This window comes from Drosophila innubila (assembly GCF_004354385.1).
Source record: "Drosophila innubila isolate TH190305 chromosome 3L unlocalized genomic scaffold, UK_Dinn_1.0 0_D_3L, whole genome shotgun sequence".
Taxonomy (NCBI): Eukaryota; Metazoa; Arthropoda; class Insecta; order Diptera; family Drosophilidae; genus Drosophila; species Drosophila innubila.
Window position 1 is genome coordinate 20,776,781 of NW_022995376.1, and position 121,270 is coordinate 20,898,050.

At 36.4% G+C, this 121,270-nt stretch overlaps 15 protein-coding genes and 1 long non-coding RNA gene across 36 annotated transcripts; 8 read left to right on the forward strand and 8 right to left on the reverse strand.

Moving 5' to 3' along the window:
* Positions 1 to 12,802: 12,802 nt before the first annotated feature.
* LOC117788846 (salivary glue protein Sgs-3-like) lies at positions 12,803 to 13,500 on the reverse strand. The gene is made up of 2 exons (XM_034627746.1): positions 13,273 to 13,500; positions 12,803 to 13,212 (listed from the first exon to the last, which is right to left on the reverse strand). Exons 1-2 carry the CDS (start codon positions 13,496 to 13,498, stop codon positions 12,878 to 12,880), a joined length of 561 nt encoding a protein of 186 aa, XP_034483637.1. The 5' UTR covers positions 13,499 to 13,500; the 3' UTR covers positions 12,803 to 12,877.
* A 976-nt stretch (positions 13,501 to 14,476) lies between these two features.
* On the reverse strand, positions 14,477 to 16,995 carry LOC117788848 (salivary glue protein Sgs-3-like). 3 transcript variants are annotated; one of them, XM_034627749.1, is made up of 2 exons: positions 16,765 to 16,995; positions 14,477 to 14,698 (listed from the first exon to the last, which is right to left on the reverse strand). In XM_034627749.1, the coding sequence occupies exons 1-2, from the start codon at positions 16,988 to 16,990 to the stop codon at positions 14,478 to 14,480; spliced, it is 447 nt and encodes a 148-aa protein (XP_034483640.1). In that variant the 5' UTR covers positions 16,991 to 16,995; the 3' UTR covers position 14,477. The 3 variants fall into 3 exon arrangements, with proteins under 3 accessions (XP_034483640.1, XP_034483638.1, XP_034483639.1); XM_034627747.1 differs by lacking the exon at positions 16,765 to 16,995 and adding an exon at positions 14,758 to 14,998; XM_034627748.1 differs by lacking the exon at positions 14,477 to 14,698 and adding an exon at positions 16,404 to 16,705.
* Positions 16,996 to 18,649: 1,654 nt separating this feature from the next.
* LOC117788753 (probable serine/threonine-protein kinase roco8) lies at positions 18,650 to 57,174 on the forward strand. 3 transcript variants are annotated; one of them, XM_034627614.1, is made up of 3 exons: positions 35,698 to 36,119; positions 37,733 to 38,835; positions 56,250 to 57,174. In XM_034627614.1, the coding sequence occupies exons 2-3, from the start codon at positions 38,262 to 38,264 to the stop codon at positions 57,023 to 57,025; spliced, it is 1,350 nt and encodes a 449-aa protein (XP_034483505.1). In that variant the 5' UTR covers positions 35,698 to 36,119; positions 37,733 to 38,261; the 3' UTR covers positions 57,026 to 57,174. The 3 variants fall into 3 exon arrangements, with proteins under 3 accessions (XP_034483507.1, XP_034483505.1, XP_034483506.1); XM_034627615.1 differs by having other exon boundaries at positions 37,805 to 38,835; XM_034627616.1 differs by lacking the exons at positions 35,698 to 36,119; positions 37,733 to 38,835 and adding an exon at positions 18,650 to 19,257.
* Positions 26,209 to 82,004, reverse strand: LOC117788752 (rho GTPase-activating protein 20). Of its 10 annotated transcripts, XM_034627613.1 has the most exons (7): positions 80,644 to 82,004; positions 72,071 to 72,272; positions 71,813 to 71,996; positions 70,993 to 71,055; positions 69,572 to 70,485; positions 66,627 to 67,101; positions 62,872 to 64,754 (listed from the first exon to the last, which is right to left on the reverse strand). In XM_034627613.1, exons 1-7 carry the CDS (start codon positions 81,090 to 81,092, stop codon positions 64,282 to 64,284), a joined length of 2,760 nt encoding a protein of 919 aa, XP_034483504.1. In that variant the 5' UTR covers positions 81,093 to 82,004; the 3' UTR covers positions 62,872 to 64,281. The 10 variants fall into 10 exon arrangements, with proteins under 10 accessions (XP_034483502.1, XP_034483501.1, XP_034483504.1 ...); XM_034627610.1 differs by lacking the exons at positions 62,872 to 64,754; positions 66,627 to 67,101; positions 69,572 to 70,485 and adding exons at positions 26,215 to 26,288; positions 31,661 to 31,742 and having other exon boundaries at positions 80,644 to 81,988; XM_034627607.1 differs by lacking the exon at positions 66,627 to 67,101 and having other exon boundaries at positions 64,600 to 64,754; positions 80,644 to 81,996.
* LOC117788751 (GDNF-inducible zinc finger protein 1) lies at positions 46,147 to 50,194 on the reverse strand. Its single transcript, XM_034627602.1, has 2 exons — positions 47,810 to 50,194; positions 46,147 to 47,749 (listed from the first exon to the last, which is right to left on the reverse strand). Exons 1-2 carry the CDS (start codon positions 49,992 to 49,994, stop codon positions 47,193 to 47,195), a joined length of 2,742 nt encoding a protein of 913 aa, XP_034483493.1. The 5' UTR covers positions 49,995 to 50,194; the 3' UTR covers positions 46,147 to 47,192.
* LOC117788756 lies at positions 58,468 to 61,120 on the forward strand. The gene is made up of 5 exons (XM_034627618.1): positions 58,468 to 58,582; positions 58,650 to 59,397; positions 59,959 to 60,203; positions 60,268 to 60,436; positions 60,492 to 61,120. The coding sequence occupies exons 1-5, from the start codon at positions 58,517 to 58,519 to the stop codon at positions 60,980 to 60,982; spliced, it is 1,719 nt and encodes a 572-aa protein (XP_034483509.1). The 5' UTR covers positions 58,468 to 58,516; the 3' UTR covers positions 60,983 to 61,120.
* On the forward strand, positions 61,268 to 62,328 carry LOC117788755 (phosducin-like protein). The gene has a single exon (XM_034627617.1). It carries the CDS (start codon positions 61,381 to 61,383, stop codon positions 62,212 to 62,214), a length of 834 nt encoding a protein of 277 aa, XP_034483508.1. The 5' UTR covers positions 61,268 to 61,380; the 3' UTR covers positions 62,215 to 62,328.
* Positions 82,005 to 83,094: 1,090 nt separating the features above from the next.
* Positions 83,095 to 85,260, forward strand: LOC117787861 (ubiquitin-conjugating enzyme E2 R2). 2 transcript variants are annotated; one of them, XM_034626481.1, is made up of 3 exons: positions 83,095 to 83,216; positions 83,753 to 84,321; positions 84,377 to 85,260. In XM_034626481.1, the coding sequence occupies exons 2-3, from the start codon at positions 83,761 to 83,763 to the stop codon at positions 84,809 to 84,811; spliced, it is 996 nt and encodes a 331-aa protein (XP_034482372.1). In that variant the 5' UTR covers positions 83,095 to 83,216; positions 83,753 to 83,760; the 3' UTR covers positions 84,812 to 85,260. The 2 variants fall into 2 exon arrangements, with proteins under 2 accessions (XP_034482372.1, XP_034482373.1); XM_034626482.1 differs by having other exon boundaries at positions 84,383 to 85,260.
* Positions 85,261 to 85,939: 679 nt separating this feature from the next.
* Positions 85,940 to 86,638, reverse strand: LOC117787862. Its single transcript, XM_034626483.1, has 2 exons — positions 86,504 to 86,638; positions 85,940 to 86,441 (listed from the first exon to the last, which is right to left on the reverse strand). The coding sequence occupies exons 1-2, from the start codon at positions 86,571 to 86,573 to the stop codon at positions 85,963 to 85,965; spliced, it is 549 nt and encodes a 182-aa protein (XP_034482374.1). The 5' UTR covers positions 86,574 to 86,638; the 3' UTR covers positions 85,940 to 85,962.
* A 1,126-nt stretch (positions 86,639 to 87,764) lies between these two features.
* LOC117788383 lies at positions 87,765 to 88,418 on the forward strand. Its single transcript, XM_034627147.1, has one exon. It carries the CDS (start codon positions 87,809 to 87,811, stop codon positions 88,367 to 88,369), a length of 561 nt encoding a protein of 186 aa, XP_034483038.1. The 5' UTR covers positions 87,765 to 87,808; the 3' UTR covers positions 88,370 to 88,418.
* Positions 88,419 to 89,539: 1,121 nt separating this feature from the next.
* On the reverse strand, positions 89,540 to 93,735 carry LOC117787310. 3 transcript variants are annotated; one of them, XM_034625799.1, is made up of 2 exons: positions 93,577 to 93,699; positions 89,540 to 90,072 (listed from the first exon to the last, which is right to left on the reverse strand). In XM_034625799.1, the coding sequence occupies exons 1-2, from the start codon at positions 93,644 to 93,646 to the stop codon at positions 89,597 to 89,599; spliced, it is 546 nt and encodes a 181-aa protein (XP_034481690.1). In that variant the 5' UTR covers positions 93,647 to 93,699; the 3' UTR covers positions 89,540 to 89,596. The 3 variants fall into 3 exon arrangements, with proteins under 3 accessions (XP_034481690.1, XP_034481689.1, XP_034481691.1); XM_034625798.1 differs by lacking the exon at positions 93,577 to 93,699 and adding an exon at positions 90,135 to 90,281; XM_034625800.1 differs by lacking the exon at positions 89,540 to 90,072 and adding an exon at positions 93,003 to 93,512 and having other exon boundaries at positions 93,577 to 93,735.
* An 835-nt stretch (positions 93,736 to 94,570) lies between these two features.
* LOC117787042 lies at positions 94,571 to 95,230 on the forward strand. Its single transcript, XM_034625487.1, has one exon. The coding sequence runs from the start codon at positions 94,621 to 94,623 to the stop codon at positions 95,179 to 95,181; it is 561 nt and encodes a 186-aa protein (XP_034481378.1). The 5' UTR covers positions 94,571 to 94,620; the 3' UTR covers positions 95,182 to 95,230.
* An 870-nt stretch (positions 95,231 to 96,100) lies between these two features.
* Positions 96,101 to 101,930, forward strand: LOC117787203 (arylsulfatase B). 3 transcript variants are annotated; one of them, XM_034625667.1, is made up of 7 exons: positions 96,101 to 96,191; positions 98,783 to 99,143; positions 99,343 to 99,502; positions 99,555 to 100,040; positions 100,106 to 100,263; positions 100,326 to 101,099; positions 101,823 to 101,930. In XM_034625667.1, exons 2-7 carry the CDS (start codon positions 99,027 to 99,029, stop codon positions 101,838 to 101,840), a joined length of 1,713 nt encoding a protein of 570 aa, XP_034481558.1. In that variant the 5' UTR covers positions 96,101 to 96,191; positions 98,783 to 99,026; the 3' UTR covers positions 101,841 to 101,930. The 3 variants fall into 3 exon arrangements, with proteins under 3 accessions (XP_034481558.1, XP_034481559.1, XP_034481560.1); XM_034625668.1 differs by having other exon boundaries at positions 98,926 to 99,143; XM_034625669.1 differs by lacking the exon at positions 96,101 to 96,191 and adding an exon at positions 96,199 to 96,267.
* Positions 101,931 to 102,018: 88 nt separating this feature from the next.
* On the reverse strand, positions 102,019 to 106,494 carry LOC117787204 (CD151 antigen). The gene is made up of 7 exons (XM_034625670.1): positions 106,364 to 106,494; positions 105,252 to 105,396; positions 103,855 to 103,938; positions 103,597 to 103,788; positions 102,946 to 103,041; positions 102,592 to 102,888; positions 102,019 to 102,531 (listed from the first exon to the last, which is right to left on the reverse strand). Exons 3-7 carry the CDS (start codon positions 103,930 to 103,932, stop codon positions 102,484 to 102,486), a joined length of 711 nt encoding a protein of 236 aa, XP_034481561.1. The 5' UTR covers positions 103,933 to 103,938; positions 105,252 to 105,396; positions 106,364 to 106,494; the 3' UTR covers positions 102,019 to 102,483.
* Positions 106,495 to 109,695: 3,201 nt separating this feature from the next.
* Positions 109,696 to 119,671, reverse strand: LOC117787311 (sulfate anion transporter 1). 3 transcript variants are annotated; one of them, XM_034625803.1, is made up of 7 exons: positions 119,402 to 119,671; positions 119,178 to 119,325; positions 112,958 to 113,295; positions 112,173 to 112,896; positions 111,027 to 111,770; positions 110,810 to 110,958; positions 109,696 to 110,740 (listed from the first exon to the last, which is right to left on the reverse strand). In XM_034625803.1, the coding sequence occupies exons 3-7, from the start codon at positions 112,981 to 112,983 to the stop codon at positions 110,161 to 110,163; spliced, it is 2,223 nt and encodes a 740-aa protein (XP_034481694.1). In that variant the 5' UTR covers positions 112,984 to 113,295; positions 119,178 to 119,325; positions 119,402 to 119,671; the 3' UTR covers positions 109,696 to 110,160. The 3 variants fall into 3 exon arrangements, with proteins under 3 accessions (XP_034481694.1, XP_034481692.1, XP_034481695.1); XM_034625801.1 differs by lacking the exon at positions 119,178 to 119,325; XM_034625804.1 differs by lacking the exons at positions 119,178 to 119,325; positions 119,402 to 119,671 and adding an exon at positions 113,446 to 113,463.
* Positions 119,672 to 120,334: 663 nt separating this feature from the next.
* LOC117787266 lies at positions 120,335 to 120,635 on the forward strand. The gene is made up of 2 exons (XR_004617676.1): positions 120,335 to 120,528; positions 120,588 to 120,635. It is a non-coding gene; the product is annotated as an uncharacterized LOC117787266 (long non-coding RNA).
* The last annotated feature ends 635 nt before the right edge of the window (positions 120,636 to 121,270 follow it).

Sequence of the window (121,270 nt, forward strand, 5' to 3'; positions counted from 1 at the left end):
GGTCAAAAGGAAAAATCAAATAAGTTAATGGCAAGCAGCCGCAGGTAGTAACAACTTGAGGGCAGCTGACTTTTGACTTGGCCAATTGAAATATGAAAAGATCGATGAACAGATTTTGTTGGTAGCATGCCCCAAAAAACAACAGCAACAACAAATGTTACATGATATGTGGACAGATCTTAATCCAAGAGATAGAGAGAGAGACAGCAAATAGAAGACAATCTTCAGGCGTATAATTAAAACTCATTCATTTGGCTTATCGGTTGTATCAAATCTATTGATTGCCTTTCCAGGAACAGGCATTTGCCTTGTTAGCTAAGCAAGCTCCAGGAGAAGACCAGAGCAGGGAGTTGAATCTCATTTAGCTAAGGAATTAATGGTCAACGGGCTTTGGCTTCGCCTTTGTCTGGAACCTAACTGCTGCCTCCATCTGTTGCCACAAAATGTTGCACAGTTGCCGGTTCTCGGTTCTCGGTTGCTTGTGGTACGCGTGTCTGCATTTAATTTAATAATATGGCGTCATGTAGCAGTTGTTAGGATGCGCTAAATGCCCATTCCCCCAAGCAGCACTGGACTATGAATAGTCCTACGAACAAGACCAAGTCCAAAGCCATGTTCTCTTCTTGGCATCTGTTTGAGTTGTGTAACCCAATGCTTAGGCCAACTGCTACCCCCAACTCTGCTCAGTCTCTGTCTCTCTCTCTGTCTATGGAAATTGAGAAGACTCTTTGTGCTAACAAGACGCGTGTTGAATGAGTTTTAAAGTAGCCCTTAATAATTCTGTAGAAGTGTGTGAAGACAATAGGTTAGAAAGTGCATTGATAGTTGTGCTAACGACTTCAAATGACCACACACATCTAAAGGACTTGAGACATAATCTCAAGCTGCTTATGATCTAGAATCTAGATTCTAGATCTAAGCTAAACTCGCAAGATGACCACACTATTAAAATCTACAGCAATAGTATAATGAGAAAACTAGTAAATGTTGTACATATTAGTAGATCATACACTGATAAAAAAAAACTGCATCGAGAACTTAAAGTTCTTAAGTTAAAATAACACATCTTGGTTTTAGGAACCTTTCAAACCACAAATGAAGCGGTTTCTCCAACCAGAGCGCCACGAGGCCAGAAATAGTACATATTTATACTTTCCTAACAATTAAAGATATTTATTCTTGTATTAAGAACTTGGATTTTTTAGATTAATATGCTTAATTTTAGTAATATGGTCTTAAAATGTTCTTATTTTGAGAATAAAATGCTTAAGATGAATGTTCTTGATTTTAGAAGTTGGTCTATTTTTCAGTCTACTACCTGGTACACTTATTAGTCCTTGCATGGAAAAAAATTATATTTTATAAACAATTGTTCATTTAATTCTATGAAATTTGTGGTTCTAACAAGAGTTTCAATACCAATCTTGTTATGATCGCAATAAAAACACTAAAAATAATCTAAAAATAAGATAATGAAAATTTAAAAAAAATACAATTTGTAACTCAAAAAGCGAAGAGTAGGAATTGATTTTAGAACTATGGTTTCTCTGTGAAAACATCTCAGAATTAAACATAGATTTCCATTTGGATTACCATTTATCAATTTTTTTTACCACATTAAATAAAAAACTTGAGTAGAGTTTGTCTGACTGTTGCTGTTTTCCTATGGATCCGTTATAATAGATAATAATATTTGTAATAATAATAATTATTCTCTATATTTCCGTATTAATGTTCATTTTTGAATATATTTGCAATATTAGAGACAAACATAACTCGAATAAACAGAAAGTTCAGAAAATATTTGCAATGAATGAGAAAAAAAGAAAATCTAATATTTTTTACTGACTACAACTTCATAGCAAGACCATTACAATAATCCCAGAGAGGGCTTATCTTATGCAGTTATTATGATTATTTGAGTTTCGCAATTGTGATTGTGATAAGCGCATGATTATCATATACATCAGTTGTCCTGTCCGTTGAATGAGTCCCTTTCACTTATTACATATGCAAATGGCAAACAGATTTCAATCCCTAACTCAGCTGTCAACCAACCCATCATCAACTTTTATTTCACAACTTTCTATGGAACTCTGAACTGAACTATAGTCGTAGTCGTAGTTGTATATTCAAATGCAAATCCCCAAACTAATTTTGTTTCGTAAACATTTGCGCTCGAGTGCATTTTTGGGTAACCCTTTGGAGGGTGATCCCTGGACAGATCCCCAGCAGGTCCATGGCGAATCACCAAAAAAGCCACTTGCAAATATTAAAAATAAAAACGAGACAAGAGAAGCAAGGGAAGGAGAAACGGGAGAAATAAGAGAAAGCCAACGCAATGCCAATAAATCGCATCACAACGACAAATTTTTCATTTCATTCCGAAATGTTGCGTGCAATAAAATCTAATAATTTTCTACGGATGAGTAGGACAGTGGGACGGAGGGTGGGGAAGCATGTAGTTTGCACAGAGCAACCACAGAGCAGCTTTTTTGGGGTTGCTGGGCTGACAAAACAGTTACAAACAATTGGCAACACTTGTGACTCAGAGAACGAAACGAAGCAACCCTCAAGTGCACTTGCCACAAGGAGGACTTCCCCCTCCCCCTGCAAGTGGAAGGGGGACTGGGGGTTGTAATTGCAATCAAAACGAAATTATTCTTATGCTTAGCCAAACTAACTGAAGAGCTAAACTGATATATGAGCCATAATTAAAGCGCAGACCGCAGTGCAAATATATATTCGCAAAATCAGTTTTGGCTTCTAGTTTGCCAAATGGGGAGGATGTGGCCATGAGAGAGGGAGAAGGCGTTGGAGAGTAGTGCGACTGCAAATTGGTCATAGCCTGTTGGTGACGTGTCTTTGATTACGCCGCAAGTCCTTGGCGTCTGTCATCATACGATCATACGGATTTTCCGACTCTGCCTCAAACTGCGGACACAGTTTTCATCTCGGTTGTTGTTGCCTGGCTTGTTGTTTGTTTTTAATATAAATGCAAATTTCGCCAATGGCAATGGCTCTCTGTCTATAAGGCTAACACATACACACACACACACACACACATACACACAACGACAATGTAGTGAGCTGTCATAATTAATATTTTGCTGCTTTGTCTACGATTTCCTCAACATGTCCTGCCTGTTTTCCTTTGCTTGTTGCATGCCGCATATTAAATAGTTGCGCCTACCAACTCGCAGTTTAATGCAATCTAAAGTTTTACTACAATCTTCCTCTTCTCCTTTCCCTGGCCCTTATCTATGCTTTCGGGCCACAGACATTGGCCATTTTGGCCTAATTTATGGCTTGCAATTAGCAACTGGGCAAATGTGTCATTTTATTGGCCCAAACTTTGGCTAACACTATAAATGGAGACAATGCCTAAAATGATATTACGATAGTTGTTTTTGAATTGTGCTTACACATTGAATAGGTTAAAGGGGAGATAAGAGACAACAAGCAATTAAAAAGAAGAGAAAGTTTTTATTTAGTTACAACTAGTTGAGAATTACAAGCGAAAAGGCCCTCTTCATGCTACTTGGGAGGTTATTTAATAAAGATTGTTTGGTAAATATTAATATTGACTTTGTATTACAGATATAGATGCAAAGTATTTATACAAAGTGTTAAGTAACTTGCAAATTCCGAGCTCCGACAAGCTCTTGTACTTTCAAATATTAAATTACTGTTTATTTCTTTAGTTTTAAATTAAAATGTATCATTTATTTATTTTAATTGCTAATTTAAAGAAATTTTTAAATTTGATTTTTTATAGATATAGATCGTTAAGTACTTCTTAAGCAGATACCAATTTGGATTTCTAGAGGAAAAAGATTTTTAAATAATATGAAATGAAAAATTCCGTTCAAAGTTTTTATGAGATCATGTATGCCTCAACTAAATCTATATTTATAGGTGTATATCGATTTTTATATAAATATATATTTATGTATACATCAAGTATCTCTATCTTTATGTACCTCAAGTGTATTGGTAATCACTTTTCGGATCTTTCGGCTTATGAAATAGTTTTCTATTGTGTTCCCACTCAAGTATCACATCAACTTATCTGAAATAAGAGTTTCCCAGGCTTGTATCTGTCGCATATCGAGTGTGTAGCTAAAACAAAAGCATTAAATCGCCGACTAGACAGATAAATTGACTCGAAAATCGATGTTACAACGTTGCAACATCCCGACGTGCTGCTGCTGTTGACAAGCCACGAACTTGAAAACAATTAACGTGCCCATTTTGATATGTGAGCTAATCGAAATCCCAGACACAACAGCAGCGACAGGTAAGCCAATGTAATATTTGCCAAACGGCTGCACAGCAAGCGAGAGAGACAGGGAACATGATGGAGGGGGAGAGGGGGAGATTGACCAGAGGTAAGGCAAGTGCTTTGAATGATAACAATAGGTGTTGCACTTGCCTGGGGCATGCAGCAGCTCCCGCTGGCTGCACGATTTATGTGATTACATAAGCTAGATAGCCGAGAGACAGAAACACCACAAGAGAGAGACGGAGAGAGAGTGTGTATGCAAGAGAGAGAGAGAGAGAGAGGGAAGTTGCATGTAGTCCTCGGGCTCATTAAATGTCAATTTTTGGCTCAAAGGACAACAACAAACGCTGTCCAGCTGCGCGCGTGTCGCATCGTTAGCGAGTCCTGGAATCCTTGCAGTCCAGCCAGTCCCAGAGTCCTTTGTGCAACGCTTGTGCAGAGCAAGTGCCTGGCGGTATTCTTTGTGCGACTAAAGGACTCTAAAAACTATGGCCCAATACTCCTAATGCGGTCAGCTTTGGTTCATCTGGCGCGCTCGAGTATTTATTATTATACAAGTATTGTTTGGTCTCGTCCTTTCGTGTATCCTTTGTTAGTTTGCCTGAATTATTATCCCTTTCGCATATGTCGTTGTCCTTTTGTGATTCTCGTTCTCAAACGTCTGCCGACACGCCTTCAACTTCGCTTCTTCTTTGTTTCTCTTCTCCTCATTTGGCTTTGGGGCGTTCGCGTTTCTAAAGTTTTTTCGGGGCGTGTTTTGACCATAAATTGTTTTCTTGCTTTCTTTGGAATTGGATTTCTTGGGGGTTTCTTTATTGGTTTCACTTTGCGCTTCAAATTTCATAATTATCGGGGCGTATGTTGCAACATTCTGAATACAACTCCGCCTCAGATCCTCTATCTACAAATGAATCTGTAGCTCTAGCTGTAGCTGTTGCTGTCAATGTATCTGTATCTGCTCCTGGACTTGTTCTCAAAGATACAAATTCAATTTATTGTTTTCTGTGCTGCGGTCAATGTGCCGTCCATCCGTTGTTGCTGTTCTTGTTGCTGTTGTTGTTGCTGTGGTCAGCCAAGTGTTGGACAGCATTATAAATATTTCAGTTTACTTTTGCAGCTTATAGGTTTTGGTTTTCATTCCACTGGCGCGGTACAAGGGGCATGGGGCAACTGCAGTCCATTGAATTGTTTAAGCATCCGAAAGCACAACTTTTGTTTGGCCAAAAATGTTTTGGTTGGCTTTCATGTAAGTCTCTGTAATGAAAAACTTATTGTCTGAGCATTCTTAATGATTCTAGCGCAATAACATTCAAATGTTTTTCATCGTTTCCATTATTCACATGAAATAATAAATATATGTATCTACATAATAATAGAAAAGTTTTCTAAGTAACAGCAACGCTTACAAAATTTATTGTTCTATCAACAATGGATTTACAATAACATCAAAAAATAATATAATATAAAAAAAAATATTTCAATAAAGAAAATGTAATAGACAAATATGTGAGATGAATAAATAAAATTCTTTTTAAATTTTAAAATAAACTTAAAGTTATTGAAACCTTATTATTTCGAATCTCTTATTAATAACATTATAAATTACGTAGCATAATAAATAGTAAGAGTTTTAGTTAAAAAAGAATAAAATATACTACTGAAAAATGTGTAATGAAAAAAAATTCCTAAAAGAAAAGAAAACAATGGAGAACAAGTTATTAATACTTTAGAAAACTTTTTGGAAAATTGTAGGTATTAAATCTGAGAAAATGTGAATAGATTAATAATTACAGACTCGCAACATGAATATTAATAAATATTCGCACTTTTCCTTTAATCGCACAATTTGTTTCTTCTCTAATACTATTAATCATTATTAATATCTTCAGCTATAAACTTAATCAATAATAAAGGAACAAATGAAAAATAAAATAAGTTTGCAGCTCTTTAAATCAAATTTTATTTACAATGTACAAACCATTTGCATACATAGAAATTTGTTTTATATTGAACAAGAAAATAACATACAATTTCAGGTCACTAAATTCTTAATAAATATAGATACTATCAGTAACGTTTCTGCACTTCATTTTGTGTACATTTTGGAATTTGTAGATAATCTTTACAACTCTCAGCTCTCTGTCAACAATTTAAGCTCATAATTTGCCATAACTTTTAAAGTGCCTCCCAAATAGTTGAATAAATCGAAAAGGACAACATACAACCCTCGTAGAAGGGAGTTTTGACAAACAAATCGCTTGGCATTTGCACTTTGTGGCCGTGCTGTAAAAATATTAAAAACCCCGAGCACATGATTCGGCAAACACATTTGGAGTTTGGCCCATAGACGGAGTTCTTTAACATCGACCACATTGCGGGCAAATGCCGGTCACATTCGTGGCACCAGCTGTGGTACAACCACCCGGTACTCCCCCCGCCTTTTCATCTTCCCCCCATGCTCTTTCTGGAGAGGTACAGCAGCATTACAACACTCTCCCCTTGGTAACCCATCACGCGAATAATACAACAACCAACTGAATTTCTAATAATAATTTTTAAACAAAAACAAACTTCCTTCCGTCCATCGTCCTTTTTGTCATGCCCATACAGCAGATTCTGCAACATTACAAAAATTACAATGAGACACGACTTTTGTCCCGGCTGTTCTTGTTGTTGTTGTTGTTCTTGTTGTTGTTGTTGTTGTTTAGAGAATTCGTTACGAAATTTCACGCCAAAGTCTGTGACGAAATTTTTTGGTGGACGAGGAGAGATGGAGAAATAGAAAAACCGAGAAACAAGTGCAACGGCAGCAGATGACAACCCCCATGGACGACCCTTCATGTACCGCAAATGGAAAAGGTTGCAACGCGACACCACAAACCGAAATCCTCAACCCCATGGTACAGACCAGGGACTTTGCCACTTTTAATCAGCGCCCTGCGCAGCTATTTAAAGGACCAAACCCAGCAAGAGCAGAGGGAGCAGGAGGAATACAAGCAGATCCCTTGGCACTTTCTATGGCAAATTCAAAATGAAAATTTCTATACAGTGGCGTTAGTTTTTTAAGCGGCAAATGAATGAGTGAGTGAGTGAACGAAATGAATGCATGAATTCCAAAGCAATTTTGATGTTGACATTGAGTAATGTTGGCATTGGGCCCCCACATCGGCTCGGAATGGGCTCAGTTTTCGTTGGGTGGTTGTTTGGTTTGGCATTTTCATATCATTTTCGAATATTACATGCGGATTAGCATTTCCTCATTGGGATTGCAGCAAAACGTGCCATCATTATGCCTAGACGCGAGATGGGAGACAGGAAGGGACAATGGGGGAAAGGGGGGAAAGCGTTGCTAGTGGGTGGCGCACAAAGAGGGTGGCTTGCATGCGGACACTTGGGTGGGTTTTTAGCCAACCCAAAAACTTGGCCATGTTCCATTGTGTCTTCTCTTAAAAGCAGACAAAATAATCGAAGGGTTTTTTTGTATTATAAAAGCTCTTTAAAGAGCTAAGAAAATTTGGAAAGAGAGAGACAATGAGAGTTTATTTTAAAAAGATTCTAGTATAGATATATATTATATTAATATATTAATGATATTGCTCTAAAGACTCTGCATTAAATCAGATATTTAGTAATTTCAAAGAAAATTTCAATCAAAATTTAAATTGATTGAACACTGAAATATTAAAGAAAAATCAATAGACAAAATCTTTAATTCTCAACCGTAGTACTTAATCCACCTTTTAGCTCTTGACTTTAAGGTATTATCACTATATGTTGTTAATATTATTAATTAATATATATCCATTTTCAATATACAAGTCTTATATATTCCATATCAACTGTTTCCTCTGTCTCACTTGTCTCGAGTCAGCTTAATTTTCATTTCATTTAACTAATTTTCTACTGCAATTATTGTTCCTAAATTTAGTTCTTTAAGCTGCCATTAGCCCAAAAGACTCTCTCAAAGATTTGGCAACGCAAAGCTCCACTGAAAGTTAGGCTATTTAAACCTTAGTCCTTAACAAGTTGGTGCAACTTTTCAAGAATTCTCGAAATCAACAGCCTTTCAAAAGTCTGTGCAACTGTGAAGAACTTTTCAATTTTCTTTTCACGCTCGCATTTTACAAGCTGCTACATGATTGGGGTCGTCCGGGCTCCAATCCCTCCCTCTCTCTGCTCTGCTATTACCCTCCTGACTAGTTCCATAACAAGCTGCCAAATTTCACACCCAAGTAAACTCAATAGCTGAATAGCACCTAACAAAAACTTTTAGCACGCGTCGCTTGAAATATGTCAGCAATATGGGAAACTAACCCTACCCCTAATCGAGCCCCTAATCCAAGCCCTTTCTCACTCTCCACCTACTCTCTCCTTACCCTCAAACTGTACTTTGTCTGTAAATTTTATTATTAACTGACAGTTTATTAAAAACTCATTCGAAATGAGCCTGATTTGGATTTTGGGTTGAATTTGAATTGAGTTCGAATTGAGTTTGGGGTTTGTCTCCTTATCAAGATCCTAGACACATGTCAGTGCTGAGTTAGCTGATTACGAATGTTAGATAAACATTATGCAACTCTATAACAGCTTCCTGGGATTCCCTTGCCCCCTTTTCAGCTTGAGTCCCCCTTCTTAGCCTGCTGCTCTTTGGCTTGTCGCCATCGACGTCATCGCTTGTTTGTTTTTGGGGAGCGCTAAAACAGTTTCCTTTTTGTAATTGACTCAACGCCAAAGGGCAGACCTCCACAGCACCCCTACCCTTCCACCTTGTCTCTTCCCCGCCTCCTGCTTAGTAATGAAATTTTTTGGTTTCAAGTGCAGGGGCAACTGCTACTTTCAGCATTGTTATTGTTGTTGTTTTGGCACGTGGCACGCTGCTACGTGTGGCAAGCGGGTGAAGAGGGGGCATGGCATGAAATTGATTTAGATTTTTGTTATGTTATTATTCAACTTGCCCCCAACTCAATCTCTTTCTCGCTCTCTTTCTTTGCCCCCCGGCGGCTGTCTTGTAATTATTTTTGAGCAATAATTAAAAATGATTAGCTCATAAACATATCCTGCTGTCAAGGACTGCAGCTGAATTTATGATTATTCGGAATATAAATACTTAAAGTATCAGCTTACCAAATACTCATAAATTTTATACAACATTTGGAAATTATTAATAAATAAAATATAATTACTTTGATAAACATGCCAAGAATTAAAATACTATATATATTTTTTATCAAATGACATAATAGATTACGACAAAAACATAGATTTTATAAAAAATAATTCTACTTATCTTCATGTAACATTCGCTTATTACGTTTCATAGCTTTAAATATGACTTTTTTTATAATAAACACAAACAAATTATTAAAACTCTTAAATGTGTAGAAAATAGAAAAATAGAAAATAAATCTATTCTTGTGCTTGATACTTTTTCTATTTTATAATATGTATGCATACAAAACAGACAAGGCTCTTTTGTTTCCTCTTCTCTCTTCTTTTGCTTCTTCTATAAACTTTCAAGTCATAAATTCTAATTTTATTTAATAGCAGCAAGAAAAATCAAAACAATTTCGTGTGAAAAATTATGTTTTTGGAAAATTTATCATAGAACTCACACAACCAAATACTTGAGGCTGGCAGTTGAAGTTAAAACTTTCAGCTGAGTATGAGGATAAGGATGAATATGGGATTGAGAATGAGGCTGAAGATGCATCAAGTGGACGACAAGCATGACGATAATGTGGATTCTGATACTGATGCTGAAACTGTGCGTGTTGGATGATGATGACGAGGCTGCTGGATGTATGTGTGTGTGTGTGTGTGTGTCTGTGTCTGGGTTTTATGGTAATGCCAAGTACGTGAAAGATGCACCAAACTTGGCTGCTGATTCCTAGAATAGCTGGCATCGCTGCCAGCAGCCAACATCATTGTGCCAGACAAGATTTATCGATATAAGTCGAAGACACTTGTTTACTGCCCTCAACACACACATATTCGTACACATACAATGCACTGAGATTTGCCAAACCACCAAATGAATCTCTCAGCTGAAAAGATTCGCACATAAAAGTAACTACAAGATTATGCTCATCATATAAATTACATAAAAGATACTTTTCTCTTCCAAGGGAGGCAATCTAATATTGCAACAAGCCACTTGATTATAGATTGTTTAGTATGTATCTTAAAAATGGTGTATGACTTAATGTGAGGAAATATGAAATCTAAAGATAGTTTTTCGTTTCTAATCAAGACAGTTATTTCCACCGACAAACTTACCCCAAGTTGTCCTTCTAACCGAATTAAACTAATTTAATTAATACAGTATTTGAAATGTAGTACATTTGGTCATATTTTCAAAAAAAAAAAAAATTAGAACTAAGAGAAAACATAATGAGATACAAAAATTATATCTGAAATTGAAAAAGTGTTTATTCACATCAAAAAATCTTTTGGGATTTTTTCCAAAGAGAACAACCGATCATTTAGATATATAGATCATTTACTATTTGAACTAAGACAGAGGAGCTAAAACTATGTATTAGAAGTCTTTCAACACAAACTAAATAGATTTTAATTTTTTAAGTCTGTTTTAAAACCCTATTTATAGTTATTACCAAGTGAGAAATGACAAAGATCTATGGAAATAGCTAATCGACTATAAAGGACTTTCTTAAAATCAATTCTGCCTAGATCTGAGGCAGTACACAATAATTTACTCAATGTTTAAGTAAATTTCATTATAAATAATACATTTTTGGGGACTTTGATTAAATGACTTACAAACCAAATTCGGTGCCAAGTCCAGCCCCAAATCTAGTTTACAAATTTGAAACCACAAAGCCAAAAACAACAAAATAAGCCACAGCAACAGCAGAAACACCAACAGCAACAACAAGAAAATCAGTTTTCGCCTCTGCCAAGCCACAAAAGCCCCGCCCAGAGAAAAAAGTAGAAAAAACAAACGCCCACAATCACTAGGGACAGCTAGGGACAAACTGGGGGCAGAGCCTTTTGTCTAGTGTCCAGCTTGCAACATGGGGCATGATAGGGAATGGGATATGTTTGTCCAAATTAGAGTGTGTTGCACTTTTGAATCTCAACTTTGTCTGTGTGTTAAATTTACTTGCTTGAAAATTGAATTCAAAAGCGATTATCAGCACTTAACTGTCAGCGACACGAGGCCAACCTCAAGAGATGGCCAAGTTGCCAGCATCATCGCACAAGCAGGCCAAAAGCAGCGCCAATAACCAGCAAAGTCACTGCACAGGGCTGGGCTGCAGATACATATATATATATATATATGTATCTGTAAGTATGTATCTACAAGTATATGTACATATGTATCTACAACTCTAACACTTGGTTGGCTCAAATAAAATTTACACTTACAAGTGGCGCTAAAGTCAAGTGCAATGCTCCTACCCCTACTCCTACCCCATCTTCCCCCATTCTTCACACTGCTCCACTTCTTCTGGGCCGTCAGCTGGTCCGACATGGCCAAAGTGTTGCTAGCTGACCAAAGGCGAGAACAGGGCAAGGCTGCGAGAAGGGGAGGGGAGGAGTGGGGAGAGGAAGGGAGCGCTTGTAGCTGCGGCAAATGTGGTCAAGAGTTTTATAAAGTTCATCATCCATGGCCTGGTCCTAAGCATTTTTCAAGTGCAGCGCCAAAAAGATTTTCAATTTCAAATACGAGAGTATTATATAAGCAGTTAGAGAAACCAGCTGCCAGGCAGTCGCAGTGTTAAAGCCATTTACACTCCACCCATTTTCATTATGGCCTTTTACAGTTGGCCATCATCACTAAGTGATGGCTTTGGCAAAATAATTTGATTAAAAAATTATAGTTGAAAGAATTTTATTTAACTGTTTCGTTACATTATTATAAAATATATTTGTATTAATAATTAAATAAATTAGTAATAAAATAAGATACATTCATAATAATAAATAAATTAATTAGTAATAAAATAAAGATTTTTTTGACTATGCCCGACTTAGATTTTGCTTAAGCTCATTGAGAAATTGACTTTAATTTTATAATATTAATATTACCAAATCTACAGTACAATCTTTTATATCTGTAATAGTTATTATTACAGAAGCTAAAATCTCCCTAGTTCTTTCTACTCATTACATAACTTTTACTTTAAAGTATTTTCTATTAAGATTTCAAAACTACAATTTCAAACCTATATATCTTAAATTTCTCACAGCCCTTGAATCCATTAAAAGATCGGTTCTCTAAAATCTTTAATAGAGTATTTATAAGTTTTTATAGCTTATTGATGTTATATCTTACACTTCAACTCATCTCAGCTGCACATTCATAAAGTACATAATCATGTTCATGACGTGAGCTCAAGTGGGTTTGGGCCTGAATCTGGATGGGGGATATCGTTATGGGTATGGATTTGGAATGGACTGTTGGTTGGGCGTCTGTTATGAAAGCTTAAACCGTAACAAGTATTTAAAAAGCACTTCAGTTTGAGGACTCAAATGAAATATATTAAAAGCATATTGAAATTTATTGTTTATTTTTATTTTATTGTATTGTTGATTTTGATTAATTCAACAGCAACAATTTTGAATTGTTTAAGGACGTACAGGTTTACGTGGATTTCTAGGTGGTGGTCTAAGTGTCGTAGGTCTACGAGTGGTTGGCCTGATTGTGGTTCGACGTGTGGTTGTACGAGCGGTTGTACGAGTGGTGCCGCTCGTGGTTCGACGGGTGGTTCTTCGGGTGGTTCTACGGGTGGTTCTACGGGTAGTTCTACGTGTGGTTCTACGGGTGGTTCTACGAGTGTTTCTACGGGTGGTGCGACGTGTGGTTCTGCGGGTTGGGTTGCAACGGTTACAGCGATGTAGAGGTCTACGCTTCATTTTTGCCATTTCAGCAACGGAGTCACAGGTAAATTTCTTACTTGGATCTGCATATAAACAATTTATAATATTTACAAAAAAAAATAATTGATATAATATTAACTTACTTTGGCAATAAAGACGCTGAACTTCACATACGGAGATTTTCCGCCAGATCCAGCGGCTTTGAACTGCCTTGGGACAGACATCTGGACGATTTATATCAAATCTTTGAGGCACTGTTCGAGGATTTTGCACACACCTTTTATAGATATTATCACAATCCACATTCTGGGCACTGATGTGCACACAGCAGACGATTAAGCAGAGTGCTATAATACTTTGGATATGCATTTCAACTACAATCGATCGATTACTGATAGTCAATACAGTTCAAAAACCGGCTTATATATCCAAAAGAGAGCTATTGAATTCAGTCAATGAACAATATCAGTATTATATTAATACAAATTCTATATTTATTACCGAAAAATTACAATTGAACAATTGCATAAATTGTTCTTACAATATAAGACAAACCAACAGCTGGTATTTTAACAATAACCAAAATACAACTTTCTTAAATAAATTCTAGACAATAAATACCTGACATTTCAGCAAAGCTCAGCTAAAAGTCCTTTTAAGTCCCAAGAATTAGCAGGTATGTCGAGATATGATCTGACCTAAACAAATTATTTTATCTTGAAGAAAATCGTAAGATAATAGTTTAATTTTCATCTTCTTTTCAGTAACTTTGGTGAATTGTGGTGGCCCTCGGAAAATTGATTATTAATTTGTAAAACTGTATACTTAACAAAAACCGAAAACTGTTAAATAAATTTAGTTTTAAATTTTTACTTAACTTAAGTAGATTGCTTTTGGTTATTCCAAATTTTTGGAGTTGCTTATTAAAAAAAAATTGGAATCTACTTTCAACTTCTAGTATAATAAGAGAAATAATTCATGATATCGACAACCGGCTATTTTATTAAAAAAATTCATCATTTATTATACAAATAAAATGTTTCTTTAATTACTCTACAAAAGAAAGTACGTGAAGTTATTTGAGAGATTGTATTATCTATAATTATAAATAAAATATCCATTATAATTATAAAAGTTATAAATAATATAATTGATATTTACTTTCAATCTATCTATCTGGAAGTTTGGGCCTTAACAAGTGCCGTGTATAAAAAAAGCTTCAGCTTGAGGACACATCTAAAATGTATTTATCAAAAACATATTGAAATTTATTGTTTATTTATTATTCATTGTAAATTTGATTTTGATTAATTCAACGGAAAATGCAATTTAAGATATTTTCCTTCCTTTAGGGACTGTGTGGCTTGCGTGTCGTGGTTCTACGTGTCGTAGATCTACGAGTGGTTGACCTGCGTGTGGTTGGTCTGCGGGTGGTTCGACGTGTGGTTCTACGAGTGGTACGCCGTGTAGTCCTGCGACGTGTGGTGCAACGGGTACAGCGGGGTGAAGGTCTACGCCTCATTTTTGCCATTTCAGCAATGGAGTCACAGGTGAATTTCTTATCAGGATCTGCATATAAGCAATTTATAATATTAAAAAAAAAAAAAATTGATATAATATTAACTTACTTAGGCAATAAAGACGCTGCACTTCACATACGGAGATTTTCCGCCAGATCCAGCGGTCTTGAACTGCCTTGGGACAGACATCTGGACGATTTATATCAAATCTTTGAGGCACTGTTCGAGGATTTTGCACACACCTTTTATAGATATTATCACAATCCACATTCTGGGCACTGATGTGCACACAGCAGACGATTAAGCAGAGTGCTAAAATACTTTGGATATGCATTTCTGCTACAATCGATCGATTACTGATAGTCGATACAGTTTAAGAACGGGCTTATATATCCCAGAGAAAGCTATAGAATTAGGTCAATAAACAATATGTGTATTTTATCAATACCTATTCTATATTTTTACTGTCGAAAAATTACAATTGAATAATTGCATATATTGTGTATACAATATAGGACAAATCAACAGCTGGCATTAAAACAATAATCAAAAATCTACTTTCTTAACAAAATTCTAGACAACAAATACCTGACATTTCAGCAAAGCTCAGCTGAACATCCTCTTAAGTCTCAAGACTTAGCAGGTATGTCGATATTGAAATTGCTCCATAAAAATTCTTTTATCTTAAAAAAAATCGTAAAATAATAGTTGAATTATCTTCCTCTTTTTAGAAACTTTGGTGAATTGTGGTGCCCCTGGGAAAATTTATTTATATACCCGTAAATAAAATAATAAGTAAATAGGTATATTGTGTTCGTTAGAATGTATGTAACAGGAGGAAGGAGGCATCTCCGAACCCATAAAGTATATATATTATTGATCAGCATCAACAGCCGCCCCCTTACAGCAAAGCAAATCGCGAAAAACCGCCTGTTCGTCTGTATAAACAAAAGGATTTCAGAGACTAAAGGAGATAGAGTATCTAAATTTGGCACACCGATTTCTATATACCCCACGCAGGTCAACTTTGTTTCAAATTTAAGCCACGCCCCCCTCCGCCCCGGCAAATTGCAAACCACCACACCCACAGTACTTAAGGTAATAAGTTTTATATGGAAATTTAATTTAGTTACTAAACTAAGCTCACTAAACCGCAGCTAGATCGGACAAGTAAAACGGCAGTAATAGCTAACCAAAGTTCATTAATTCAATGCAATCACTTTAAAGTATGCAGTAGTTTTTGTTGAAACATTATATTTAACAGTAACCGAATGTATATTAATCAGAAGAAAAATGGTTAATAATACATTTTCGTTAAGTTTATTTTTAGGCCTTTAGTTTACTTGAGTAGATTTTGTATCAAAATTTTTGACGTTGCTCATTAATAAGTTTGGAAACTACTTTACTTCAATTTTAGTTCAATAAGAGAAATAAATAATGTTATAGACAACCAGCTACTTTATTAAAAAATGCATTTTTCATATAAATAAAATGTTTTTTGTTATAATATATTACACGTTTCTTTAATTCCTTCAAAAAAGCTTAAGTACGAGGGGATATTTAAGAGTTTGTATTATTTATACTAATAATATCAATTATAATTAATATATAGTTAATTAAATAACATTTACTTACTTTTAATTTGAAAGCTTAAACCTAAGCAAGTGCAATATATATAATAACAAACTTAATAGACCCCTGGAGCTTCACCTTGAGGAGACATCTAAAACGTATTTATCAAAAACATATTGAAATTTATTGTTTATTTATTATTCATTGTAAATTTGATTTTGATTAATTTAACGGAAAATGCAATTTAAGATATTTTCCTTCCTTTAGGGACTGTGTGGCTTACGTGTCGTGGTTCTACGTGTCGTAGATCTACGAGTGGTTGACCTGCGTGTGGTTGGTCTGCGGGTGGTTCGACGTGTGGTTCTACGAGTGGTACGCCGTGTAGTCCTGCGACGTGTGGTGCAACGGGTACAGCGGGGTGAAGCTCTACGCCTCATTTTTGCCATTTCAGCAATGGAGTCACAGGTGAATTTCTTACTTGGATCTGCATGTAAATATTTTAAATTATTTAGAAGAACAGATTTGAAATTTATATTTTCTTACTCTGGCAGTAAAGACGCTGAATTTCACATTGGGATATATTCCGCCAGATCCAGCGATCCCGAACTGCCCTGGGACAGGCATTTGGGCCATTTATATCATCTCGTTGGGGCACTGTTCTAGCACATTGCATACAGCGATTATATATCTGATCACAATTCACATTCTGGGCACTGATGTGCACACAGCAGACGATCAAGCAAAGGGCTAAAACGCTTTGGATATGCATTTCGACTATAATCAATCGATTACTGATAAGAAAGTCAGTTTAAGAACGGTCTTATATATCCCAGAAAAATCTATAGAATCAGTTCATTAAAAAACATGAGCAATCAGACAATACCTGTTCTATATGTATTCTCCAGAACAGCTTAATTCAATCCATTGTTATTACAATGTAAGTCAACTTAACAGCTGCCGGTAAACAATGCCCAAAAATCTTTTTCTTAACCAGAATTAAGACTATAAATACCCGACATTTCCACTAGATTCAACTATAGAACAGCTTGGGTCTCAAGTCTTATCAAATATGTCGAAGTTTGTGCTGCTATTGGGTAAGAATATCCCAGATATCCCATAAAGGATCATAATGCAACTTATTTTCATTCTATATAGTCATCAGTTCTTTATGCTTGTTGCAAGCTCACGCGAATCGGAGAACTTGTCAAAAATTAACTAACGTCTGTGAGAGAAATCAGCCAACAGTTGGAACTGAAGACATTATCACAAAACACGTGAATGCCGATTGTCGCCTAAGAGATTCCAGGTGGAGAAATATAACACGCTGTGAATTGGAACGGGCCTCCTGTGAATGTAAGTTGAAAATGTTACAGAGAAAAAGTAATTCATATTAAAATTATATAATATTATTAGTATCGCTAGTGAGATGTGGTGAAATGAGCTGTGCCAACATTGCCAAGGCCCTCGGGAGATAAATTATAAATTGCTGAGAATTTGTAATAAACAAAAACTAATAATATATGTATAAATCAGACAAAAGATACTTGATAAAATCTTAAATAAAACCATTACGAACTTATTAACTCAAACAAGAGCTTTCATTTTAGTTGCTTATGCTTGGAGCCTCACATTATTTGCTTAAGTTATTATTTATGGAAGTTTCCGGTATTTCTTTTTAGTTGTCACTTATCAATCAGCTCGCATTTCAAAAGAATCATGCACAAACTAAACTCACCCTAATTTACATACTAGGTTCTATACTCTACTAACTAATAAACACATAATAAAAGCTCCCACTCTCACTCTCTATGAAAACTCACAGCAAAGCTGCTTATCAGTCAAGTTCCTCTTTACAGGGCTCTCCCACTCTCACTCTCAGTGCAAACACACCTTAGTGTTGATTTGCATGCGATCTGCAGCTGCATTAGTAAAGTGCCGCTCTTTGCAATGCTCTCTTACGCTGCCGCTCTCTCAACTCACCACACGCACGCAGCTAAGCTTAATGCCCAGTTGCTCTGTATAAATCACCATAGCACAACAAAACAAACAAAACATTTAGCGTTCTCTCAAGTAAACAAAACTTAATTAGATACTGTGAGAGAGAGATAGTGAGAGAGGGAGTGAGCAAGAGAAAAGAGTGCAGAGCCAGGCGCGCAATTGAACGTATCTACATACACATACTGTCGTCTGTCTGTTTGCCAGCCGATCTATCTGCTTAAATACACATGGTGATAATAAAGATTGCGAGCCAAAAACAAAATTTTCTGCGACTGTCAACATCTACATATGTATTCATATTGCTGCTGTTGTTGTTGTTAATTTTTCACACACGACGGCAACGGCAACAGCAGCGGTTAAAGCAACGCTCCAGATAATAATCCAGTTGCACGTCGAGTCGCAGTCGCCCGGTTGACAGTTGTCGTGAGTCGCGTCGCGTCGCATCGAGTTGTTGGTGTTGTGTCGTGTTGAGTTGAAATTGAGTTGTGTTGAGTTAACTTGGATCCCAGTCACGTTTCCTCAGTATTTCTGCAGCCGCGTATTACAAATTGCGATATTGAGAGAGTGACGGAGTGACGCTGTGATTGATTAAGTGATTCAATGAGTGAGTGAGTGAGTGAGTGAACAGCTGTTGCCAAATGTCAAACATAACATTTATGCGTCTGGTTGGCAGCAGTTATGCATTGGCGGCATTGGCGAATGACGATGTCACCTTTCAGCCAAACAATATTAACAACAGCAATAACAACAACACACACAGCAGTGAAAGCAATGCCAATAATAATCACAGTAGCGGTAACTTTTTGCTAGTTTTTGAGGACAATTACAGCTATCGCTCCACATCGACCATTGTCCTAATGGTCGCCGCCTGGATTCTACTCATACTGGGCTTTGTATTCTGCTGCTGTGCCGAGTGCTTTGGCATCAGTGTCTGGCGGGGAAAGAAACGCGCCAGCATTTCACTGAGCGGAGCGGAGAGCGGCTCGGCCAGCACCACCACCGTCAATGGCGACGAGCTGAGCGACCTTCATGCAGCAGGTGAGTTTCTATGCACGAGAGCTTTTAGTTTGAAACTCAACAATGCAAGAGCAAAAGCAAAAGCCATGGCATACTTTTCGGCGCTGCTGAGAAATGGCGCTGTGACAACAACAAAGACAATGAAACTTTATCTCATTTGCTTCGCCTTGCACACACACACACAGAGTGCATCTTGCACACATATTTCAAAAAAGTGGCAACAATAAGCGAAAAATATAAGGAGCGCTAACAAACCTAAAATACTCTTTCTTAAATGCTATATATGAATTCGTTGGAATATACTCGAATATTGAAAATCTGCAGTTCCATTTATAAATCAAATATTGTTATGAAGACAGCAAATCTACAAGTTTTCAAAGAAGAATTGGTTTAATAGCTCGAATCATAAATCTAAATTTCCATTTGCTTTCTGGAAACCCCTAGCCCGAGTTTTGAATTCAAAATTAATATATTTTCGGTTACTTAATCAAAATATTCTTAGAGTAACCAAAAGAATCTATTCTGCTGCATTCATAGAGCATAAAAGTATTTTTTGGAAAGTTTTAAGTTAAGAGTCATCAGTTTGCATTGAGCGAGTCGGAACTTTAAATTCCATTGGGATGCACTTGGAATATATACGAAACATGCGAGTGCTAAACAAAGTGAAATTTCTCTGGGGTGTTGGTGTAAGGGTATACGATAGGGTAGAAACGCATTTGTATGGGCTGTCAATGCATTCAACTGCCACTGCTGAACTACTTTCAAACGGGACTTTGTTTCTGTGCAACACAGGAGACTTATGCAAATGTGTTCTGCAGTCACTGCAGTTTGTTGTTGAGTCACAAGAGAGTAGAAGAGGGGAGGAGGGAGTGGGAAATTGCCTCATCGATATCATAAAATATTTAGCTATTTTTCGTATCTCGTTTCGGTTTTGTTATTGGCAAATTTGGCATGCGTTTTGACTGAAATTGGCTTTTGGCCAAGTCAACGAGCGTTAGATGCACACGTACAGCTACAGACATCAATTGCCCATATTTTTGGCATCATTTTGAGTTTATGAGCTTCTGCCTAAGCCACATTCACAACACAACACACAACACACACCACACACAATCAAATGCCCCATGCAGTTATCGGTTGCAACTTGTGCAACGTGCAACGTGCAATGCCCCTTAAATTCTCAAAGATATTGGGTTTCATTAGGCCAATATTCTCGTATTTGGCCAGCATCAGCAGTCAATGGGTCATTAGACGTTCATATCGATAACGCAAAATTTGTTTCCAAATTTATTTGGCCCAATGGCAATGACCAACGGCTGCTGGGATTTTTGGAATTGTGGCTTTAAGTGGTTCGTTCAGTTGTTGCATTCACACTTTGCTATGTTGCAGTTGCAATACTTTTGGTATGCAACTTTGCCTATTGTTTAAATAAATCGATAGAAATTTCCATTGAATTATGCTGACAACAAGTTATGAGGCTTTCAAGCCAACAGTTTTCTTGAGGATACCAAAGGATACTCAGAAATCACATATAGTATTTAAATAAAAATACATTTTATTAAATCATTGTCAAATGATATGAAAAGTAACTTTTATGAGTTTTTGAATAATACAAATTTATTTTTATATCGATAACAGCAAGCAGAAATCGTTACTTTGATTTAAAATCAGCCAACAATGTTATCGAAACGACAACGAAAAATCATGAAATGCATTTTGATGTTGCCATTCCTTTGGCAATATAAACCGTAAACCGTAAGCACTCAGCTGAAAGCTCGTAAGTAATCGATTTGTTGTCCTCCCATCACCATCTCCATCCCCATCCCCATCTCCATCTACATTCCATTCAATACATCCACTTGAGCGCATTGGCCCATTTCGATAACTACATAAGACCCGCCTTAGTGTGTCATGCGATAAATTCTTGCACTTTCCGACTTTAGCAAACCCAACCCGTACATAAACGTGGCCAAAGTTAATAGCCTATAAAGAAAAGCAGAGCTCGAGACCGAGAGAGAAGGAATGCTGGAGAGCGAGATGAGACTACAAACTTTAAGTTGCAGCCATAAAAAATTGCGAAAGTCACAAATGTTTTATGAAACTTTCTCATTTTATTTAGCCTTTTATATTATATGCGAGTATCAGCGCTCTGTGCATCGACTTCGACACAACTCGCTGTTGCACAAGTTTTTAATAAAAACTTGTGTGCAGCAATTGCAGCAATACCTATTCCCTCTGCTCCCTCTGCTCCCACAACCCCTTTTACCCCTCGGGTGTCAGCTTCTCTGCTCTGCTCAGAAATTCATAACCGCATTTCTCGCAGCTCCTGGCAAACGGAGCAGCAGGCACAGTTGTACATACCAATTACTTACATATCGACAATATGGCTGAGACAATAACTGAGTGCACCCTCCTACTCTCCATGCCATTTCTTTTCCTTTCTCCTTTCTCCCTTCTCCCTCTTCCTCTTATTGGGCACAGCTGATGCAGCATTGGCATATAATAAGTTTTTTGTCTCTCCATCGAACACAATGGCAGAAATTCGCACATAGAAAATTGTGTGATGCTTGCCAAGTTCTTGTGTCTCTTCAGTTTCTCAATTTAATCTATAATTCAGTTGATATTACCCTGTGTTCAGACAACACATTAGTTGGGTTTATTGTACTTCAATTAATACCAAAAAAATATGCAATTTTTTAAGAAAATGTCTTTGATCTTATATAACCATCTTTCTGGCAGTATTTTTTTTGTTTGTTACATGCAAAGTGTCGTAGATCCAATTATTTAAAATTTGAAAGTTAAAGTTATAGAAAATGTATCTACAATTTTTTTGAGAAAGTTTAAACAAAATCAAATTATTATATTATATAATTATCATGAGAACGATCGGTTGAAAAATGAACTATTGTATAAAATTAAAATCTTATTTAAAATTCTCTTTAAAAAAATTTAGCAATTCACTATTACAAAAATATTTTAGCTACGAGTACATGAAGACATCTATTCTTTTAGGTAAAGCGTTCAAATTACTTATTCTAAACAAAAGTATACAAGCCTCTTCCGGTTTATTTTGACAACATTTTTCAGATACAAATTGCTTTTCGTTAGTGGATTTAAGTATATAAAGTGAAAAATTATAAATTTCAAATACTTAGCCTAAATTCAACGTCCAAAAATAAATTTTAATTAATTTTTTTAATACAAGTGGAAACCAAAACGCGCCTGAATATTAAATGCAGTACATTTGACATATAAATAGAAGAAATAATTGCCAAAGTGCATTAATTTTGTTTTAAGATATTTTAAAATATTAAAGATCAAATTTTTTTTTTTAAATTATTATTTATTTTTTAACTAGACTATAATTTTTTTATAAGGTATATTTTGGTGCAATGCTCCATAAAGAAGGTCATTGTTGTAAATAAGTACCCAAACAACAAACCTGTATAGGGTATCTCTAAGTTGGTTTGATTGTTCCAATTTGATTTACAGACACTTTGAAATTTGTTTTTCTTTTTATTTATAACGGGAAAATATTCACAGCTTTATTTGCTGTTTATGCGCTTCATTGAGTTTGCCTCCTCCCTCCTTTTTTTTATTCGTGTACATCATTTTTTACGGGACACTCATCAAACGGAGGATTGGAGATTGGAGGCTGCTTAGTTAGTCCTTCATGGCACTTTGATTGCTCATTTGGCATTTATTTGATGATGCCAAGAGTCGGCCTGCGACTTGGCCATCTTCGTCTCCATTTCCACTTCCATCTCGTCTCCGTCAGTCTTAAATTATTCATTCTGCGTGTCTTCTGCGTGAAGCAGCCTGCAGCATCTACAGATGCCGAGCTGTGGACCTAAGGAGCTGCCCACGTACAGCAAAGCGTTGAGAGAGCATTGCGAATTTTTAAAATATTCATGTCCTGCCGCTGGCATCGTTGGCCAAAACATCATCGGACCAAGGACTTAACTAAATGTGCGTAATTTTTACCGACAGCGCATTGAAAATATCGCTCACAGCTATCAGACAGCCGCTCTGAACGTGAGCTTGCAACTTGCCCCATCTTAATATTGGATTTGCCGCCTCTTTACCTTCAAGTTGTGTATCCAAATCTATAAAGTAGCTTTCTGGGTGAAACAATTGAAGCGAAAAAGAAAATACATAAATTAAATTAAATTTTTTGCAGGTTATGAAATGGTCTTCTTTGTGATTTTTAGACAATTAATATAGTAGAATAAGTTAGAATACTGCTAATATAGAATTTTTATAAGCCTAAATAAATTATTAAAAAGGCTCTATAATTCTTAAGCTATTCTCAGGTGTGAATACAATAAATAAACTTTTTGTTCACACTTATATATTCCAATTATAATCCTTTGATCAAATTTGATTTAAGCAACAGATAATTAAGTTTCAAGCAAAGGAGTATTTGATTAAAATGCAAGTTTCAAATATAAATTTGTAAATCCAACACTTAGCTTACAGCTTCAATCTATTTTGCAATTTCTGATACTCAAACAACATTGATTTCAATGTTGAAACATTTGATTAGGTTTATTTGCTTGATTTCGGTTCAATCTCATCCCTCTCTCCCTTCTCCATTTCGATCTGTTTTGAGTTCTCTCTGAGCTTCTGCTCAGACATTTCGTCTAATTTGTATTTATTGTGCAACATTTTTTGTCAAATTGTGCATAAAATTTACATTTTTTATTAACGCTGTCCACTCTCTCAATGAAGCCAGAAGACGAAGAAGTAGAGGAGAAGTAAATAAAGAGGAAGAAGAGATAAAGAGGAGTTCGACTGACATTTTACACGTTCGTCTGCTGATTGTGGGTAATTTTTTTATTGATTGCTCGTCGCAGATACGAGTACACTCATAGTTATTCATTTGTTATTCGTAGTTATTGAGGTCAATTGGTTTTCATTCCCCGTAGAAAATGGTTTAAGTCCGGTCAACTTTGGAACATTTCGGTAGCTGCATTTGAAGTTGACATTATGCAATTTGATTAAGTTATATTTAATTGCTTTTGCTGCACGCTGATAAATAAATGCAAATTGTTTTGGTTTCGTTTTGTAGTGTCATTTATAATAATTAATTATATTAAATGCGTGTATTGATGGCTTTTTGTTATTATATTGCCCGAGTGAATTGTGTCATTTAAAATGCAACGTGAATAAATTCCATTTGCAATATCGAATTTTAAATAGTTTCTGCAATTCTTTTACGTAATATTTTAATTAGTTACACTGAGTGCAAAATATTAATTAACATTTCATATTACGCACAAACCAAATTTTGGCATAATATTATTACCGCATTGGTTCTTTAACAATACTATCAGTAGATAAAATAAATATTGTTGCTATATACTGTCAGGCTGGGTAATCTAAGATTAACACTTAACTTGCAGGCATCGACTTAGAATTATTTTAAAAAGCCGTTGATACTAAAGTTAATTCCTCAAAATAAGTATCATCATCTATTTAAAAAAAATTTTGTATCTCCTCACATAAAATTTGAGCATAATATCTACAACAATTTTGGAGATACAATTCTGAAAGAGGCTCAAAGCGTTAATAACAAAATTACTATTAATTGGGAAAATAGAGGCTCTATAAGTAATATAATTTTAGAGTTAAAAAACTGTAGCTTCTGCATATAATTAAATATGAGATCTAAGCATACATTTGCCAATTCTACGAGAAATATCTTTATACCTTTTTGAGTAGCAACTTCAAAACAACTGGAAGTGTAGTTTAACTATTTTAAAGAATTATAATTTTTATTATAATACATTTTTCCAACTACTAAACGGAAAAACAGTACCTGAACGAAATTTCAGCATAATATCTGCAATAATTTTCAAACTATACATCCCATAACATTTTTATAGTTTGAGAGTTTATAATGCGTACCAGCTGATAAGTTTCAGATGCGCAAGTGCACTCAATCTATTGCTTTATTTTCCTCTACTCACTCAAACTTGCTTATTAAATTGCCGCCTTTCATTCGCCCACTATGCGCCCACAAATGCCACGCCCCCATTGTCTGGCTTTCAACGTAAATTACCATAATTCGCGCTTTCAAAAGGCGCACACTTAACCTTTAATTAAGATACTCGAGAACTTTTCAATATTCTGGTTCACTGTGGAGTCGTGGCGCCGCATTGGCGCTCATTTTGCTTACTCACATACACACACACACACACACGCACGCACACTCACACGTCAAGTCATTGCATTTTGCCATAACGAAATTAACGCCACGCCAGCGGCGCTGCAAAGTATGCAACATAAATTTTTGCGCCGCGCCAATAAAAATAATTGAAGCAAAATGCGCCACACACACACACGCACAGCAGACGTGGAGTGGGGTGTGGTGAGTTGGGGGCATGGGGGGCGGGGTGTGAGGTAGGTTGTGAATGGAGTTGGGTGTTGTGGTTGTTCAACTCCAATGAGACTCCAATAAGACTCCAGTGGCAATTTTACTTTTATTGCGCGTCGCTTGACGTTGACTGTTCACTGTCTGACGCTTTGTTGTGGGCGTCAAGTTGTTGTTGTTGTTGTCTGTTATTTTTTGTGGTGTTGTTGTTGCTGTGCGTTGTTGTCATGCCCAGCCATTCATCGTCCACGCTCGCTTGCTGCTCTTGTTTTCATTTCCGCTGCGCTTATCACATTATTGCAAGCTCATTGCCGGCTTCTCTTTTGATTCCTTTTGGGGCCTCGTGCTATCAGTCAACTTGACTTACCTTTTCCTTTATGACGTCACCACAGTGCGTCTGTATTGCATTTGAGATGTATTCTCTCGGTTGTCATATCATTCACAGATGCTGACAACTTATCCAAGGGTTTCATTTCGATCAAAGTCAGGAAAACTTTCGTAAGACAATTCGTATTACAAGAAAACATTTATTATTAAATTTGGAGTAAGTACTTCAAAAATTAAATTAAAATTTTAGATACAAAAATAAATACTTTAAATGGCAATAAATTATTAAAAAACAGTTTTATGTTTCTCTTGTGTTTTTTCTCTTCCTTCACAGCTGTTCACTCTTCACCTGAAAGATAAAAATAGAGAAAAGATTTTATAATGAAAAAAATTTACATATAAATATAAATTATTATAATATTATTGAATACAGCTCGTTAAATATCCCTTCAACTAACTCTCAAATGTAAATATTTTTATAAATAGACTTATATCAATTAAGCCTTGTAATTCCTTGGCTCAAAGCCCAAATCATGCAGCCAAGTAAATAAATTTCATAATCGATTTTTCAGCTCAATGATTGTTCAACTTATTGAAAGTCAATTTGAAGGAGGAAAAAGTGTCGCAAGTCTTTTTGGAGGAGTTTATAAGAGTCCTTTTCAGGCTTTTCAGGCAGCTTAGCGAACACGAAACACATTTTGCATAGAACATTAATAAATAATTTGGGTTTTTGGTGTGAATGATTTTCATATAAATCCCCGGCCAGCAGTCGTTACAGTTCCTGCCTCTCACTCCTTATCACTCTCTCTCTCTCTCTCTTTCTCTCTCTCTCTCTCTCTCTCTGTCTCTCTCTCTTTCTTTTTGCTTATGTCCCCAGCTCTGTCTTGTGTCCTGTGTGTAACGTTTGTCTACTTTGCCGCTCATGTAATATTCATGATTATTTGAAATTTGCGCTTCGTTATCCTTTATCCTTTTTATGTGCAACACACACACACATGCACACAAGCGACAAGACACACGACAATCATATGTTAACGCGTCTGTTCGTCTTCTGTGTTTGCACAGATATACAAGAATACACACAGGACACACACACACACACACACACACACACAGACACAGATACAGATACAGAGACAGCATACAGGCCACAGGATAGGGGTGTGTGAGTCTGTGTGGTGTCCTTGCATATCATCAGCCTTTAGTCGCCAGCTAACGTAATCGGTTTTCGTTGGCAATGCGAAATTCGCCTGGGGAATTCCAGCAGCGCCATTGATAGCTCAACGCAGCTTCAGCTTCAGAGTCCATCAATACGCCAACCCCTCTGCCCACTCCCTCTCCTGCTCTTACTCTTCCTGCTCCTCTTCCTACTCCCTCAACAAACTGTTGCTTTTCCCCTACCACAATATACCCCTCAATTGCTTTCTCCTGGTTGCGTTTTTTATTTGTCACACGTTTGACGACGCCATGTTGTCACACACATATACACACACACACACAGAGGGAGCTTGTCTCTGTCTGTGTGTGTGGTGCAACTTCCGTTTCAGCGCCTTATCAGTTGTCGCGGCGCATTTGTTGCCGTTGCCGTTGCTCGTTCCCTTGACGCGCTTTTTGTGCAAGTTTATGCAACGGCAAACGAGCAACGTTCAACGTTGCAACATGCCACTTCTAACGGTGGCAAAGTCAACGCCTTTTGTTAGGACTTAGGGCGTCTGTTCAGTGGAAGGAGGCGTGGCCTTCTCTGCCTCTGCCTGCTGGCATTCCGATAAAATTGTGTGTATGCGGCAACAACAACAACAACTACAACAAGTCAAACAAGTGCAGTGCGGACAAGTTTTGTTGACAAACTGAAAAACAATTATGATTGATTGTTCAACACTGGCTAAAGATTGCCGCCACGTCAGGCGAGCAGGTGGCAAGGTGGCAAGGTGGCTGGTGGTTGGTGGCAAGGTGAGCTGCCAGCAAAACTTGTCTGAAACTCGATTGCACGTTGTCTGCATAGATCGAAAATTAAGATACGCTTGCCACAAGTCGCAAGTGTTAGTTTAAGGGGGTTAGAGGGAAAAGAAAGAAGTGGAAATTTTAGCTGACTAAGAAAACTTAAAATTTAGATAGCTACTGTCGAGAATTGTACAACACTGACTAACAGAAAACAAATATTTATGAAATTTCTCAAGAACAGTTTGAAATATTTGATAATTTTAAACAAGAATGCAAATCTACAGAAATTTAAAGAGTGATTTAACCATTTATTTTAAGAAAATGTAGCTTAATAAAATTTAATGTTAATTTTTTTATCCAAGTCAGGTTTTAATTGGAGCCTGGGTTCAAGTTTAGATAGAAAAAATATATAACTTAGTTTTCATAGTTGTTTTTAAATTTTCCTTGATTTTTTAAGACCTTTAAAATTATTGACTTAATAGATTTCTAAATGTTAAAGGACCATTTTTTCAATATTCTTATGGATACCAGGCCAGGCAATTTCTTGGCTCTATTTTTATTATTCTGGGTTTTAAAAAATTGCAATGTAACTAAAGATACTTAATCTGTGTTTTTCACTAGCTCATAAACAAGTTAAAATAAAATAATAGAGAGTAAAATATATAGAATACAACATGGCTTGTCTCTTATTATTTTATTTTCTGAGCGAAATCACTATTTTCTTCAGATGCTTTAACTTCATTGAATCTTAATCATGTTAAATCTAAGTATTGGTTTCCAAACGGAACTACGAACAGCTGGCATGTTGAATCCATCAAACAAATACTGAATTAAATTCAATGCGGAGTTCTTTTCCAAGGCGACACGCAACTCCTTTGAGGCCCGAGAGCTATTATAATTGTTACAATCTTATCAAGCGCAACACGCCGCATCTCACGGCATATCCTTTTGCCGAGCACATGTTCAATCGGTTCAAAAAAGAAAAAAAAAAATAAAGTATAAAAAGAAAATACAAATAGAAAAGGGATACAAGAAAATGCCGTCAGTTGTTGCCGCTGCCGGAGATAGCTGTTTAAGCCAATTTGTAAACCATCAAATCGCGTTAAATGCGCTTTTCCGGTCGATGCCGATGCCGATGTGGATGTGAATGTGGATGTAGATGGGTAAAAGGCCCCTCGGTATCTGCTTGATAAATCTCTCATTGTTATTGTTTTCTTTGCTAAACGGAAACGGTTAGGCACCCCTCGCAAAAGGCACTCACCGCACAGCACAACACGGCGAGGCACGGAACTGCGAGTCGACTCTGTTATGTTATTTTGTGGTGTCTGCCTTTGCGCCTCAGACTCCAGAACAGGTACACACACACACACTGAATGATACACAAGGATCAATCTATCTAGAGAATGAGAGAGAAGAAGTTATACAATCCGTTTGCGCTTCTTTTTCATCTCTTTCTCGGTTTATTCATATTGATTTGTTTGCCTTTTGGCTACACTTTGTGTCTGTGTGAGAACAGGAAATTGAAAAGGGGGACACAAGGAGGGCACTTTCAATAGATATACTTACATACATATATGAGAAGTTATGCAAAAGGAAAACTCTATTCAATTATCGATCCCATAGAGCAGATTGTCACCAACTTTAAACAACACTCATTCTTTTATTCTGACCTCATTGCACTTCCGTTTCGACGCATTCAACCAGAACCGAGACCAGAACACCGAATGACCATGACAAAACCGTAGCATACAAAGGTGAAAAACCCCTGTTCTCTTCTCCCTCCTCCCCGTCAACCTTCCCGTTGATACGCTCATTAAATGCCTGAAAAATGAGCGAGTAATTTACGAGCTGTTTGTCAACAATGTCCACAACAGAGCCCAGAAATCTACTTTGTATTTTTATTATTATTATTATAAAGGAACCCAAACTCAAATGTAAGTAGAACTAGAAACTATGAATTCAGAATTGGAAATTGAGAATGAGGAACTGAAACTGATGCGTAATGAGGCGTTTGATCATTTCCGTTTCAAATCGAATAAAATTTACATGTGCAGCAGGATTTTAACATACAAATCGTATTACTGTCATTATAATGGACAGCAGACTATATATTTTACTTTATAAGACAAAGGCATTTTTTTTTTTTTTTTTGTTTTGGTTTTTCTTTAGGCAGTGACGTTTTCGAGGAGGAAGTGAATTATTATCAACTTGTAAATAGAGTTAATATGTTATCTATTTCCTTTATTTTGTTATTATACCTTTTTTTTCTCTTTATTCCGGAGGTTTCTTTCTAGGGGGATTCTCCTAGCGAGGAGGATTAAAATAAAGTTTACAAGAGACGAGTTGAATTCTTTCCTGTTCCTTCTGTTTTCACACCATTCTAATGAGGTTTACTTTATGAAAAGACCCCATTAGGAGGGTAGTTTAGGAAAGGGTTAACATGCCAATATAAATAATTTGTAATCGTCAGTCTGTTTCTTTTTTCCCATACATTCTCTTATCTCTTTCATAATTTGTCTATAGCTGATGTGAGCTCCATTTGTTTTTTTGACAGTTGAAGAGATATATAATATATTGTTAATATTTAATATACCTATTTTCTATTCTCACTTATGTATTTTGCTTTTGAAGTTAACTTCACGGGAGAACTACATTATGTTAGAAAAATTAAATTTATTTATAATAACTTGTTTATTGTAGCTAACTGTTAAAATGTACCGTGTCTATATTCTTTGTTTATTTCTATATACTATACGTTTTTCTTCTCCATACTCAGTTGATTAAATTCTTAATTGCATCCGCCTACTCATTATTTTGAGTTAAGTCCAAACATACATTCAAAAGTCCAAATATCTGACTAATTCGTACTTAAAAATAACTTGTTTGTAAAGTCAACGAATATATATATTGTGCCTAAAGAAACGACTATGAAATACCCTCTTAGAGATTATACAGAAGAGTCTTACTAACTGGGACTGATATTAGCACTGTATTATATCTTCAGCCAAATAGCAAACTTAAGTTAAGTCAACTCAGAATAATCATTGGGAAAGTCTTAAATGAACTTGATGATAAGGTTGTAAGCCTCACCAGACACTACGTGCTATTAATAGATTCTCTAGCTGTAGAGCTTGTGTTTACATGTTTAAAGTGCAAACAGAGATGACGTTGTATGAATCGCTGTAAACATTGACTTCAGATCTGTCCGAAGGGTTAATAACTCAGCGCTCATCAGCATGACTCGCCCGGTGTTTCCAAAGTACGAGTACAAAGAGAATTCCGTAGATAGGCAAATTAAACTTTGGAGCGCATAGTTAACTGATGGATTTACAACCGCACATTTTTCAGTGATATTAAATCATTTGTGACTGTAGTATCATCTTTATGTATGTAGTATAGTCAGACCTGTTGGCGCTTAACTCACTTCATCACTCCAATCATATGATTTGTGAGCTGTGAATCCCACGACCAAGTTGGGTAAAGTCTTATGTGTATTTCACGCATGCGCAACCTGTTACCAACCTGCCTAAAATTGCGGCTAATACGTTTGTACCCCTTTTTTGTTGCTGGCATGACTTGCACAACTTTTTCGAGTGATTATTGTTTTTATTATTATTATTACTATCATTTCTACAACAGAACACTGCAGAGTGCACTGAGTTAAACAATGTTCTTATTGGAAAGATTGAAAGATATTTTAGTGTGTACACAAACCCGAACTCCTTTAGGTGAAAAAATGTGCTGAAATTCTGGCAAAATGATCTTAGTGTGGACACTTACCTTTTAACTGCATGTGGTGTGATGAAGTGAGGTGAAAAATCATGATCTTACGCTGCGGACACCAACCCTAAAGTCCTGTTTTCTGTGAATATATAAAAAGAGGTGAAACTATGTTAACCTTGACTAAGTAGGGACACACACCTTAAATATTGATAAACTGGAAAATCTTAATTTTAATTTATGCAATAACTTTGAAATTAATTAACATTTTTATGAAAATTTAAAACTCAAAAAAAAAATATATGATTTAATTAGATAATGTGCTGAACATCTTCAGCCAGCGAAATTAATGAGCAATTAAAGCAATTAAAGCATGAATATCTAATCAACACAAGCCCATAATTTATGATACCTAAAAATGTATAAAACATTTTATTGCTAAACTAATTTTCAGAAATATCAATATCCAGTTGTAACCAAATTCGTCTGGCATTTTCAGAAATTTATTAGTTTGGTTTAAATATTTAATTCTCACATACTCGTATTTCATTTCATGTTTGTACAATTGCAAAAGTCAAATAATAGTCAACAAACTGCAATCAATGACAGAGCCTAGAGGTAATAAATAACACATATACTCATATAACGAGTGCTACTTAACACATATTTATAATTCTCTGCTCCATTTGATATACGCGTTGATGACAATCGGGTATTCAAGTTGTCAAGATAATAAACGACACTCCAGATAAACATCCGGCGCCATAGAATGCAGTCCCACACATAAATCATGTGAATTTTGCACAGAATCAGTTTCAGTTCAGCCTTATCAGAGTACTCAAGACTTGGCTAAGAGCCTACCTATCATAAGCAGTAAACAAGAATATAATAGATGCACTAAGCAGATAAACCAATGAAAATATATATTTGAAAAATGTATTGGGAAATTATTTTTCACACTAATTTTATACCAGCCGTTTTAAAACAATCTGAACTCCGATAGATTTATTAATGCTCAATATATATAATACATGGTACAACAACTAACGTTTTTACCTTTTGTGTGACCGATCTAAATTACTCGTAATTTAACATCATTTACTAAAATATATGGGCTGATTATTTAATTTGCTTTTTATTTCCGTTTAACGCATTTGTAATATAACCCATTAAATGTAATTTATTAATTAGCTTTGAATATGCACTTCATATAAGTACGAATTCGAGTACTATTCTGTTGTTAAATGCTAACTAATTTACATGCACTCTTAATACAATAGATTCATATACAATATGTGCCATTTAAATAGGGCTTAGGGCTGAATTGATTGGAGCTTAAATGAATATTTAATGTGTAATAAATAGACTAAATATAAATGATAAATACTTTATTATTTGCCAATTTTTTTACCAAAAGCTTCATTTATAATATAATCATAATTATTCATTTTAATATAAAGTATTGGATATAAATCTTTTAAAACCTCTCTTCTCAAGTAATTAAAAAAGGGAATGAGTCGTAAAATTAAACAAATCTTTAACGAGTCTTTTTACATTTGGTCAATTGGATAATAGAAAGCTCAAATTAATTTTAGAGTATCTCAAATAAGTTTTTCATTGCCAGTATCTGATTTATTTAGTTACTAATGAAAGTTGACTAATATTTGGGAAAATTTAAAATTCCCATAAAAAGAGAAGCTTGTCCAGGGTGTGGGATGTATAGTAATTGATTACACATGTATTTATACCACGTGTAAACGCTTTTCATTTTTTTAAGTACTGCAATCAATCGAATCGAGTCGAGCGACGAGCTGATAACTTAAATCATGTGTTACTAAGCTGTGTAGAATGTTAATTGGATTCGATGCCTGAACACACCCTAATGCAAGGAGAGTGCGCAACAGGAAGATACCCTGTAAACAAATATAAGGCATACTTGATCTTAAACATAAATACAAGTCTAAAGGTCTTCAGAGTCTATAAGCAACTTTGCCCTTAGCGTACATTCAAAATACCCATGCAGTCCAATACAAAGGGTATAATAAATACGAATATGCGAATTTATAGGCAAATAAATAAGTTGAGTCTATTGCGGCTTTATGCAATGATTACAATTACAGCAAAATATTAAAATAACTTGTAAAGAATTGCGCAAACAATGCAAATACATAGAACGAGTATGTTGAATGTGCAATGAGTGTAATTACGAGTGCTGAGCATGAATGCTGCGATTGTGATTACGTTTGTGATTGTACACTTTGATTATCATTATCAACATGGCCACGCCTATTTGAGCCTTATGCAATTGCATTAAAGCGATGCCACAATTGCCATGCAACAATTGAACGCAACTATTCAACCGTTCCACACGTTGCTTGCCACAAGCCGCATATCACGCATTATCTATGTTGCAGCCACAAATTGCACAAATCGAAACGCTCAGAATTTCGGCAATAAATTCATACAAAATAATTAAATGCAAATTTTATAGACAAAAGTAGACAACAATTTCGGGATTTGTGACTAAAAGATTCGCAGTAATATTTTTAAAGTGTTTATCTCAATAAACATAAATTAAATTATGAAATAGATGCACTTTAAAGTCAATAGTCGATAGACACTTTAGTTATTTTCTTACAGGGTATTAGTAGGACAAACTCTTATGCTTCATCGACTATACAATAAGTTTGAAAATTTAATTCAATTAATTGTTAACAATGTGCAGAGTTCGCAAATGTTTCCAGGCATCATAAGAACTGCATTTAAATAATTAAATGTTTTGTTTTTTAAACAAAAACGGAATTAAAACACTTGACTAATTTCAAGAATCATTTTTTGTGTATGTAGATTTCAAATGCAATTTCAAGTCAAGTAAAATTTCAAATATGCGCTTAAATAAGTAAAAAGGGAAGTAAACAACAACAACAACAACAACGCCTCTTCAGCTCGTTGCTATCGGCACAATTGTCTGTTACTTTTTTTGTGCTCCTTTATTTTTGCAATACCCTAGAAGAGAATACTTTACATTTGATATTAGCTATGCAACGGTTTGAAAGACATCTAGAGATTTATTTTTTTAAACAGTCGAAAATTATAGACAATATTTTGATAAACGAATCACTTTCTGGTTTTTATAAAGATTTAACGTTCATTTTGTTGTATAAATAATACTTGTTTTTTAAACAATATATTATTATTATTTTTATTATTATTATTGTTATTATGTTACTTTGGTGAAACAATAACTAGAAATCTATATTGTTATAAAATGTAAATTTTGATTCAACATATATAACCCTTTATTTAAAAAAAAAAAATAAATAAATAAAACTATTATATAATCTATAAAATTTAGTTTTTCTTTTCAAAAAAAGTTACTTAAACTTTACAAGTTAAGATCGCACATTTTTGAGCTTTACTTCAAATAGTTCATTTATTTATTTATTTATTGAATGTGGCTATCTAGTGTTACAAGTAAAAAAAAAACTTATAATTTATGGCACTAGCCACTATTAATCTTTAAGGTAAAAAAAAGGAAACATAAATAAAAGTGTTCAAATTTGTTGAAAATTGCCCTACAATATCTTAAAATGTTTATGATAAAAAAAACATATAATTTATGACAAACTTTTAGAAACAGCAGATCACATTTTATACAAAATAAACTTTCTTTATTTATTAAAGGGTATTCTCCAAGTGAAACTACCCACATAACTTTTGATTCTTGTTATTGTTTCTAACTTATTTCCGATAGTGAAAACATTGACGTTGCCTCCGATTCGCATTCGATGGGTGCCTCCGGTCGTCAGTTGATTTAATTTTTTTTTTGCGGCGTCTTCACGTCAAATAGAGCTACAAATACATAAACAAAGACACAGACACAGATGCAGAGATACACGGATACAGTCAGAGACAAGAGTAGCTCAGTCAGTAGTCAACAGAGTAGTCAGTAGTCAGCTGGGCTCGAGGTGCTTGTTTGCGCTGTATCTCAGTCCCTGTGCCTGTCCAGATACAGATACAGATACAAGTACAGACACAGACATTAATACAGATACAGATAGACTTGTACTTAGAGCACAGCAGCAGCTGCGTCGCTGGCAGCGCTGTTGACGTTGTCGCAGCAAGTGAACGTTAACATTAACATTAACTTATCGCAGTTAACTTGGCTGTAATTGTGGTTTGCTGCGGAACAGTTTTTAATTGTTGTAAACAAGCGCGCGCGTTCGGTTTGACAAATTGCAAGAAAATAATAATAAATTAGTTAATAATAATTATTATTAAAAATATAAATATAAATATAAAAAGAATGTAAATACCGATATTACAAAATTCGCCGCGAGTTGTTGCCAAGTCAAAATATTTAATATTTGAATGTTGTTGATTAAGTTCGTCGTTAAATTCGATTGAAATCATTTATGTAAATTAATTGTTGTTGCCGGCAAAACAAACGAAATGGCGCCAAAAATCTATTGACAAGTCTACAGAAATTGTTTATTTTTATTTATTAAGTGTTCGAAATGTAAGCGAAGCTGAATGGAATTCAACACAATTCTACAATAATAATTATTATGAATAGGAAAAAGCATCTATATAAATAAACAGAAAGTGCAATCTCTTCCTGCTTTTCCATTTTGCGTGACTTGCCGTGTCTTTGCTCTGTTTTCCTATTCACTTTGTTTTGCTTTCAATCTTCTTTAGAAAAGGCTATAAAAATGTTGTTATTGTGCTATAATAATGCTGGGAATATGCTCGTCAATTAAATGTAGAGCGACTGATTGAAATGAGAGTTCAATTTAATTGAATTGCCTGTAAAGACGTAACATTACTGATTGTTCAAAGCAGTGTATCTTACGACAGTATTTGATAATGGTTTCTATTCATGGCAAATTGAAAGATAAACATTCTTTTCAGTGTGATAAGCAAATAGATCAACGTGCAGTTATTGTTGGCTTATTATTAGAAATATTACACAGGTAAAAATACTTTATCTAAATGAAATTAAGTTGAAAAAAAGAAACAAGGGTATTTTTCATTCAGTTTAAAAACTAGTACATTCTGCGCGTATTTTAAGATCATCTCATACACTAGTAAATCACATTTTTCTATAAATAAAAAAGACTTAGATATGTTAGTTGAACATGTAATAATTTTGAAATCATTAATCATTAGTACTGCTTAGTATAGAATGATATTAAAATTATAATGAGACTGTTATAGAACATCTCTAATAGCATCAAGATTTTTTTTATAATATAAAAAGCTATGACGCTGTCTAGTTTTAAGCCTATAGTAAAGTATGGAACCGTCAAGCCCCCTTAAAAACTATTCTGTCTGATACAGTTGCGAACAAGCGTTGAAAACTTGAACTTTTCCACTTGATTTATTCATTAATTACGCCCTTTATGACTACATTTGACTAATACAAATGCAAATTTATAGTATAATAGTTATATATAAATTTATATAGACATACTGTTACAATATTTAGGACTGAGGGAGGTCTACAATAATAAAAAGTCGTTTAATGAGCGGCATTTCTTTATGGGCTACAATCATGTTTTAAACTGAATACAATTGAATCTAATTAGTTGTTAAATGCAGATAACACAAGATCACTTTGACGACTGTCAGTAAGTTTCATAACAGAAGATTAAAAGCTGCTTAATTATCAGTTGGAAAAACATCTGAACTAAATAAAAAACTAAATATTATGCAACGACAGATAAATGTAATTAGAATTGATGCTTTGAATTACTCAACTTTACGATTTTTTAATTCAAACTACTATCTCTCTAATTATTCACTCATACTCTTCGATCATTATTTCACACTTTTAAGGTATGTTGCACAAACACAGATATATTTACAATAGTTCGACTGCACCTTGATGGCACACGTGTGTCCTTTAGTGGGTCTTCACATGTAGCTGGCAATTATTAAATTAAACAGGAGAACTTTTTATGGCGACGAAGTCGGAAACAGTAAATGAAACAGAGCAAAGCGCAAGCACGACCCAAAACAAATTTTTATAGAGTTGAGAAAATCAATAAAGTCAGCTTTAGATTCAGCTACAACTACAGATACAGATACATCAGTAGCTATAGCTATAGCTGAGTCCAATACTTTATTTAGAAACGTTTATTGCTAAGATAAATTCAGCAAGGAGTTTTAATAGCCACTATCAATATTTGTACAACAAATAAGCGACGACAGTGCGAGTATAATGTATCTACAAGATACAGATACAGAGCTACAACATCAGTCGGGGCAACAGCAACAGCAACAGCAGCCGCAAATGCGTATGGCGAATTAACACAAACTCGTTAATACAATTAGTTGAAAAGTGAAAAATCTCATATAAGATACGAAACGAAACAGAAATAAATAAAAAGATTTCAGCCAGAAAAAAAAAAACTGTTAAAATAATAAAATAAAATACACAACGTTCGCTGTCGACAAAAAGCGCCACAACAAATTTGCAACTTTACACTCGTCGGCGGTTTTCAGTCGCGAAATGAAGCCACAGCCACAAAGCTGAGCCACTGAACGCGTGTGCCACAACACCACCACCATTACCAATCAACACTAACGTTAACAACACCGCAGTAACAACGACAACAACTACAAATTAAATTAATATTTATCAAAAAGATACTACAACATGGTCGAGTTACTCAAGGCGCTCAATTTGACGGAGAACTTGCTGGCGGGCCTTGACGACAGCAGCATCGAGAATGCGTCAAATCCCATTGCCATGATTCCATCCAGTCTCAATGCCACCGCCATGAATCTAAGCACAACAACAACGACAGCAACCTTGGCGAATGCCACGAGCAGCGCCGAGAAACTTCAATTGGATGGTTTCGATCTGCCGGGCAACTATTCCCTATTGATCAATAAACTGGAGCAACTTGCACTGGGTTTGGATTCTGCTCTCGGCAACTTCACCATCGATCGACAGGAGGTGGAGATCAATTTGAGTGGAGGCGCCTCGGCCAATGATGTTGCCGATGTTGCCGATGATCTGCTCTTCAGCGATGTGATTCCAGCTGCCCGGGCTCCGCCGCCTCACCTTTCGCACAGCTCGAGGATTTACACAGGCGAGGATGAGGATTTCGCTCATGTGGTCAGCGATATTTGGATTGGAGTTATTCTCACGCTGCTCATTGTGTTTGTCATCTTCTTCATATGCGCCTGTTTTCTCTATCACAAGTTTCAACAGTGGAAGAATTCATGTGAGTGCAACATGCGAAGCGCCACTTGGCGTATACTTAATAAATCAAGGGGTTACATTGCGTATACGCAATGTGAACGCACTTACTTAAGTAATAATGGGACTGAGAAAAAGCAGGTTGAATGTACTTATGTCATTCAATAAAACTTGATAATGTCATCATGTTTGTTTACCGATATTGGTGTATATTGAGGTTATCGGAATGAATGAGAAATATAGCTATAAATGATTAAACTTTTGTACATAAAAGACGTAGTTATTAGTTGGAAAAAATCTGTAGATTATATAAAAAATAGGCATAATACATCGCTTATCGATATACTTTCAATCGATTGAAAAATTCATTAGAAATATTAGGAATTTAGGAATTAATAAAAAATTTATAGTATAATTATCAACTTTAATTTGTTTTACTATCTATATAATTTTTTTTATTTAAGCAGCTCTCAATAAAACAACCTATTAGACATGCAGATACCTTAAAATGCAGGTGCTAATTAAAGCTAATCATCGGAAAGAGAACAATAATAACACCTAAAAAGTCCGTTTTGTGAGGGATTTATTGAAAATCACAAATTTAATTTAAGAACAGCTTTTCAATGATGGCAGTAAAACCATTTCTTGAGTCAGTGTGTGCCAACCACAAAAAACAGAGGAAGACAAAGAGGGGCCAGAAGAGAAAGAAGCTAAAGGAAGAAGTACAAGACAGTTGGACAACTAAAACATATACAAATAAACAATGTACTAAAGCAAAGTCTGCGGGCTGAAGAAGTTACGCAGAAAATGAAACAAAAACAGAGCGAAAACTGAAAGCAACAGAAGCTGATAATTAAGCTGGTGATGATGATGATGTTGAGTCACAATTAGACACGGCAGCAAAACTAATGTAAATAAATTGAAATTTGAACGTTATTTATTTGCATTGCGAGCTGTGAGTAGTGTGAATAGAATGAGTAAAAATGAGTCTTGTGACTTGAATACATCTTAAAGCCTAAACAAAAGCATTTCACAAATATTTCACAGCTTGATAAATAAACAAATTGTCTTTATGTCGATCTGTCTGTCTATCTAACTGTCTGTCTGTTGGCTGCCTATTTGCTTTGCCAATTGCCAAATAATTGCCGAGCTAGAAACAGAAATTTGTTGCCAGGCACTGGACTCCAATCATAATTTGCCTATAGATCTGACTCTAATTATAAATTATAAGGCAATTAGCTAATATATTCCAAGCTGCAATAATTATACCCACACAGACAAATGCATTTTGCCTGTTATCTGTGCCTTTTGGTAGGCCCCTTTGGGCCTTTTGCTTGTCAGCCAAAAGCAAACATAACATTTCCAGTTAATTAAAGCTGCAGTCAAGTGGCCCAGTTTGGCCAACAAGATGCCAAGATATCCAAGAGTCTCAAGTGCTGTTTGCCCAGTTCGAGGCTCGATTACATTGCAAATTTGTGTTAATTAATTAAAATTGCATTGTGCTGCCTCAAAATCAACAATAGAATCTGATTCTTGGTTTTTTTGATCAATTGCCAAAGACATTTGTTGGGCTGACTTCGATAAGACTTTTGCTAAAAGGGTCATCAAATGCAGGCAGTGCCAAGAGCTTTGAATAGTCTCGTACTCAAAAGGGGGTCATCATGTGAATGAACGATATTCACTTACATACGTCAAGATAGCCAACCAGGCAACTGATAAGTCAAGTCTTTTCATAGACAATACAATAGCATACTTGAACATTATCTAATGGAAAAGTCAATAAAAGCATGGGGAAATCACAATTAACTTAAAGTTAAGCACAATGTTATCAGCAATAACAGTTGCTGTTATTAACTTGTATTGTAAAATGTTCTTACTATATTAATTAGCTTATTCCATGTATATATATATTTTATCTCATTAAATTTATTTTTCCTGCAATCTTTAAATCACAGTCTTTAAGATAGATGCTTCCCAACTGCGATACAAGTCATTCTATCTGTTGCCCACACTCCTAAGTAAAACTTGAACAATCCATCAATCAAGTGTCTTCATAGTTGCTGCTGTTGCACTGCAATCTGTCAACTTGCAATATGGCTTGAATCACGTTCGCCTTTCCTCCCAAAAAATAACAAAAACTTTTTGACGGTGGCAACAGTCCAAAGTCCATTCTCTTAGACAAACCCCACTTAGCACATCTCACGTTTTTTCCTTTAGATCTCGTATCTCTATTTTGACTACAAATATATATTTATATAGGCCGCAATTATCGTAAACTTGATGTCGCACATTTAAATAAACTTGAATTAAGATTCTTCATGATTTTTATAAAATTTTTGGACAAACAATAATAACAGGCTTATTTGTATGTGAAGTACATATGTTTATATGTGTTTATGTATTTATCAAGCTGTAGTACGTCACTCATACGCACCGAAGTATGCATTGTCTGCGGTGTCACAGTGCGTATGAGTGACGTTTTTCGGTTCACGGCTGTTTAATTTCCCTTTAATGAGTTGTTTATCTTATGTGGTAGCTGCTTTTCTTCATGTTGTTGTTCTGTCCGTTGTTGTCTGTTTGCTGTTGTTGCTGGTATTGTCTTTTTTGATGCTGCAGCTGTCATTGTTGCGGGCGTTGATCGTTGTTATTTTAACTGATTTGCCTGGGTCTTTATAATTGTTTCCCTTTTGGTAGTTTTATTGTAATGCTCTCAATTTAAGCCTTTAGGCATTTGCGCGAAATTCATTTAATTTTAAATACCTTCAAAGGGACTTTAACTTTGAATATGCAAATTTTATCTGTACAGCACCAGAAACTTGATATTATAATAAAGTTTTAACAATTGTTAAGGCCATTTCAACTTAATAAATTCATTAAAAATTGAATAACTGAAAAAGCGAATATAATTGTATTTAAAATATTTTAAACAATGGTATAATTATTAATAAATATTTAATGTGATCTTTAAAACTCGTACTTTTCAACCATTTTTTATTTAACTTAAATTTAAGTTTGTTCTTATAATACTTTAATAATAATTAATTTTTAAAATATTTTACAGAGCAGTAATATTTATTATTTATGTTCGACATTTACTTAAAATTTATTGATAATTCAATTAAAAAAAAAAAATCACTTATTAAACGTGATTTTTCGAGCATTTTTTATAGCACATTGTGAAAAAAGTCATTAAACTTTTGCGTTGTTAATTCAGAGCGAGTTGCTCGCAAATAAAAAGGCAAAACTGTAAATTAAATTAGGCATTGATTAAATTTGCAAGTAATTAACATTTAGCATACAACATGCCAAGTTTATTAAAGCGTAAATTGCAATGGCAATGAAAGTGCAACATCATCATCAACAACAGGGAACTTTCACCCACCCCTTTCCCCGCTTTGAGCCCAGCCCTCTACTCCCTTTAACACTCACCCCTCTTCATGCTGCATTAAGCTGCTTAACATAGAATTGACGTCAATAGATGTGTTACTTGTTTATCAAATGATTTTCACAGCATGCCACAAATTTAAGCAGCTTATATATAAGCAGATAAATATATGAATATATATGAATGTATTTGTAAGTTTTAGCTATAGTATGTGCAAATATTATTTGTTATTTCGACTGTGAAGTTCGCAAAAATATGCTAAATGAATATAAATCCAATACCGTAAATATAAAAATAAAAATAAATTAAATTAGAGCAGAGCAGGAAGATAGGAGAAGAGAGGAGATGAGAGCATAGAAGCGCTTAGTAAATGGGTAATTAGCGGCAGTAACTGAAACTCTGTGTTCGCTTTTTGGTATTGCTTAAATCCGTAACAGGCCAATAACTAAACAGAAAAGTCAGCGGCGTCGGTTAACAAGGGGTTAACAAGGGGACCGGGGGTTTGGTTCGTTTAACTAACCAATGTCGACATGATGCTTCATTTTATAAGCCACAAAACGTGTTGGATTTGTTTCAATGGCGCTAATTGCTTAATTGAAACTGTTTTTGCATTGCATTTAGTCTGTTTCCCACAGAACAACCTCCCCCTCGTCCAACCCGCCTGGCGTAACCACCATATCCTCTCTCCGTCCCCTGTTGTGCCATTCATAGCAAAATGTCAATTAGTATTTGCCTGCTAAAAGCCAAAAAATCGACAATACACCAAATTAGATGCTCGCATGACACACATACATACACTCACACATAGACATCCCGGCTCACCCCCCTGCGAATTCTAGCACATGTCACGCTGTCGGATACGTAATATACGTTTTGATTAGCATTACGCATACGCCACGTTGAGCATTTGATATTTCAAATGCATTACGAAAAATTGTTCCATTTTAATTGCAAATTTGTAACATCATCATAATTGGACAAGGGGCAAGCGTTGCCGATGTTGCAGCATATTTTAATAATTGATGCGCGCTATATTTTTAATTAGTTAAATGCGCGTTTAATTAGCTTTATAAATTATGCATATGCAGCGGTTAGTTGCAAGTTGCAGAGTTTTTTTCTTTTTTATTATTATTTACTGACTTTTGCATTTGTTGATACTCTGCTTTTTTATTTGACTTTTAAGTTGTTTTTTATGATTATATGTTTGTTTAACATGCCTCCGCGTGGCATGATGCTTTTTCAGTTATGATTTATTTATGTGTATTTGGAATTGGCATATTTTTTTTAACATTCTCTTTGTTCACTTGTTTATTCATTTGTTTGTCTTTTCGCTGTCGACGGAAATGAACTGCGATTTTTATTTATTAATCGTTGCATGATTTATGGATAAATAATTGTAATGCTTTTTACTACCTCGATGAGCTGTCAGCAGCGGTTTTAAATTACACTAGAAAGAGCAGGTTGGTCAAAATGAGAGAACTTAACTGTTAAATAAATTAATTGACAACTGAAAATGTGAAATTTAAATACATTACCTATTTTATATATAGCGCTTATGCATTAACAAACAGATAATTATTTTAACATTTTGAAAAAATTCATTTAATTTTTTTGACTAATCTGTTAAATAAATTAATTGACAACTGAAAATGTGAAATTTAAATACACTAACTATTTCAAATCTAGCGCTTATGCATTAATGATTAATAAATGACTACAATACATTGAAAAAAAAAAAACGAAACGATATGCCATTTTGTATTTGAACGCTTCAGAAATTTTAAATATTGTCATTATTATTAAAAAGGAAGCTGTAATTTTTTATTATAATTTATAAAATTAATTCAATTTTATTTATATTGACTTTGACTATAATATTTCGTATGAATAACTCATACGCACCGTTAGCAATTCAAATAATTTGAATGACGGAGCGCGGGCAATAACAGTGTTGTTAAACGTCACATAGACTCAGTCGCTCTCGCAGAGCAGCTGCCCAAGCGGCTCACACAACAGGAGAGAGCGAGTGAGAGACGGATAGTGAGAACGCGAATAGAAAACAAAACAAAAAAAGAAGCGACGCGCAATTAAATACGCACACACACATATACGCAGCAGACGCTAACAGACAACAACAACATGAGCATGAGCAACAGCCAGAACAACAACAACAACAACAATAGCATCAACAAAGAGCAAACACGTTCCACAGTTTGACGAAGCCGCATGTTAACGACCGCACAAAGAATGCAGCAAGCAGAGCGCGCAGAAGAGCACAGCGACTTGGCAAACACAAACAAAATAAGCAGCCAGACCGAAAGAGAGTCCCACAAAGCGAGAGGAGAGAGAACAAGAACTTGCTGGCTGCTAAATTATATTGGCGACAAAAGCCAAGCGTCGCTACTGCTGCTGCTGCTGCTGCTGCTGTTGCCGTTGGCGTCAGCGTCAGCGTCGCTGCGTGAGGCTTTTATGGCTAGTTTTAAAATTAACCACAGCTGCAAAAACAAAAAGAAAACCAAAACGAAAAAGCAAAGAAGAGACGTACACAGAAAGTCGCAATCTGAAACGAAACGAAATTCAATTAAAAGGCAACAGCATAAAAGTGTGAAAATGCTGACAAAGCCGAAAAAAGGGCTGCGACAGCGGCAGCAACTGTGGCTATGGCTGCGGCTGAGACTGAGGCTGCGGCTTTGGCTAGCGATCAGCGTAGACAGACACACACACAAACACACACGCGCGTTTACTTAAAGCAGAGCTGCTGCCTTTGTTGACTGTACAACGGGGCGTATACTTGTTTTTTTCGGCATGCTTGCTTTCTACAGCCGTCAGCCGTGTATGTAGTTTTTCTCTTTCTTTCTTATTCATATTTGTTGTTATTGTTGTGTGATTTTTTTATACGCTTTCTACACCAACAACAACAACAACAGCAATAAAAGTCGCCACACTTAATTTGCATATTTTTGCACAACAAAAATCACCGTCTGTCCGCGTGTGTGCAAGTGTGTGTGTATTGCTGTTGTCTGCATGTTAGCTGTCACGTTGACTATCTTTTTGGCTATTGTACTTCACATACAAGCACAAACACACACACACACATTTATAGCGAGACATGTGGTGCTACTGCACCACGTCGTATGCGTAATATTGCATTGCAACCAAATTTTTCGTGTTCTTCTTTCTGTCCACTTTTTTGCTTAGCTACAATTTTTTTGTATTTTTCTTTTTTTGGTTTCAGTTTTTTCGCTGATTTCATGCTTTTGTTTGACGCTCGCTTTTGTTTACAAACGATATGCTGTTCCGCCAGAGTGTCAAAAAAAATAAATAAATAAAAATATGATATAGCTAAATATATTGCCATAACGTCGCGTTGAAGACGATAAGGAATGAGTAATAAATAATGGGAAAATGCGTATCAAAAAATACAATAATATATAATAAACTAGAATGGATCGCAATAAACGTAATAAATGTTTATAAATTCGATAAACTCAATTGTAGAAAATTTAGTTGTTGAGTTTAATAAACAATCATAATTTGCAATAAAAATACCATTTAAAATAGTTTTTTATATAATATATTTTTTAAGCAGAGCTGTTGCTTTGATTTCAACACATTTTGCTCACTCCGAACCTGATCCTTTTGCTCTCTGTGTCTCTCTCTCGTCCTTTTCCTCTCTTAATTTACCACCCCAATTTGACCTCGAAAAGCCTACCCTCATTTATGACAAACTATGCTGAATTTTGCTGTCGCAATATGTTAACTCACCCCCTTAACGTCTGATCCCAAAATCGAGTCCTCTCGACAACAGGGGCTGCTGGCAGCTGCTGTTAGACATAAAGCTAAAGGCCATCAAGGTAAAAGATACAAGATACAACATAAGCACCCTGCACTGAAACGGACTGAGAGAGGGTTGATTGGTGGGCAGCAACAATTGAGAAACTACATAAAAAATAATTTAAATTATAATAAATGTATTTTCATTGGACTTTGACTTTTGTAAATGCTAAATTATGTTTATAAGTATAAATGCGCGTTCGACTTAAATTATAAAAAGTTATACGCTTATTTTGTTCGGCAAAGTTTGCTGCGTAGTATTGTTGTTGCTTTTGTCTTTTCGCTTAGCTTAAGATTCGAGAAATAATTATGAGAATAGAACTCACACTTTAAATAAATAAAAAAGTGTATATGTATGTATGTGTGTGCGTGTATGTTGGTATGTGTATGTAATTAGCTGCGTTGTGTGAGTTCTTAATAATAATTATGTATAATTAAATATAATTTGGAATTTGAGTATGCGTAATGTTGATCAGGTTTACACATAGCATTAAATTGCATATTTCATGACTGGCAATTTAATATATCTTTAAATGTTTATATCAATTACAATTCTTGTTGTTCTTGTTTTTATTTTGAGAGAGGTACAGTTGTGTTCAAGTTAAACAATCAAGGATTCTTTAGGAATCCTCAACAGTTCAAGTTGCCAGATCTATAACATTCTCAAAAAATTTAAAATTCAAATTGAACTTAATGATATTCACAATATTTCATTTATAAATTGACTTTTTCTCAATATATATATATTTATAAACTCTTTGCAGTCTCTTTTATGTTTTTTCATGTTTCTTATCCATTCTTTTGTTTTTCTTTTCGGTTTTTCGTATGAATAATGCTTTTAAAACGTAGTCTTTTCTGTTCATTAAATTTAATTAAATGCAAAAAAAAAAATGTTATTGATCCTTATCCTCGTTCCTTCATATTTATCTTTATAGATAGATATATATATAAATACAATCTGTATATCTATATATCTATATGTATAGAGAGAATACTTAATCCCTGCAAAAATTGAAAATCTTATATAGAAAATGAAATCGTCTCCTGGTCTGCGAGGTTAACCCTAAGCTACAGAGTTTCAAGTACAGTGGCTTCTTAAGCTAATGAGTAAGAATTGTGGATTGGATTGAATTGATTTGAATTGAATAGGTCTGGATAAGTCTTTAGATTTCCGCCTGTTGACCAACGACTGTAAAGTAGCTCGTTATCTTGCGATTAGTCTTCGTCTTGCCACTGCTGGAAACGGCGTCCGTTGCTGAGCCGCTGGACAGCGCATTCTCCTTCTCCGGCGTGATCTCCTCATCATCATCGTCATCTGCTTTGGCCGGCTCCACTTGCATGGACACAGTCACAGAAACCTGTGCACAGCCTGCTGCAATGCCAGCACCAGCATCTGCAGCCAGCTCGCTCGTGTTGAGTTTGTTTTCAGACCCTGGAGAGTCTGCGGATTCTTCGGCAATGTCGGGTAGTGTGCTGAGACTGCGCTTCAGTTCATCCAGTAGCTTCTCCTGTGCGGCAATCTTCTCCTGTAACTTCTCACGACGCGGACGACGCGTCACAGGCTTCGTTGATTTGGAGTCATCAGCCACTGGCTGCTTCTGCTTCGGCAGCGACTCGTTGGAGGATGTTTTGCCGCCGTGTTCCCGCTCCTGATGACGCTGCAAATTGACGCGCGAGGAATATCCACGCTGGCAAGAGCTGCAGCTGAAGGGTTTCTCGCCTAGAAGAGTTAACCAAAGATTAAAGTCTGTTTAGAGAGAGATGCTATTGATTCAATCACCTGTGTGCCGACGCATATGGACACGCATGTCGATCTTGCGGGAGAATCGCTTGTCGCAGAGCTCGCATTGGATGGGCTTGTCGCCAAGATGGGTGCGTCGATGCACGACGAGATTCTGGCGGGCACGGAACGCCTTGCCGCACAGATCGCAGCTGTAGGGCTTCTCTCCCGTGTGGACACGCACATGTATGGCCAGATCGGAGCTACGCACAAATCCCTTGCCACATCTCTCGCACTTGTAGCGTCGATCGTTCTTGTGATGACGCATGTGCAGCGACATATCCTGCTTGGTGGCCAATGGCAAGCCACAGAGCTCACATTTGTATGCCTTCTCGGTGCGATGGCGCAACTGATGCTCGGCCAGACGCATCTTCAGGCGAAACGCGCGTCCACATTGGCCACAAACATGCGGCTTCTCGCCAGTATGCAAACGCAAATGATCCTGCAGCCGGGAGAAGCGTTGAAAGGTTTTGCTGCAAAAGTTGCAGGTGTGTATGGTTCCGTTTGGGTGGCGCTGTGATTCTTCAGAGGATTCGCGCTTAATGGAGGCAGCTGCATGACTGTCATCTGTGGAACTGTTTTGTGGCGTCTCCACGTCCGAGTCTGTGTCTTTGTCTTCCTCCTCCTCTTCGTCGTCGTCTTCCTCATCTTTGACATCGACCACATAATCCACAAAGCTGCGTGCTTTGCGTGCGCGTCGTGGTTCCAATTCTTCTTTGATCTCAGGCTTCTCTTCTTCCTTCTCCTGCTGCTTTTCTTCAGTTGCCTTTTCTTTTTCCTGCTGCTTTTCTTCTATCTTTTCTATCTGGTTTTCTTCTTCCTTTTCCTTCTCCTTCCCCTTCAGATTGTCTTCTTTCTTTGCATCCTCTTTCTTCGCATCCTCAGTTTGTGCCACCTTTTGCACCTTTCGCGTTCGTTTTCTTTTGCCACTGCTGACTTCGGATTGGATTTCATCCTGTTGCTCCTTCTCCTCCTTTTCTTCCTTTTTGCGTTTGCGTCCTCCCCTTTTGCCCACCGGCAGCTTAATGATCATCTTGTTGACCTTGGGATTACGCTCCGCGGCAATTTCCGCCACCATGGCGCTTATCATTGCGAGATCATCTTTGTCGGCGCTTTCCTTCTCTGGCGGCGGCGTCTCCGGCAGCTCCACCTGCTCCCGCATCGTATTGGACTTGTTCGCACCCAGATCACAGGGTATGCTAACCATGGGTTCGCTGGGTTCTCTTTTGGGCACCAGCAGCTTAAATATATCATGTTCCACACTCAAGTGCAGTTGCAGTTCCTTGCTCTGCTCGAAGCATTCATTGCAGGCAGAGCAGCGCAGCTGCTGCTCGACAGCTTCGTCCTCTGCCAGCGTCAGCAGCAGCTGAGCGCAGCATTTCAAGTCACTCAGTTTGATGGCATCGCTCAGTTCTAACGGCGGCTCAAGCTTCACTTGCTCTCCAGATGGCGCTTTGTCTTTAATCCGTTTGTTCTCTCTTTCCACCTGCAAGTGATGCTCTTTTTGCCAATGTTGGGAGAGCGATGTTGCATCCCCGTAGAGCAGAGAGCAGCTGACGCAGCTGTAAATAAAACGATGCGCCTTCTCATCCGCGTGTATTTGAGCTACACTAATGGGTGAGGGAGAGGGGGTGGGCACAGGGACGGGGACAGTGTCAGAGACAGGGACAGCTACTGTAGTGACTGCGACGCTTGCGCTCACGCAGGGGCTGTTTGACTTTTTGCGTTTGTTTTTATTTCTCTGGTTTTTGTTGTTGTTTTTATTTGTGCTGCCGGGTGGCCGCCCACGCGGCTTTCGCGACGTGGGCAGCGGCTGCTGCTGCGTCGCAGTCGTCTCTTTACCGTTACTGACCTGCGACTTTGCTGCGGCCGCTGCCTTTAAGTCGTCCAAGCGTATGCGCTGTGCCTCTAATTCGGCCTCATCCTCGCTGTCAATTTGCAACACAACATCATCGGCATCATCCAGCAAAATGTCTTCCTCTTCAATGTCCAACTCAGACTCAGAGTCCTCATCCGATTCGTCCGTGTCGTCTGTTGCGCAGCGCAGCGACGCAGCTGCGACGCCTGCTACTCCATTATGCTGTGTCTTTTTTGTTGTTGCTGCTGCTGCGCTGTTGTTGACGCTGCTGCTGCTGCTGCCTAGCTTAAGCATTGTCGGCATCGGCACATTTGTCATTTTTAGCATGTCACAATACAGACTGTTTGTTGTATTCGTTTTATATTAATTAATTCCACCTTTTTCGTTTAAATAATTATAATTATTGTTGCTTTGGGAGCACAACTACGCGCACCACTGAGACTACTACAACAAAACTAAATCCACTGACGCCGCTGGCAGATTTTTTAATGCTCTTGTTCTCTCTCTCACTCTCTTTCTCTCTGTGCCTCTTTTGTTCTTTGAGTCGTAATATTGCCAGACTGTGAACTTGGTTCACTAAATTGTGCTGCCAGACAATAACAAATGAGATCATTATTGCCAGACTTATTGAGATCTTTACAGTTTGTGACCAGGTGGCAGCACAAACCATAATAACGTACATAAAAATGTTATTGACATAGTTGCTATGTTATAGGGCTGTTACTCGCGTGCTAATTAACAGAAACGTCACTCTGATCGACTCGCCGCTGACAGCACAGCTAACAGTTTTACACTGTATCGATAATGCTAATCGATATTCTGAGCGCCAAAGTTGATGATCCGGTGATTTTTTGAACATCTAACGGAACTGTAAACACATTTAAACGTGCTGCAGCTGTTGTTTTGAGACGTCTAATGTCAATTTGATAGATATTTGACGCTTGTTCAGCCGTTTTTGGCAGTCAAGCGAAAAGTATTTTTATTATGCGACTCACGCGCTCAATTGGCACGTTTTAAGCGTTGCCTCCAGTGCATCTTTGGGTCTTATTTTTCCTCGTCTTGGTCTTTTTTGTCGTTGCTTCATACACACACACACACACACCGACATAAAATAACTGCCTATGGTGGAAACCAATTTTTTTTTCTTTTTTTTCAAACACACATTGTTTGGCCGCATTTCGTTACGGCGGGCAACATGTGCAAAAGTCAATTTGAAAATTGCCGCACTGCCAGCCACAGCAGTTCCACCTCTCCCTCTCCGTTCCGGCAGCCTCTCTAAACTGCCTGCTGGCAACTGGTACTTTGCGGTCCACTTTTCATTGCACTGCCAACGCCGACGCCGACGCCGTTGAAGCCACACGCACATAAACAACATGCGACACACCCACCCGCCCCACTCCAGCCTCAACCACCTCCCTCAGCCATTGTTGCATGTTGTTTATATTGTTTTTAATAACATTCAACGCCGTGGCAACATGTGCATTGTGCATTGCATAAATTACACCAACGTTTTTGTCTATGCGGCAAATATACTTATTTAAGTGAAATTAACAACAAAATAATAAACATTACGCTAATGCTTTGGTTTGTATAGGGCAGTAGTTAAATGAAAAGTTCTAATTTTATAAACACTTAACGTTGGCCTTTATCTGCAAATAACATAACCTCAAAACTACAAAACATTACTTGAAAAATTAAAACAGTGGGAAATGCAATATTCACAATTTTTTACTAAAGATTTCAAAATAAATGCTAAGCTACATAGCTAGTCTAATTTTCCTACTTTAGTACAAAGAACAAGTACTTGATTTTTAAAATAAAAAATATGGAATAACTCTTATATGCAACTTCTAAAATAAAAATAAAAAATAACATTACAAAAAAGTGTTATTTGGTATATTTTAAAATAAGTGTTATTTTGTATTTTTTAAATAAAAATGTACACTTAATTATTATTCTGAAGTCTTAAAATGAAATTAAATATAAGAATTTAAAATGATTTATATTAAATTACGCTTATTACGATCAAAATATGAATATATATGTATTCCATGTTGTCTTAACATATTTCCTTCACATTGATTTATTTAGTAAAAATTAAGGTTATTAACCGTTATTTCCGGCCCTTGGTCATAAACAGATAAAGACACTTAATAAGAGGTTAGAATATCTTAAAGCTCGTCATCAGTCAGTCTGTTAATGATTATCTTTGCGAGTTACCTTAAAAGCATTATCATCTACGAAAATATTAAAGAGACTAAGTAGCTAAATATTTGGTCATTGTTATCGTAAAGTTAAATTAAGTTTTCGTTTTCATTTTCGTGTTCGTTTTCCTGGTTTTCTCATTTTTCCTATGGATCCTGTGAACGCTTTGTGCGGGCGGACAAGCGTCTTTATGGCGAGTTGTCGGGTTGGCGAAATGTGAAATAAAGGCACGGGAAATGAAATATTTGCGAACAAATAGACACACTTATTACATTTTCGTCCTGGCAGTGAATGCTCCTGCTGCCCGTTTCTATTCCTGCTCTGTTCCTGTTGTTAATATTGTTGTTGGATGCTTTTGGCGCGTGTTTGCCGGCTTCAGACCAACAATGTCTTCATGTTCGTCTCTGTTTTTGTCTTTTTTATTGTTGTTGTGCCTTCTACTGACATGCCGCAATTTTTCTTCATTTTTCCCCCGTGCGCAAAATGTTCTTGGCAGGCTGGCCCCAAGATCCCTGAGATGGATGCGTTACTTTCCCAATAATTTAGCAGTTAGTTTTAATGCGCTAACCAAACAAGCGAAAATATAACTTGACAACTAGCGAGTCACAACTGTAACGAGTGAATTAAACGAGTAGGAATTGCAGTTCCTTTTATCATAAAAGCAACCTCTCGTCGTATTCCATATTTTGACAGGTAAAAAAACAAACAGAATATATAACTTGACAACCAGCGAGTTACAATTGTAACGAGTGAATGAAAACAGTAGGAATTGCAGTTCCTTTTAGCCTAAGAGCATTCTCTCGTCGATTTCCATGTTTATAACTTCACAACTAGCGAGTCACAGCTGTAACGAGTGAATTTAACGAGTAGGAATTGCAGTTCCTTTTAGCCTAAGAGCATTCTCTAGTCGTTTTCCATATTTTGACAGGTAAGAAAAACAAACAGAATATATAACTTGACAGCTAGCGAGTTACAATTGTAACGAGTGAACTAAACGAGTAGGAATTCCAGTTCCTTTTAGCCTAAGAGCATTCTCTAGTCGTTTTCCATATTTGGACAGCCAGGGCAACATGTTTATAATCATTTTTCTTTTTTCCAAAAAAAAAGAAAAACATTGCAATTTGGATATAACATGCGTTTAGGGCAGACCGTAGCAATATGTTTGTTGAAACAAGTCTACAAAATATTTGCATGTCCTCGAACATACCTGGAACAAGTTTAATTAGTTAAGCGAAGAGCTCGAGGAGCACAGACTCCAAAAAAACCCTTGCAGACGACGCATAAACTTGTGGGGCTTTCGAGCCTTTGACATGGATCAGACTCCAGTGGGAGGCATAGGTCGCCGTTAACGTCTTGTGGATAATACTCCCAGACATTCCCTGACAACCACAACTTCAAATCTAAAGTTTGGAGCAGGTAAAGGCAACGCAAGTCTGACAGTAGTCATAATAATGTTTCAAGGCCGCCTTGGTCCCCCGTTTTGGGGCGCGTACATTGGGGAGAAATTTAAACGGCAATTTGGTGCCGTGTTTACCAACCCCAAGGACAAAGTACAAAGGACGAGCATCCCAAAAACTGTGGCCTGTGGCGTTTTATTTTTACTTCTTCTCCGGTGGCGGAGGGGGCCAGACGGGGCAGACGGGCAGGCATCAACTGCTTACGTGCCTGGCAAGCATCAGAGAGCGAAGGCATCCCAGGAATAAAGGGGGGTTATTCCTACGTCTCCCCTTAACTGTTGTTATTCTTGCTTTCTCGTCCTGTGTCGCCATCGTCCTAGGCACGTCATTTTTGGCTGCCATCGTTTGTTTTCCTTTTTTTCTTTTGCTTTTTTCCTGGTTGCTTCGGTGGTTTTTGGGCGTCCAAATCCATCCACAAACGCAGTGTGGAGCTCAGCCCCCAACATAAAGTGTGTTTAACTTTTTCGTGAACGCCCAAATATCCTTGGCCTGCCTTAGGTTATGCTCTAGCTCCAGCTCCTGTTTCTGCTTCTTGCTATTGCCACTAAGCTTCCGCTGCTTCCCATTCGCAGTTACTATTGCCCTTGTTGTTGTCGTAGTTGTATTTTGGCATCTACCATGACCTTTAGCATATTGACTAGTGAGGCTTTTGGTGTCCATTTTGCTTTTGGCTTATCGCTTGCGGCGCATACTTTATGCTCCACGCACTTACTCTCTCTCTCTCTCTCTCACTCTCTCCCACTCTCTCTCTATCTTTCTTTTCATAGTCGTATTCCTTTTACTGCTGCACTTCATTTTATTGTGGTGCTAAGCTGCGCTTGGGGAATTGAAATGCGTATGTCCTTTGGGGCTTATGGGGCGACCGACAGTTCATCAAATGTTGCTTCTAAGTGGCACGTCCCCAACCAGTTCATAATTTAATATTCAATTCGCTGCGCCACTGAGTTGCTTATATTTAATTCAACTTAAACTTAAGACATTTGCCGTTTTAAGTTTATTTCCACCGGTGCCCATTAATCGACTGCCACCACTTTTATTCTGTTAGCAGAAATCGCTTATTAACATAACTCCCAAAAGGACCAATGCTTAGATAAATATAGAGTTGTTTGAGTTGAGTTTATCGAATTTCAATCGCTGGAAAAATTGTAAAATGGCAGCTGGCGGGAATTCTAGCTATTTTTAAAGTTCAAATAACTATTGAAAACGTTCCAAATTATACGGGAGTGTCACAGAAAAATCACTTTGAAAATCCCAGTTAAATAACATGGATTTTATGTTTCGGTCACTTAACTCGGAAAAAAAGAAGTAAGTCTTTCGTTAACCAAATTCGATGTTTACCTCAATTTGAGACTTGGTTGGAAGAGATTTCTGTGACACTCCCGATTATTACAAGATTATTATATATAGTCAAAATAAAATAAATAAATAAATAATTAATTTAAAAAAAAATGGCATTATTTCCGTGCTTCTGACACTTGGAGTCTCTGAGATCTTGGTGTTCATACAAACTGACTAATAGACGAACAGCGCTACATCGACTCGATTTTAAATACTAATCTTTATTAGGTCAAAAATGCCTCCTTATGTCATTAAAATGAAGTATGTCAATTTCTTCAACCGCAATTAACAAAAGTCAATTGAAAATAACACAAAGGCTTAGGCTTAACAGAACAACGGAGAAGCTTAACGTAGTTAGAAGGGAATCTCCATATGGTTAAGCAGACCAACCTCTCACTCCCATTTCTTTTGCTCTGACAAATGACAATGAGTTTCCATTTTGTCTGCCCCCAAACGTGTGTACCCAGTGTGTGCATCATCAATTTAATTTCGTAAGCTTACAAAGCGTTGCATAAAAAATGAACGTCCGTCCGTCGGTTCATGTGGGTGTGAAAACGCTCCTGGTACCGCCCCCGGGCGCCATCTGAATTTAAATCCATACAAAAGGGTGTGAAACGAAGCGTGTGCCATTTTCGTATGTTCTTTTTTAAAGCTCACGCAGCATGCGGCTAATCTTCAAAATCGTGTTGCACGTCTCTAAAACGCTTGCCGCATCAACAGTTTTTCCTCTGACTCACCTCAAAGCCACCGAAGGGGGGAATTACTTTGAGTATTTTGCCCCCATCGAGCTGGCCAATTGCAATAAAAAATTTTGTTGCCTACTTTTAAGGGTTGGACGCAGCTTGCACATTTCCGCCAGCGGGAGTTTTAGTAGCTTTTAACAAAACGAAGCGACATTTGAGCATAAAAATTTCATTAATGTACACAACACACCCCAACACGGAAAACTAGAGGTAGAAATGGTTGTAGTGAATGCAGGATTGGGGATTTGTTTTGTCCACAGGGGAACAGGAGAATTGATTTGGTAATTCGGATTGTTTTCTGCATTTTTTTTTGTTGCTGAGCGGATGTTGTGTCAGTTCCGACCGAGTAGAAGAGAGGGATGGACAGCATTATATAGATCAAGGTGAATTTATGATATAATACATAGTAGTAAATTCATCTTGGTATTGGTAGGCTCACAAACTGGAATTATCGACTTAAAAATACCTGGAAGTTTGTCGATAATTTTTTATAAAAAGTTTTAAAATGCGAAATAAGTTCTAGTTCCAGGAATTTCTGTTTGTTTGGTTTTTAGATTATTCGAATTCGAAAAAAACAATATAAATAAAAAATGATTTATCTTTTAAACTAATTGAGATATCTCAATAAAAATAACCATATAAAACGATTAAGGACCAAGAAAAGAGTTCTAAGGTGTTTGACAATTTCTTTTATGACTTTGATGGGAAAATAAAGATCAATCAGCTTGTCATTCGAAACTACAGGGAATACAAAGTGGTTCTAACTTTTGATAGACTGTTGCACTTTGAAATTTTCTTTCAATAAAATTAATTTTATTTTATTTTTAACTTTCATTCAGATCGTGCCAATCACAGCGATGCCAACATCGAAGTCTGTCGCCATTGTCCACCCGATTATGAAGCCGAGTCGCTGCCCTCGTATACGATTGTCTCGGGTCTGCCCACGTATGATGATGCACTGGAGGAGTTCCGCAAGGCGGGGATTATATTGACGCCAGCGATTGTGCCCGTTATCAAGATCTTTGAGAATGTGAGCAGCGATGCTGTGGGAGCTAAGGAACCAACTGTGGCCTACAGTCTGGTGGAGACAACAGCTGGCACTGGGAACGATGCCAACGGGGACAACATATCGCTCACCTCGATCACCTGCAATTGTGGTGGCAATGGTGGCATCTCACCCACCAACAACACCACGCTGCCCAGCTACAGTGCTGCCACAGCTGCTGCCATGGTGGCTGCCACAGCTGCAGGGACGCCACTCAACTCACAGGTCATTGAGCTGTCGCCTGAGCATTTGGCCTCGCTCTCCCAGAAGCGCCTCTCGCTGCAGATCTCATTCAACAATTCGCTGCGTCGCCGCTCCCGCTCCCGCTCCACGCTCCGCAATCAATTGTTGCGCACTTGTGCTGTGAGGAACTCCGTTGGACTGGGACCCATTGATGCCACAGTTGCTGCCACAGCAGCTGCAGCAACAACAGCAATTCCCGCTCAGCCCAGAGGGAACCCATTGCTGCCACCAATTCACCGTTCTTCATCGACAATTTCACTGTCGAATGAGCGACAGTTGCTGGATCAACGCTTGAGGCACTTGCATCATCGCGGTTCCTTGTACTGAGGAACCTTCTCGTAAATGCTACTCGTAATTCCTCAAATTTCAATTACTTAACTCTTAGTTATAAGCGACAACAACACAACTACTATACAACAAAAACAAACTGCTCTGTATTATAATAAAGTGTTTATGTGACATGTTAACGTTTTCAATTTGCTCAACGAGAGCTGCGTTCTCACTTTTAGCTTATTTTCAATTAATAGCCAATTTCCACGACAGCACATTTGGCTCATTCGACGCCATTTTCATCATTTTGCCCAAATGTGGACCTTATTTCCGTACAAAATCCGAATGATCATTTTGGCTCATTCATAATGAATGTGAAGAGTTTTTGTCATTCGCCCCGTCGAATTTCAGTATTTTTGTATCGAACACGCTCGTGAAAAAAAGCAATTATCACCTTAACCAGCTGTTTTCTTCAATAAAAACGGTTGGCATTAAATTTGCGCCAATTATAATATCATAATAAATATTAAAATGTTCTTATTGTCTGCTTTTTATAATTTGTGCACAGAAACCGAACAGGTGATTTTCTTTGGGTGTCTTAACAGTTTCACATTTGGTCGTGGAAGGCCAAATATGAGCCACATTCAAATGTGAGGAAATGTGGCAAATGTGAGTGGTCGTGGAAATAGCCTATAAAATAGATACATACATTTTCAAAGCTTAAAAAAAACATTTGAAGTAATTAGAGGATAGTAAAAACTGTGCTTTCCGATTCGATTTCTCATCATATATCTATATGTATACGTGTAAAACTGTTTTCTCTGAACTACTCACTCACTGATTATTGCACAGCCCAAACCATAAGACCTAGGAGGCTGAAATTTTCACACAATCTAGATAAGACAATTATCAATTGGAGTGTTACTTCCCAAAGCGGACAGGTTTTTTTTTTGTATGGATAACATTGGCAAATGCATTAAAAGGGTATTCGGTAGATGAAAGTACAGTATTAAAGGAGTTTATCAGTAATTTTATTAATATATATCTTGTTAATTTCGCAAAGTTAGTCAACTTATCACTTTTGACAGAATTCTAAGTTGGGATAGATTTTGGGGTGGTTTTGGAATTCCATTAAGAGTCGAATTTAGGATGAGTCTATTTAAATAGATCTATGAAAAATTAGTTTTGCGAAGAATAGTTTCAAAGTAGGCGACAATGCCTGTGTTCTTAATATCTATTTCTTGTGAATTCCACAAAGTTTAATGTTTTCTGACAGCTTTAAGTACAGGAAAAGTGCTGTAGTCTTAATTGGAACTGAGCTATGACAAATCGGAGAATACATATAAGGAAATGCTACTGTTCTCAATTCCATCATCACAAAACCTCTGTTAATCATGTGAAACTCATGATAAGCCGAATTTCGGAACAGGCCTAATAACAAACGTCGAACTTTTAGGGAACGCTCGTCATGGTAACGGATTGCGTTGTTTATGAACGCCGGCGGCTTTGGCGTCGTCTCGTCTCGTTAGTTTGTTGTTAGTTAGTACGATGAGCGGAACAACACGGACAGGATTGGTGCCCACACCAAAGCGGCATATTAAATATGTGAAAAAGGTAAGAGGGAGGATTTATTTGATATCCTCTGGGAGGGACATCATCTAATCCAAGTGGTCGCCCGCAGCGCAAGAATCTCTATGCGGACGATACGCGAATGCCATTGAAATTTGAGGCGTCTCCAATGCCATTGTCGTTGCGTCCCTTTGGTGGCCTTTTCAATCCCTTTGCCAAGGGCTGTTCGGTGCTGTGCAATCATCCGGCACCGTCGGGTGTCAAGGAAGTCATCAACCAGCTGAAAACATCGCTGGCCATCGAGGGTAAGAGTCCCGTGCAGGCAGGAGGCAAGCAAAAGCAGCGGGAGGAGCAACTGCATCAGCATGAGACCGACAACATACCAGAGGATTTATTCAGACGCTATGCGGAAACTGATTCCAGGCCGATGACACCGACCCCAACGGTGACAAGCATCCATACCCGGACCAGTGCCGGGTCCTTCTATCGACGCTGCATTACGCCGGAGTGGGGCAAGCATGAGAATATCCAGCGAAAGAAGATCATATTGGATCTGCGGAGATCGCACTCGCAGGAGACGCTCTACTGGAAGCCCAGCTCGGAGCTAACCCAAAGCGGCATCGAGGAGGGCAAGAAACCAAAGAGTGCGGGTGCCAACGAGGACAAAAAGCCCCGACGACAGCAGTCCAATGAGCAACGACCCAAATCCTCGCTAGGCACAGCCAACCTAACAACAGGCGTCGATCCACACTCCGACCTGGACGCAAAGCCGCCCAAGACTTGCATCAATGATCATGACATGATGGAAGACGACGATGCCCGACGTGGCAAAAAGCGCAAGAAGCTAAAACCAACGCAGGGTGAGCACCGGAAGAAGCCTAAAGACAGACCCGAAAATACCCGGAAATAGTGATTAAAGTTTATTTTAATTATATTATTTTACACGGTTAGGTAGCTAACTAATATAGTTTAATTTGTTCGAATTTTAACTCTGTTATTTTTCAAACCAAACGAAATTATAGTTGAGTTTTTCATAAGATTTTTAAAATACTTTTGAAATTAAGCTTTGGTTTTTTGTTGTGGAATTTTTCAATTACTAAACTTTTAATTGCGATTTTAATTGAACATTTTTTTTCTCTACTGTTTAGTTGTGATTTTCATCTTTAGTAATTATGTTATTGTGATTTTATACTACACCAAACATATTTAGCTGAGAATTTTACTTTCCTCCAACTGTTTGGTTGACAATTTACTATATATTTTTATTTTCATATAAGCTGCAGTTCTTCACATAGAATAATTACTTAGAAATTTCCGTACAAGTACAATACTTTAGTTGAGATTATTCCTGAAATCATTGACTAACTACGAGTATACTTAAATTTATTGAGCTTAGATAAAATAAAGTTTCCCATTTTTAGCCACCACCACATTTCACCTGAGCGAGGATCCTGAGACTCAGGTAGCTGCCTTGGGTCCCGATTCTCTAAATGCCAGCACCCGACCCAGTTTGATACCCAATGCCGTCAGTTTGCTGCCCAAGGATAAGCGAGAAGCTGAGAGGGATCCCATCCTGCTTAAGGGCAGTTTCCTAACTGAGGAGGCTTTTCAGGCACTTAAAACGGATCTAACTGTGGATCTAATTGAGAACACCTTTGGCAGATATGTATGAATTTTAAAAAGCATCCAAATTTCCAGTTCTATTTGAATACTTTCTCTACTCCACTCAGCTCAATCGCGCTCTCCGTGAAGCCATCAAGTACATGCCAAAAACAGTGCAGAGCAAACCAGCGGAGGAGGCGGACAAGGCCACGCCCAGTTCGAGTTCCAAGATGCCACGCAAGTTCTCCAAATCCGCCACACGCTTCGATGTACCCATGGATCTGTCCATGCTCAAGAGTTTGTATATCACTTCAATCATGTTAGGCTGCAACTTTAGTTTCCACCCTCGCAGACATGACGCCCTGGGATTACCTTAGCAAATATGTGTGGGTCTCGCAACAGCGCAAGCAACTTTATAAGCGCGTCTTCCTCAAGTATCTGAGTCGTTGCGAGGAACCGGAAAGCGAACTTGCGCTGGGAAATGATGAAGTGCCCCTCGTGGAGTACAAGGAACGCACCATGGTGTGGCGCAGTTTGCCACAGGCATTGGAGGATGTCTTGGAGTTCCATGGCACCGAAAAGAATGTGAAAAATACTCTCTCCCATTTGGGTTACGAGCAGGATGCCTGCGGCGATTTGGATTTTCGTGCCTGGTGCGGCATCGTTTCCTTTGCGGAGCGCTTGGCGCTGTCGAGTGCTGCGTGCAGCGATGATGACTCCTGCGATGAACTGGAAAAGTCCGATTTCAATAGCATGGAGCAGTTGATTGAACAGTTTGAAGTTCCACAGAAATTAAGCGAAATCTTTAAAATCATACGCTTCACACACAAAATAAAGTATTAAATTTAAATTTGAGTATTGTTCGCCCGTTGATAATTTCGCGCGGCGTCTTAAACCGAGAGGTGGCAACCTTTCACAGAAAAAATTTCAGATCTGGCAAGTCGTACCTTTTTAGGTAAAAAGCAAGAAAAAAAGTAACTTTGAAAAGAAAACCTTCAATAATTATTTTATTATTGAACTGTTACTTGCAAAATTACCTAATTACCTACATTTTAAATTTAACATTGACCGCGCAGCAATCGATAAGAATTTGCATGATTCGATATTTGGCACTCACCAAATACACAGACAAACAGCTGTTGCTGCTGCGGTATCGTGGTATCGATACTATTGCATACCTCACCCACAGATTGTTTGCATTTTGATAAAATTTTCTATAATTAAATTAAAAATTAAAATAAATGGCCACGCTTGAGGATAAATTATTAGGCGAAAAACTGCAGTACTACTGCAGCAGCAGCGAGGAGGAAGACAACGGAGACGATGGCGACGATGAGAAGGGCGCTGGAGGCTCTCGCAAGGGAGGCGCTGGATTGACAATCAATACGGATCCCAATGCGGCGCCCGCGGGCGGATTTCGATCGCAGGGATCTACGAATACCGGTCCCAAGGGTGTGGTAAAGGACTGGCAGCGTTTTAAGCAATTGGAGGCTGAGAAGCGCGAGGAAACGGAACGACAGCGCATGGAGCTGGCCAAGAAATTGAGTATGACCACCGCCACATCCGCTGAGGATGAGGAACGCAAGCGACAGGAGGAGCTGGATGCCGAATTCGCCGAGCTGATGAGTGAGGACTTTCTGCAGCAGTATCAAAAGCAGCGCATGGCCGAAATGCTGCGCCAAACGGGACACAATCAACAATTTGGCAAGGTACATCAGTTGAGCACCCACGAGGAGTTTCTTTCCTGTGTGGAGCAGGAGAACAAGCACACCACCATCATCATTCACATCTACGAGCGGGCACAGTCCGCTTGCATTACGCTCAACAACTGCCTGGATACGCTGGCCAGCGAGTATCCGTCCATTAAGTTTGCCAAGATCTGTAGCTCCGTTGCCGGCATGAGCCGCGATTTCCGCACCAAGGGATTACCCGCTCTCTTGGTCTACAAGGCACAGGCTCTGATTGGTAACTTTGTGCGTCTCACAGACGATCTAAGCGATGATTTCTTCGCCTCCGATGTGGAAAGTTTCCTCATCGAGCATGGAATCATAGTGGATAAAGCCTTGTACAACTAAATATCGTTGTGAACTCCATATAGATAGATAGACTAAGCTGACCAAATGATGTGTTCCCAAGTCTAGTATCTCATCCGAACGATCACACTTAATACCGTCTAGTTTTAAATTCAATTAATAATTTATTTTTCCCATTCAGTAATTTAGTTACAATATATGTATGATTCTTGAAATCTTGTATACATTTTTTTATGTGCAACTTTCCTTTTTTTTTATGTAATGAAAAATGAAATTATACAGAGAGAATGTCAATTTATTTTGTTTACATGTTTTATATATATATAAAAAAAAAAGCCAATTGTTTTGTTTAAAAATATTCGAAATGAATTTGCAGCAGATGTGAAAAGTTTGTGTGTGTGAATGAATGGATTACATCTATATGGAACAGATTCTGGTAATCGCTTTTGTTTCTTTATCCTCATCATCAATCATAATATACAACATAAGATTTATAATATTTAAGGGCTAATGAATGTACTTCACTCGAAATCGTACTATGTAAGATTTATACATATACAATATACTTATACTTATCAATATAGCTTATAGCCTAACATAAACGGGCAATATAATATATAAAAAATGATGTTGATAATAAAAGTTTTGCTAATCAACAAATATTGGTGTTGCATCGTTTCACTTTCTCTTACATTTCTTGAATTGAAAGATTGGTTTTCATACTATGTACGAAATGGCCAAAGTTCAAGTCCATTAACTAATACTAATTTACATATATTTATGTATAAATTCAATTTGTTTTATTTCTGTTTATTTTTCGCACAACAAACATACAAATCTTTTGTAGCACAGCGAGTGAAATTTTTTGTAACTTTCATAGATTTTTTGCATAAACACGCGAAAAATCTGAAAGTTCTCTAGAAATTGGGGCCAGGAAAGAGAGAGAGAGAGAGTGAGCGGGGCAGTGAAAATGTTAAGGGGTAAGAGGAAAATACTAATATTATATTTACATAAGTAAGGCATCCCCAATCTGAGCAGTATAATAGTATCATACTGTTATACTGTTTAGTTTGGGATTCTTTACTAAAGTAAATTGGCTGCAACTGGGCAAGTTTCTTAACTCACTGAATGATTGATTCTTTTTATATATATAGTATATGTCTACATATAAAGTTAATTCTTTATAATATTTTAATTGTTGTTGATTCTTTTTTTCTTTTTAGAATTCTGCACCTTTTGCTGTGGGTTCCGTTTTGCCTAGCCTCCCGATCGTATTGCTCGAGCTGTGCTAGCCTTAAATTAAGTTAATATACATATATATATTTATATCTATAACATCTTTTGGACACACAGACATTAGCTATAAATATATTACAACTTTGTTTTGAATATATTAAATATATGTAAAACTATTAATTAAATGCTAAAACATTCAATATACATGGTTTTTTTTTTTTAATAAGTATTTCTATAATATAGTTTATCATTCATTCATTTTTTTTTGTTGATTTTTTCAAACTTGTTTTTTGTACTATTACGTATATAATATTAATAATAATAATATTGAGTTTGAGTAACATTTCTTACAATGTTGAACTGTTCATTTTGATTGCTGGGCGAGTCTTGCAAAATCTGTTATAAATCTCTTATACAATGGTTATATTTACATTTTGCAGTATGTCGTTGTTCAGGTCAAAAGTTTTAAAACAGAAATTTGCGCTTAGTCTAATTTTTCTTTTGACAATGTTTTCGAGTGCTATGTTGAAATTTGAGTTGAATAAAAAAAGAGATTCTTGACAATAACTAAAAAAAAAAGAGAAAACAAACTCTCGAATAAATTGTACAACAAATGAATGCATAGAATTTCAGTTCAAATAAAATTTGGCAATTTGTTGCAATATCAATATCCGTTAATTTGTATCGTTTTTAAACTAAAGAAAATCAGCCTTTTCTTGCTATACACATAAATACAAATACAAATACGTATTAGTATATACTATATATAAATGTGTGCTTAATTAGTTAATTAATTAAATCTGCTGTTGTTATGTTGCTTGAGCCTGCGTCGCTTGCCTCCAATTGTTGTTGTTGGTGGTGTTGCTGCTGCTGTTACAGTCGCGGCGGCTTGAAGCTCAACGTTGTGCTGCACTCGACACTCAGCTGATGCTCCACGGTGTCCATTTTGTCATAGTCAATGCTGCCGCAATCGGCTATTGAATTGCGCACCGATGGCGGCTGCTCGGCACCCGGCAACAGTCCCACCAGCAGCAGCGGCTTGTTCAGCGGTCCAGCTGCAACAGTTGCTGCTGCTGAGCCACCACCACCAGCAACATTGCCGGTTAGCTGCTCGTTGCTGATGCTGTTGCTGCTGTTGCTTTGGCTGCCACCAATTTGTTTCTCTTTGTGTCGTCGCAACGATGAACGCAACGGATATTGCCGTGGCACATTGATAAGCAGGCGACGTGTGTTGCTGTTGGGAGTGTTGCCGCTGCAACTGTTGGGATTGCTGCCGATGCCGATGTTGGGTCGACGCGATGCATATTGTATGGACTCTGCGCTGTTACTCAAACGGATGTTGCCAACTGAATAGATGTATGGTTTATATACAAAACATATATGTATATATATTTTTATACATCACAGGGACAAACGAGCGGGCGGGGAGAGAGAGAAAAACGAAAAATAAGATTTGTTCATAATATAGTTTCGGTTACAATTATGTTGTTAGTTTGGATGGTTGTTTGGTTGTTGGTTCTGCTTGTTTTTGTTGTGGTGGATGTTGTTGTTGTTGTCGTGGATGTTGTTATGGGCGTGTGGCGCTTAATGCTTGCAGAACAAAAACAACTCATAAACCAATACACGTAGCACAAAGTTACACAGAGAAAACATAAAGTTGTTTTGGGTTAGTACACATACAAATGAAACAACAACAATTACAACAAATATATGTTTATATATATGTACGTATACTAGTGTCTAGGATGTGTTGTGTCTTTACAAATAAAAGCTCTTAAAAACATTTCATTTAAATACACACATTAAATAAATACACACTAATGTTTATTGGATAAAACAATAATTCAATCATAAATTCAGTTTTTTTTTTTTGTTTAACACATTAAATAAATTACAATCATAAATTATATTTAAAGTTAATTGACATACAAATAATATTATAGCATTTAAATAAATAGAATACAAAATAAATATAAATTTAAATAACAAAACGCAGTTTTATAAATTGAAATTAAATTTTATGTTGTGTGTTTATCATGCAAACAATATTTCAATGGAAATAATTGCAAATTTTGATTAAAATTTTACAGAATCGCAGATAAGAATTATATTCTTTCGATAATTATCGATTGCTGCAGTTTTGAGAATTGCAGAGAGAGACAATAAATGTCGAATATAGTCTACAGGGCATATTTACGAATTATTGTTATTATACAGTAAATTTTAAGTTAAATTACAGCTAGAATCTTCTGTGAAATTTATAGGACCCTTTTGTATAAAGATATTGTATACTTTTAAAGTTTATTTTTCAAATGTAGTTTGTTTTACAAGTTGAAATTAAAAAAAAATTCAGGATAAATATAAACTAAGAATACAAAACATAATTAAATTAATAAGTTAAGGACATTCAAGAGGATGCTTAGACAAAGTTCACTGAATCACATGTTATTCATGTATATTATGTTAATTGAATGGGTTCTGAATGCAGTTGGGACAACAACAATGGACATTTCACTTGCAATTCGCTTTTGATTTTTAATTTTAGTTATGATTTTACAAATGAAAAACATTTGCTGACATAAAATGATAAATGTTTTAAAACAAGAAATCCAAAACATTAAAAATGACTGTGACAAGGTTGTTGCTGTTGTTACTGTTACTGCTGTTGCTGTTGTTGTGATTATTATGATTGTTGCCACGGCGTGGCGACTCAAACGACTCATACAACGTTGAGGCAGATGCGCTGCTGCCCAGACGTTGCTGCTGACGTTGACGTCGCTGTTGCTGCTGTCGACGCTGCTGATGTTGCTGCTGCTGGTGCTGACGTTGCAACAATATGGGCGTGGAATGACGCAACAGCAGCGACGTTGGCTGCACATGTTGCTGCAACTCGTGCGCCTGCAACGTGTGCAACACACGACCATCAAGCGAATCACAATCGCTGTCAGAGTCAACAACGGCAACAGTTGCAGTTGCAGCTGCAGCGGCAGCGACAGCAGCAACAGTTGCTGCTGGCAGGCATTGTGTTGAGTAATAGCATGAATTGTTTAGTGTTTCGTGTAGATAGAAGTTGCTGTTGCTGCTGCAAATGTTGTTGCAACTGCTGTGATTGTTATTGTTGTTGCCGTTAGGCGTTAGCACGTCTGTGATGAGTTGTTGTTGTTGATGTTGTTGATGATTGTTGTTGGTTAGTGCTGCTGTCGCTTGTTTATAACTACCCGAATTGACGTCCAGCAGCAGACGACGCTGTTGTTGCTGCTGCTGCTGCGGCGGTCTCAGCAGACCCTTGGAATGTATGTGTTGCTGTTGTTGTTGCTCCTGTTGCTGACGATTGTAGCTGTAGCTATCCTCGGTGTCCATCATGTCGTCCAAGCGATGCAGCTGCTCCTGCTCCTGTTCACGTTCCCGCTGCTGCCGCCGATAGAAATGATAGAGCAGCGCCGCTGAGCTACGCTCCGCATCCATGGCAACTGTTGAGCCACCGATGCCACCGCTACCGCCACCGCCGGCAACTGTTTGACGCATGTCGCGTGTACTGCCGCCGCCCAAGTAGCCAGCTGCTGCGGCGGCAGCTGCGGCCAGGCAGCAGTTGCTGCACGTTTCCGCCGGCAGCTGCAGCGAGACAACCGCATCCCGTGGCCCCAGGAACCACTCGGACCGGGTGCGCATGCGTGCGGTTTGACGTTCATGAACCTAACACATTTCAATTGCATGTGCATGTGTGTGTGTTTTTGTTTGTTTGTGATTATTATTTGCATTTCAATTGTTGTTTTGGTCGGCGTCGTCATTGTTGTTGTTGTTGTGATGTGTTGTTGTGATGTGTTGTTGTTTTTGGGGAAGACGGGGATTCGAAAATTTCGCATTAGAGTTATGTTATTTTTTTTAGTTTTGTTTTATTTTTCTTTCTTTAAATGCTATTAAACTTTAAGGAGCAATGTTATATGTTTTTTTTTTTGCTGCCTTATAAGGGTAAATTTTCAAGACATTTGCGAATTTATTTTAAATAAATTAAAGCTTTCGCATAAAATCATAAATTGTAAGCAAACAAATTAAAAAAATTGTTAAGAATATGTAAAGGCATATAATAAATAAAGTTATTTACAAATTAATTTCAAGGCAGCGGAAAAATGTGTGATTATAAATTATAATTTGAGAATAAAATAGGAAACAAAGCATTAAGGGTATTCAATGTAGCAACAATTAAAATGCTGACAGCTTAGACTACAAATAACAATTCGAATTTAAATGATAATTGGACTAAATACAAATTAAGCAATATTAAGGGTATTCATTGTGGAACTATTAAAAATTTTTTTTTATTAAGGCAAATAAAAATTTGAAATGAAATTACTAAAAACAAAAAAAGAATAGATATTTAAAAAAAAAATGACAAAAGCTTCTACAAAAATTTTATTATCAATACACAAGATAAAAACATTGATTTTCTTTTTGTAAAAAAACAATTTAATTTTTGAAAAGCAATATTTTTCAACAAAAATTAAAAAGTATTAGTAGTATATTAGCATCTACATAAAAAAATTATATTTGCTGTTAACAATACCCTTAACGTTAAAAACAAAGCGCATAAAAATAACGACTAACTACTGGTTAATAACAATTTGGTATAAATTTAATTCTATTCAAAAACATTAACAAAATTGTGTTAACTTTAAGGAACTTTCAAATGCAATGTTTTGGCTTCCGTGAGTGTGTATGCGTGTATGTGTGTGTGAGTGTTACTTAAACGTTAAGACATAGATACAAGATACAAAGATACGAGCATAAGATACAAAAACAAAATATAGGAATAAAGTTGTTTGGTTAATTGAGGCAACGACAAGACGACAACAAACAAAACTACAAACTAACAATAAACGATAAACAATTATAAAATTAACAATGCGAATAAAACAATTGCAATGACTTAAATCTAGCTTAAAGTAGTATTAACTAAATAACTATCAACAAATGCGATTGATTGTGCAGTTTTTATTTGTGTTTCAGCTTTAATTTTTATGTTCAAATGATAAGAACTGATAAGGATAATAAAGACTGTAAATAATACGACTTATAAACAAATTGTGTTTTAAGCTCAAGTGAATATGAATGATTCATAATATTCGTATATGACAAATAATTATGTACAATAGTTTAACTATACATATAAATATATACTATAGTCTTTAAAGCCAATTAATTAATTAAATAATAAATTATATACGCCTTTTGTTTTTGTTTGTAAGAACACTTCGTTTGCTTTTATTAAACAAAATATTTTTAAATGGAATGAGTTGTGTTTTATTTTATTTTTTTCAACTTCTTTTTAAACAGTTTCTTATACATTTCTTAATAAAAGAACACACAAAAACAAAACTAAATAAATTATAAGTAATCAAAATATAAACAAAACGTATGTGTTTTTGTTGTTATTGTTCATTTTAGTACAATAGTGTGTGTGTGTGTGTGTGTATAGTTTTCAACTTTTATTTGATTTTGAGGGAAGTGAAGTTGGTTTTTTTCTGGGATTTTGTGCCAGTTTATTCCTTATAAATTAACTTAAATATAGTAAAATGTGTTGTTGTTGCTTCACGTGTGTGTGTGTGTGTGTAAGTAGTTGTTGTTGTTGTTGCAGGCGCAGCTTTAGTTAAATATATATAACAAAATACAAAAACTAGAGAAAGAGGCGCAAAAACGTTCCAAAATCTTGTAAAAATTATAAATTAAACAATTTTCACAATCCAAAAAATTCAGTCTGAGAGTTAGAGTGAGAAAGACAGAGCGAGAGAAAAGAGGTAGGAGCAACAGCTGTCCAATAATGTAAATTAAAGAAAAAAGAAAACAATCAACAAAAATTTAAACAAAATCATAATCAATTAAAAATTAAACAAATACACAGCGTTAATTAATAAAAAAAATTAATAAAGTTATAGATTACAAATCATAATTAAATATTGAAAATCAAGAGGGAAAAACTTAAAAACTAATCATTAAATTCGCTTGCTCAAACCTGTAAAAAGAATACGAAACTTAAAAATCGAGCTCATTAGCTGCTAGGGTGGGTTAAGGGGCAGGACTGTGGGGGTGGGGCATGTGGGAGGCAGGTAGGTAGGCTTTATTAATTTTAAACGGATATGCGTGAGCCTGGCCAGAACTTATCCCTCACCTGTGGCAAATACGAGAGACTTTTGGTACTCTCCGCATAGCGATTGACAGCACGCAGCTCCTCCATGGTCATGCCGCCAGAGTTGCCGCCTCCATTGTTGTTGCCAGTGTTGCCGCCATTGGAGCCAACGGCGCCACCAGAATTCGAGCTACAGGAGCTGCTGTGACGTATGCCGCGATTGCAACGGCTGCAGGTGCGTTGCTGTTGCTTCAACTTGCCACCATTGCTGCTGGTGAGAGTAGCAGCTGCAGTAGCAGCAGCAGCAGCTGCTGTTGTTGGCGATGTTGCAGCTGCAGCAGCAACTGTTGCTGTGGCATTGCTGCCACGTCGATCGACGACACCACCGCCACCGCCATCAAGACTCTTGGTGCCAGAGCGCAGACGTCGCTGATGATGGCTGCTGGCCAAGGGTTTCTTTTTGTTTTGACGATAGCGACGCTTCACTGTGGTCAGCTCGTCATCCTCATCATCGTCCTCATCGTCGTCATCATCCTGCGAATTATTCGTTGTTGCTGTGCTCATCAGTTGTTGTCGCTGTCTAAAACGTTGTTGCATGCCACGCAGCTGTTGATGTGGTTGTTGCTGCTGCTGTTGTTGCAATTGGCCTGGCGTCGCTGGGGCAATGCTGCTCAGCTCCAGTTCGGCGGCAAAGTCATGTGGCAGCTCATCATTATCTTCATCATCGTCCGCATAATCATCATAATCATAGTCAGTGCCATTGCCATTACGCTTGGCCGGCAGCGGGGAACTTGTCATGGCAAAGATTCCTGGACCCTCCAGCGATACCGAGAGACGGGCACAACTCTCGATAAACGAATGCTCCGGCGATACTCCCAGTGAGAGCACGCTGTTCTCCAGCGCCGAGCTGGAGCTGGTCAGCAACGCAGGCGTCGAGCGTGATTCCTCCTGGGCCACTGTATCCCATTCAATATCAGTTATCATAGATCGTAGTTGGTATATCGTAATTTGTTCGAAGTTCGTCGGGTTCGTTTTTTTTTTTTTTTTTTGAATGAGCAATGAAATAGACATAAATATGTAGACATAGAGTTTGATTTTTTCTTTTTGATTTCGACTTAAAGCGTGCATAGAATGAGACTGAAGCAATGACAAGGTGCAAACATAGATAGACAGTAATAGTGAGAGAAAGAGAGTGGTGGAAAGGTGTCAAAGTATTTTGTGTGTTAAAACCCCAAAAGCAGAAAAGCCCAAAAAACACAATTGACCATGCAATGGACTTAAAAACTAATCACATAAAAAGAGAGTGACCCCAAATACAAACAGAGAGAGGGAGAGATAGAGAGAGAGAGACCAGTGATAGTTCGACAAATCAAAAGAGATATCGATAGTTTGTTGTTAGTTAGATTGTTTGGATAGGCATAAGATGTACTTAGTTCTAAATTCGTATAGATTTTGGTACTCACGTAGGCCCCAACGCTCGCATTGGCACTGCAACCAAGTCTTCTCAGCTTCCAAAGAATGTTGCACTGTTAAAGGAGAGAAAGGAAGAGTTATTAGATTAACAATAATAATTATTATCATCATTTTTAGCACTGTAATTATAATTAATATAAATACTGTGAATAATTTTTCATAATTATTTTTATCACTATTAATATTATCATACTTATTACAATCACTAATACTATAATTAAATATAATTATAATCTAATTCCTCTTTCTAAAAACAGCTATTCCTCTTTATTATTCACAAGAAGTACATCTTTATCGAATACAAAGAATTACAAATGTTAACTATTCATTTACTATTCTTATTTATTGTAATTGATAATATAAAATAATAAATAATCCCATGATGAAAACCCATTTATTGTAATAATATTGTGATATCAAAATTATTTTAATGAGTGATAATTCTAAGAATGCGTATAATCATGGTCTTGCCCAGATAATTTATAATACATGCATTTATGCAAATTGTAAATTAAAAGAATCTAAATATTTGTAATAGTATTTTATTAACACTTGCATTTTTAAAAGACAACACAGCAAATAGACGGTTAAAAACAATCGCCTGACTTATAAGATAAAAGAATTCAGAATAATCATCAAGAATGTCGCTAAAAGTAGCGTCATAGGAAAACACTCATACCGTCTATGAACTTTGAAATACTCGAGTAAAATATTGAAGAGATTTAATTCAATATATAAGATTGTTTTATCCTTTAAAGAGCTTCATAAAATGCTTCTCTCCTTAAATCTAGTCTTGAACTTTCCACTCACATGCATATTTCTGTTGAGCCAATTTTCCTCGTGGCGGTGGCGGATATTGGAAACTGCAGATCCATTCGTCCTGCACCTTGAGAATGCGTCCCGTGACGCGAGCATAATACTCATAGTTGTCGCGTCCAAAGATATCGTGTGTGGCAAACTTATCAATTATATGTTGCATGATCTTAGTAGCCACCTGTCAACGAGATAGAGAGAAAGATAAATCAAGCATAATAAAGATCAGTTCAAGATAAAGTAAGATGAACTTACCTTAAATTTGAGCACATCTTCCATGCGAGCGGTTTTGCCATCGCTAACGCAAGATTGAAAGAAACTGGGGGCCACAGAGACACCGAGGGCCTCGCTGGTCATGCCCGTGGAGGCGTTGGCGGCATTGCTGGCGATGACGCGGAATGTGCCAAATAGTAAGACTAAAAGATGTTGCGTATACTTGGGCAGTGATGCAAACAATCTGCAACAAAAAAAAAAAAAGAAAAGAAAGAAAGAAAGACGAATTTTAAACAAGGTAGAGCCATGTGTGTGTGTGTGTGTTTGTATTCATTAGAAATGACCCAGAAAATGCAATAAAAATATATTATAATCGTATAAACAGAAATGTCAGCCGGAAGCCCTGTAAAGATCGTCTTATCTATATACTAATGTCGAGGAGTTTTAAGAGCGGCAGGGGGAAACGGGCAACAAGCAATTGTTACTCATGTGTTTTTATATTTATTACAAAGTGCACTGACTCATTGTCTCTGGCGAGGGCCATCAAAGAAAGTCACTGAATAAGGCAAATAGGAGGACGAAGGGGGGAAGCTTAAGATTGGGGTAGAGGCAGCTGCTTGAATTGTTCACACTTTCATTTTGGCGTGCGGCTTGGAAAACCTGGCTAACAAACAAACTAACCAACTTTAACTCAATCTCAGCTCACAAACTGGTAACTCTCGATCTCCCCCTCTCAATCTTTCTCTTTCGCTCCCTCCCTCTCTCTCTCTCTCTCTCTCTCTCTCTCTGTCTATTTCTCGTTACACAACTGTAGACTGAAGACCAGCGAAGCGAACGAAGCAACAACTATCACAGTTAACCAATCAATTAATGCGCTTTACAAAAAAAAGGAAAAACAAAAAGTGAAAACTTGGGGAAGATTGACAATGAACTATACCATAATAACACTGTTTATAAGGAGTTGCCTGACAGAGCTTTACTTTAATCATAATGTGCTTTCAGCTTGCAAGAAAAATTAAGGCGCTTTTGATTAGAAATCATGACACATACATGCATCTGATAATTGGACTCACGAATAGTTGAACTATAGTTTATTTATTTCAGTGCCTAGTTCATATTTCTGAGGAATTTATATACAATATTCTATAAACTATGTAAATAACATAAATTGAAACCTTAACTATAATTGAGAGTAAACACAGCTCGAGTGATAAACAGAGTTGTATGATACCACGTGGGTCAAGGTTTTATAAAGTTACTTCATCTTTTAACTATCAGCGCGTTCACCTGCTTCCTCATATACAAAAAAAAAAAAACAAGAAGAAATAACAAGCAAATAAAGCAATACAAACAATAGACCCGAGCAATGCCCGCCCAGCCTATGGGTTCAACTTTTCTGATCTGGCCCCCATACGATAACAACGACCCGAAACCAAAAAAATTAAAAAGAACCAAATGAAAACGTGCCGCTGTTGCAATATTATTATTGTATCTATATTCCTTTCCAACTCTCTAATCTTATCAAAGTATGTCGTTTCTTTTCTTTGGACTTCTTTTAAGGGATACCTCGAACTAGAACTCGAACTCATAAAAAATTTAAACCTTGCAGATAGCAAGCCAATAATAATAATATTTTTTTATTTATTATTAATTTATTTTCTTGACTTTGTTTACTATTTTTTGTATGTTACTCAGTGACGACAATCCCGTAAAAGGAATGCGTACAAATCGTTTACTAATTGCATTAATTACCAGGAATGCCGTTAAATAGAATTACAACAATAAATACACAATCGAACAAACGAAACAAGTGTTGTTCGTTGTGTTCAGTGTCGTCTGATATCACAACGATAACCAGCAGCTCGACATTTTTTGTGTTTCCCTTTAAACCTTAATGAATGAATTATGTGCTTTTGATTTGATTATTTAGGGGTACAATAACTATGACATACAATATGAATCGATATTTTTATCTGCCTAACATTAGCTGCTCTAATCAAACAATCAATAACAATTACAGCTTTAATCAGCTTTCAAAGCTGTTTTTTTGTTGTAAATTATGTATTTCTAGCCCGTATTACACAACAATGTCTACATAGTCAAATTTAATACAGATTAGTCTGTAGTTAGTTAAAAAAAACAACATCTCACTTAAAGCTTTAATGAGCTTTTCAACTTTTACAGTTGTTCACGTGCACAGTAAAAATGGCTAGTTTCGAGTTTATTAAGAACATTATGTGATCAATGCTAATGCAATTTAATGTCATTTAAAGCTTTTATGAGCTTTCGAAGCTGTTTCGCGCCTTGCAATAATAAATAAAAAATACAGTGAATTACCGCATTAGCGAGATTTAAAAGTTTAAAAAAGTGTTTAAGGCGTCGAGAGAACAGTTGTTCAATTATTTGAAGTGTTAAATAATACAATTGTATGTTCTGACCTAACTATACAGTTTTAAAGTTGTCTCAGCACTGCAATTACTTCCCAGGCAGGTATATTATATAATTAAAACATATTAAAGCTATTCTATAGAGTATTTATGCGTCGTCTGTATTGAAATGCTTTTAATTTATGTTTGTTTTCCTTTTGATGTATAATATTAATTGAGCGGAGTGTAGGGAGGGGTGACATTAGGGCCCATATACAGCTAGATTATATAATCGTCTATCGTCTGTCGAGACACGTTACGCATGCGCCGTGTTGCCGTATTCCAGCATTCAGATTATATTTACATAATACCACAGAAACCGGCTATATATGTATGTGTGCATATGTATATAAATATTTTTAAGGCCTTTTTCTGTGAATTAAATGCTAAATAGAGTTTTTCGTACATTTCAGCCAGATTGCGATGTGTGTACGAGTGTGTGAGTGTGTGTGTTTGTTGTGTGTGCTACTGTTAAGGCCGTCGCGACGCTGCGTCACATTATAGATGATTCATTTATTATTATTTTTATTGTATTTTTCATTCATAAAAAGTTTGTTTCTCTACTTCTCTCGCACTTGTTGTCCGTCTTCTGCCTTTTCAAGTGCCGCATTTGATTTGCCTTTTCTTTTTATCACATATGTATAAACAAACATACATATATACATTATATATGCAATGTTACGTATTTTAGTGCCCTACAGAGAAACCAGTTTCAATATATTCCCACATCTCTTGTTCCACTTGAGAGATTTCAGTTGCGACTCTCTTCTTTTGTCTGATAAGACAAAACGGGGGGTGTCTGTAGGGGGTTTTGGGATCGCTGAGCTCAAAAAAATTCGACTTACTTTGCTTAAATATAATTATAAATTTATCAAATTACTGAATAACAATTTTGATACAGTTGATAATGCGAAAGTGTTCTGTATGATATTAGCTTAAACCGAATTCGGTAAATATTTGGAAAAGCAAATGTCAAATGTTAATCAGAAATGATAAGAAGCTAAAGAACAGACCATACAATTAATGGAAAACCTTGAAGTTAAGATTTACAAACTTTCTATTTTATTCTTCTTGCTGTATCCTACAAATAACGATGTGGAACGTCATTAAATAAAATAAAATTTAAAAAAAAAATATATTATTAATTTTACGTTGTTCTTTAACTATAGCATGGCTTATTATATATACATGAATCCTAGAGAACAAAGGAAAGTGAAAACGCGGTTTTAAAAATTGCGGACGTCAATAAGTTACAAAACGATATAAAACTTGGTTTGTTTTATTCATATTTTAATATTTTTTATATTTTCGCTTATCGACGAAACAGTTTTTGCCCACTAAGCAGTGGTCAGTGTTTATTCTAGGCATATATCATGCGACGTTAGTATATCTTTAGCTTCAGTCTCAGCTTCAGCTTCAACTTCAGCTACAGCTGCATCAATAATCATCATCTGCGGTCTCTCAACTACTCCACGCCCCAAAGACCTTTGTGTTAATTTAGCAAAAAATAAATGAGAGAGTCAAACAGATGCGATTGTCGTTTTTGCTGCTGCTGTTGTTGTTGTTTTTGGGCGTACAATAAAAAAAAAATATAAATAAAGACAATACGTCATAATAATGAGCCAAGTGATACAGCAAACGCAACGCATGATAATAAAAAGCAGTTTCAACATATATTTTTATACGAGTATATATACGAATGGATACATATACCAAGTGCAAACATCATGATACTTGCTTGACCCAACCATAAGAGCAAGCAAGTAGACAATAGTTGGGAGTGCTAGTCTGGCAGATACCCTAAGCAGACTGTCGAGGCTTTAAAAACTCTGAGATTCGAATAGGAAATTCCTGCTAATCTGGAATAAATAACCTAATATAAAAACAAAAATGAATTGTAGTCAACTTTCAATCTAAGGGTTAGGGACTCACTTGGGTTAGTTTTAACAAAGTAATGATAGTTATAGGATGATCAATTACTACAGATCTCTCGATATATATTGTCTGTAGAAACTTATTTGTATGGTAAGTTTAAAATAGGCTTCAGTGCTTTACAAGGCTTTTGTATGGTGTTTTATCTGACATATGGCTTGAGTTATGACTGTGACTGGGCGAGAAGTTCAGCGTTGAGGGCAATCACTGAAGAAGTTCTTCCAGACAGCGGAAGAAAGAGATAGAGATGGGGAAATGGATACAGATGCAGAACGCATAAAGCACAAATATAAAAATAAGACTAAGAAATAAGACTAAAGGAAATAAGAAACAGAAGCAGGGCCAAGTGAACTGACGCACATTTTGTACTATGGAACATACAGTGTTTATATGCGTTAAATGTATACCTACATATAGTATGTATTTGTATGTATATTTATATTGTACACTCGCTTATTTTACTTTTATTGGTTTTGTTTGGGCATCGGGCATTGTTTTTGTTGATATTGTGTGACTGACTAACTGACTGACTGACTGACGACTAACTGACTATGGCGGCATTTTAAGTTTATTTATGCAGCGCAACCAATGGAAACTCTTAGGTATTCAACTTTTATTTTATTCCATTTTATTATTGTAATTTCTTGTTGCGATATGTGAAGCCCTTTAACAAAAGCAACAACGACAACGACAACAACAACTAGAGTGACTTTAGTATGACAGCGAACGCAGTAAAAGAAAAGAAAACAGAAGGAGAAAAGAAAACAAGAGAATTCTCTGCAGCCCGTGACTGACTACATAATGTAATAATCAGGAAGTGAACATCAGTCGATATTGCAATAGACCCAAACAGACGTCCAAGACGTCTCTTGTTAATGCATTGGACAATGCGGCTTTTGTTATAAACTGTTTCCCTGTCTCCTTCTCTGTCTGTCTCTGTCTCCGTCTGTGTCCCTGCCCCTTTTTTTTTTTGTAGACTCTGCAGCTTGTCTAGACCCACAACAAAAGCGGGCAAAATTTTGCACTTATCCGATATTCGCACAGCCGTAGGTTTGTGCCTAACCATTGTACCGGGACTCGGAGCCCGTGACACATGCAGGCAGGCAACCCAATCGACCAGGCAATTGTGTAAATAGACTATTAGCTGGGGTTATGTTGACCTGATATGATAGGCAGCTGGCGGGACAATAACTAAATACCCTATACCACTGTCTAAATTTTAAATTGGCATTTTCTTAATCGGCAATTGTTTTTCCTTCATTTCAGCAGTCAGCATACGAAATTTCAGCTTAGTCGCTCGAAAAGTATGATAGATATGATTATAAATCACCATTTGGACCGGTTTGTTCACTATTATATTCACTATTTACTGAGGTCGCTATCTAAGTATTTAATTATAAGTTTTTATTTAATTTAATTCAATAAGTACAAAGATACTTATTTTTATTGCCCCAATCATCTTAAATATATTGAATACAATTAATAATTTTCTTACACTGTTTCCAAAAAATTCTTAAGCTCTACACTAATACACACTCACTCAAATACATACATAAAGCAACAGGCGTTTGAAAAAAGCTTTGAAATGGCATCCCAAAAAAGCTTTGGCCAGGCAACAAGTTGGAGCCACAGGAACAGCAAACGAATTGAGCGAAAGATAGAAAAAGAGAGAGTCCGTAGCAAAGAGAGCAAAGCTCACATAAATACACACACAAACGCACACCTGCAGTCGAAAACTTTCTCAGGCAATAAATGTTGCGACGCCAGCGTCGACGCCTGCAGCGCAACAGCGTTTTGCTTAGATTTACAAGTGTTGTTGTAGCGTGTAATTTACAAACAAATCTGCAGAAAAAAAAACACACACACAGGAACATGTGTATCCGTAGTATATAATATTTTGGTCTATTGCAAAAACGTGCAACAATGACGTCGACGCCCGTCTGCCACAATAATAATAACAACAACAGCAACAGCAATAACAACAATACAAATTTAAACGATGTGCCAACTGATTGAATTGAGTGCCAATAGTCTTAAGGGGGGGAGTATTGCAGGCAATAGAGGGGGGAGGTGGGAGGAGGAGAAACTGCTGGGTCGCTCTTACGTTTTACGTTTACGTTAATTGATACAAAGTTTCTCTGTCTATTTATAAATGTTTCAGCAGCAAAGTCGCTATTTTCGCGCATTTGTTTGATTCGGCAACGAATCTGATTGCGATTGCTTAATGTGTTGTTGTTGTTGGTGTTGCTGTTGTTGGTTTGGCGGCCTGCGTCTGCCCTAAAATGTAAATAAACAAAAGAAAGGTAACGGCAGCACATAAACAATTACAACAATAAATGTGTATATAATTGTATGCTAGCCACGGGCGCAAAAGTTTACAGTAACCAAAATGAAATTTACGTTTAAATCGAACTGACTGCCTGACTGCCTGCCAGCCAGACTCTGATATGGAAAAATAATTTGGCGGTCGATTTTTACGCATGTACCACTGCCCAAAATTAAATTTATGTTTTATTGCTGACGTTATTTGTTTACACGCACATTAGCATTAATGTAACAGCGTTGCTGTTGTTGTTGCTTCTGATGCTGCTGACGCAGTTGCCGCATTTTCAGCAACATTCATCCTCATCCATCAAAGTGGCAGCAAGTGTTTTAACAAAATGAAATTAGTATTTAGTATTTAGCTAGTTAAAGTTACTCGAAATAGACAAATTACTATAAAAGCGGCTGCAATCAAACAGCTGTCAAATGTCAATTCATCAGCATGAAGTTGGCTGCTTCTCTCCCTTCTCCCATTGCCTATGCTTCGATAAATAACAGCGAAAGATAATATCGATTGCGATTGTTAATGTTAATGGTTAATTGCAAGGCGCCGCTCACTTCACGCATAACCAACTCTTTAACTTTGCCTCCTCCTTCTCCACCACCTCCTTCTCACACCCACGCGACTGATATTGCAAAAGGCATTGCAAAAATAGCAACAACAAAAAAAGCAATTGTAAATTATCAAACTGCAACATTATCGTTTTATTTTAATTGAGCATGCGTGGGTCTGTCTGGCTGTCTGTCTGTCTACTATTTGCCCACGCTTTATGCTCTAATTCAGTTTGGTTAGAAATCGATTGCAGCAGCAGCAAAAACAACAACAACAACAACAACAACAACAAAGCAATAAAGAAGCAAAGCACAAAGCAGACGAGCAAGCAAAACATTCAATTTACAGCTGCAAGCTAAGTACTTACAAGCATTTAGTATTCCTTCCACACGCTCCCCCTAGCTCCCTCCCTTTTCCATCCTGCTTCCGAAAGGCAATTTTGTCGCCTCAAGTGAAAATTGGTGAAAATCTGCCAAATGTGTCAACAAGTGCCAAGTCAAACGGGCGAGAAACGCAACAACGATAATAGTAATAACAATAATAATAACAGCAACAACAACAACAGTAGCATAAAGTCAACGCTTTTCACTTAATTTCAACTAAACTCGCAACACCCCCCAACCACACAGTTGATACCTGTATCTGTATGTGTGTGTAGCGAAGATTCTTGAGCTGCAACCAAATCTAGATCCGGTTCAGCAAGTTTACCGCAAGCTAGTTACAATATATGTATATATATACAAACAACACACATACATTCACACAAGATGAGTATGAGTACATTGACGAAGTTAGAGATGGGCGCGTGTTAACACGTTACTAAATACGCTTTTATTAAGCTGAGTCTGCTGCTCATAATGAAGAGCTTGCGAAAATATAAACACTGTTGCCAATTCAGCTATTTTACAGCTACCTAAGCTCGTTTGCTAGAAAACATTTTAAAATTGCTATTAGCGGGAAATCTGGTTGTTTTATATATACATTTACATCATGCAAAATTTTCAAGCAAAAAAAGACAACTCAGTCCGTGAAAATATAAAAAATATGTATACTAAGCTTTTCATTTGGAGTGATCTTTTACTAATTGAAATTAATAAAATGCCTAAAGATTTTATGCAAAAATGTCATAACAGTGTCTAAATTTTCCAGAGTTTAGATCTTGGACAAAATTATACTCCAAATAGACAAAAATAATGCTGATTTTATTTATAGATATTTTTAATTTTCATCCAGTTAGTTTTCCCCCTAAAAAGTTGACAGCACTGAAAATAATCTGCATTAAATTCAATAGTTCAGAGACCTATCGTCAACAATCCCAGTAAACAAGTCGTGTCACGACATGTATATACAATACTCGTGTAATTGATGAATTGACGACTCACCTGTGTAAACGGTCCGTCTGCTCGGTTTCGTTCTGGAGCTCGTTAATGGCGAATAGCTCCATCTCGCCGTTGCGTCCAAAGATGCCATTGGGAATCTTGCGGAGGAACTTCTTTAATACACTGGCAATGGTGAACACGGAATACTTGTCCACGTTGACAAGTCGACCCGCCTGCAGGAAGTGAATCAGCTTTTTCATGGAGGCCTGATGACCTGGAGCACGGAAAACATCGCGTCGATTGGGCGACTCCTTGTTCAGCTTTAATATCAGCACCAGCAGCGGTCCCGGAATGTTGTTGTTGTGCTTGCACACCTCCTCCAGTGGCACTCCAAACTTGACCTTCTCCAGGCGGTAGGGGTAACCAGGAGCGGTTGCCGGATGGCCGCAGGAGGTGACAACATTGCCCAAATCCGCGGCGCGTCGATGCACGCGTTCAGCCCAGCTGGACATTGTGTATGTGTGTGTGTGCAGTGCGTGTGTGTGAGCGTTTGGTTTGTTAGTATGCGTGCGGTTATTTGCCTGCGTACTCGTGTGTCTGTGCCTGTGTGTGTTTGTATAAATGTGTGGGCAGCGCTTTTCTTTCGGGCGTTCTTCGTTTTTCACAGAAAAATGTGCTCGCTCACAATTTTATGCTGTTTTATGCTGGCCAAAAACATGTTCTTTTTGATTCCCCTTTACTTTCCACTGGAATGTAACTGCGTTGTTGTAGTTGTTGTTGTTATTTATTTTTATGTTATTTTTTTTTTGTATCTGTATGCATTTATCTTGCTTTCGTTGTTGTTGCTGCTCCTCGTACTTGTTTCTGTTAATTTTTTTTTGTTTTGGGCGTTGTTTGAATTTTCTTCGTACGTAGTAGTTATTTATTTTGTACGTTAAGTTTTTTCGAATGTTAATTGAATATGACAAGATCTTTATTTTATGTATGCGTGCATGTGTGTGTGTATGCCTGCTTGGATTTGGCAATTTCAATTCTTTTTTATGCTCGCGCAGCCACAGCAGCCACTCCTGTATGCACTTTTTTTTGCTTTGGCTTTGCTTTTGCTACTTCTCTTGCCTTTTTCGCTGTTGTAAGTTTCTTCACAGTTTAAGCGTAGATTGCGCGTCGCGTTGAAACATATTGAACGAAGTAGAAATTCACCCACATGCACGTTAAAGTGTAAGAACGCGGCTGATTGTTGTTGCTATTTATATTAAATAAATTGGTTAGTTTTCGTGGCTCTTAAATTAATTTTCACATTCTCCGCACGCACGCACAACTTGCAACTCGCAGCACTTTTTGTTCACTGTTGCTTAACACTACACACGCATACAACAATACCCAACAGTTTGCAGTAATGTTATTAACAGTAACCATTCAGTTTGCCTGGAAAAGAACTAGTACAATCGTTAATCGGTTTTACGGTTGTTTGCAGAAAAGTATTATATTAAGCAGTTTGTTCCCAATGCGGTTAAATAATTTGTTTGTTTAATCAAAGTTGTGTAGGTGGCGGCATGTCTCGAAGAAAAAATGGAAAGGGTCTCAGGTTCGAATTTAACAGCTGTTAGCTGGCTTCCAAGTAACCACTTTCATTAATTGATTACAGTGCCGAGTGAGCATTACAGAATGACAACATTTTCGATACATCGATGCTAATGTGTGCAGCACTGATAGTCACAGTCGATAATAAAACTTAACTAACATTCGATATTTCGACAGCATAGTCGATAGTTGTCATTTAAATTTTAGGCGAAAATTTAAATTTTAGCTTATGCAAATATTAAAATGCAATAACTTAAATTAAATTAAATTAATTAACATTTTGATGAAAATTAAAAATTCGAAATTCAAAAAAAACATAAATTTTAATGAAGTTTTAAAGCTAGTTAACCCAAGGCGAGAGAAATTAATAATTTTATTCTAGAAACAAAAAAAAGTTTCATTAAACCGAGAAAAATTCTAAAAAAAATTCTGCAAAAATTAAAAAAATTCTAGCTTCAAATAAAAAGAAAAATTTTAATTTTGTTGAATTTTGTTGTTGCAACTAATTTTTTTATTAATTTAGAGCAAGCTGCCAGATCGGAAAATTTTGTAGGGTGGCAGCCCCAATTAGAACAAGTTGGCAGATCGGAAAATTGTGTAGGGTGGCAGACCCATTTTATAAAGACGCCGCGAGAGCTTACTGTGCTTTTTGAACAGATCGTACAGAACGATTTCGGAAAAAATTTTTGACAATTGAGAAAAAAATACGACTATTTTTGAGATAGCCGACGAAACAAAACCGATTCCATACATTTTGAATGGGGGTATATTTCAAATCAAAAAGCGATCAGGCGACTACACAATCGTGGAATGCGTTTATTGTCATCACAGGACAAAAGTTCTTAAAAAAATTGACAAAATTAAAAAAAGGTATTATTTAACTATTGACCTAAAATAATACATTGCCAGATCGGCAACCTTTTTCTGGGAAAGGTGGCAGCCCTTTTATAGAGAATATATGTAAAGTGAAATTGTTGCAAGCTAAGAAATAATAAAAATACAAAGCTGCCAATAAATAAGCCACATATTCATTGCAAGATAATTAGCCAACAAAAGTACGTATAACCCAGTAGGCTGTCAAGCTAATTACAGCATCTGTGACACACACACACATACGTATACTCGAATAATTTATTTTTGTTTGTCTCAATTATTTTGTTGTCTGCTACACAACAACAAAAACAACAAAACTTCAATACCACCAGCAACAACAAGAATAGCACAAATCAATTTTCTTAACTATCTGTTAATAGATACATACGTTTAAATATTAATAATAACAAGAAAAAGAAGGTGACAAATCGCAATACATTTTTTGGCTCAATCGCTTATCCAAAATTTTCAAGTTCCAATTACAAAAACAATTTTCATACAAATGTGTGTGTGTGTGTGTGAGTGCCGCTGCTCACCTTGAATCCGTCAACGTCGTCGTCGTCTTCGTTGTTGCTGCTGCTTCCCCCTCTTCGTCTTCGACAGCGTCAGCGTCTACGTATAAGATATTGACCCTGTACGCCTGATACATATTTCAAGCACACAAACACACACCTATAATACATAGAGGAACGTTTGTTTTTGTTGTTGCTATTTGTAGGTGAACAAATGACCACCGCTGCCTCCACATCGCAAAATGCGTCGTCGACGTTGATGACCGCTGGTGGAGCCGGAGTCGGAGTCACAACAACAACAACAACATCACTGACGACGACACCCAGCAGTTCGGCAGTGCGTGCTCTGGCCATGGAATACAAGTCACTGCAGGAAGAGCCAGTGGAGGGATTTCGCGTCAAGCTGATGAATGACGACAATCTATTTGAATGGGAGGTTGCCATCTTCGGTCCGCCGGATACACTATATCAGGGTGGATATTTTAAGGCTCATATGAAATTCCCACACGATTATCCATATTCGCCGCCATCCATACGCTTCCTCACCAAGGTATGGCATCCGAATGTGTATGAGAACGGTGATCTTTGCATATCCATACTGCATCCACCGGTGGACGATCCGCAAAGTGGAGAGCTGCCCTGCGAGCGCTGGAATCCCACACAGAATGTGCGAACCATTCTCCTATCGGTTATATCGCTGCTCAATGAGCCAAACACATACTCTCCGGCGAATGTGGATGCCTCGGTGATGTATCGCCGATGGCGGGACTCCCAAGTAAGTGAAGTAATTCCATCAATTGTGTCAATTCATGTTCCAATATTACACATAGGGCAAGGACAACGAGTATCCGAACATCATACGGAAGCAGGCACTGGCTGCCAATGCGGAGGCGAAGCGTGAGGGCATTGTGGTACCTATGACGCTGGAGGATTACTGTCTGAAGCCGACGGTCAAGCCCAGCACAGAGTCTGGGCTAGATGCGAATTTCTATGATGATGATTTCGATTTGGAGACCGAAGATTTGCCCACAGATTCCGATGAAGACGATGAGGATGAGGACGACGATGATGATGATGATGATGATGATGACGAGGATCAGGATCAAGGGAAGGGGAACGGGGACAGTGCTGCGTTTAGCAAAAATAATGTCAATACTAAATGCAAGAACAACAATGGTCTTGTCTCTGCGAAATCAGCTGCTGCAGCTGCCGCAGCGGATGACACTGAATCCGCTGATGACAGCGGCAAAGGGGAAACAACATAATCTTCATAATGAACCCACTCCACATCCGCATCCTACACTGCTCCTGCCCAAGGCCTCTGCGTAGCATTTAAATCAAGTACGGAAGTGTGTGAATCGAACAGCTTGGAGGCGTCTCCCCGAGCAAATTAAAAGGCCAACTGCTATGTTTTTAATCCCCCACTCCACACCCAACACGAATTATTATATTTTTTATACCACTAACAATTATTTATGTACAACTGAGAGAACCATTTGTCAGCCAATTAGCGCAACAGCTAATAATCCTCAGCCAGCCAGTTAGACAGCCAACCGATCGATCCAATCCAATCCGATCCGATCGGTCAGTCATCCAGCTCTCCTGGTTAGGCCAAATTTTGAACCAATCCATAAGAGTTTCGGGAGCTTGCGAATCCTTTTAAAAGCAACAAAACAACTGAATATTAATATATATATATATACAATATACACATATGTATTAGCAATAAATTATTATTTAAAAATATATATTATTATACAGATAAACGCATACATACAAACATATATGTGCAGCATACGATGATGGGCGGGGGACAACAGGAGGTGGGAGAAACAGTTGCAGATTTTTAAAACCCGTAGAACTACGTGTAACCTCCAAACTAAGTGAGAGACATCCTAATGAAACAAAGCTAAACTAAACTAAAGTAAAAACTCAATATACGATACAATCAATTGATTTCACGTATATAACGAAAACATAAAAGTAGAAATTAAGCAATTTGTAAGTGCAAAACCAATACGAGAATGAAAACAGAAACTGCAATATTGAAACGAAAAACCGCATTGTATAAATTAAATTGCAAAGATAAATAAGCCAAATAAAATGACAAAAAAAACCCAAAAAAAAAAAAAAAAAAACAATTGCATATAGCGATTTGAAGTTCCTTTATTAATTTCAGGTATCCTCGAAGTTCCTTCTATAAGCAGGTAACTCCCTTTAAGCCAAACTAAACAAAAATTTATGGGCCTGTGGATTTCTATAACCTACAATATTTATAATATCGAATATATATTCCCTAATGAGATATTATTCAGTTTTCTTTCAATAAATAGTTATAATTCTATACTTCCTTATATGTATAAGTATAATGTATAAGTATAATGTATAAGTAATTACTATAATTTTCTTTAATCTACTAATAATAATATGTTCCATTATTTTTGGGGTGTGCAACCAAAACTTCATACTTATCGAATGATTGAATATAAAAGTATGATAGCGCTTGAAGGAGACACGCCTTTTTTGTTAGGAACAAAGATCCAATGATTACACCTCCATCTGTCTTAACACGACAGATGAATACCCTTTCGTTCCAGGCGGTAGTTCCCACTGAAACGGCATTCTCCTCGAGTATGCCATCATAGCTGCGAATCCATTCGTAGTCCATGTTATCATTTGTAGTCAGAAGCTGATAAGTTCTTGTTGTGAAGGGTACAATCTCAGTGCTGCCACTGGCAATTCCTGTTTCCGCCACTACACGAACAGGTACAATTGTTCCGGAGAAGTTCACTCGACCCACGTAGAGTTTGTACCCATAGGGATCAAGTCCGCCAATCAGAGCATTACTGGGAAGTGGATACGACAAATTTCCAGCCACCCAAGTTTGCTCCGCATCTAATTTAATAGAAATGTCAAACTTAATTTCTGAGGACTATAATCTCGGCGGTATTACTTACCATATTGTGAGGGAACGGCGTAGACCACGCCGAAGAGGGCAATGACCAACAGACAGGCAGACTTGTACATCTTTGAAAGTTCTCGTTAGACTGATACCTTCAAGCTGTGTCGAACTTCTTAAATAGGTCTCCCTTATCTGATATTGATAAGAATTGTGATAGGGGAATTACTACGAACAAGCTTATTGATTATAAATTATTGTAATCAAGGAATTATATAGAAACCTGTACCGGAACCGCAGGCCGAAATTAACCAACACATTTAAAAAATGAAATTTCAATCAAATTTTATTTTTAACTTATGCCAATGACTTTTCTACTTTGATTGGCTTCAAAGACTGTTATTATATTATTCAAATTAATAGTTTTATGTGATTTTCAGAAAATAAAGAGTCCTTAAAAACAACTTATGTACTCAAAAATAAAAGTTTTTAGTATCTCTTGTAAATAACTGAAACGACAAAAATTCACTTTAATTATTATTTAAAGACTGATAAAATTCGATTTCTTCTTAATACGATAAGAATTTTTAAATATGGTTTAAAAAATGTCCTTAAGTAACTACAACCAATGCTTTGTATATTTTTCCTCAGTTAATTATTTTCCCTATTTAATTATTTTTCCCTATTCTTTAAAATATATATAGATTATCGATAAATTCATAAATGTGTTTATGAATGCACCTACATTGCTTATGTAATAAGTACATAAGTATATCTGAATAGACCTGAATCCAAGAGGTTACAAATTCTTGAGAAATTTTATGTATCGTATAGACGTAAGTCCCTAGAAAAGGAAGATGCCTATGCTTAACTTGTCAAACTTGTTTGTCTCCATAACTGTCTTGCAAAATTCCACGAAATTCAAAACAATTGATTAGATTTTACTTTGGGTGGCTCAATACGTCACAATATATTTTTAGAATATCAATGGTCCTAAGATTATTGGTAGATTGTTATCAAAATGTAATTCCCTGACTATTAGATTAGCAAAGGGACCACAATCTAAAAACAATAGGGAAAAAATCACTTTTATTTTTCCAGTTATTTAATCGATTCTGATAGTAAATTAGCAATGTTTTATATTTCTTGAACTAATCAAATCTTCAAAAGAAACGTTTAGTTTCTGTCTTACACGTGTCACGATATCAAAAGAGCTAGAATGACAAAGTTAAACACCATTACTGAAAATTTATAACAGTGGCTCTTATCAGTAAGTGATTCCCTCGAAAAGCGTATATAAACCTCAAAGGCAACCCCAGAAACCTCAGAACACACTTCGATCACTTTCCGGTCAGTATTCGCAATGTACTCTGCTAAGCAACTTTCTCTCTTGGCGCTGGTTCTTGCCCAGCTGTTGGGTGCCATCCAGTGTGGAGTCTACGATAGAGCAGACACTTGGGTTCTTTCCGACAAGTCAAAGAACATTCCAGAAAACGCAGTTCTGGGTGGCTTCGATCCTGACGGCTACAACAACTTCGTTGGACGCGTCACTTACAGCACCTACATTTTGCCAGCCCGTGTTGTTGCCGAAACTGGAGTTGCTTCCTACAACACCGAAACTTTGGCTAATACCGCAACCTCCTACGAACTGTTGGTGGCCAACGAGACCGTTAGCTATTACTGGAAGCGTAGCTTTGATGGATATTGGGAGAAGGATGCCGTTTCCGTGGGAACAAGCAATGTCAACGATCGTGTCTACGTTTGTCGAGGAAGAACCGATAGTGCTCTGTTGATTGGTACTCTTATTCTGCCCCAGAAGTACTGCATCATCCGGTATGCCAATCTACCTCTAAGACAGCTTGCCAAGTACGAGGTTTTGGCGCGCAAATGGAAGCCTGCCACGTGGATGCCACTCGTTGTATAATTTCTAAAATACAAATTACATTTTGCAAATAAAACTTGATAAAGTTAAACACCCGTTGTTTTGAATATACTGAACATTCCTGCAATTAAGATATATATACATGTACTTACATTGTATATTGATCATGTCCTTATGTGTATTTTTGTGTGACGGTTTTCAGCAAATAGAAACATTATATGTAATATAATGTATTGTATGTAAATTGTAATATGCATAATATGTATGTAGTAAATCGAAAAAATACTAACAATTTTGAACTTAAATACATGTACGTTAATGGACATTAAAGTATGTATTGCATATAGTTTAATATAATTACTATTAAAAATGGAAATTTACCTCGTTTTAAAGTGATTTTATTTACGTGTATACGACACACAAGAAAAAATTCTATAAGTTTACTGAAATCTTAACTGAACATTAAGAACATGGTTGTATGAAATTTGTTGTTATATTATATTAATATACAAAATCTCTGCGTGAAAGGTAAAAGTCAAGTGAAGAAAGCATATTCAAGCCACCAAATTTCTGATAGCTGCACATTTTACAAAAAGATATAGCTTATCAGAATTTATTTAGAAATTTTTAAACTGTTACCTCGTGCACATGTTATTTATGTTAAAATATACACTGCTATGGCCATACGATGCAAAGGTTATAAAATTAACATATAAATCACAATATATATATACGAGAGTGGTTTGATTTGTGCATTACTTCCATCAACTGCCATCTTATCTAAATTTGTATGCATGGAATTATAATAAACGATCACAAAATAAAATATAACTAGTCGGAATGGCTATAGTCGAGATCCCGACCATAGGACACCCGTTACATAAAAAATACTTTTAAAAAACTGCTTGTATTGCTTTGAAAACATTAATTCGCCATTACTGCTGTTTTACTCGTCTGATCTGGCTATCGGCTCTGGATAACATTAATTATCACAAAATAAACTTATTTTATTAAAAATTGTGGGTGTGGTGGTTTTTCGCGTAGCTTAAATTTAAAACAAACTTGATCTGCGTTGGGTATATAGAAATCTGTGTGCTAAACTTGGTTACTCTATCTCTTTTAGTCTCTGAGATCCTTTTGTTCATACGGACTTTTACTTATTTTTTAAGTAACGGGTATAAAAACACACATACTAAAAGTAAAACAATAAAGTTCCTTGGACTAATTATTGACATGTATTTCTACGATTCATTAAATACATAAGTCTTTTTAATAAAAGGTTCCATTATTTTTGGGTTGAGCAATCAACACCTCATACTTGTCGAATGAGTGAATATACTCGTATGACAGAGCTTGAAGGAGGCATGCCTTTCTTGTTAGCAACAATGTTCCGATGATTACACCTCCATCGGTCCTAGCGCGGCAGATGAAAACCCTTTCGTTCCAGCCGGAAGTTCCCACTGAAACCGCATTCTCCTCGAGAATTCCATCGTAGCTGCGAGTCCATTCGTAGTCCATGTTATCACTGGTAGTCAGGAGCTGGTAAGTTCTTGTTGTGAAGGGTACAATGTCGGTGCTGCCACTGGCAATTCCTGTTTCCGCCACCACACGAACGGGTACAACTGATCCGGAGAAGTTCACTCGACCCACGTAGAGTTTGTATCCATAGGGATCAAGTCCGCCAACAAGGGCATTACTGGGAAGTGGATACGACAAATTTCCAGCCACCCAAGTTTGCTCCGCATCTAATTTAACAGAAATGTCAAACTTAATTTCTGAGGACTATAATCTCGGCGGTATTACTTACCATATTGTGAGGGAACGGCGTAGACCACGCCGAAGAGGACAATGACCAACAGACAGGCAGACTTGTACATCTTGGAGAGTTCTCGTTAGACTGATACCTTCAAGTCGTTTTGAACTGCTTATATAGGATTCTATTATCGCTTATCTAATTGAAACGAATTTTGATAGGGGAATTACTACTTATTCGTCTAATTGATAACAATAATATAGTGATAGATTCATTATAAAAATGTCAATTAGTTAAACGAACTTTAAAATGAAATCCTTAGATAAGAAGGATCCCAGATGCCAACCAATTATCTTATCAAATTTGTTATTCTCTATAATTTTCTTGTAATATTCCATGAAAACTTTGATAACTGATTAGATTTTATTTTGAAGATCTTAAGACGTCACAATCTATTTATAGATTATCAAATAGTGAATCCCTGAGTAAAGTAACGAATGAGCCGCAATCTATTCCATCTAACCAATACTGTTAATTTGTTGCCAAATTTGTAATCGATTGTGAATCATTTTTTCATAATAAACAGAGTTAACAATATTGTATAATACTTGAGCTTATCATTTCTGCATAAGAAATGCTTAGTACCAGTCTTTTCACTTGTCTACAACAAAAGAAATAGTGGCATATCTAATCAATAAAAAAAAGTTAGCTCCATTGGCTGAAAAATTTACAATGGCAATTATCAGGAAGTGATTCCCACCAAGAGCGTATATAAACCTCAAAGGCAACTTCACAGACCTCAGAACACACTTCGATCACTTACCGGTCAGTATTCGCAATGTACTCTGCTAAGCAACTTTCTCTGTTGGCGCTGGCTCTTGCCCAGCTGTTGGGTGCCATCCAGTGTGGAATCTACGATAATACGGATAGTTGGGTTCTTTCCGACAAGTCAAAGAACTTCCCCGAAAACGCAGTTCTTGGAGGCTTCGATACCAACGGTTACGACAACTTCGTTGGACGCGTCACTTACAGCTCCTACATCTTGCCAGCCCGTGTTGTTGCCGAGACTGGAGTTGCTTCCTACAACACCGAAACTGTAGCTAATACCGCAACCTCCTACGAGTTGTTGGTGGCCAATGAGACCGTTAGCTATCACTGGGCGCGCAGCTTCGATGGATATTGGGAGAAGAATGCCGTTTCCGTGGGAACAAGCAATGTCAACGATCGTGTCTACGTTTGCCGGGGTAGAACCGATAGTGGCGTCTTTATTGGTACACTTATTCTGGCTCAAAAGTACTGCATCATCCGGTACGGAAATCTACCCTTAAGACAGCTCGCCAAATACGAGGTGTTGATGCGCAAGTGGAAACCTGCTAAGTGGACACCACTCAATTTATAAGTTGATTGTCAACACCGATTCTTTAATAAAATTTTAACTAATTGAATTGAATATAAATTGTCTTTACTTTCAAAGCAAATGTTTGTTTGATCTACGACTTTCCAAACGTTAGATAGGTGGTTTTAAGAGCTCTAGCATCTGCCTCTTAGACCCCGTACTTAAAAAAAAGTACAGGGGTCTATTGGGTTTGTTTTAACGAATATGTGCGTAACAGGCAGAAGGAGGCGTGGCAGACCCTATAAAGTATATATATTCTTGATCAGCATCAATAGCCAAGTCGATATAGCAATGTCCGTCTGTCTGTCTGTCCGTCCGTCTGTATGAACACCTAGATCTCAGAGACTATAATAGCTAGAGACACCAAACTTGGTATGTAGGTTCCTCTATATTGCAAGCAGATCAAGTTTATTTCAAAATTTGGACACGCCCCCTTTATCGCCTACAAATAGAAAAAAAAAATTTCATATCCAAATTATAAGAACAATTTAAAAGCTTGTGACACCAAATTTGGTATGTAGATTCCTCAATAGTGCAGGCAAATATCATATAGCGCCCAGAGGAACAGTCGGTCGAAAATCAAGTTTTAGTATGAAAAACTTTTTTGTTTAATGAGATATTGTAACCAAACTAAGAGAAAATGCATTAAACTTGGTTTTATATATCCTGTCCAAAGTTGGTTTAAATCAGATCACTATATCATATAGCTGTCATAGGACCGATTGGGCGAAAATCAAGTCTTAGTATGAAAATCTTTTATGTTTTATGAGCCATCGTAACCAATCTAATAGAATATAAATAAAACTTGGTTTTATATATCCTGTCCAAAGTTGGTTTAAATCAGATCACTATATCATATAGCTGTCATAGGACGATCGGGCGAAAATCAAGTCTTGGTATGAAAATCTTTTATGTTTAATGAGACATCGTAACCAATCTGATAGAATATACATTTAAGTTAACTAAATTTTTTTTAGTTTTTTCCATTATTAGTTTTTGCCATAGTAAGTACGGGGTTTTCGACAGTCAAGTACGCTCGTCTGTAGCACCGGCCCACTAGTTTTTAATGTACTTAGGTAGAGAGAAAATTTGTTTCTTATCTCATATTTTGGAGACTTAAAAGAAAATCTGATTAGCGATTTTGAAAAAACTCATGTTTTTAATAACTATTGAAATACCGAAAGTTTTGGTATACGCCTGCAATCTGACATAATTCGTATTTGTTAGATATTGCCTGTTTAGTGTACCCACTCATACTACTGTTTATGCATGTAATAGGCCTTGCTTGTTTGCAAAAATAACATTACTTCAGCTGCTGTGGCAAGTCGGCTACTTATACCTGGTAGACCTGTTAGACTTTACACAATTCGTGAATAAATTTTAACTCTCTCTGCAAGGGTTCAACATCTACAGTACTTCTCTTAATGTGGTAAAAATTTATGATATGCAGCAAAATATAAATAATTTTTGGCAAAATTTTTTGATTCTTTAACTCATGTATATTATTTTCATGTATTAGCCTATTAAAAGAATGTTATATTTTAAAAATTTTCAATTCTTTTAAAAAAATGTTCAATTACTTTTGGGTAGAGCAATCAAAACTTCATACATGTCGAATGATTGAATATACTCGTATGATAAAGCTTGAAGGAGGCACGCCTTTCTCGACAGAAGCAAGGTTCCGATGATTACACCTCCCTCAGTCTTAGCTCGGCAGATGAAAACCCTTTCGTTCCAGCCGGAAGTTCCCACTGAAACGGCATTCTCCTCGAGAATGCCATCGTAGCTGCGAATCCATTCGTAGTCCATGTTATTATTTGTAGTCAGAAGCTGATAAGTTCTTGTTGTGAAGGGTAAAATGTCGGTGCTGCCGCTGGCAATTCCTGTTTCCGCCACCACACGAACCGGTACAATTGTTCCAGAGAAGCTCACTCGACCCACGTAGAGTTTGTACCCGTAGGGATCAAGTCCGCCAACAAGGGCATTTCTGGGAAGTGGATACGACAGATTTCCTGCCACCCAAGTTTGCTCCGCATCTATTAAATGAGTTAAGTGTCAGACTTAATTTCTGAAGATTTAAGTCTCGGCGGTATTCCTTACCATATTGTGAGGGAACGGCGTAGACCACGCCGAAGAGAGCAATGACCAACAGACAGGCAGACTTGTACATCTTTAAGAGTTCTCGTAAAACTTATACCTTCAAGCTATGCCGAACTTCTTATATAGGAATCTTTGAATGCAACTTTTATTGATATGAATTTTTGAAGGGGAATTTCTACTTACGATAAATGCGCAATTGATAATACTTGCAATTTCATATTTTTTTATAAAGCTATAAATAATTTTGGAATGCTTAAATCTAAAAGAAAATCCCTAGCTAAAGGATATCAACATGTGAATGTCACCCAATCTTATCAACTTTGTTGGTCTTTTTCATTTTCTTGTAAAATTCAATGATATTGATGACAACTGATTAAAATTTTCTTTGGGGATCTTAACACGTCACAATCTATTTATAGCATATTAGTGGTCCTAAAATTATTGGTAAATTGTTAGGTAAAAGTTAATACCAGACTATAGTATACTAAGGACCAAGACAGAACTGAGTCTGACACCTTAAATATTCAAGTCAAAGCAGCTACTAGAATGTTCTGCATATTGTTAAAAATGTATTTTTAATATTCAAAACCTTTCTAGGAAATTTTAGTATAAAATTTAAAATTGTATATAGTTTAATTGTGACTTTAAACTAAATATAATGTTGAAAAACTCTTGAATGTTAAACAACTGATTTTGTTTGCTGTTTAATTAAATAGGAAAAATAAAATGTATTGCAGCTAACTGTAATATAAGAGTAAATATAGCTTGTTTACTTATTAAAGTGTTTTAAATTGATTTTAGATCATTTTTCATATAATGCATTATTTAATCATTGCTTAAAAAGTACTTTCAACTGACATGAAATCAAAAGTAATAATGACATATCTAATCAATGGCAACATCTATAACCTAAACCCTATTAACTTTAATTTACAATACTGTCTCTTATCAGAAAGTGATTCCCACAAAAAGCGTATATAAGCCTCAAAGGCAACTTCACAGACCTCAGAACACACTTCGATCACTTTCCGGTCAGTATTCGCAATGTACTCTGCTAAGCAAATTTCTCTCTTGGCGCTGGTTCTTGCCCAGCTGTTGGGTGCCATTCAGTGTGGAATCTACGATGATACAGATACTTGGGCTTATGGCTATAAGTGGGAGGAGTTCCCTGACAACGCAGTTCTGGGTGGCTTCGATCCTGACGGCTACGACAACTTTGTTGGACGCGTAGTTTACAGTTCCAGCATTCTCCCAGCACGTGTCGTTGCTGAATATGGGAATGCTACCTACAACACCGAAACTTTGGCTAATACCGCAACCTCCTACGAGTTGTTGGTGGCCAATGAGACCGTCAGCTATCACTGGAAGCGTAGCTTTGATGGACATTTGGAGAAGAATGCCGTTTCCGTAGGAACAAGCAATGTCAACAATCGTGTTTACGTTTGTCGAGGAAGAACCGATAGTGCTCTGTTGATTGGTACTTTTATTCTGTCCCAGAAGTACTGCATCATTCGGTATGGCAATCTACCTCTAAGACAGCTCTCTAAATACGAAGTGTTGGTGCGCAAACGGAAACCTGCTAAGTGGATGCCACTCGTTGTTTAATTTCCTAAAAAACAATAAATTAAACTGATATTAACTAAAACTGTCATATTAAATAATAAATATACAAATACGATGAACAAATAAAAAATGATTTGTTTTGTAATTATAATATAAATTTTCCATTTTTTATTCCGAATTTCTTAGCCTATTACTATAATTTATTAATTAAGAGAAAAATAACTCAATATAGTTAAGTCTAAAAAAATAATTGTGTAAATACAATAAAATATATCAAATGAGAATCCAATTTTATTAGATAGTTTGATTTTTGAATATTAAAATTGTCGCAAAAATTAAAACTATATATGTATTACTTTTCCCATTTTTTTAATTATCTGAAAATAAAATCATCATTTATCTAAAATCCAATGGACATCAACATAATGATAATGCATTTTTCTAAATTTATTACTTCAATTTTTAACATGTAATCAAATTATTAGTTTCTATATTTGAAATGTTTTAAGCTTTACTGTATATAAATTAGTGTACATATATAACATACAAAACTATAGTTTAACTCTTTTACTTCGAAATAAAACGCTGTCTACGCTTAGTTCTGTAAAAACTTGTTTATTAGATACTCGTATCAGCCTTAAGAAGTTGGTCTATAAATTGGATGAATCGCTTCCGCCAAATCGAAGCCCTGACCATTGACAATATTATGCCACTTGGCGTATACGTGATAAATAAGACGAACTAAATTCCTCTCTCTCTTTCTCTTACTCTCTCTCTCTCTCTCTCACGCTTCGATTCTATAAGCTTCTTATCTCTGCATTGTATTTGTTTCTCCCAGTGTATTTTGTGGCCGTTCGTCGTGCACGAATCACGATTCGTATTAACCGTTCGACTCGGCGTTCGTCTTGTGACGTCACAGCCATAAACATTACCCATTAAAACGGCAAGTGGCAGCAAGTTGCGGGTTTAGTCGCGTGGAGCAAACGCAGCTGAAAGGATCAGCAAAGATCAGATCAAACAATTGTTGTGGCTATTATTTGTGTTGTTATCGCGTATGTTAATAATTGTGTGTTGATTGTTGTGTCTTGTGGGTGGAGTTTGCAAATGGCAAGTCAGATGAAAAACAAAGTGAGGAGGCAAAGAGTGTTTAAAAGTCTTTTACGATCATAAGTGATGCAATGTTTAGTCAAGGGAAAAACTGATTGATGTAACATTTGGCAATCGAACACTTCAAGCGAAACTGCAAAAAAACAAAATCTTGAGATCTTTAAAGGTTTAGCTTGAAAAGTATGAAAAAGAATTGGAAAATTGCCAATACAACTACTGGTGATAAAATTAAAAAGTTGCAAGCTAATTTGAAAATTGCTTATACAACTACTGGTGATAAAATTAAAAGGTTGCAAAGCATACTTGAAAATTGCTAGTACAACAATTTGTGATAAAATTAACAGAGCTCTGATGCTAAGCAAATTCCACAAGAATATTGATTTTTAATTGTTTCTAATAGTGAACAAAAAACAGTTATCCTAAAGTATTTTTTTTTACATCGTTAAATTATTAAATTAATTTTTTAACGTTTTTAATTTTTGAAACAAACTTAACAATTAGTTTTTAAATATTTATGTCACTTTAGACATAAATTTAATCAACAATAAAAGAGAACTTTGTCCTTTTCTTTACTTTAAATTACTCTGATAATGACATAAGATTAGTTATCAACAGCTATTTTCTTAATATTTGCTGTTCAAATTTCTGAAAATGACTGACGATTAGTGAACTAACATTTATATTGCAAAAACATTCCAAATTTTTCACATTTTTTGTACATAACTATATACAATTTGAACTTAATTTAAACATCAAACATTTAGTCGACAGTTACTAAGCTAAGATTTAAATTTTAAGACTTAAAGACTGACAAATTGTAGAATTATGCTCTTACCAAAATTATTTATTTCCAATAGATTAGCTATCCAACAACTCTAGTTTATCTACCCTTTAATACTTAATTTATTGATTAAACGTTCTCAGTAGAAATCTTGCCATAAATTGTTAAATCTTAATATTAATAGGCTTAGATTTGATAACTCTATAAAGCTAAATAGATGTATTTAGTCAATGAGCTATGTCAACACCCTTTCCAGAAGGTTTTTAATGTTAATGAAACCTAGTGACATGATCGTAACATATTTAACACGATCTGTTGCCCAATGTAACCGACAATGAAATTTACACAAAAATCCTCGCCGGCAAATAAAACAAAAACAGAAGAGAGTAACAAGCTCGTCGAGGCGTGTTGAAATTCCCCAAGTCTAAGTTACTCGTAAACCAGTCTCAATTGGCATTGCCAGCGATCGTGTTGCTAATCAACAATTAACTTAGTATATATTAAAATATTTCGTTATTCGAAAGAACATAACCCGATGAATGAAACTCCTTTTAAGTGACTAAGAGTGTTGACCTTGACAGCTGGAACACCTGTTCCCAGTTTGTTTATTCACTGATTGGGCAAGGTCAATTTTAATCCACCAGCACAAATGGAACTTTAGTATATTTTAAATTCAACACAAAAAATTATGCTTATTTATGCAATTGAGACCATATTTTGCAAACAAAAACTCATATCTTAACTATATGGAAAGCCATAATAATGGTCAAAATTTAATGGTCCAACGACAATTGCAGCGGAATTTTCATTATGCTAAAACTGGCTCATAAAAACAAAGCCAGAGTCGTAACCAGCGGGTAGATCATATATAGTTATGGTAATTGCGGTACGATCTACTTTGTAAGAGAGGTTGAAGTTCAGCATAATTTGCGAAACTGCACAGTTCATAACCGAACATTATCACATCATAATTTTGAAATATCCAAAAATCAAGCAACGCAACATTTGCAACTGCTTCTAATAAAGCCTTAATTCAAGTCTTATTGTCGATTTACCCGTAACTTAAAGAATAAGTAAAAGGGTATATTATGTTTGATGGAATGTATGGATGTAACAGGGAGAATGAGGCATCTCCGACACCATAAAGTATATATATTCTTGATAAGCATCAACAGCCGAGTCGATATAGCCATGTCCGTCTGTACTGCTGTCCGTCCGTGTGCCTAGATCTCAGAGACTATAAGAGATAGAGATACCAATTTTTGAATTTTTGACAAGCTCCCTTCCGCCCCTGAAAATTGCGAAAGGCCACAACACCTACAGTTTTTAATATAATACATTCACTTAACCGCAGCAAAATCGGACAAGTAGAACGGAAGTAATAGCTAACCAAAGTTATTAATAAAGTTATTATTTCAATACAATCACCTAAAAGTATGCAGTAGTTTTTATTTGATGGTAATTTCCTTAAAATACTCTTATATATATTGAAATAAGTAACGGGTATTCTATGGTCGGGATTTCGACTATAGTCTTTCCCACTTGATTTTATTTGTATATTTTTATTAAAAACTGGTTTATTGTTTTAAATGTATTGCAAATATACTTTAAGCCGAAACTAGAATATAATACTGCATGTAGGCTCATTAATATTAAATATAATCAATTTTATATATTAAGAAATAGATCTATAGTTACAAATACTTGAAGAATTCTTTAAAGAAAAGTTTCAGAACTGTTCTTTTTGAATTTCAGAGTTTGGAAGTGTACTGCTGAATTATGACGATTTTCATTGCCAAAATTAAGGTTTTGTTCTGATGCTTATCTGTCGTAAAAAGCGTCATGACAGTATAAAACTGAAGGCTCATTGTTATAAAAGTATTTTAAACTGAATTCAGATAACAAGTGAAATAAATAAATCTCGACAAGCAAAATAATATTAAGTTTACAACTTAATTGTGCTAACTAAACATTAAATCTGGGAAGTTCAGTGTACGAAATGAGGTCGCTAAGGCAACTCGGCTTTTTTCTGAGTGTAGTCCTATGGATTAGGCTGTGCCAGGGAACAATGGAATCTACCAAGCCAAATATAATCATAATACTGATAGATGATATGGTAAGTATAAGAATATCTTTTAATAAATACTGTAAATTTAAGAACTATAAATGCTGTTAAGTTTCTGGGGTTAAATGTGCAAAAATTAAATGAAAATAAAAAATTTGACTCGGAAATTAAATAAAACTTAAATTTTTTAAATAATTAGAAGTTTGGTTTTAATTTAGAGTCGCATTTCTCTCTGTATATATTTTGTTAGGGTTACAATGATGTGAGTTTCCATGGCTCGAATCAGATTCTAACGCCTAATATTGATGCCTTTGCCTATAATGGAATAATACTTAATCGGCATTATGTGCCCAATCTCTGCACACCCTCGAGGGCGACTTTGCTGACCGGAAAGTACCCTATACACACAGGTAAGTCATTATAATCATTTGTTTTGCCATACAGATATAATTTCTCCGCCAGGGATGCAGCATTATGTTCAGATACCTGATGAGCCCTGGGGGCTGCCATTAGGGGAGCGCCTGATGCCGCAGTTTTTCCGAGATGCAGGCTACTCCACGGAGTTGATTGGCAAATGGCATTTGGGATTTTGGCGTAAGGATATGACGCCCACGATGCGTGGCTTTGATCATCATTATGGCTACTATAATGGCTACATTGACTACTATGATCACACGCATCATATGCTGAATAAGAATTACACGGCTGGCGTTGATTTCCGGCGGGATTTGAAGCGATGGCATTTGGATAATGGCACATATGCCACAGAGGCATTCACAGCGGAGGCAAGACGTGTAATTAAACAACATGACAAGAGGCGTCCACTTTTCATGGTACTCAGCCATCTGGCGGTGCACACGGGCAATGAGGACAATCCCATGCAGGCTCCCGAGGAGGAAGTTGCCAAGTTTTCTCACATTAAGGATGCCAAACGACGCACGTATGCGGGTGAGATATCTATAGAGTATAACGTAGTCGTGTGCTCTCTTAATATTGATCGGTTTCATATGCAGGCATGATCTCCAGTCTGGATAAGAGCGTGGGACAGACAATGAGAGCTCTTTCCGATCGCGGCATGCTCAACAATAGTATTATACTGCTCTATTCGGACAATGGAGCTCCTACGCTGGGCATACATTCCAATGCCGGCTCTAATTATCCTTATCGAGGCGTAAGTTTCAGCTGAATAAAAATAGTGTATTGATTAAGATGTAATAATTTTGTCAACGACAGCAAAAGGAATCTCCGTGGGAGGGTGGAATACGGTCGGCAGGTGCCATTTGGAGTCCTTTGTTGAAGCAGAAAGCATATGTATCCAATCAGGTGATCCATGCCATCGACTGGTTGCCCACTCTGGCAGCAGCAGCTGGCGTTCCGCTTCCCAATAATCTCCAATTGGATGGAGTTAACATGTGGCCCTCGTTGAGTGGCAACTTGGAGCCACAGTCGAGGAGTTTGATTCACACCCTGGACGACATCTTTGGCTACTCCTCGTATATGCGGGACAATCTAAAGTATGTGAATGGCAGCACTTTCGAGGGTCGCTTCGACAATTGGCTGGGCGAATTGCCAGCTGATGAGGATGATCCACACAGCGCCTACTACGTGCAACAGGTTCTCTCCTCGGAGGTGCAACAGGTGCTCGGCAGTCGTACTTTGACCAACAATCGCATCGAGCAGCTGCGTTCCGATGCCACTCAAAGGTGTCCCACTAACGAGCAGAATCACACCCAACCCATCTACCTCTGTCAGCCCCTGGAGGCACCCTGTTTCTTCAACCTGGCCAAGGATCCATGCGAACGCTACAATCTGGCCAACCTGTATCCCCTGCAGTTGCAACTACTCGAACAGGAGGTCCATCAATTCCGATTGAGCGCCGTTAAAAGCGCCCGTGTCCCTAAGCCGGATCCGCGTGCAAATCCCGCATTCCATGGCGGTTACTGGGAATGGTGGAATAACACTTCGTCGAGTGGTTCCTCTATATGCAATTGGAATATATTCAACTGGGTATGGTTCAATTGTCTGTTATGCTCAAGCTTTGCTCTAAAATGTATGTCTTAAATAATAATTAATTGTAAATATTATGTGTACAATTTCCCAATAATTATAATTAATTAATCTTGTTTGGAAACTAATGAAAATTTGTATTCAATTTAATACTCATCAAATTGCATTGTATCTTATAACAAATCTTCGTCTTTCAATTTCAATATTCCATAAAATCCATTTTGTCACATTCCTGAATTATTGGCATTTACAATTTTTATTTTGTTTCATAAATATTTAATTTATAATTCATTCACAAGAACGTGTTTTCATTTATCTGTGGCTCTCATTTGTATCTTTAATTCCATTTCGTTACTTTTAGTAACAGCTTACATGCTTATTATGATTATAAGTTTTATGTTTTATTCAATTATAAAGTATTACTCACATTAAAATGCATTTGTATCGTATCCGATTTCTTTCTATTTTCATCTATCAGTGATTACCAAAATGGTTTTTTTATTCTATTACGCTCTCCAAGACACCATTTGTATATAATTCAATTGAGAAAGGAGTATCTTATAGTCGGGGACTAATATAGAACCATCTCTAATGTTTCTAATAGTTCCAGCTGTTCTATTGATCGATTAATCAAATAATCGAGTACAATGAGAACAGATACGTGTTTTACATTTACAATAACCTATGTATATTTTAATTGTATAAACTTTTCTTTGTTTCTAGCTCCCATTGTGTCAATAATATTGCCAATTAATAATTAACAATTATACTTAAGTATATTTGAGTTGTATAATGCAAATAAAATGCGAAAAACATCTGTTGAAAAGTAGATCACCTACAGCTCTACATCGTTCTCAACTGATACCAGGGCTGAAAAATAATGAATCTTAACCCTTCATTAAAAATGCACCTATATTAAAATTTCTGCCAATCTCAGCTATAATTAGGAATTTAACTTATACGCAAAGTGTATAAAATTGCATATGTATTTTAAGTATTTGAAACCATATGCAGGCGCTATAAACAATAGAAGGAAAACTTAAAAGTTAACAAAAATATATGTTTACATGGAGAATTTGAGGGACTTACTTAAATGATAACAAAACGTATAAAAAGGTGAATACAAAATTATGTAACAGATGATAACAGGCGCGATTACAACATGGATGTACACTAGGTATACATTTAATGACTTACATAATAAGATATTTAAGCGTATACATACACAAGATATACATATACAGAAGTACATAATACAAACGCAAAGACTAACGCGTAAGGGATCTAACATATCATACATTCGGATAATACTCTTAAGATAACATTACAAATGGGTTTCACTCGGAGCGCTGTCATCTTCCTTAGTCGCTCCTCCGATGTGGCGCTATTCAATCATATTGAATAGCAAACAAGAGAATATCATGCCAAAAATCTATTAGACAAAAAGCGAAGTGTTAGGACACTATATAGATATATAGTTGGGAATTCTTACCATAAGTATAGCCACCGCAATGGATGTGCCGCCAATGACAGCCGCATGATCCCTGATGAAGTTCGTCGTCACATATAGACAGCCCTGATTGTACAGATTCGTAATGGTGGGAAAGATGGTACACTCCTTGCGCTGACCCCCGAACAACTCCTGACAACACGACTCCGGCACGGGTCCATAGCGATTCCAATCATGCCAGGTGTCCACACCGCAGCACTGCAAACGCTCCTGCGTCAAGTCCCACGCCTGTGTAATCTCCCGTCGACTGCCGTATAGCGCCATGGTGGATCTCATTTCCTGGTCATGAATCATGGTTAATATATATGCTTGAGTTGTTGTGTCTATATCCCTTACCTGTCGCATAGTCTGTTGCACCCGCTCTCGAAACACGTAGCCCAAGACACCGCCAATTAACATGGTCACGAAAACCAAAGCCACTATTATGAAATACTGGAGATGGTATGTAAATAGATGTTAAAAATTTGGAAATCAAAGTAAGTGAAGATAATACGTAAATACATAGATATTTAACAGTTGGACTTTAAACCAAGTGGCACAAGTAAAATAATTTCGGCATAACAAAGATTTCTATGCCCTTGCAGATCTATTATAAGCAGGGACTGAAAGTATCAGTTAATTACTTTAATTGAGCAAATCAATGGGTGGAAAATATTTTCGAATACATGGATTACACTAAAGTTTAAATTTTAACCTTTTAATTTCTATTTCTAGCTTCTATTAACTTTAATAATATATAATCATTTTTAGTTCTTTTTTTATATGAAAAATAAAATGAACGGAAAAATCCTATATGTTATTTTAAAACAAAAGTTACAGAACATCACTTATTTTTTTATGTTAAATGAAGAGTTTCAAAATGAGAGTTATTGTATATAAAAAAATTCGATTAAAATTGGGCATTTACAATTTTTTTTTTTAAATCTTACAAAAACATTTTTTAAGAAACTTTATATAAATGTTATTTTGTTTAACCATTTTGCTTACCGTTAAAAGCAAGCATTTCACTTCCTTTCCAGCGCCCACACAGCCCAAAAATGAGACCAGGCAAATGATGACCGATGTGACAAGCAGGACATAGACAGCGCCGGAGAAAAGATTCGTTCCCAAAAGCTCATTCACAAAGCTGCGATCCACTAGAGTCCACAGTGTCAGGCAGAAGACAATGGCGCCGCCCACCTAAGCAAACAATTTTAATGTTAATAATAAAATACATCAAATAAAAAGCCTATTTAAGCAACTTACGAACATCACAAAGTTTGCTATAAACAAACTATATTTTACGAACTGCCCGCAGCAGTCCATGCGTGAACTAAACCCCATGTCGTCCTGTTTGGTAGGAGAAAGACAAAGAGAGAGATAGTGAGCGTGAGCGTGAACTTGAGAGAGTGTGTAATGTAAGTAAAAGTTTGTGAGAGCGATGTAACAGTTAGACACTGTTCCGACGACAGCTGAGCGCGTAATGCGTAAACAGCGAATGAACGGCGCAAGCGCAGCTCGCAGCTGAGGCTGAAGTACACTTAACCATGACCCACTTTATACGGCAACTGTGATCGCGACGTCGACGTCGACGGCGACGCCAACTTAACCGAGGCGAAGCATTAGACAAGCGCACGCGTTATTGTTGTTATTGCTGCTGCTTGTGGATGTTTTTGCTGTGTGGAGCTTATTTTGTGGAAGCTAATGCATGCATTGAGCTTTTTGATGTCAGGAATACTTTGAGGGGGTACAAAAGTAAACTAGATATGCGACACGAGTCAAAAAATACTCATTAATATTAATATAATGAAATGAAAGTACTTCAAATTAATCAGATAATAGCGCTATTCTAAACCAAAACACACAACTTCATGATTATAAGTGATCTGTTCTTTACATAAATTATATATAATTACATTGGATGAGTAATTGTAGTGCTCCTCACTCTCTAGCAATATCGTATCTAAATAACATCTCAGGTCGAGCTGAATTTTTGAAATTTAAATGAGCCACTTGAAGTTCGTCAGTTAATTGCGGTTATTAAAAAAATGTTCTCACACTGTTTTTTTTTTTTTTTTATGTACAGAGAAAAACAACATCAGTATATTTAAGCAGTACTATATAGTGAAAATCGTGTCTTAGTTGACAGTAAGTCATCTGAAAGTCGTCATTAATTATGGGGCGTTGTCAGACGTGTGTTCTACGAGCTTGTTCTCGTATATTCGCATACATGAAGATCGAACCAATTAGCAGGATTATCTGATCTTTTGATAATTACGTACCGCTGCTACACATAATGATGATTTTATTCCATCGGGTAAAGTACCTGACTAATCCGATTGGATTTATTATTAAAACCAAACGTCTAGAATAATCATTACTTGGAATATTTGATTCAATTAGTTAAAGCAATAAAAAAAGAAGTTCTTCAGAAATTATTGACAATGGTTCAATTAAAATAGTTATATATAGGAGCTATTGAAGTCTATAAGATTTCCCTTTTAAAAGTAATAAATCGTTCCCATTTCTTAAAAAAGATCGAATTACTTGATAAGCTCTTTTTTTTATTTATTAAAAAACCAACTCTTTTGTGTATACTCAGCGTTTCACATTATTTGCCAGTTTATTATAAATATTTCTTTATTATTTATTTATTGACTTACTCTGTTGCCTTCGTGTAGCACAAACGAGGTTTTCGTTAGGTAACCAATTTTGACGGTTTTTTCTTGTAAATTGCCAAGTAATTAACAATAAATAATTTTTAGTTGTTGCACTTGGTTGGTTTAATGGCAAGAGATTCGGCGGGAACTACAAAGAAAAGTGGGGGAAACTCTTGTTAATATTACAATATATATTTCAAATTTGCGTTTATTTGATTTTTATGACTTGACTAATTTGTTTTTGTTGCTGTCTTTTACCACAGCAACTACAATTTCCTGCTGATTTTATGAGCTGTTCTTTAGGTATTCCTGAGTTTTATTATCGTTTTGGTTTTATAGTGAATATTAAAGTGACGCCTTATTGTCTTATTTACTTATCACATTTTTAATATTGTCTTTTGTCTCGTGACAATATTTCTTGGATATTTTACCCTGCACTCTCAAAATTTCTTATGGAGGTTACATTCGACTTTGAGAAGTTAAGAATTTTGACTATCCAACTAACATTTATTAAATTTATTTAATAGAATTTAGTTACTAAAATTTACCAATTTATAAAATTGTTTAATTCATTAATTAGCTGCAGGGTATTTATCGGTCGTGCACTCGCACTTGCGCTTTCTTACTTCATTTCTTATGACACTTTTTGCAATTTTGTTTTGGTGTTTTTATTGAGCTTTTAAGTTTATTGTTGAAGTTGTAATTTTTGGTCCATACTTATGTAAGCCTTAACGCGCACCACACATAATATTATTAACTGATTACTAATCATTTGTTAATTTTAAATTTATTATTTATTTTTTCAACTACTTTTATGGGTTGAAAAGTTCCGGTTGATATTCCTTTTACTTAGTTTTTTTTTTTTTAATTGTTTCTGTCGGCCTTTTGCAGCTGATAATTGTTAATGAGTTATGTGCATGTATTTGTTGTTATTTGTGTTGTGTTGTTATTGTTGTTGTCATATCCATGGAAAACAACTTTTCAATGCGCTTTTTACTTGATTGTCAGTTTGCTTAATTTTTTTCTATTAGTTTATCCTTACAATATAAAACTAGTATATCCCAGTGGGTGCAGTATTATTTTGCATATTGCATTTTAGCTAGACATTAACTCACTTTATCGCTTATTATAATTTTTGTTATATGAGTTCTTGCAAAAATTTGTATAGCGTCGGCAGCTGGGCAGCAACTGTAGAAGTCTTTCCAAAATATATTCCACACCGTCTCCACCGCACGAGCGATCGCTTGAAACTGGTTGTGGGAACAGATTGGGAGCTTGGTTTTTTATTAGTTTCGCTCACAAAGAGCTTCGTTGTATTTCTACGGTGTCTCTGAGCTGAGCAAAATTACAACAATGCACAACACAATATCGATCGTTGCAGGTGCAAAAGAGACGCACAACAGAGGCCAGAGAGAGGAAGCTTTGAGTTTGGCTTACAAACCGCAAAATACTTCTCAGTACCTTAGTATTTGTTTTTGTTTTCATTTATGTCTGTTTTTTCATTCGCTTATGTTGGTTTTTTTTTTTCATTACTGCTCAGCTTGTGAAAATGTATTGAGTAAACAAAACATGTTTTAAGTACGGCGTTTTTCTCCATAGCCATAGCCTTTGTTTCATTTTATGCAATTTTTGCACAGCGCGCACTTGAAATGTTATAAAAAAAAATTAATATTTTAAATAATATTTTATACTAATATCTTTTTTTTCGGGAAATTGAAAGCTTTTAATTTTATACATATTTGTTTCAGCTTCTAAAACCTAAATTAACTTTCTTTATTCAAGGCATTTTTGATTATTTTTTCCATCAAAATTGACCAGTTTTCTTTTAGGTTTTACAGTTCATCTACACAGTTTTTGATTGTTCTATAATAATTTTGATACGATTTTTAAAACACATGCAACAAAAACAGAGGTTAAAAAACGTATTATTTAGTAAGATTATAGGATTTAGATGATTGAAAATATTACACCTAATTTTTTCACTCTTGGAGTATGCAAATTGTATTACAATCGCATAAGAAAACTTTGAGTTTTTTCGACCATTTATTTACGTTACGTATAGTACATGCAAAACTATACTGCTTTCTTAATTTTGTTTTCATTCCTGTTCTTTCCACTTAGCTAAATAAAAACCGATTAAATTTTAGAATCATTTGAATTAAATGCAACAATTTAACGCCTTTGACGCTTGTCACCTTGAGAAAACGCAACGAGCCTCACACTTGCTAACATAACTCATATAAATAGATATAAATATATATACTTAGTATCTATATGGTACATAAAAACTCATGTGTATATTATTAATTGACTTGTTTAAAATCATATAAAGTTCTCCTGAAAATACTATTAATGATTGATGCATCAGGCACATCAAGAGACTCTTAACTAAATGCAAAATGATTTCCCAATGAAACTCAAGTTGTTGCTTGACCATTTTGAGAAATTTTCAATAAGTATTAGTGCTAGCTCAACCTAGAGATGCTCTGTAAACGGATTAAAAATAATTTGTTAAATATCTTGTGTATCTAATAATTTAAACCATCTCATCGTGATGAAACTATCAGTATATATAAACCATATGATATATATCATATATGTTTTAATATAAAGACATACTTTCTGTTACCTACACTGATATTTGTTACAGGCCTACTACTATAATACCCCTTTATACATAGCTGCAGGGTATAAAATATGTGCATATTTACAGATATAAAAATTTATAGCGACTATAAAAAGCAAAAAGGTTCCCACAGCGTGTGTCAGATGCAAAATGTTTGACAGCAGCAGCGACAACAACAATAATAATAACAACAGCACGAAAAATAACAACAATATTATTAACAGGCAGTGTAATTGTTTTTCTATTTTTGCCATGCAACCTGAACCGTACCGAGAGCATTGAGATGAGTCGGGCCACTTGGTGTTAACAGAGCCATAAAAGTGCTAAACAAGCCAACAATTTTGTGAAGTTAACAATAAACGAATTAGGCATTTGTCAGACTGTATTGAGGGAAGCTACAAGTATGGGTTATTTACTTTTTGTTTCTTCTCTTTATTTTGTTATTTGTTATCGCCAAGAGAAGACAACTAGTAATTTTGACCTTAGCATGAAAATTGCTTATGAAATTGTCTTGGCCAAATGTTTGGGCAACCAAGTTGTTTGCCTAACTAAATTAAGCCGCTAATTGCTGAAGGTTTTCCGAGTTCAACTTTGATTTTAACAAAGTTTATACATGTACTCAGGAATAGTTGGTATTGAAAGTCGAAGTATGTTGGTAATATCTATATCTTGACTTTTTTGGAATTATTCTTAAATTATATGGACTCGAACAATATAATCCTTAAATATTTACAAAAAATTAAACCAACATTTGAAAATATTATAATACAATGCCTATCAGCTGAGCAATAAATACTAAAATTCCTTATTTATTTATTTAATTTTACAAAGAAAAGGTTAATTGATTTGATTTAAATAAATATTTATATTTTATAAAATTACTTCCAAAGCCTATACAAAATTTCGGCTATAGTTAGGCTAAATCTTTTCCAGAAGCAATTCTCAGTACTCCTTCTATTTCTTACAAAAATATAGTAGTTATATGCCCTCGTGTGTATTTAGATATATGTACGAGTACCTCATTGTTTGTCACATCGGAATCACCTTCAGTACAGAGAACTAAACTTAAACTTGAGCTGGACAACCGCAAAACGCAACAAAATCCCATTCTAATCGGGTTTAATCAAAGTCGAGTTAATTGTTTTAATATGCGACCAATAAAATTTGGTTAATTTTCCAAGAGCAGGTCTCTATTAATGACATCTGGACTTGACCTTATCCACCTGACACTGACGACTATTTGATAACTAATCAGCTCTTTATGTACCTTCTGTGCTGACTATTTACAGTATACAGTAGTCGGTTGACTTCCTCCGACACGTTTGACTTTAGTTTTTAGACAAACAAATTACCGCGCAAGTACCCGAAATTGTTGAAAATGGGGTTTACTTAGTCATTTTACCTGCTAATTGCTCGGTGTCAGCTCTGCGATTGTACGTGACGATGACTTGGAATCTATCTCTTTCTCACTCCCTCTCGCAGGGTCGGTATTTCCGTTTGGTTCAGTGGACTTGTGGAACGCATGTGAAAACAAAATATTGTAGCATACTTTGGGGCTCATACTAAAATGGCAATTTATGATTGTTGCTTTAGAATATATTTTTTTTAATTATAACAGCTTGACGGCCATTAAAAAATATATTAAATAAAATTAAACGACTTCTCTATTATGTAAATATTTATAAAAATGAAATTTCAATGAATTTTAACACATATATTCTAAGCAAATCATTTTCGGTGAGTTTTTTTAATGTCATTCGATAAATCTGCTTCTTTTAAGCTGTAATAAAATTTTTTCTCTCCAAATAAAGTTTCATTAAATGCTTGTAAATAAAATTTTTAGTTTAATGTTTATGTACAGTTCACAATTGGCTTTACATAAGCTTAGGAGCTAAATGTGAATTGATCATTTTTAGGTACACATTGCACAAAATACATTTCTTCAATTTTTTAGTTGCTCGGCGGTGCATACATAGTTTTAGGTACTAAACGCCACGCCTCCACACCGCCTCTTTTGTCAATGGTGGGTAAAGGGGAGGACTGGGGGCAAATTGTTGTTTTAAGTACAAAATATTATTGTATCTGACATTTTGGTAATAGGTAACAATCTGATGATCTATCCCGAAAGGGCACTTAAATGAACTTAGCCTAAATCTCAGCGATTTGAAAGACGGCAACAAACTTTAAAAGTCAACTTAAAGCTTAATGTGGTTAACATTAGAAGTTGTTATTGTTATTATTGTTGTTGTTACGCTCCACAAGTTGCTATCACATGTACGAATCACCTCACGCAGTACGAAAGGCATTCGCATACTCCACGGCATCATGGAGGGTCGGAAAGATCTCGAAGGGACCCTCGCTGAGGGCCATACTGTGCACCAGAGTGTCATACACGCGATCCACGGGGCTGGCCAGCAGCATACGAGCACCGCGCGCCTTCAGCTCCTTGCTGATATCACTTAATGTACTGCAGCCGGCGACATCGATGTGACCGAGCATCGTAAAGTCTAGTATAAGAAACTGAAATGAATCCGCCGATTCCATGAATTGTCCTTTGATGGCATTGCCACCATTTTGTGACACCTGTGCATAGGTGGGTTTCGCTTTAGGACTTCTACTGCTTTTGCTATTCTTGTCCAGACCCACAGTCTCGTTGAGCGCGCGGCGGAAAAAGAGGCTTGTGGCAAAGTTGAGTGAGCCGCAATACCGAAAGATGCGCGTCTCCGGCACTTGCATCACATTGCGATGCTGATTCATGTCCATATAGATGCCAGGCGCTTCTGGCATGTAGCCCAAAAGACAGGAGTATGGTTTCAGACCCTTTATGTACAGCGCCAACAACGAGACGCAAACGCCAATAAGCAGACTGCAAAAAAATATACAGAGAGCATTATTATATAAATGTAATTGCAGGGTATATATAGTTCTTAGCTACCCAATATCAATATCAATGAGCACCACACATAGAAATGTGAATATCCAGGTGAACATTTCCAGTTTGCCCTGCTTGGAGAACTTCTTCAGCTCTTTGACCTGCATAAACATGGGCTTCAGGGCCACAATAATGACGCCAGCCAGAACACACTGTAAGAAAAAATGTACTTTTTATTAAATATACATTAACGTTAAGTAAGTTATAGAATCATACATACCCTGGGCAAATCACTGAAGAACGGTCCAATCCACATTATGGTTGCCACCACCAATGAGGCTGACACAAGGGATGCAATTTGAGAGACTCCTCCCGTTTGATCCTGAATAACTGAGCGTGATAGGGAGCAGGCCATGGGCAGGCAGGAGAAGCAACCGCCCACAATGTTGCCCACGCCCATGGCAAATAATTCTTGATTCGCACGCACTTCATAGCCATGTTTCTTGGCAAATGTCAAGCCCATGGACATTATGATCGAATAGGTTACTATAGCAATGGCTATGGAATCGACGGCAACCAAAGGCACCAGATCGAGACGCGGTAATTGAAAATCCGGAAGACCTTTTGGAATAACGCCCACCGGCTGCAAATTGAAATCCGCTTTAAGGTGACAGAATTTCGAGATCAGCGTGCCTCCAATGACAGCGATGAGTTCGCCGGGCAGCGGGAAACGACAGCGTTTACTCAGGAACGGCTTCAGGCACTCATTGCAAATGGTCATAAAGATGATGACGCCCATGCAGAAACCAAAATTAACGAGGTTCGTATCAGGCACACCCTTAACCACATCTATCACAGTGTACAGGATCTTGAAGGCGCCCTTATGACGTGGCACCGCTATGCCGAGCACATCCTTCAGCTGTGCGGTGACCACATGACATGCGGCCGCTGTGGTAAATCCATTCACCAGAGGCTCACTCAACAGGGATGCAAGTGTTCCCAGCCTGAAGAAGGACATAAGCAGCTGAAATTTAAAATGAAATATATTAGTTTTAACAATTATACATTGAGAGGATGGAGAATGGGAGAAGTATTTGGAAATTTCAGGTGTACTTTTTAGCCAAAATATTTAAAATTAAAAAGTCGTTAAACAGCAAGAAAGTAGATAGCTATTAATACTCAAAATATGAAAAAGTGGAACAGAAGTTAGATAAAAATCTTCAATAATAGCTCACTTCTCAACTGATAACTTAGAAGTATATTAGTTAAGAATTATGTTTGTACCATCAAGTTACAGATAAGATATTCACTTTGACAGGTGCTTAAATGAAAGCTGAATTCGTATCATACTTGAGGTATACTTTGTTATGATTCTTTAGTATTGTTTCCGTTAAAAGAGTGATAATGAAATAATTTTTCCACTTACATTCACAATACCCACAGCCAAGGCTAGTGAAGTGACCACCTCCAGATTTGTGATAATATTTTCTGGCAGCATGGTTGTTGTTGCATTTTGTAGCAGCAGAGCAGCTGCTGCTGTTGTTGTTGTTGTTGTTGTAGTTGCTGTTGTTGTGGAGAGCAGTGACAGAGACTCAGCTGTTGATGTGGCAAGCGATGTGAGTGGAGACGCTGTTGTGGTTGTTGCTGTAACTATAGCTGCATTGGGATCAAAATTGGCATAGGTTAGCACCACCTTTTGGGTCATCATGCTGGCCACGGCAAAGGTGCCGATTGAAATATGCTTCGAGGTGCCGAGCAGCATGTAGACAAGCACCGGAAACACAGCCATGTAGAGGCCATTTCCGGCGGAGACACCAGCCAACATGCCATAGGCCATGCCGTGGGGTATATTCATGATGGCCACCGTGAAACCGGCTATAATATCACCGATAAGGTCCCGCCGCAGCGAATACTGTGGCAGCCACTGTAGGATGGGTATAACGCCGGTAAAGAGGGAGAGGAAATTCCAACCTCGCCAGCAATTTCGCAATGAGGAGGGAATACTCTTATCTCTGGCCGCATAGCCTGTGTCCTTGATGACCAGCTCGTGTGTGAGCACATCCCTATGGATGCTGTACTTTGGTTGTATTTTTGGTTTACTTTGGGCGCTTTTACCGTTGCCATTGTTATTGTTGTTGAGCGGTTTGGTTCTAGGTATCAGAGAACAAAGATTAGAAATAATTGAACATAGATTGACAGGCATAAACTCACTCTGGATTCTCCTTATCGTTGGGCATTGTGTGCTCCTCTGTTGCTTCGACTACTTCTACAAATTCTGTACAGCTGCTAGGTTCCACATGGGTGTCAGTATAGCGATGGGTTCGTAGATCTCTCAGATATTGCACGCTCCGCAGTCGAGCTATACGATCCGCTTCAGTATCTTCTTCTCTGGATTGAGTCTCTATCCAGAGGGGTATTAACAAAGTACCAGCTTCGTTATAAGTTTCCGGATCCTCGTCCTGTAATCGTCGCAATTGCTGACGTCGATTCAAGTCTTTTAATTGTTTCCAGGCACATTTACGTGCTGATTTCAGATAATGTTTGGGTTTCTGCAATGTATAACAAAGATTATAGATTAGTTTAATCTACAAATCATTTAGTTGTTGCAAAAATATAGATTTATAGCTAAAATACAAATGATAGATAAGACTTTCATACAAAGTGGAGTCAATCCCACTGGCAATAAACACATTATTTACCAGTTACAATTGCCAGTTAGATAACTGCAATTAGCACCACTCACTACTCAACACTCCATGTACATGGCACGACTGAATCTACAGTTGGCATAGTACAGGGTATAAATACAAGCGATTGTTCCTCTTTGGAAATTAACACCAATATCTAATTGCTCGAATCATTGAATCAACATGCGTGCAGCAGCTGATCACAAAAAAACATATTAATCATCATACAATATCATCTGAAAAAATGGCAGAAACTGAACAACTTTATTTACTTATCTACAGCATTGATTACGCATACGCAGCGTTGCCCTTGTCTGGTCCGAATTGTCTATTGACGTCGAAGTCTAGTGAAATTGTAGATTTTTTTTGTGTCTTGGTTTGTGTTGTTTAACGCGTTGATTATACTAATATGTATAATTATTAATTGTACACACAACCCTACAGCTAACAATTGTTGTCTATCAATTTCTGAAAAACTTTATGAATAACTATGGCTAACAATCGGAATTGCTAATAGTCAAACAAATTGGTTAAAAAGAAGCATTTAATGATGTTTACTTGATTTATAAACACCTGCTTTTTTACATCCACAGCATGATTGAATTTGATAAAATTTAATCCGTTGTCCATTCTATATTAAACTTTTTTTTTTTCAATTAAAAGCCAAGAAATTTCATAAACTAACGTCATAGTATTTTGTGTCTGATCAACTATTGATAAAAAACTATAAGTATTACGAAGAAATGTATCAAATACTACTTTTAGTAATCGCCTTAAAAATATTTATTTAACATAAATTATCTTGTGATCAGCAGGCAGGATTATGTGACCAAAATCTTATTAAGAGTATTACGATACTCAGGCTATTATCAATGACTGAAACACACTTTGGGCTTGTTTTCATAAATTAAAAAAATGTTTTTAACCGTTATAGGAAACAATTAAATTGAGTTGCTGTTACAAGCAGAAACAGTTAGTACTAAGTAACATTAAAAGCGGTAAAAACTAAAGTAAATAAAGAACTCTTAACCGGTTAGACAAGTCGCTGACTAAGAAAAAATGAGATTAAATTGTAATTTAAACATCGCATTGCCTCACATCTTACCAGATCCGAAGCCAGCCGTTGAGACTGACGATTTTATAACAGAACCAGTGCAATGTCAAGTTCAATGCCTTTAGTGGGTCAAGTAAATGCTATATATGACTGTACATTTATATAATTTATTTATATATTAAAAAATTTAAATTTCAAAAAGATCAATCTCGCGATTGTCTCTCTAATTACAGATTCTGCGAACAGTTATTGACTTGATTGCTGTGTGAGATCAAGTGATTCAATTGATATGGCACGATCAATTATGTTGAGAACTAAGTTAAAAATTCGATATTTTCAATTTGTCAAGATCCCAATTTTAAAAACTGAACTTAATTTTAAAGAGAATATGTTGTACTTTATAGATGTAAGGATTTGCAAATATATGTATATATTTTAAATTCATTATACTTAAAATTCTCATGTATTTTTCTACTTGCTTAAAGTTTCTTTTCTTATATACAAACCTACATATTTTATAGAGCAGAAAATATCTCATTCTATCTTTTGCGCGAATTTATTTCACCTGTTTCATATTTTCAATGAGTACAGGGTATTAACATGTGCTAGATCAGCAACATATGCAAATTTTAAAAGTTTTTTTTTTTTATTTTCCCAGCTTTGCAAAGAATTCTTTACAGTAACTAGAAACCTCTTGAGCTAAAAATCTAGAATATAGGCAGGCATAGTGCTTAGTAAAAGTATGCATACCTTTAAATAAGTCACAAGTTTAAAATTTGTTCAAGGCAATTTAAAAAAACTGTATTTTTGCCTATCTATTTGTTTAGATTTAATTGTAATAACTTCCGCTTTGCCTTGACTTGGTACCAATGCTATAAGTTTGTTTCCATATAGTTACATATCTATTCATTTATTTTTGGATGACAAAACCGGTAAACAACTCACGTTTCACATGCAAACAGTTAAATACAGCTTTATAAGCAACAGCTTTGATAATAATTTCGTATTTGTTAACGCAAAATTAATGAGTAATAAAGACATAAAAACAGGAGAGGAATAGAGTTAAGTCGACTATAAAATGCCCTGCATGAAATTAAAACATTAAACTGAAAGCTCATAATCCATAGGAATAAAGTAAGATCGACTATAAAATACCACGCATGAAAAGAATACATTTAAATTGTAAATCATGCATACCTATCACGTAATGTATACACAGGGTATTCACCGTACTTAAGCTCAGTACATTAACTTAATTGGGATGCCCCTGGGCAGCGTTCAATGGCGCCGTACGGTTCTCCATTAGTTCTACTAGCCAAATACTTAGAAACCGGTTATTTTTTCTATTTTTTTCCATACAGAGTGAAAAAAGTGCTTGGCCAAAATGGATTATTGGAGGGCAACCGTTTACAACTATAACAAATACATAACTATTGAACAGGGGTTGTCGGGCAGGTGTGAAAAGTTGTATAATGCAACGGGGCGAAAAGTAAAAGCTGGAAAAATATAGATGTCTCTTGTGGGTGGTGCCAAGTGATTTCACATCTTTTTCTTATCAAGTTTTGTCCACTTTAGCTTATCACAACTTGTGAATTAAACTCATTAGTCAAAACATTTTTTGGGCAAAACATAAGAAATCTGACAGAATTTTCCATTCGATTTTATTCACTTGTTGCTACTGGCGCATAGATAGTCGGATCTGTAGTCCTTATCAGTGTTGGAGGGCCTTGAAATAGTCGTAGATATACCAAGCTTTTATTTGCTCAATCACATGTTATACCCGTACTACTATCTTGATGGCAAACCAATGATAATAGTGCATATCAATATTAGAGATACATATAGATAATTTTGAATATTTATTGATGTTCATTACGTACTTCAACCATTTTTGCTGAATTTTGCACTTGGGAAACTCGTAACACTTTTGTCGCACTATATAATAGAACTAAATCTGGAGACTGGTTTACCCACTGCAGCAACTTAAATAGATCTGTATTATATCTGACTGAGCTATATATTTGTCTGATCTTGTTGTCTTACAAACAGTTCCCCTTCCAACTCGATAATGATGATGGCAATGATGATGACACCAAAACCTGATAAGACGTTTTGTGACTTGTGAAGTATATAAAAGAATTTCGACTTAAATATTTGCTTGGTTTATTGAAATTTATTATACGAAATACTAAGTAAGCCCTTTTACAATCAAATTACAAATTCAAATACGCATAAACATTTAAATAAATATTTGTTTTTGAGTCAAGCTAAATTTTAGTTAATGTATTGCACTTTAAAAATTGTTTGCACTTTCATTTAAGTTCCATGTTTTGAGTTCAGGAAACGATAAATACAGGCAAGTAACGTTTCATTACATCATTTTATTATTTCAAATTCATTCATAATATTAAAAAATAATTTTAAAAATATGATATTTTGCTAAAATTAAAGTAAGCTCTACCTAAAATTTGCAAAATGGATGTACGGTAATCATTGAAACAAATTTAAGGGAAGGAAGTTATGATGGTAAATCCAAATATATACCCTTTCAATTGGTTCCGGTTATATTAATATGATGACAACAAAGCAACCTTCGAACTATAAATTTTCCATTATCGCAGGCGCTTACCAAATGCCAAAGCTCAAAAGTAATCGTTCATAATGAAAGCCTTAAGGTCGCTTACCAAAAAATATGAGTAATCAGCAAGACAACCATAACAACAGCAACAACAAAGAGAAGAGCGACAACAACAGTCCGTATATAATAATAACAGGAACAATAACTGAACGTGATAATGTCGAGCCCATTAAAAAAAAAATAGGAAAGAAAATACTTGTTTGCAGGTCTGTTGCGAATTGGTTTAACAGGGTTGGGGATTGGAACTCGAACCCTGGGGTCTGTTAGCTTATCATCTAAAGCTTGCCAAGCATTTACTGTGTACGTACATGCAACAGTTGCATGTGAGCTCATCGATTTCAGTTATGCATGCCATAAAATAATGCATATGCGAGTAATCCTAAAGTAGTTATTTTTTATGGAAATGTATCTGTTAGATAAGTGTACTTTGGCGGTATTTGGCTTTGATTTTATTAGAATTTTGCATTTAATGTTTCGAGTGGTCAACAATTTCATATTCACTTGACAAACAAAAAAACCAGTTTCCACTTGGGCACGCATCAAAGTTATGACAATCTTATAGAAACCAAAGTAAATAAATCAATTGGGGCATCATTCAATTGACATACTTGGATGCCCACGTTCTCGTTCTCGTTCTCGCTCTCTCTGTCTCTCCATCTAAAAATCGCAGCTTTTGTATTGTATACTCTATACATTACGATGGGAATTATGATATTCCAATATTTGATATTTATTATTTACCTTAATTACTTGTTTGCGCGTATCTTATTACAAAATTTAATTGGAATTCAGTTAAGTTACTCCATAAAATTTCAATATACATATTTTCTGGACTTATCTAGAAATAAATACGTGTAATATATATATAAATACTTATTTCTCAATTAAATAAAGAATGGAAAGCACGAACTGAAACAATAAAAAAAAGCTGCGAAACTTGGGAGAACATGTCATACCAAATAACAATAAGTTATACTGCATTATTAATTTACGTTTTCTAAATTTTCGTCTTAAATTAATTGTTATCTGGGAAAGAGTATTTTAAATTGTTGACAAGAAATCGTTTGAATTTTTCACAATTGTAAATTTCCTTTGTTGAGATTTCTTAACGAAATTGTGGTAGGTGCTTACTGTTATTTCTCGCTTGAGTCAAATTCTCAATAATGATCAAGTGTTAGAGAAAGATTAATGAAATTCTTTAAGCCACTTCCAGTCGTTTTGGCCGTTAAATGGCCTAACAAACAGCTGACTGGTTATTCGATTCTGTTAACTTTGCACCGGAAAACCCCCTTTTGAAATTTGGGTTGTCAACACGCAAGGTAATTGACCAGAGACAAAGTGTGTAAAAGCACAAAGCGGAATCAGTGTGATTGTTAAGCTTGCTCCCTGGACTATGAAATACCCTGTAAAATAATTATGCATATACTGTTGACACAAATGCAGAGAAATATAACTTGAACATAATTAAACAAGGATTACGACAAAAAAAACTTTGCTTAAAAGCTCTCTGCAATCACATTTAAATCAATCCAATATGCTACGAGTCAAAATTTATGTACAGGGTATAAATATAATGCGACAGGTTGAAAACAAAAGCGTGAAAGAAATACGAATTAACTTATGTACATAAAAAAGCGCAGTATAAATCAGGTGCAGTTGCACTCGACTGATGGCGATGGTCAAGGCGAAAAGAGAACGAGAGAGTGTGAAAGAGCGCAACAGAGAGAGCGAGAGAGTGGGGAAATGTACGAATAGCGGCAACTAAAACGCAAGGCAAAACAAAAAAAATTGACAATTAAGTTGATTGCCCCAAATTGAGAATGAAGCGAGCGAAATAAATCGAAATCGGAAGAATTGAAATTTTTGATAGGTCCCATGACAACATAGAAATTACCAAAAAACACTCGTACTTATATGGTGCTTGGTTGAAAATAAATATAGCTTTACCTAACCAGAAATGTAAAGAAATATTTTTGGCATTTAATTTAGTTGCTAACTAACAGCACTTATTATTGCTATTGTTGTTCTTGTAATTTGGTTTGTCGTTGTCACCTTCAGCTCTTGATAGCGCCTACTGTGCTGTCGGTGTTGTTGATGGTGTTGTTGTTGTTGTTGCTGCTGTTGTTACTATTGTCGTCACACTTGTTGCCAATAAATTTGTGATTAACACTTATTGTGCGCGTGCATTGAACGGTTTGAACTTTAAATATGTGTACAATATAAATTTGTGTATCTGTATTATAATATATATTAGAAAATAACTTTAAAAAACTCACAAATTAACGCTAATCAATATTTGCAATATTTAGGTAAAAACGATATCCGTTATGGTATTTTTTTTGTTAGTTTTCGATTTTTGTTATTTAACCGCTTTGCTTAGTGTTTAATACGACGCTTGCGACATGCTACGTAAACCGTTTGTTGCTGCCAAAAAACGCTCGCGCCAAAAACAAACACACACGCACGCACAAAACGGAGCAACTGGCGACACCGACACTGAGAGCGACAGCGACAACTACGTATTTCGAGTGACCCACTGAAACTGAAAGCACTCGCGAAACGAAAATACGTAGCATTCGAAAGCTTTTCAAAGCTGCGCAGCTTTTATGCTATTTTATTGCAGACACTGATGTTGCCATTGTTTTGTTGTTGAGACGCTGCTTAGCAACTTTGCGAGTTACACTGAATATTACAACAAATTTGCATTTTAAATATTTTAATGTATTTCCAATTGGTTAACACTATGAGCACGTATTTGTTTTGAGCAACAATTTGCATTTTTTAATTTCTTTCATTTAATTTTTGCCAAATATGTTTTTTATTCACTCAGCTGGTAGAGAATACTGGCGTTGCCACCTGGTCAACTGTAAGAAAGTTGGCAGAGTCATTACAAACAACTGTTTAAATTGCACAGTGGTTCATGTATATATATTTTATTTGTTTAAATAATAAGCAAATATATATTTGTTGTTCGATCTGAGTTTAGATAATTAAATTGTAATAATTATATTAAAAGAAATATATACAAAATTATATATGTTTACATGCCTTTGAATTATTTTATTAATTGATTATGACAAATATTTTTTTATAAGTTTTACTAACATAGAACTGACATATTGTATCGACACGGCTTTTATAAATGTTTTTTTTTATTACTTGCTTAAAAGTTTTTTTTCTTGGATTTTTAGTTTTGCAGTTTTTGGTAACACTGAATGCATGCTTACCGGCAGCACTCTTTTCACAACGGAGGCGCCATTGCAATTTAAATCATCAAACAGTCTGGCAACTCAATATCTTTTCAAATAAAGTCCACTAATTAGGATGATAAAATGCTTTGGAAATTGTTTTTATAATTGGCTGGGCGAAATAAACCAAGACGTGCAGCAATTTATGCCAACAAGTAAGTATTGTTGTTTTTGTAGTTGGGTACATCTTAAATGAAATGTGTGTAATTTGCAGCAACACTTCGGAGACACATTGTCCCTTTGAAGGCGCCATTTTTAAACGGTAAGTGTTCTCCTTGTCCTTGCCCTTGACAGGTGGTGCAGCAGCAGCAGCAGTACCACTTGGATAATTTGCATACAAGTTGCACGCGTGTCAGCATATAAAATGCGGAACAGAATTAACAGTTAGGCGAGCACATCAGCAACAGCAGCAGCAGCTCCCATCTAAATGAGGTTTTTACACGCAGACACCTGACCTTGTCACGCTTTATTACAACAGCCAACAAAATCAGGATATAAACATGCAAAGTGTTTAGGTGGCGTATGCCATTTGCCTTAAGCTTGTAGTTAACAGGCCCAATGTGTAATGCAAACAAACAAGCCAAATCAAAATTTCAACAACACGCAACAAAGCCCAAAAATATTGTTAATAGCAGCAGGCGTTAAAATCTTGTTGCTGCCGCGTTGTCTACTCAAAACAAACAGCTACTGAGTGCACGGTGTACCACAGTTGCTAATTTTGTACCAAAACTGGTACGTTTTTTGGTCGTTGGTACATTGGATCACTATAATGAAAATTTAATTATTATTTTATTTAAAGAATTTTTTTATTTATTAAAATTAAATTATTAATATAAACTTTATATTATTATTTTACCCTCGAATTCAGAGAATTGAATAAAAAATTAGGCACAGGAT

What these genes read in the sequence shown, in the direction of transcription:
- LOC117788756 (XM_034627618.1), top strand. Translation starts at nt 58,517, where the DNA reads ATGAGCGGAACAACACGGACAGGATTGGTGCCCACACCAAAGCGGCAT. An exon ending in ATATTAAATATGTGAAAAAG is followed by an intron (nt 58,583 to 58,649) that starts GTAAGAGGGAGG and finishes GGTCGCCCGCAG; the next exon opens with CGCAAGAATCTCTATGCGGA. An exon ending in GAAGCTAAAACCAACGCAGG is followed by an intron (nt 59,398 to 59,958) that starts GTGAGCACCGGA and finishes TCCCATTTTTAG; the next exon opens with CCACCACCACATTTCACCTG.
- LOC117788751 (XM_034627602.1), bottom strand. Translation starts at nt 49,994, where the DNA reads ATGCTAAAAATGACAAATGTGCCGATGCCGACAATGCTTAAGCTAGGC. An exon ending in CCATATGCGTCGGCACACAG is followed by an intron (nt 47,750 to 47,809) that starts GTGATTGAATCA and finishes TAACTCTTCTAG; the next exon opens with GCGAGAAACCCTTCAGCTGC.
- LOC117788848 (XM_034627749.1), bottom strand. Translation starts at nt 16,990, where the DNA reads ATGCATATCCAAAGCGTTTTAGCCCTTTGCTTGATCGTCTGCTGTGTG. An exon ending in TCAGCGTCTTTACTGCCAGA is followed by an intron (nt 14,699 to 16,764) that starts GTAAGAAAATAT and finishes GCTTATATGCAG; the next exon opens with ATCCTGATAAGAAATTCACC.
- LOC117788383 (XM_034627147.1), top strand. Translation starts at nt 87,809, where the DNA reads ATGTACTCTGCTAAGCAACTTTCTCTCTTGGCGCTGGTTCTTGCCCAG.
- LOC117787311 (XM_034625801.1), bottom strand. Translation starts at nt 112,983, where the DNA reads ATGCCCAACGATAAGGAGAATCCAGA. An exon ending in TGGCTGTGGGTATTGTGAAT is followed by an intron (nt 111,771 to 112,172) that starts GTAAGTGGAAAA and finishes TTTAAATTTCAG; the next exon opens with CTGCTTATGTCCTTCTTCAG. An exon ending in TCTTCAGTGATTTGCCCAGG is followed by an intron (nt 110,959 to 111,026) that starts GTATGTATGATT and finishes TTTTTCTTACAG; the next exon opens with TGTGTTCTGGCTGGCGTCAT.
- LOC117787203 (XM_034625667.1), top strand. Translation starts at nt 99,027, where the DNA reads ATGAGGTCGCTAAGGCAACTCGGCTTTTTTCTGAGTGTAGTCCTATGG. An exon ending in TAATACTGATAGATGATATG is followed by an intron (nt 99,144 to 99,342) that starts GTAAGTATAAGA and finishes ATATTTTGTTAG; the next exon opens with GGTTACAATGATGTGAGTTT. An exon ending in CTAATTATCCTTATCGAGGC is followed by an intron (nt 100,264 to 100,325) that starts GTAAGTTTCAGC and finishes TGTCAACGACAG; the next exon opens with CAAAAGGAATCTCCGTGGGA.
- LOC117788752 (XM_034627613.1), bottom strand. Translation starts at nt 81,092, where the DNA reads ATGTCCAGCTGGGCTGAACGCGTGCATCGACGCGCCGCGGATTTGGGC. An exon ending in GTCTCTCGTATTTGCCACAG is followed by an intron (nt 67,102 to 69,571) that starts GTGAGGGATAAG and finishes GAAATGTGTTAG; the next exon opens with GTTCATGAACGTCAAACCGC. An exon ending in GCTGCTGGACGTCAATTCGG is followed by an intron (nt 64,755 to 66,626) that starts GTAGTTATAAAC and finishes ACATCTATTCAG; the next exon opens with TTGGCAACATCCGTTTGAGT.
- LOC117787862 (XM_034626483.1), bottom strand. Translation starts at nt 86,573, where the DNA reads ATGTACAAGTCTGCCTGTCTGTTGGTCATTGCCCTCTTCGGCGTGGTC. An exon ending in CGCCGTTCCCTCACAATATG is followed by an intron (nt 86,442 to 86,503) that starts GTAAGTAATACC and finishes CTATTAAATTAG; the next exon opens with ATGCGGAGCAAACTTGGGTG.
- LOC117787310 (XM_034625799.1), bottom strand. Translation starts at nt 93,646, where the DNA reads ATGTACAAGTCTGCCTGTCTGTTGGTCATTGCTCTCTTCGGCGTGGTC. An exon ending in CGCCGTTCCCTCACAATATG is followed by an intron (nt 90,073 to 93,576) that starts GTAAGGAATACC and finishes CTGTTAAATTAG; the next exon opens with ATGCGGAGCAAACTTGGGTG.
- LOC117788753 (XM_034627614.1), top strand. Translation starts at nt 38,262, where the DNA reads ATGGTCGAGTTACTCAAGGCGCTCAATTTGACGGAGAACTTGCTGGCG. An exon ending in TCAACAGTGGAAGAATTCAT is followed by an intron (nt 38,836 to 56,249) that starts GTGAGTGCAACA and finishes ACTTTCATTCAG; the next exon opens with ATCGTGCCAATCACAGCGAT.
- LOC117787204 (XM_034625670.1), bottom strand. Translation starts at nt 103,932, where the DNA reads ATGGGGTTTAGTTCACGCATGGACTGCTGCGGGCAGTTCGTAAAATAT. An exon ending in TGCAACAGACTATGCGACAG is followed by an intron (nt 102,889 to 102,945) that starts GTAAGGGATATA and finishes ATTCATGACCAG; the next exon opens with GAAATGAGATCCACCATGGC. An exon ending in TTGCGGTGGCTATACTTATG is followed by an intron (nt 102,532 to 102,591) that starts GTAAGAATTCCC and finishes TTTGTCTAATAG; the next exon opens with ATTTTTGGCATGATATTCTC.
- LOC117788846 (XM_034627746.1), bottom strand. Translation starts at nt 13,498, where the DNA reads ATGCATATCCAAAGTATTATAGCACTCTGCTTAATCGTCTGCTGTGTG. An exon ending in TCAGCGTCTTTATTGCCAAA is followed by an intron (nt 13,213 to 13,272) that starts GTAAGTTAATAT and finishes GTTTATATGCAG; the next exon opens with ATCCAAGTAAGAAATTTACC.
- LOC117788755 (XM_034627617.1), top strand. Translation starts at nt 61,381, where the DNA reads ATGGCCACGCTTGAGGATAAATTATTAGGCGAAAAACTGCAGTACTAC.
- LOC117787042 (XM_034625487.1), top strand. Translation starts at nt 94,621, where the DNA reads ATGTACTCTGCTAAGCAAATTTCTCTCTTGGCGCTGGTTCTTGCCCAG.
- LOC117787861 (XM_034626481.1), top strand. Translation starts at nt 83,761, where the DNA reads ATGACCACCGCTGCCTCCACATCGCAAAATGCGTCGTCGACGTTGATG. An exon ending in GCCGATGGCGGGACTCCCAA is followed by an intron (nt 84,322 to 84,376) that starts GTAAGTGAAGTA and finishes TATTACACATAG; the next exon opens with GGCAAGGACAACGAGTATCC.